Raw genomic sequence first — 142,080 nt, forward strand, 5'->3', positions numbered from 1 at the left:
TGGGTTGAAGGTTTTTCTGCTCATTAATCAAAGAATGCTGTCTGTTAGGAGCTGGAAGATGCCACTTCCTGGGACCCAGCGATGGTCGGTCTGGCTGTGAAGAGCCTCCCCAGTTTATCCTCGAGCAAGCAAGCCCAGGGGTCACCTACTGTGTTCATTTCCACAGGAAGAATTTTATAAACACTCACCCTCCTTCTAGAACTTGGTGTTTTGACAATTAGGAGCTTACTAATAGTGTGTCTGTCTGTCCGTGCGGGTTTGTGCCTCTGTATATCTCTGGGTCTCTGTGTGTGTGTGTGTGTGTGTGTGGTCCAGAGAGCATGTCTCCCTCACCTTGTGCCCCTAGCATCCCGGCTGGTGTGGCCTGTGGTGCGTGTCAGTAAATATCTCCCAAATAAAAGGACCCTGAATAGGCAGCTCTGTTTGTGAGATGCTGACTCCAGGCCCTGGGCCGAGTGCTTCCCTGGCTCTGCCTCATCCCGCCTCCAAAGTGACCCCGGTAGGAGGTGTCCCTGCCACTCTCCCGCCCCAGGTGAGGAATGGAGGCTCGGAGGCCAAGGAAGTTGAGGTAGTGGGTGGCACAGTCACGGTCACTCTGTATCCTGCCTGTCCTTCACCGCCCGGCACCCCTGCCACCAGACAGACAGCTGTGACCTTGGGTGATTGCGTGCTTTACCTCTCAGGGCCAGCAGCATTAGGGGAGGAAACAGTGATCCTGACACTAATTTGTGCGCATTTCATACGTAAATTTCATACATAAATTACTCTGCATCACCGTGCTGCGACTTTGCTCTGTGAACTCATCCTCACACTCCCAAGTGAAGTGAGTTCTATTATTATCCTGTTGACACAAGTCCTCCCGGTCATTACTCTGCCCGCAGCCTCCACGCTCCTGCCCCGCTCAGTGCCTGCGGAGCCCTACCAGGTCTGGCCACACTGCCTCCTGCCTCCCCGTCTCTCTCCCCAACTCCCTCCTGTCCCCTCCTTCCTCTCCCCTCCCCTTCTTCTCTGTCACAGGCCATATTTTGTCACCCAGACACATCAGCTTCCCCAGCCAAGGTCTTCATTTACCTGTATCTTCTCTCCTCCTACCTCCTATTCTCTGCCAACTTTTTAAAAGGAAGAATAAATTGTTTCCCCGCTTCATTTCATGGTGGGCTTTTCTTCCTTCTGCCTAGCGTTCTCTCTTATTTACAGGATATGGTCGCATTGTCTGAAATACAGGGGACTTCTCTCTTTCTTTGTTATTATTCTCACCCTCATGGAGGTCTTAATCAAAGACCTCACGAATGGGATCAAATGCTCTCTCTGCCTGGCTCTGCCTTTCCAACTACACTTCTTCATCACCTTAGCAAGCCTGCCTTGAGTCATATCAGCTGGACTTCGTTCTAGGATTCTGAGAATAAACACTAGGTATTTGTCCTCGAGAAGCTTATACCGAAGAGGAAAGCCCAATGGGTAAATCAGTACGGATGCTACATAGAGGCCGTGCTGTGGAACCATGACCCAGAGTGCTCGGTGGCCAAAGGGTGGCATCTCCCCCAGCCTATCACGGCCCAGGAAGGGCTCCTGGGCCGAGTATAAACTGAATCTCAACCTGAACCTTGGACCAAAGGTTTATTTAAAAAATAGCTTTATTGAAGTACATTTTAAATATCTTATTAAGTATACAATTCAATTTTTTTTTCGGTAATTTTACTAAGTAGTGCAACCATCACCATAAATCAACGTTAGAACCTTCGAATGGTCCCCCAGGTAGATCCCTCCCTCACGCCCATTTACAGGTAATCCTCGTTCCCACCCAGCCCTGCACAACCACTGATCTACCTACTGTCTCTGTCAATTTGCTTCTTCTGGACATTTCATGTAAGTGGAATCATGCACTTGTGTCTGGCTTCTTCCAAGTATCACAACATCCTTGAGGTTCCTCCATATGGTGGCATCTGTCACTGGTTTGTTCCTTTCTATTGCTGAATAGTGTTCCTGTGTGTGGATTGACCACACGTCACCCCTTCCTTTCATTAACCAGTTGATGGACATTTAGGTTGTTTCCAGTTTTTGCCTGTTATGAATAATGCCGCTACAAACACTGACTCACTAATCTTTGAATGAACATATGTCTTTGTTTCTTTTAGGTGGATACCTAGGAGTGGAACTGCTGGGTCACATGCAACTTTATGTCTAAGTTTTTGAGGAACCACCAAACGATTCTCCAAAGGTGCTGCCCCATTGTATATTCCACCTGCAGTGTACGAAGGTTTTATTTCTCCACACCTTAGCTAACATTTGTTATTATCTGTTGTTTTGATCATAGTCATTCTAGTGGGCGTGATATAGATCTCATCTTACATTTGCATTTCCTTAATGACTAGTGGTGTTGAGCACCTGTTCATGTGCTTATCACCTACTGACACATCTCCCTTGGAGGGATCTCTGTTCATATTGTTTGCTCATCTTTTGACTGAGTTGTTTGTCTTATTATTGAGCTGTAGAAGTTCTTTGTAAGTGCTGGATACAAGTCCTTTATGAAATTTGTTTTTGCAAATATTTTGTCCTAGTCTATTGTCTACCTTTTCATTTTCTTAATGGTGGCTCTTAGGCACAACAATTTTGAAGCATGACAAATTCCAGTCATCAATTTTTTATTTTATAAACCATGCTACGGCAGCTTTGTCTGACACAGAAGTTTGAAGATTTTTTTTCCCCTGTGTATTCTTTTGAAAGTTGTATAGTTTTAGCTCCTACAATTAAGTCAATGATCCATTTTGAGTTAATTTTTGTGTATGGTGTGAGGTAAGGGTCTGTTTGCAAGCAGATAGATAGCCAATTGTTATGGCACTGTTTGTTTTTTTATTTATATAAATTTTTTTTTTGATGGAGATACTGGGGATTGAACCCAGGACCTTGTACATGCTAAGCATTTGCTCTACCCCTGAGCTACACCCTCCCACCATTATGGCACTGTTTGTTAAACAGACTATCCTTTTCTCCAATGAACTGCCTTGGCATTGTTGTCAAAAATCAATTGACCATAAACGTAAGGGTTTATTTCCGGACTCTCAATTCTGTTCCATTGAGCTATGTGCCAGCACCACAGTGTCTTGACAACTGTAGCTTTATAGTGAGTTTTGAAATCAAGAAGTGAAGGTCCTACAACTTTGTTCCTCTTTTTCAAGAATGTTTTGGCTATTCTAGGTGTTTTCATTTCCATATAAATTTTAGGATCAGTTGGCTGATTTCTGGGAAAAAAAAGCCTGCTGGAATTTTGATAGGAGTTATGTGGACTCTCTAGAGCAGTTTGGGGACCATTGCCATCTTAATATTAAGTCTTGCCATCTAAGAACATGGACTGTCTCTCCATTTATTTAGAGATTTGATTGCCCTCAGTGAAGTTTTATAACAGTGTGCAAGTCTTGTGTTTGTTTTGTCAAATTTATTCCTAATTATTGAATTCTATTTGATACTATTATGAATGGAATTGTATTTTCAATTTCATATTTAGCTTGTTCATTGCTTACTATACAAAAATAAAATTGACTTCTGTATATGGTCTTGTACCCTGTGACCTTGTACTTGCTCAGAGTATGTCTTTTACATTCCTTAGGATTTTCTACATATGGGATCATGTCGTCTGAGAACGAGTCAGTGTACTTCTTCGTTTCCAGTATGGATGCCTCTTGCCTGTTTCTTGTTCCTGTGAGGCTTGTTCCTGTTTGGGGCTGTCTGCCTGGGTTGTTCTCCCCCCACATACTCCATAGCTCGCTCCCTCACCTCCCTAGGTCTTTACTCAAATGTCAACCTCTTGTTGAGGGTTCTTGGAACACCCCCACTTACAACCCTCAACCCCTGCCCCACACTCCTAACCCTTTTCTTGCTCTTTATTTCTCCAAAGCAATGACCACCTCAGACTTTATACCTCTCTCCTCTCAAGATGGTCCTGAGAGTCCCAGGAACGAATAGTGTGCCTGGAAGGAGGGCATGAGCTGCTACTTAGCCAGTGTCAGCTGAAGGAGGGTCCAGAAGGGGCGTTCTCTGGAGTACTCAGACCCCTGCCCCACCCTTCTTGGATGGGAGGGGAGGGTCTCTCTATGAAGATGGGAAGACATTTAGGAGGCAGGGGATGGGGGTACCCAGGGAGGCTTATATATACCCACGCCTGCCTGACCACCCCAGCCACACCAAGACAAGGCTCTTGTTTGCGCTTGATTTCACCGAGATAGGAAATGCTGGCGTTCAGGAGATGGGGATGACTCCTCTAGCTGCTGACCCACCAGAGAGGATCCTGCCTTTGGAAATTCCACCCTGCCCCTTTCAACCGGGAAAATACATCCCCTATTTGCATGGGGTTAAGGAACAGGATCTCTTTCCCCCTGGAACCCCTTACCTGGAGCTTGTCCCAGCACTAGGATTGAGGTGGGGCTAGGGACATCCCAGAGGGTGGGGGCTGCAGTGGAAGGAGCCCCCCACTGGGTAACCAGGCAATCCTGGGTCCTAGTCCTGCTCTGTGTCTTTGCAGCAGAGTGAACTTGAGCCAGGTTCAAAAAAACAAATAATTTTTTTTATTGTAATCAAATACACATAGTAAAAAATTTATCATCTTAACCATTTGTAAGTGTAGAGTTCAGTAGCATTAAGTACATTCCCATTGCTGTGCACCCCAAGAAGTTATTATCCTTTAAAAAGTACTGTCCTTTCTCCACACTCCCCTCTGGTGCTCCACAGCTGTGCCGGGTGTCACCCTCTGCTCTTGTTCTTGTCTTCTGGAGTGGCCAGATCATTTATGTGTTCCTCTCTCTCCCAGGCTGGGACGGTATGTCACTCAGCTCCTTGTCCCTAGTGTCCTGCACAGGTCTGGCACAGAGTGCATGTTCCATTAAAAGGAGTGAGTTCAAGTCACTGAAGCCATTTGCGTGGGCTCCCAGGGCGGCTTGGCCGGAGCACTGATGGGGAACACGGATGCGGACCGCCTGGAACCACGCATGTCTCTCCAGATTGTGCATCCAGGTCACTTAACTCTCCCGAAAACTTTGGAGGAGGACGCTAGTCATCCAATTTTTGGAGGTGAGGAACCTGGCGTAAAGAGAGGACATGCGACTTGCCCCAGCAGAGCCCTTTGAGGTTACTGGCAGAGCTGAGATTTGAACTCAGGCGCTGGGGCAGGGCTACACCATTTTTCTTTAAATCATGAACCATTTTAATTTTTAAATTGATGCAAGCACTCTACACTGTTAAATACACCTTGAAAGTGATTCAATTTTGCTTCAGTTGTTAAGTTCTCTTTTATCAGCACAGCTTGATTTAAGGAATACCATAACTTTCCACTGAGGGGTTGCGAGGTGAATCAGCAGACTGAATGAACAATTGCTTTATTACAGTCTCCTCGTTCTTTGTCCTTAAGTGGTATCTGAAATTACTGAGTCTAAATTAGAGAACAGACCATTGGCCCTTATAAATAGCTGGTACTTATAAGATGCATTACAAAGATCCCTGCTAGTCCTTTGGATAGTGGTTCATTAAGTAAAATAACTTAGTCCGATTTAATAACAGTTCACCTTAAGGCTGTTTCTGCAAATCCTATTAGCGACTCTCTAAGGGACTGGCTCAGGCTAAAATCAACGGGCTGAGCTGGGAGGGTACAAATCTCCGTGGATTTGGCAGATTACCAGGGCCTCAGTTTACCCGTCTGTAAATGAGGACCATAAAGCCTAATGAGTTGTCTGTTGAAGTCATGCCCGGTGCTCACAGTAAGCGCTGGATCATGTTCACAATTATTATTGTCTCAGCCGAGCCAGCTGCTCTTGCTAACGGCTGCCACTTCACCCCCAGTTCACCTTGAGGCCACGTGACTGGACCCCACATCTCAAATGAAAAATTTCAGGCATACAGAAAGGTTGAAAGAAGAATGCCACCCATGAACACCCTTACACCCACCACATAGACTCAGCGATTGCTCAGGTTGTGCCATTTTTAATTTATTTACTAGTGTGTATATTTTCTTCTGAACATTTAGAGCAAGATGCTAATCTCATGAACTTTTACCGCCAAATACTTCAGCACTTATCTCTCAAGAACAAGACGCTCTCTTAAGCAACTACCAAAATCACCACTTCCACAATATCATGTAACATCCAATCCATATTCTAATTTCTCTTCACAGCAGAGGCGGGAACCACCAAATTTTTGGACTTTTGCCAACCCGAAGGATGCGAGTCTCTCAGAGTAGTTAGGATTTTCTCGTCTCTTAACGATGATTACGAACGAGCACCTTCTCTTGCTCAGGGGCTTCCTACAGCTCTGTGAACCGTCTGCTTGTAGTTTTTGCCCATTTTAAAATCATACTTTTGGTTTTTTCACCTCTATTTTTAAGTACTCCTTAAATATTGGTGAAATTAGCCTTTGTCTATGTTACAGATATTGTCTCCCATTTTTAAAATGTTATTTATTTTTTTTTTAATTGAAATACAGTCAGTTACAACGTGACCATCTCTGGTGCACAGCACAATGTCCCAGCCATGCATATACATACATATATATTCGTTTTCATATTCTTTGTCTCCCATTTGTGTGTGTGTGTGTTTTTAAACTTTGCTTGTGGAGTTTTTTGTTAGTTTGCCTAGAGTTTTCTTTTTAATTCAGCTTTAATTTTTATATAGTTGAATTTATCAAGTTTTCTTTTATTGTTTCTATATTTTTAGTCCCACATTGAAAGACTTTCCTCACTCCTGGGTTATAAACGAATCCCCTCCTGTTTTCTTCTCCAAGTTGGAAGATTTCATTATAAAAATCTAAATCTCTGGTCCATTTCGTATTTATTCAAGTGTTTGGTGTGAAGCATGAGTGCACTTTTATTTTTTTTCCAAATGGCTGTCCTATTGTCCCAAGATCACTAATTAAAAATTCCATCACAGGGGGAGGGGATAGCTCAGTGGTAGAGCGTGTACTTAGCATGCACAAGGTCTTGGGTTCAATCCCCAGCACTTCCATTAAATAAATGAATAAATAAACCTAGATATCTCCCTCCAAAAAAGATAAAATAAACAAAATTTTTAAAGTCCATCACGTCCCAGTGATCTGAGATGTCACGTCTGTCATACATCAAATTCCTATGTGTTCTTGGGCAAATTTCTGGGTTTTCTGTTCTGTTCCACTGTCTGGCTATTCTTGTTTCTAACTACACCATTTTGCTGGGGCTTTATGACACGTTTTCATATCTGGTGGGGCTTATCTGCACCCCATTAGTCTCCTTTTTTAGTTTCCCATGGCCTTTCTTGGTTATCATTTCATATCAACTTTAGAATAACTTGTTTAACTCCAGGCAATAATAAAAAAAAAAAAGCCCTCAGCATTTTCACGAGGATGACGCTAAATGGATATATTCACCTGGGCCGAATGGACATCTTTATGGTATTGAATATGTTATGATCAGGGGGCTATCTTTGGGGCACAGGCTCTGTTATGGGTTGAGTTATGTTCCCCTCAAAAGATAAGCTTAAGTCCTAATCCACAAGTACCTCGGAATGTGACCTTTTTTGGAAACAGGGCCTTTACACAGGTCATCAAGTTAAAATGAGGTCATTAGGGTGGGACCTAACCCAATGTGACTGGTGAAGATGAAGGCAGAGATTGGCGTGATGCTTCCACAAGCCGAACACCAGGAGCTGCGGGAGAGGCCTGGGACGTGCTCCCTCACGGCCTCGGAAGGAACTGACCCGGCCAATACCTCGGGCTTGGACTTCTGGCTTTCAGAACTGTGGGACAATCGGTTTCTGTTGTTTTAAGTCACTCGGCTCACTGTACTTTGTTTTGCCAGCCCTAGCAATCTACTGCAGGACCCGTGGAGGATCTCTTAGGCTGGAAGTAAGCTGCCTGGCCTCGGCTTCAGGACATGGAGAAGCATTTGTGTGCTTCTCTGTCCCTGACCCCAAGCGAGCCCAATCAGGCCAGTTTCTTGCCTGCCTGAAGTTGGACGAGTGAACCAATGAACGATTGGAAAGCCGGAGGTGTGACTTCACTCTCAATGGGTGGCCAAACCCGCTGAGGTCGCGGCCAGTGAATGAGTCATTTGTGCAATGTGGCTCAGTGAGTCAGGGAGGGCCAGGCAGAAAGCCCGAGTCTGGGGCCTAGTTCCTTTCCCCTTTCCTTTGAAATCTAAAAGCAGCCCCCTAAAAGTCAGCATCCCAAGACATAGACAGTGACATGATGCAACACGACACCCTAATGACACGCCTGCTGTGTGCTGCGGAGAGATAAGGACAAAGGGCTTAGAAAACAGACAGAGGGAGTGGCAGGCCCCCAGGCGCTCACTTGTTATGTGCCTTTGGACAAGTTAGTTAACATCTCTGGGCCTTGGTTCCCTCATCACTTCATGTTGGGGTGGTAGTGGTCTCTGCCTCACAGAGTTAGTGTCATGATCTAGGTGGAAATATATATATATATATATATATATATATATAAAGCACTTGGCAAAGGGCCAGTCTCCTAGCAAGTGGTCAGGACAGACTGGCAATTGTTATTAAGAAAAATTGCTCCCAAATAAGTTACCCCCAAAGGCAAATCGGTATGCACAATTCCTGAGTCGTCAGCTATGATTCTGATCACACCACTGGTAACTCAAATAAGTTACCCCCAAAGGCAAATCGGTATGCACAATTCCTGAGTCGTCAGCTATGATTCTGATCACACCACTGGTAACTCTTCCTTTCTCTTCCTTCAGGGGAGAGTTTGGAATAGACAAACTATGACCTCATTTGCTCCCTCCAACATTAATTAATGTTTTCTAATTATGAAAAGGAAATTATGTCTCAATTCATCCTCCATCTAAAAAAAAATTAACTAATAACAGAAAGTTGTCACTTCTCACTGCGGCGTCAGTTCACTGGCGGCTAAGGCGGGGCTCGGGGCCATGTTGGCCGCTGTGCCCTTGGTTCAGGGATAGGCCTGGGTGAGTCACGGAGGCCCTGCTTCTTCCTGGTCCCTCTCCTGGGCTCCTGGGCTCATCTCCACGTGTTTATCCAACAAAACCTGCTTTGAGGGTGTGCTGGGGACCAAGAATGGCAAGAAACCGTGTCCTTGCTCCCAAGCTAGTGGGAGAAACAGAAGTGGTTAGTCCTGCGGACTGTTCACACAGGCTCCTAGGACTTTATCCGGTCCCACAGCGAATCTGGAGAGTTGGTCTCTTGGGGTTCTCACTGTCCCCTTTCTATAAGGCAGAAAACTGAGGCTCTCAGGGGCAAAGTGGTAGAAAATTGAGGCCCACCTCTCAGAGGTATTTCATCCAGACGTTTCTCTTCTACATTAGTTTTTGTGTCCAGGTAAACATCCCCTCCTCTGGGCATCTTTCCCTCATCACTTTCTCCCAGTTGTGTGAGGTGCCCTTTTCTGACCTTTCCAATTTCTACCATGGCATTTAGCACCTGGGTTGAACAAGACTGTCCCCCTGCTAGAATGTGTGTTGACTGAATGACTGCAGTGTTCTAATTTCTGTCCATCTTAAACCTTTCTACTTTACTGTATTCTCCTAGATCTAAGATCTACTAAGATCTAAGATTCTACTAGATCTAAGATGTCAGCAGTTCTGAGACCCCCCCCCCCCGTTAATTTATGCACCATAAAGAAAGAGAAATGCTGGCAATTAACTATGTTAATTAACTCGGCTATTCCTCTGATTGTAAGTCATATTCCAATTTGAGGAATGTTAAAATATGAAAAATATGCCTTAGGCTCAATGGAATATATTATAAAAGCAATGACTGCTTTTAAACACATCCTAGGGAAAGAAGATTTTATAAATATCCATCTGTTAATAATAACAGAGTTCACTAAACACTTACCCTGTGGCAGGTACTGTTTTAAAGTGCTTTTCATCCATGATTTTATATCAGGGCTTGGCAAAACATTTCCTGTAAAGGGACAGAGGTAAATATTTTAGGCTTTGTGAGCCAGACAGGGGCAGAGCTACTTACCTCCCATTGTAATGTGAAACCAGCCACAGAGATTACTACCAATGGGTATGGCTGAGTCTTAATAAAACTTTATTTATAAACACTGAAATCTGAATTTCATAGAATTTTCACATGTCACAATAATATTCTTCTTTTGAATTTTCCCCCAACCACTTAAAATATAAAAACCATTCTTAGCTTGTGAGTTGTAAAAAGAGAGGGAGTTGGCTAGATTTGGCTCATGGGCTGTAGTTTGTTGACCCCTGTCTCTGACCTTCACATCAGCCCTACAAGATAGATCCTAGTATTATCCTCATTTTCTACACGAGGAAACTGAGTCTCAGAGAGGTAAAGTAACTTGTCCAAGGACACACAGCTGGTGAGTGGTCAAGCTGGGATTCTGACCCAGACATTCTTAGCTCCGTCATTTGCTTTTATCAAGTTCCCCTAAATACAATAAATATGATTTATCCCAAATATGGTTGCCTTTTAATATATTTAGCTTTCCCCCTGATTACAAAAGTTCCACATCTGTGCTGAAAAATCCAATCATACAGAGTTACAAAGAAGAAAATGAAAGTAACCCCAGCCTACAGAGATAAACACTTGCAAGTCTGCACACACAGCTCCCACAATGCTGACTGGATTTAGAATGTTCTGGACACTGTGTGACTTTGGATACATTGCCCAACCTCTCTGGGTCCTTGTTTCTCAAATGAGGGGGCTGGCTGAGGTGACGCAGCTCCACAGCCCCCGCCCCAACCCCTAGTCCTGAACATGGAGCTCTGTTTGCAAGGATTGTGTAATAGCAGCTGGTTCCGTCCTAACTGCCTGGGTGTGGAGGGTGAAGTCACCCCTTGCCAGCCCCTTAAGATGGGCCAAGTGGCTGCTGAGGCTCGCTGCCCCAAATTCCAAGCCCTGAGTGACTTCAGAGAGGAAGCAGGGACATCAGGGCCTGAGCTGGGGGTTCTAGGAGGCCCAGGCTCTCTAGGACTGACGCCAGGGACCACTCTGCCTGGTGAGCAGAGCTCCAGGTGAGCTGGGACTCAGACACTCCTGCAGAGCTGCCTGGAACGGACCTGCGGCAGGCGTGGAGGCCTTAACAGACTGGGGCTCCTACGGCGGCATGCCTGGGCCCTGCTCTGCTCTGTGTCTCCATTAGACAGGCGTGGGTTTGGATCTGCATCTGGTGATCACCAGCCGTGTCACTTTGAGCACAGTCCCCTCTCTGAGCTGTCTCCTTGCCTGTCAAATGGGGATAACAACCACCTCACAGGATCATTGATTCGTTCGTGAGCTGATACCTGTAATGCAGCCGGCACAGGGGAGAGGTTTCATAAATGGCCATTTCTGTCCCAGTCTCTTCTTCCTACACTTTTCAACGGCACCTTTAAAAAGTCCATCCATCAGGCCACAAATTGTGGACCTACTATGTGCCGGCCATGGCCTCTAAAATAAGTAGGGTGGAGAGGTCAAAGATGAGAAAAACAACACTCCCTGCCCTAGGAAAACTCAGGGAGGGTAAGATAAGGACCCAAGAGATGTTTACACAATCGGAAAGTTCGGACAAAGTCCTACAGGGCTCAGGGGCAGAAGCTGGAGCAACCAAAGAGGTTTCATGGAGATGGTATTTTAGCTGGGACTTGGAGGGGGAAAGCATCTTGGCAGGGAGACGGGGAGTAGTGGGACACAGGTGCGAGGGTAGGAAAGGATGAGAAACACGCCCAGGAGTTTGCCTAGAACACAACAGGAGAGCCCATGAGAGCAGTGAAGGCGGGGCCAGACAGAGGGGCGGGGCCCAATGGTGGTGGGAAAGGGAGCGTTAGGAAGGGTACCAGCCATCATATAGCGCAGGGGCATGGGAAAAGGGCTGTGGCTTCTGGAAGAGTACACGAGTGGTGGGAGCCAGCTCCCCCTCCTGAGAGCATCCCTTCCAGATGTGAACCACACCAGGTACTTCCTCACACCTGGTCTTACTTAGTCCTCGATGGCGATGAGTCCCAGTTAACAAAGGAGGAAACCAAGGCTCAGAAATGTTAAGCCACTTGCCCGGGGTCACAGAGCAGACAGTGAGCTGGGACCACTTTGACTGTCATCTGTGGGAACGCCACCCTTTCTCCTCCTGTGACCCCAGGACAGGTCCAAAGTCGACTTTGAGGGCAGGATTCAGACAGGGACGGTAGGGTAATGCCAACTCTGGCTACACTGAGTCTCCCCACTGCCTCTAGAAGTACTTGTTTTTATCGCCATCACAAGTAGGAGGGAGTGGGGGCTCAGGAGGGGAAGTGATTACTCAAGTCCATACACTAAGGGTGAGGAATCCAGCCTAGGCCTTCTCACTGCCCCACACTGCCTCCAGGTTTGCGCCTAAGCACATCTAAAATCAGGATGAGGAAAGGCCAGGTTCTCTCCCCTGAGTCCCCATCCATTGAACGATGCTCTTTGGTGCCCCTCTGTCCGACAGGCCCACAATTCCAGCCCCTTGCTTCTTCTGCAGTCACCACAGACCAGATTATGCTGAGCCTCTCTTTGGCTCCATCTCCAGCCAGAGGTAGCATCTCTGCTCCCTGGATGAGAGGCCTGGGTGGCTACAATTTGACCACCAGAGCCTCTAACCTGAGCCAATGTGCGTCGACTGGTCTTAAGGAGGGACTTCACCCTGGGCTGGACCTCTGTACGAACCACACCTACTAGTATCCACACCTACTAGCATCTTGAGGTGACCTTCTCCCCAGGTTCCGGTGCCAGCTCCTGAAACACACAGTGGCATGATGATATAAGGGCTGCATGCTGGGAAGGGGAAAACCAAGAGACTTAGTGAATCATAACGGGAAGGGGTGGGTGGTCCCTTACACCCATCATCTCTAACCTGGATCTCAAACCATCCGCAAAGTAGGCGGCTGGAAACGCATCGTATAGGTGCAGGCTTAGAGGCTCCGTAGAGGGAGAGATTCACCTACAATCCCCCAGCAGCAAAATGAGAGCATGAGGGTCGAGCTATGCTCTTTCCAGAAAGGGGTAAAGAAGAAAAACCCACAGAGCTCAGCAGATACCTGACTCCAGGGCCAGACTGTGTCACTACCACTGTAATAATTTGTTTAAAAAAATGTGGGTAGGGGGAGGTATAATGAATGCTCTTGGTTAAAAAAAAAAAAAAAAACCAGGGCAGATCGAGTTGGTATGCTGTGAAAAGTCAGCAGCTGTAACATTTTATGATTCAATGCATAAAGTATGTTGAGTTCCCCAGCTGAATAAGTAGTACAAATAATTTTTTTCTTTTTTAAAAAAGATACAGGGAGGGTGTTGTCATTATCTAAGGATCTCCTTGCTGTCCTCAGTCAGTGTTCATCTGAAGGCAGAAAACACCCTTTAAAAAAAAACACAACTCTATCTAGAATTTAGACAGAAAGTTTGAGCATATGCGAACACAGAAGCTTAGAAAGTCAAATGCAGAAGTTGCCTCTGATGATACAATCCACAGATCAACGACGCAGGGTGGCAGTGAAATCCCCCCTCCACCCTCCCTCCCAAGGAGAGGGGAAGAAACCACAGAATGTTCCTGACTCGGCACCCCAGCCCGGTGGCGCAATGTTTATGTTTGTGTACCTAGCGCGTCGGTGCCGCAGTCACCGCCGCCCGGTAGGGCGGGGGGTGGGGGAGCGGCGAGAGTAGGGGGAGGGAAGGGGAGGGGGCGTCACTAGGGCTTGGGACGAGGGTGACCTCCTGGGGGTCTTCCCAACCCTTTGTCAAGGTCCTCGAAATCCTCTTAAAGCGCCGTAGGGCTGGATTTCGAGTTCAGCCCATACAGATGGCGAGAACCAGGGCGTGGGAGCTGAATTCGGCTCCTCTTCCCAGTTGGAGCCCCCGAGTCCAGAGCATAATAGGCGCTCAATCAGTACGTATTTGTGAAACAGAGATGGAGCAGCACGATGGGTCTTAAGTGAAAAGGATCAGAAACATGTCTGGCGGCCCCTGGGAGGCGCTGTCGAGCCGCGCTGGGGGTTGCCTCCCTAAACGCCGAACCCCACAATCCACAACCGCACCTTGCCACCCCCCCAATACTGATTTCAGCCCCCTGACCTGCCTTCCTCGGCTCACAGTCGTCTAGGGACCACATGACAAAGAATGGTATTTTTCCGCTTGGGGTTTGATTGGAAGGCATCTTGCTTGTTAAATACACTTTATTTTCAAGTAACAAGAGAGGAAGTCTGGGGAACAGGAAGATATTTCCCTGAACACCTCCACCCCAACTCGCTCCGGCTTTTCTTGAGTGGGTAAACTCGTTAATTTTTCTCTGCCCTTCATTTCAGGCCCCTCTCTCCTCCCAACCCCAGCAGTGCAATGCTGGGCAAGTAAATCGCTTATCCTTGGGAACCTGGTTCCTCGCCTCCTCTCTTCGGGGACAAGGAAATGAGAGCTGGGGCCCAAGTGTTTGCAAAAACGCAGGAAACCCCTTTCCGCTCGGATCGGAGGCGGAGGGGGCGCGGGGCTGGGGCATGGTGGAGAGGGAGGGGGGGCCGGTGGCACGCGGCCCGCTTTCCCAGCCGCTCGCACCCGGCTCGGCCCTCGACTGGCAGCGCGCCTTCCCCCTCTCCTCCCAGCTGGATCCGGAGAGTGGCGCAGGCCAGGTCCCCGGGGACGCGTCAGGCGCAGGCCGGACGGCCGGGCGGGGGCCGGGGCCCGAGCCAGAGCTCGGCCGGCGGACCCCACTCGGAGGCCGATGACGTCTTCTCCGCTAGCTCCGCCGGCGCCAAGCCGGGCAGGGCGGGTGACGTCACCACACCGGTCACGTGACCGTCATTCAAACAAACAAACCCCCTTCCCCCAACGCGCGCGAGCGCGCGCCCCGCCCCGCCCCGCCTTCGGAGAAGCTACATATAAACGCGCTCCCTGGGGCCAGGCTCGCTGCGAAGGACGTTGGGGCTGTAGTTGCGATCAGGGCCGGAGGGACAGTCGGGGGAACAGCAAGGAAGCCGAGGTGGTCGATAGTCCAGCACGAAGACCCCTCGCTCAGTCCAAAGGCAGTTCGGGGTTTGGCGCAAAGAAAACCAAGGTCAGGCTTTTCCTCGAAAGCCGTCTCTCTGCCCTTGACTTCCGAGGACAAAGAACACAGCAGGACTTGCACTCTGGGGGCGCTGGGACCGGCCATGGTCATGGAAGTGGGCTCCCTGGACGCCGGAGGCCTGCGGACGCTGCTGCGGGAGCGCGCGGCGCAGTGCCTGCTACTGGACTGTCGTTCCTTCTTCGCTTTCAACGCCGGCCACATCGCCGGTTCCGTCAACGTGCGCTTCAGCACCATCGTGCGGCGCCGGGCCAAGGGCGCCATGGGTCTGGAGCACATCGTGCCCAACGCGGAGCTGCGCGGCCGCCTGCTGGCCGGCGCCTACCACGCCGTGGTGCTGCTGGACGAGCGCAGCGCCGCTCTGGACGGCGCCAAGCGCGACGGCACCCTGGCCCTGGCCGCCGGCGCGCTCTGCCGCGAGGCGCGCGGCGCGCAAGTCTTCTTGCTCAAAGGTACGCCCTCGGGGATGCCCAGCGGCGGGCCGCACGCCCCCTACCGCCTTGCCCCGGGACCCCAGTTTCCCAGCTCCTGGCGGAGCTGCCCCACCTGGAGCGCTTGGGCGCCTAAGTCGCATTGTGGGGACTTGCTGGCTTTGTTTGGCTGTAGGAACAAAGACTCGCCTGGGCCTCTCCGGGGTAAACTTCCAGACGTGGTGGATGGGGAAGTTGTATCAAGGTGCCCTGTCTCGGCGGTACTAATGGAAAAAAATGTCTCTTTGTATTCCCAGGAGGATATGAAGCTTTTTCGGCTTCCTGCCCGGAGCTGTGCAGCAAACAGTCGACCCCCATGGGGCTCAGCCTTCCCTTGAGTACCAGTGTCCCTGACAGCGCTGAATCGGGGTGCAGTTCCTGCAGCACCCCACTCTATGATCAGGTTAGTAGGGGGCCCCGCCAGAGGGGAGAAGGAAAAGCTGGCAAAAGTGGAAGAGCAGCGCTAGTGAGGATGTAGAAAGTGACTTGCAGCTTTATTTATAACAGGGGACACAGGGATATTATTTACCCCGTCGTTAAGCCATACCATGGAGCTGAACCTCTAACTGTTGGCACTATAGAAATGAACTTGTTAATGGGTTTAATGGGCAAATGGGTTTAATCCCCTAATTTATTTATACTCCAACAACAGTGCTGAAAAGTTCACCCAATATTGAAACTGACTTTTCCGGCAGGGCGTCATTGTGGGTGTGGGCACCAGCATTGATACTGAACAAAGCTTGACAAGTGTTGGCTATTTCTGGATTTCAGGGTGGCCCAGTGGAGATCCTGCCCTTCCTGTACCTGGGCAGTGCCTATCATGCCTCCCGCAAGGACATGCTGGACGCCTTGGGCATCACTGCCTTGATCAACGTCTCGGCCAACTGTCCCAACCATTTTGAGGGTCACTACCAGTACAAGAGCATCCCTGTGGAGGACAACCACAAAGCGGACATCAGCTCCTGGTTCAACGAGGCCATCGACTTCATAGGTAAATGGAACGGATGCCTGGGACTCCTGCCTCACTCCCTCTGTTTTAGCCACTGAGCCTAAAGTCTTGTGACTTGAGTGACATTCTTTTACAGCTTTCCTGTAGACATTAATATCAGCCTGGTGTGGGTAGCATCAGTATAGATTTGATGTCCCACTTTACATACTAGCAAGCCACATCTTAGAATGTTGCATTGATTTGTCCAACATTGATCTTAGTGGGGATGCCTGATCCGGGTTTAAATCCCCAGCTGTTCTTTGCACGGTGGCCACGTTGCCTCCACAGTATCTATGTGATGGCATGAGGTGACACTGACCATCTCTGGACAGGACACACATGGCATTTCTTAAGACACCCTGTGCCTGGGGTTGGGGTCGTTCTCCTGGACTCTCGAGTAACCAGCTGCCCTTTGTTTCCCAGACTCCATCAAGAATGCCGGTGGAAGGGTATTTGTCCACTGCCAGGCAGGCATTTCCCGATCAGCCACCATCTGCCTTGCGTACCTCATGAGGACTAACCGAGTCAAGCTGGACGAGGCCTTTGAGTTTGTGAAGCAGAGGAGAAGCATCATCTCCCCCAACTTCAGCTTCATGGGCCAGCTGCTGCAGTTTGAGTCCCAGGTCCTGGCCCCACACTGCTCAGCAGAGGCCGGGAGCCCCGCCATGGCTGTGCTCGACCGCGGCGCCTCCACCACCACTGTCTTCAACTTCCCCGTCTCCATCCCCGTCCACCCCACGAACAGTGCGCTGAGCTACCTTCAGAGCCCCATCACGACCTCTCCTAGCTGCTGAAAGGCCACGGGAGGTGATCTTCACAACCCGCCGGGACTCCAGGCTCCTTGAAAGGAAAAAATGCAATAACTCCAGGGAAGGGGGCTCGCGAGGACTGGCCCTTATTTATTTAACTTCACCCGAGTTTCCACTGGGTTCCTGAGCAGTCGTAGTGATGACTTAGCGCCAAGACATTTGCTGAACTCAGCACATCCGGGACCAACATACAGTGGGTACATCAAGTCTCTCTGAGAAAAAGGGGCAGGAGAGAGAGGACTCCGAGTGAGAGCCGGTTTCCTTTTGCCTATCCCTGTTTTTTGAAGGAACTTTCCATGCTTGACATGCCTACCAGTGTTACCATTCCTGACGATGCATATACATATGAGAATATACCTTATTTTATTTATTTTTGTGTAGGTCGTCTGCCTTCACAAACGTCAGTGTCTACTCCCAGAAGAACCAAATACCTCAATTTTTGTGTTTTTTGAGTACTGTAATATCCTGTACATATGTCCGAAGCAGGTTTGTTTTCAGCACTGGAGAACACCAGTGTTGGGTTTTGTTTTGTTTTTTAAGTTGCCAACAGTTGTATGTTTGCTGATTATTTATGACCTCAAATAATATATTTCTTCTTCTAAGAAGACATTTTGTTACTTACATAAGGATGACTTTTTTATACAACAGAATAAATTATGGTCTTTCTATTGAAATCTCAGTGCTTTATTTCTTGGGCAGTCCCACTGATCCTTCACCCATCACTGAAACAGGGGAGGACAAGGGTGTCCAGAATGTATTGGCATCTGATCCCATACTCCTTGGTGGCCCCTCGGTCCCCCAAGATGGCTGGGTTGTAAGGAAGGTAGAGAAGTGTGATCTATCATAAAACAAAATCAAACCAAAAAAATACAAGTGCTGGAGCTGAAATCTTACTGTTGGGTCCAGGTGTATCTCCCAATATGTCAACCAGTGAGCTCGAGTGTCTGCAGAGCCAAAGCTAGGAAGAAATGCCCACTTGCTTCATTGCCTTTTTCATTTGCTGTCTTCCCCAGGATAATGTAAAGCCTTCCCTCTCTGAGGTGTGCTAGAGTGATGAGGGTGATGGTTTCCCAACACATTTGCCACAAATGTGTCTCTACTATGTGTAAGGCAGAGTGTGCTACCTGCCCTCAGAACAGCTCAGCGAGATCTGCAAATGAAGATGCTGCGACCAGCATAGCTAAGCGGTAGGAGTGGGGAAACTGGGTCCTATTCCCTTATCTGTTTGGTCTCCTAATACCATGGGCTTTGTGCTTTATCACTTGCTTCTCACATGCTCTTTTTTTTTTTTTTTTTGTCTTTGAAAGACCTTTATTTTTGTGAAAAGAAATACTAAGCACCATAAGCAAGTACAAAGTAGACAAATCACTTAATCCCTGCCCCCTAGCCTGACCATAACTACTGTTTTGGAGCACCTTCCCTTGGGCATCTCTGCATATGTGCACAGCATTTTTGGTGGCTGCCTCCTTCAGGTCACTTGCAGCCCTGATTTCATTTTTTTTTTGAAGAAGGTAGGCAATTAAATCTGACTTGCTCTAGGGCAGTATTCTGAATTTTTACTCTGCCTTGCCAAACAGGTCAGAACAGAAGGTGTAACTGACTACCAACCTGTAATCCAACCTTTACTGCTGAATTAAATAACAGTGAAGTTCCTGGGCTGCTGGCCCCTTAGCTCTTGCACTCCTTGCTTGCTTCTGGACAAAGTGCTGTGGGAAGCAGAAAAGCAAGCATCGAACTTTACTTCTCCAGGGCTGTCCTGAATAGCGGTTCTGGTCCAGCCCCATTGTTCAAGGCCTTGAAACAGAATCGGCGTCCTTGACATTTCCCCGCTGGTCCACCATCTGCCACCTGACTCCCAGGGCCTGAAAGATCCCTGTGTTCTATGTTCTAAGAACTTAACCCAGGGCTGGCAAGTTCATTTCCTCTGCTGGGCTTCTGATTACAAGTGTGTTCACGCCTTTCAAAACAAACCATACCCAGTGTTTTTTATCAAGCCCCAGAAATTATCTATTGCAAGTATCTCCCTTCGTGGAAAGGTACCAGTGACTTCAAGTCCGTGGCAGATGCCATGGGTGACTTCCCCGTGGGCTCGGGCCATCACTTTCTGCTTGGCAGGCCCTGGCTGAACCAAAATTAATCTCCATTGTGATCCACGCAGTGGAAAAATACAGCAGCTGCCTAAGGGAGCCAACAGTGAAAACAATTCACTCACTTGTCCCAGCACAAGCCACTTAACCTCCCGCCGGCCCAGGAGAGCCAGGGTGATAACCTCTCCTCTCCATGGATCCAATTGCTGGTATTCAGGCCCTCCAGAAAATGTCACTTTTGGCCTGAGACTACTTTTCTTAGGAAGTAGAAAATGTACCTTGAGATGAGAAGACGTTTAAACTATTAAAATATTTGTTCCTTCAGTTAGAAGCTTGACAACTCAGTCATTTAATACTGATAATGTAATTACAGCTGTTTTAGAACTAGTGCCCTGTGCCAGCCACTGGACCAACTGCTTTCCATAGGATCAATTTCAACCTTTAAAACAACACCCATTTTACAGAGGAGGAAACTGAGGCCCAGAGATGTAAAGCAACAGCCGTCTAATTGCAGCCCAAGGTCATACAGATACAGCAGGTAAACAGCATTGCAGAGATGGCAACCTGGGTCTGTGAGAAGATGGGGGACCGAAGCCCTAATTCAGTCCAGAAGACAGCTTGTGGGAGTAGAGATGAGTTTGGTAGCCAACCAGATGTCACCACGTTTTTATGGGTTTTACCCCATATCAGGGTGGAAAAGCTATTTGTCCCTTTGCGCCTCACTTTCCTCTTCTGTAAAATAAAGATAATAAGACCTGCTTCACTTGTGAGGAGGAAAGGGGCTCATGAATGGAAAAGTTCCTGGCAGGTTGTGGCCCTGAAGAAACATTGAGATTTCTTTCCCCTCTCCCAATGACCTCTCTTGGGTCTCAGGTTTCCAACCCATAAAAATCACCAGTTTGCACTGGATCTAATGGGTAAGCTTCCTCCCGGCCCTCTAATTCTAGGATGTACAAAATGCATCAATCCATACTTTATGCTTTTCTGTGGTTTCCAGGCACCCGTTATTCCATTAGGATACTTCCAACCCCAAAGCCTTCCCCTGCATCCTCTCCTTTCTTTGGAACTTTGCGAATCGCATCTAATTTGCCTCGGACTTGCAGCCTCCGGCGTCCACTTCCCTCCCTTTCTCACCTAGCCCCTGAAGGATGACATCATGGCGTGTACACCTTTAAGATTATATAAATCTGTGATCAAAAAGTGGCCTCCATCCCCATGGAAACGCGGAGGAGTTTCCCTTTTGTGAGGAAAGCTGTCATGTCACTTCCTGCTGCTGACAAATCAGTTTAGGAGATTAAAATAAAGGGGGGGGCAGGGTGCGGGAGGCGGCCTCTGAGAACTGCTGGCTCCGGTGGTTTCTGGTTGCCATACACAGAGGCAAACAAAGCCGAGGCCACGCGGGGTGGCCCCGCCCAGCGCCAGGCTCCGAGCTCAGGTTTCCCACACCTCACTGGGTGGATCCAGGTCACCTGGGGCTGTTTTTCTCCGCAGGTTGCATTCTGGGGAGCAGGTGGGAGGGGCTGCCCACTTTTAGGGACTTTCCTCGGGGCTCTGCAGAACAAATCTGTTGGAGAACAGCTTCTGTGTCCAGCGAAGCCTCTGCTCTCTTTTATCAACTGGGAAGATGTCTTCATCCGCCCGAGAACAAAGGGTCTGCACGTTACTAGTGCCACTGTGCGCACAACTGCGCTCTGCTAAGGGAAATACGGTAGAACCATTTTTTTCTTGACTGTGGCTTTTAGGCTAAGCAACAGTCCATTCATTCATTCATTCAACAAACATTTATTGACTCTATAGACCCAGGGATGCTTCGGTGTTAGACAAAGTTTCTACTCTCAAGCAGCTAATAACGGTGGTGTTGGGGTGTGTAAGCAAATAAGATAATTAAGAAACAAGATAAGGATGAAGGCTCCGTAGGTGGGATATTAAAAGGAGGTGGGGGGTGGGGGGAGCTCATTTAGATTTTGGTGGTCACAGAGGCAAAGCTAAGACCTGAATGATACAACCCAGTTCTCCATTTGAGAGGTAAGAAGGGAAGAGGGTTCCAGGCCAGGAGGGAAGTAGAGACCTGAAGTCTGAGAGGGATCTTTGTGGACTGGTAGACAGAGTACTTGACTTGGAGCCAGCTAGACCTGAGTTCAAGGCCTGCTTCTGCCACTTGTTAGCTGTGTGGCTTGCTGTGGATAAGTTACCAAACTCTTTAAGCTTCAGTTTACCCATCTGTAACATAGGCCAATAACCTCTGATCTTCAAAGGCTGTTTAAGGATTAAATGAAAGGCAGTCACCTCTGGGTGCCTCAGAGAAGCTTGGGAAAGGCTCATTGTCCTCTGGTGACTCAGTTGGTTCTCATTCTGTCCCCATTCTGTCACTTGAGCAACAGCACCCCTCCCCAGAGTGTCCTCTGGGACAGGGAACCAGGGAGAATGTCTTGCCCCATCTCTGGGCCCCGGGACTTAGCCTAGGGTTTAGGGAGCAGCAGGTACTCATACTTGTCTTCTGAATAAAGGATGGAGTGACTAACCCCTAGAAAGTGCTTAGTAGATGTTCAAGCAACACCAAAAAATTATGAGATTTTGTTCCAAAAGCCTGGGGCAAAACTGATGAACAACTCAGATCTGTATTACCTTGGGTAGATTACTTCTCCACTCAAAGCCTCAGTTTTCATATCTCTAGAAAAGGAGTGATGAAAGTATTTGCTTTACGTGGTAGTTGTTACTAGTAAATAATGTACATAAAATATTTTTTGCACAGTATTCAAAACACAGTAAACTAAATGTTAACCATTTTAACCACAACTATCATCATCATCACCACGACCGCCACCATCATCATCATAAAGGAAAGATGAAAATAGGGAAACAAATGTATGTTGATAGCTAGCAAATTTTAATCTTTAGCCCAGACCTCTCCCCTAACTGCAGGCTTGTATATCCATTGACATACCCATTTCTTTGTCAAATAGACTTCCAAATTTGGCAGTTTCAAAGACCTTTGAGTTACCCCCAAACCAGCTCCTTTGGTCTCTTGCCATCTTTGTTAATGGCAACTTCATTCTTTTGTTAGCTCACCTCAAAAACCTTGGAGCCATCCTTGACTCCTCTCATTTTTCTCATAACCTGTATTTGATTCATCAGCAAGTTGAGACAGGTCCCTTTTCAAAACATACCCACTCCTCCTCACTTCCGAAACTGCGTCTCTGGTCCAGCCACCATGGGATGTTGCCTGTGTTACTGTTGTAACCTCATGGTGGTTCTCGTTGTTTCTGCTCTGTCTCTCTGAGTCTATTCTCATCCAGAAGCCAAAGCCATCCTTTTTAGCGTTGCCTCTAGTACACATCTCATGATGACAAGTTCAATTTTTGCTTCCCTACAAATTATTTTTTAATTTACTTTCATCCCTGGAAAAATGTTGTCACTGGGCAAAAAATTCTAGTTTCAACCTTATTTCTTTAACCATTTTGAAGACATATTCCATTGTCTTCTGAATTCTGTTGTGTCTTTTGAGAAGTTAGCTTACTAACGTAATGTTGTCCTTCTGAGGGTAATCTGTCTTTTTTTCTCTGGCTGCTTTGGATTTTCTCTTTCTCTTTGGGTTTGTTTTGTTTTGTTTTGTTTTCAGCAGTTTTGTTATGATGTCTCTAGTTTTCTTCCTATTTAGCTTGCTTGTGTTTTGTGGTGTTTTCCAATCTACGTCTTGATGTCTTTCATTAGTCTTGGAAAAATCTGTTATTATTTCTCCATTTTGATACTTTCATATATTAAACATAGCTTTTTTAATGTTTGTGACCAATAACTATCCGGAGCCCCTTGTGTTTGTATCTATTTGCCTATTGTTTCTCGTGGTATTTTTAAAATCATCTTTTATTCCCTCATATACCTGGTTCTTTTTAATTGAGTGTCAGGCATTGTGTATAAAAATTTTTTAGAGATTATTTAAGGCAGTATTACCCTCTTTTCAAGAGGGTTTACTTTGCTGTAGGTGGCTTGGAGGGCTAAGAATGCCAGATCACCTTAACCTAACCAGAGACTGAGATGGCTTGAGAAGATTTGACGCTGGGCTTTGGACCCTGTGATGACTGCTTCATTCTTCTTCTAAGGGTGTATGCTTTGGGGGTTTCAACTAAAAGCTTGAGGATTTTCCAAGTCTCCCCAGCCTGGATTACTTTTTTGGGTAATATATTAAAGAGCCCAGGGGTATACCAGGTTCCTTCTTGGGGTGCTCTGAGCTCTATAATTTGTCCCATTATTCTCATGAGTCTTCTCATAAGCTCTGCTCAAAGTGGGGAGGGTATATATAGCTCAGTAGCAGAGCACGTGCATAGCACACACAGGGTCCTGGGTTCAATCCCCAGTACCTCCATTAAAAAAGATCAATAAATAAACCTAATTAACTCCCCCCAAAAGGCTCTGCTCCTATTTCAGAACTGGCAGATAACCCTCTGGGAAAAAGAGGCACCCAGTGCTACGCTCATCCCTCTGGCTTTTCCTCTTCCAAAACTTGGTCCCACCGTTCCTCACTGCCTTTTAGTGCTTGAATGTCTTCAAACTGAAGTGTTTAAAAATGTTTTGTCCAGCTTTCCTAGTCCTCAGCAGTAGGGCGATCCTGAATAGTGTGGTCTGCCAGGACTGGAAAGGAGTTAGACTTTTAAAAACCCAGAGTGAAACTTCTAACACATCACCTCATTTTTCTCCTCTCCAAACCCTCCGTGGCTCCCATCTCACTCATTATAAGAGGCCAAGTCCTTACAAAAGCTACCAGACCTGACGTGACAAGTCTGGCTGCTACATCTCCAACCACGTCTTCTGCCACTCTCTTCCTTCACTCATCACTTCCAGGCGAGCTGGCCTCGCTGCTCTTCCCAGCACAGGCAAAGTGCACTCTGGCTTAGGGAACCCAAGCGCTTTCCTCCACCCGGACTGAACTCCCCTTAGATCCTTGCAAGCCGGGCTCGCTCATTTTCCATCAGCTCTCTGTTCAAAAGTCATCTCTTCAATGGGCCATTTCCTGACCAACACCCCCTTTTAAACTGGCAACCACCCTGGCCCAGCCCTGGCCACCCCATATCCCTTTCTCTGCTTTATTTCTCAACATGGCACTTATCGCCATGTAATCCTTAGCTGTTTGTGTATGATCCACCTCCCCACTAGAATGGAAGGCCTTGAGGGCAAGGACCTCTCTATGTTGTTCACCATGGGCTCCCCTGCCCTTCCAACGGTGCCTGGCATGTAGTGGGCCCTCAATCAATGTGAGGGATAAATGAAAGAACTCTGAAGGCTCTGGACATTTCCTCTTCTTTCTGGGTGGATCCTGGGCCCAAGCAAAGGGGAAGTGATTCTTTTCTGTCCAACCAACCTCTTTCCCTTCCACATGAGGCAATTTCCCTTGGAGACTTTCCAGTAACACACAGTGGTGTGCAAATGAAATCAAGGGTGTAAATGCGCTTTGTATCCGGAAACAACCTAAGGGTCCTGGCTCTCCAAGACCTGGATTCCGGAGCTCTGTACTTGGGATCAGGGCTGGGACTTTGGAAGGGCAAGAGTGGGAAAACCTGCTCAGGGACTCCACTCTGAGCCTCGAACTCCCACACTTCCCCCTACAGTTCCTCCCTCCCATCTGAAGGAGAATTCCCCGTGGCTTGTGCCTCTAATGTGGAGAATGGGGCAGTGGGTGATTCATGGGGAAGTCTACAAATTCATGGGGCTGCTTGGGTCTTATGACTCACTGCTTCTCATCTAATAGGAGGATTAGATATCCATACTGAATCTCCTGGAAATGTCCTTTGTCAAGGCCTCTAGTGACCACTGGGGATTCTCCCCTACAGAGCTCCCAATGGCACCTTCCCGGCACTCGTCACTCTGTTTAGTTGCATGTCCGTTGCTCAATAAGTACGTATGGAAAGAACGGGAAGGGAGGCCAGTGAGATGGGGAAGGCGGGGCGAGGCGGGGGAGAGGGCATCTGACGCTCTCACCAGACTGTGAGACTCTAAGGGCAAGATCATGCCCTTTTCACTTCTGTGTCCCCAGCCTCCCGTGGAAGGCTTGGCTTACAGTTAGGGAAGTGAATGGTTGAGTAAATGAAGCAATACTGAGGGATCTTGAGGGACCTCATTCCAAGATATCACCTTTCTGGTAGAGCCTCAAGGTGGTGGCAGGTTGGGGCTTGGTGTTTGCTGTGGATGATGCTGGAGAGGCCCAAAGCAGGTGATACTGGTTGAGATAGGTGCTCCAGCCCACAGTCCAGTCATAAAAGCAGCCCCTCCTGAGCGCTGACTGGTGCCAGGCCCTGCACTGGACACTGGATGCACAGGAATGGGGAAGACAAATTCCTTGACCTTGATCTCATCCAGCAAGTGGCAGAGACTGATGGATTGACCCAGGATTTTAATACAGTGATCTGGGAGCTGTTGGCAAGGTGTAGACAGGGCAAGGGGGTGGGGAGATGCTGGGAGGAGCTGGTAGAGGGGAGAAGAAGAATTTCCATGAAGGGTTTGGAGAGGAGAATTTCTGCAGGAGGTGACCTTTGAGTGCTAGAAGTCTGGGGACATGGCATAAGAAGGACTCCTGTCCTTGGGGAAATTAGGAATGGTCTGAAGCCAATTTGTTGTTGTTTAATAACTTTTATGGAAGGAAGAAGGCCAGGCCTACTTGCCCTAGAAAGTCAATTCCCAAAAGCCCCCGTGAGAGTCCCCACACCTACCTGTCCTGCTCTTAGGCAAACTGGACCAGAGCCCTGTGCCCTGATGGTGTGCGTCTCAAAGTATGGGCACTAAGGGGTCCTGTGTGAGGCCAAGGACACGGCCCCCAGGGAAGAAAGACTGAAAAGCACTAGCTTGGACCCTGGCCCCTGCTTCCTCTCCATATTCTCATTGGATGAACTGTTTAGGTGATCCTCCTTACATTGTAGGCAGAGGAGGGGTCTGCTGCACGCTTCGCTGGCCACCCTCCCTCATCATATCATCATCAGCACCACCAGCAAGCAACACTTCTGAGCAGGCGCCAAAGACTTCAGGCAGGAGCTTTGTATTCTAGCCCCAAGTGTAGCATTTCCTTGCTGTGTGACTCTCAGAAAGCTGCATCACCTCTCTGAACTTTGGATTTGTAGTCAAAGCATGCAGAGAAGATGAGCCGAGAGGGTCATCATGGACTTGAACACTGCAGAGAGTACAGTGTCCCGTGAAGATGGGATGACATTATTATGACTGCCTCGTCCCCCAACTCAGAGCCAGCCATTCGGGCTCCCGCTAACTTTGACTTCGGACGTGACAGGGCACAGCATTCAACCCTGGTTATTCCACCGTGGGCTGCTTCTCTGGTGTAAAGGGCCCCGCAGCCTTGAAGAGGCAAGACCTGGGTTCCCCTTGGGCCCTTGCTTATCCCACTGTAAGGTCATCAAGAGACTGGGAGAGCTTGATTTCTGAGCTCTCTGGCCAGAGCTGGTACCCAGTATAGCTATGATAGCTCAGGGTCAGAGAAGAGAGATAAGGGCCGTCTCTTTTATTGAGCAGCTACTGTGACCAATTGCTTTGCATAAGTGGTTTATTTAATGTTCCCCTCTGGCTTCTTCAACAGGGCTTATTATTATTGCCACGTCATGAGGAGTAGTAACAGAGGCCTAGAAAAGTAGAGGATTCACCTACAGCCACAAGGTGGGTTTTAACGCAGTGTCTGGTCCGGGGCCCAAGCTTGGTAGGGTCTTTCCACTGTAGCAGGCACTACAAGCGTGAGGCACTACCCTGCCCTCACCCGGACACCACTTTTTAAGGCTCGGGAGGGTGGAAAGTGCTGCTGATGCCTATTAGATGAGGCTCCCCTCCCCGCAGGGCTCCTGGGAAATGGGTTCATGTATCTTTGTATCCTCAGCATTCTCAATAAATTTACAGACCATGACTAAACTGACTGTCTAGGGCATAGATGGCTGGTTACCCCTACTTTCTGTTCTTCCTTTCTTCTTCGGTAATAGAATTTTAGTCAGGTATATGTCTTAACTTTCCCAGTCTCCCTTGCAGCCAGGTGTGGTTGTTTGAATAAGTCAGGCCTAAGGTTTCTTCTAGGGAGTGTCCTTAAAGAGAAGGGGATTTCCTTTCTTCCCCCTTTCTTCCTCCTTGTCTGGAATACCAATGTGATGGCTGGAGCTGAGGCAGCCGTTTTAAACCATGAAGCAATACTGGGAATGATGGCAGAGCAGCAAGATACAAGGAGTCTGGGTCCCTGAGGACTGTTGGGCGATAATTCTCCATTTTCATGTGTTTTGTGACAACTTTTAATCAGGAGTCATTTCTTTTCAAGAACTTTTTTTTTTTTTTTAATGGCAGATAGCCTTGGGGAACTAAGATTGTTCTGGAACAGAGAACAGATTTGTTTCCTGACCAGGATAATAGAGATAGTACCATTCTCCAGGGCAAACGTTGGCTAGATTTGCTAGCAGTCTTTCAGAAGACTAAGAGTCTCCTAAACTCGGTTTGTCTCAGTCCTGATATAAACCCAGTGTGTGTACAACCTCTACCTGGGCCGCCTGCCCTGGCCCCATGGAACTTGGAGGGCAAGAGGAACCAGCACAAGCATGAACCTCATGCTGTCCTCTGTGCTGTGCGTAATAAGGTCCCTTGTCTCCCACCCAGGAGTCTGAGTCTTCTGCAAGCATCCATGAAACTGCAGGAGGCTCGCTTATTAGCTTACAAGTAAGAAAGAATTCTCAGACTCGCCATGCTTCTGACAAGGAGTTCGTGGAGCAGAGCAATATCCTTAGCCCTGGTGGACTTTTTTTTCCCCCTTTTTTCTAACTTTATTGGGATAAATTTTACCTCAGTAAACACCTATTTTAAGCTTACAGTGTAATGAGTTTTGACAAATCTATATAGTTTTATATATCTTAGAATTTTAACAAATGTATACAGAATATATTATACTTACCAACACATCCAAGATATAAAGCATATCATATCATATCATCATTAAAAATTCCCTCATGCCTCGTCCCAACCAATCCCAACCTCAGCCATCCAGGGATAAGCTTTTTGTCGCTATACATTAAAACTGATTTCTGAGTTTCCTGTGAATGAAATCCCACAGTATTCTTTCCGTTGGATCTGCATTCTTTCCATCGGCATAATTATTTTTAGATTGGTCCCTGTCCTTGTCTGTATCAGTATTTTAAAAATTTTTTTAAAGGTTTTATTTTTTAGAGCAGTTTTAAATTCACAGGAAACTTTTTAAAATGAATTAGTTAATTAATTTATTTTTTGGTATATATATTTTTTATTGAAGTGTAGTCAGTCTACAACGTTGTGTCAGTTTCTGGTGTACAGCACAATGCGTCAGTCATACACGAACATACTTATATTCATTTTCATATTCTTTTTCACCATAGGCTGCTACAAGATATCGATATTAGTTAGTACCTGCAAATCTCAAACTCCCAATTTATCCCTTCTTAACCTCTTCTCCTCCTGGTAACCATAAGTTTGTTTTCCATGTCTGTGGGTCTATTTCTGTTTTGTAAATAAGTTTGTTTGCCTTTTTTTTTTTTTTTTAGATTCCACATATAAGTGATCTCATATGGTATTTTTCTTTCTCTTTCTGGCTTACTTCACTTAGAATGACAATCTCTAGGTCCATCCTTGTTGCTGCAAATGGCATTATTTTATTGTTTTTTATGGCTGAGTAGTATTCCAATGTATAAATATACCACAGCTTCTTTATCTAGTTATCTGCCGATGGACATTTAGGCTGTCTCCATGTCTTAACTATTGTAAACAGTGCTGCTATGAACATTGGAGTGCGTGTATCTTTTTGAATTAAGGTTCCCTCTGGATATATGCCCAGGAATGGGATTGCTGGATCAGATGATAAGTCTATTTTTAGTCTTTTGAGGAATCTCCATACTGTTTTCCCTAACAGCTGCACCAAACTACATTCCCACCAACAGAATTCACAGGAAAATTGAGTGGAAAACACAGCGAGTTCCCGTATACCTCCTGTCCCCAGACAGGCACAACCTCCCCCATTATCAAGGTGCAGCCCCAGAGTGGGGCATTTGTTACAATGACGATGAACCTGCAATGGTACAGCATCATCAGCCAAAGTCCACAGTTCACATTAGGGATCGTCCTTGGTGCTGTACATTCTACGGGTTTGGATAAATGTACAATGACATGTATCCACCATCACGGTACCATACAGAGTGGTTTCACTTCCTTAAAAATCCTGTACCCCACCTATTCATCCTTCTCCCCGCCCCCAGGCCTTGGAAACCACTGATCTTTTTACTGTCTCCACAGTTTAACCTTTTGAGAATGTCATTTATCATGAAACAATATGTGGCTTTTTCAGACTCTCAGCCTCCTTTCCCTTACTAATATGCATTTAAGTTTCCTCCATGTCTTTTCACGGCCCGATAGCTCATTTCTTTTTGGCACCCAATAATTCCGTTGTCTGGATGTACCACTGTTTATTTATCCTTCCATCTACTCAAGGACCTCTTGGTTGCTGCCAAGTTTTGGCAATTATGGGTAAATAATCATAAATATAATTCATAAATAAGTATTATTATAAATAATTATGAATAAAGCTGCTGTACACACCACATGTAGGTTTTATGGATATGTTTTTTCAGCTTCTTTAGGTAAATAATACAGAAGATGATTGCCGGATTGCATTGTAAGAGCAGGTTTAGTTTTGTAAGAAGCCAACAAGCTGTCTTCCAAAGGGGCTGTACCATTGCCTTTCACCAGAAGTGAGCGACAGTTCCTGTTGCTTCACATCCTTGTCAGCATTTGGTATTGTCAGTGTTTTGGATTTTGGCCATTCTAATAAGCATGTAGTAGCGATATCCTATTTTGTTGTTGTTTTTATTGAAATAGAGTTGCCACACAATATTATGTAAGTTACAGGTGTTCGACACAGTGATTCACAATGTTTAAAGGTTATACTCCATTTATAGTCATTATAAAATACTGGCTGTATTCCCCATGCTGTATGATACATCCTTATAGTTTACTTTGGTGTCGTATTGAAAACTGCGATTCCCTAATGACATATGATGTTAGATGTCTCTTCAGATGCTTATTTGCCACTTTTATATCTTCTTTGGTAAGCTGATCTTTTGCCCATTTAAAAAAACCAGGCTGTCTGTTTCTTAAGATTTTTGTATACTTTGACTAACAGCCTTTATCAGCTCTGCCCTACGAAAATATTTTCTCCTAGTCTGTGGCTTGTCTTCTCTTTCTCTGGAATCTGGTGGGCTTTTTGTGTGAAAGAAAACTATTTCTGTATTCCTATGTTGTTTAAGCCACTGTTTGTTTTTTTTTAATTAAAAAAAGAATTTTAAGCCACTGTTACACCAGGCTCTTCTGGCAACTGAATCTAATTCTAACTAATGCATGGTCATACTGCTGCTTAGAACCTTCCAGTGGCTTCCTATCCTTCTGGAATAAAGCTCAGTTAATCTGGTCGCCGGCAGAGCAGTTAGGAGCAAGGCCTCTGGAACCAGGGTCTCAAAGTCTGTGACCTTGGGGGAAGTTATCTAACTTTTTGGTGTCTCAGTTTTCTCATCTGGACATTGGATTAATAAGAGGACTACTTTATCAAGATGCTGTGAGGGCTAAATGAGTGTCTACGTAACACAGTGTCTGGCACACGACAAATGCCCCATACGGATTGCAGCCAGCATGGCTCTGATGGTTCCCCCCACCACACCACTGAACCGCCTTGATTTTCTTTCATTTACTTCATATAATTATACGAAACATGTTCCCACACATCCATATTCACACTCAGATGCACATGCTCGTGCACACCCACTCCTACCCACACACGCTCACACTCACGTGCATTCACGGATGCTCACACACCACAACACACTCCCCTTTGTAAGGCTGGCTTCTCCCCCCTCTCAGATAGGCCCTGCCTGACCACCTTGTCTCTCATGGTCCCTCCCTCCATTTCTCCACCCTGCCCCTTGTTTACCGACTTCAGACCACTCCCCCTAAGGGCTGCTCCCACTTGGCCAGCACTCTAGGCAGGGATAGGCACCAGGTCCGCTCCCAGTTTCGGGTCGAGGATAAGTGTTTATTGTTGCTCCCATCTGCACTGTGAGCCGGGGTCATATTGCTCTTGTTCAGTTGCATCTCCAGCCCTAGTCCAGGTCTGGAACATAGTAGGTGCTCAAGAAATATTTTGAGTGAATGAGCAGAACCACAGGACAGGAAGGCACCCTGTGCAAACCACCGGTCAGTGGGAGCTGAGGTTGGGCGAGGGGCAAGGACCTGGCCCAGGTCATAGGGGCAATGGGGGGGTGCCCCACTGGGACTCAGCTTCCTGCCTCAGTGCTCGGGGCTTTTCAAACCCTGGCAGGCAGCTTTCTCTTCTCTGCTCTTCCGCAGGACAAGGATGTGGCCTCCGCTCCTTGGAGGGCTGCTTCCAGAACACACTCCTTCTTCCACTTCTGTTTCCCAGGAAGCAGGCAGGCAGGTCAGGGTGGAATCTGGGCAGCAGCGCTGAGAGTGAAGGCAATATGTCTGTTTCAACACGCAGCGATGGCCCAGGTGTACCGGTCTGCAACCCTGCCTCCTCTCCAGACAGAGCACCTTTCTGCCCTGCTCCTACCTTAGACGAGAGCTGTGAGGCTCAGACTGGGAGGCTGGGCAGGAGTCTGGAGCCCCTACCATATACCCCCACAGGCATCCTCTCTCTCTGATGGCCTTGGATTCCCACTAGCTTGATGGGAGACAGATAGCGGGGAGATACCAAATCCTGGGAATAACAGGTCGTTTGAAAATAGTTTGAAAATGCATATTGAACCTTTATTTTTTTTAACCCTGGGTACCAATAGCAAAAAGCAAAAATCTTCTTGGTATTTGCCAAGTAAGGGAGTTGTAGAGAAATCGAGGCAAAGGTATTAAAGATTTGGAAACACCGCCTCAATTAAGAACGTGGAGACAATTGAGTAGTGAGAATAAGTGCTTGGTGTGAGTGTGTGGGGCTGTTTTTTGTGCACTGAATGTGTGCATGGGGGTTAGTGGGCAGGGACGGAGCAGCTGTATACCCCTGCTTGCGTGAGCACTGCCAAGGTCCTTGTGTCCAGGTGTGAACACAGGTGTGAACACAGGTGATGTGCTGTCTTGTGTGGATGGAGGGAAAGGACAGGCCATGGAACGAAGGTAGGGACATCTCTGGGTGGCAGGCCAGGGTGGCCCTGGCCTGAGAGGAGGCCTGAGGAAGCTGAGTGGGAGCCAGTCTTTTCTGTGTCGCTGCCCTTGGCCGGCAGGACCAACAGAGCTCATGGTCATTTAAGGTGCTGGCTGGGTCAGGCAGCTCACTGGGTGGCTGGCCACCCGGGGCCAAGATGGTGAAGGCCTTCCAGGGGGCCGTGGGAGCTATTTTTAGTGGCCTGGGCTAATTCCCAAATCCTGCTGACTATTTCTGGCACCAGAAGATTGCCCTGAAGGATGTGGAAAATTTTCATGTTGAGAATGTCTGGCTTCCCTTTGGCTGTGCAAGGGCAGAGTAGGGAGACCGGGACAAAGGGCTTGAGGCCTGGGGGTTTCTGGGAAAATTTGCCAGCCCTGAGAGCGTGCAGTGGCCACCTTACTGCCCTTTGGAGACCAGCGTGGACTTTGAAAAACACCAGCATCATTATGGGTGACCATCCCTGCTGGTTTGCCTAGGGTATCCTGGTTTTAGCTCTGAAAGTCTGGCATCCAGGACATCCTTCAGACCCAGGCAAACTGGGACAGTTGGTCACCTGAGCTCCACTTCAGCCCCTTTTAGTTCTGGAAGTAAAATGAATAAAAATAAGAAAGAATCATCTGCATCATCTTCCAGAATGTTCACCATCATCCTATGCAGTAGGTACTGCTACCATCTCTATTTTTACCCATGAGGAAACTGAGGCACAGAGAGGTGATGCAGTTTGCCTGTTGCAGAACAGTGAGCTGGGTGCTGGCACCAGGATCTGAATTCTGCTGTTCTGGGTCCAGAGCCCCCAGTTATACTGCTCAGAAAGAGGATGGCTTGGGACCTAAGAAAACTTGGGTTCAGTCACTTTCTAGCCAGATACTTAACTTAGGATAAATAGTGTCTATTTGGCCCAGGTTGTCATGAGGGTTAAATGAGAAAGTATCATTGCAGGATGCTGGGCACTAGTATGTACTCAGGAAGCAATGGCTCCGTTCCCCGTTGCTTCTCCCTTTTGGGATGGCAAGATCTGATGGTCTAAGTGGTCCTGGGGCCACCCCTTGCAGGTTGCACAGCAGGGCACCTGGGTACCAGAGGCCCCCAAAGAGCTGTCCTCTTGGACTCCCATTCGGGCGGTGAAGAAGGGAAGCGACACAGTGCAGGGAAAGAGAACTGGGCCTGTGAGCCATCAGCCCAGGTTTGGTCCTATTTGCCTTGGGCGTTCTGGCTGCCTCTGGCCTCCACTTTGCTCAGCTGTTGAATGGGCCAGTGAGCCCACCCCCGCGGCGGTCGGGGGGGTTTCAGGGAGATCGCAAGAAACTGCTCCCGCCACCCCTGCCCCCCATGCAGAGTCTCCCTCCCCAGGCAGGTCGGGAGCCGCATCACTGGCGGGGCGATGGGGCCGGGGCGCTGGGATGCCGGAGGTGCGGACGTGCGTGCGGCCAGGCCGGGCACGAAAGGAATGCATCGACCCTGAGAGGCGCTGTTCCTTCCGCAGGCCGCGCGTCAGAGCCGGGGAAGGAAGGGCCGGGTTGGCCCCGCGTTCCCAGCCGCCCTCTCTGGGCTGGGGAAGTGGCCGAACAATAGGGTTGCCCGGAGGGGGCCTGCGTGTGTGTGTGTGTGTGTGTGTGTGTGTGTGTGTGTGTGTGTGTGTGTGTGTGTGTGTGTGTGTGTGTGTATACCCTGATGGGGGAGGGGGAGCTAGGAGACTGGGAGGGACAGGGAGAGGACCCCTTACTGAGTTTCCCCGGGCATCAGGCTCCCGGCTGCATTACCTACCGTAGTCCCACCCTGGAGGACACAGCATCCTCACTGTACAGCAAACAGGCGCAGAGTGGCCCCCCACCCCGAGGCAAACCGGGATTGTGCGTTGCTAAGAAAAAGCCCTGCTGCTTTCTGCCGTCTTCCAGCAGTGGGTTTGGGATGGAGGCTGGGAGCGAGGTGTGAGGGGAGGCCAACACACCTTTCCGCACACCGGGCTCCGCTGTTCACTGGCAGATTGCATGCACACAGCCTTGTTAAGAGAACCAAGCTCTCCCCACACACCAGAATACGCCTGTGAGTTCACCAGCATCCCCATTTCACAGGTGGGGCAACAGAGGCTCAGAGGAATGTGCCCATTCATACAGCCAACACATATTTATTGTACCCAAAAAAGAACTTAAGCTCCTAAAGAAAGAGAAAGAATCATAATTAATTCTACCTCTCCTGTATAAATGGTGCCTCGGGGCTGGGGGGAATGGAATGGTTGATAAGGGGAAGTGTCTATTTATAGACTTATACCTGCTTAAAAATGTAGGAGGAATGAGAGAATTAGAGACTCCTCATTGTGCCTCCATTCATAATGGATGGATTGGGCAGCTATGGCCGCTCACATCACAAGAAGACAGACAGTGTGAACCTCCGGACAGGAGTACCTGCAGCACCTGTGAAGTTTTGCCCCAAACTCAAACCTGAATCCGATCAAGCCCCTAAATGTGAACAATCTACAGAAACTACAGAGGACAGAGGAACGTGTTAAGTGGCACCGTGGAGATGCAGTCAGCCGTCCTCAGATGTGGGAAGCTCTATAGACAAATTGCAAGGAAAGAGAAAGAGAGAGAAACAGAAACAATAAATAAGTAATTGAATGAATAAATGGAAGGAAATCAACAGAGTACAGGAGACTTGGAGACATATCAACCAATCTCCAGGTGTAGATCTCATTGGGGATTCTGATCTAAACAAATTGTGAAATAAACAGACAAAAAAAAAAAAACTCCATACAAATGAAAACCATTTATGGACTAAGAAATCTGAATAGGTCCTTAAGAATTACCTGGCTAGGGGCTAGTGCTCTATTTCGAACTGACGCCCCAAGACGGGATTCTTGAGGTCAGGCAGCTCTGGGGCTCCTGACTGAGGGTAAAATGGGACCTGCCCCAGGGTCCTGATTCTGCCCCTGGGCACGCCTGGCAGATAGGCACTCACTGGAGTTTGTGGAAGGAGGGAGGGAGGGAGGTGGAGAGAGAGATCACTTTCTCTCTTCTGTCCTCTGCTCTGGGGGTCATCTTTTTTAAGTGCATGCATCTTGGAGGTAGCCAAGCTCTGGTCTTTTTGTTCTATCTGCCCAGTGTTTAAAATTAGACTCTTTGGGCCGGGGCGGCTGCGGTCCTGCTCCCTGGGACATGGTGTAAACAGCAAGCCCCCGTTGCTGAGATGTAGAGCTTGTGCCCACATCCGGGGCGGCCCATGGGGGTGGCATCCCACCCCTCTGAAACCCAGCAGTGGTCCTTGGGCCCGGATTAGATGGTGGGCATTGGGATGTGAGAACGGCAACCCTTCCTCTTCTCAGGATGGTCCTTCCATTTTAAATATAGGGAAATGGAGTCGCCAGGAACCTTGCCCAAGGTCAAACAGCAAGTTCTTACTACTAACTCATACACATTAGCTTAAAAAATTCTTATTTTAAAATGGTTTGCTTTCATTTTTAATAGGTTAAGTCATGTCCGTGGCAAAAGATTCAAAAATACTTATGGATCTGATCACTAATAAGTGATTTCTTTCCACACCTACCCCTAGTCTCCTAATTCTCCACTGCCCGAACTGATATTACCAGTTTCTCATGTGTCCTTCTAGAGATGGTCTGGCCAGCCTTTCTCAGCAGGGTTTTCCTTAATGGCCCACAGGATCATTGTGTGTAAGGAATTAGCCTCTTTCCTCTGCATCCCAAGTGGTACTAGTTATGAACCATCCTGGGGTGAACTGAGAACAGCCCCTTAAGTCATTTTCTGTATTCTGTGTCAGATCCTGACCCCTAGCTGATTAATTAAACAAACTGTTCCATACTTTCTTTTTCCCCTTACGTTATCTCGGAGATGGCATGTTGTCGGTATGCAGGGAGCTGCCTCTCTGTTACAGCTATGTGGTACCGCACGGTATGGATGCACGTAACTCATTAATCTGCCTCCTCTGATGGGCAGGAGGTGGTTTCCCATCTTTTGCTTCTATATGTGATGCTTTGGTATATATTCTCAAAAACATATGTGAGGGATCCATGAGATAAACTCCTGGAGGAACAGGACTTTACTGATCTGTGTCAGAGCTGGTCCCAGTCACCAGGCTTCTGGGACAAGGACAAAAAAGTTTTGCAGCCAGTCTGGGAGGAGCCTGGCCTGGATGTGCAAATGGTCTAGATGTTAGAGGAGGGGAACACGAATTCCAAACATTCACGGAAAGGAAGGAACAGTTATTGTGGGCCTACTACATATTAGGTATCTCCATGTCGCAGCCCTGCGAGGTGGGTTCCCATTTTGCTGCAGCAGCTCAGAAAGGTTAAGCCACTTGCCCAGGGGCACAAAGTGAGTCAGTGGCAAAACTGGGATTTGAATCCAAGTGAGTCTGAATACAATGCTTGTGCCTTTTCTGCTCCACTACCTGGTGGGCTGCCAGTGCTTCCAGAATGGCCAAGGGTCAGGCTGGCATGTTGCCCACCTCCAGAGGGTACCAACCACACTGTGTACTGGGCATCCTTAGCATTGTGCAGTGCACAGCCTGTGAGACCACACATGGCAGCCCTGCTCAGACGCCCATGATCTACTCTCAACATGAACAACAAAATCACTAAACACAATTGCTGCCTTTAAGAGCATGAAACATCAAGTCAGTTGATTCATGAATTTTTTCTCTTGTGTGGTCATTTAGTTATTAGTGGGTACTAATAACATCAAAATTGAGAGGCTGTTTTCTGCCTACCATAGGCTCTCAGTCACTGTGATTTGGAGGTACCTTGTGATCAAAGAGGACTGGACTGACACTGTTAAGCTGAGGATTGGGAAGACTTATTGGAGGAGGCGGCAGTTGGCTGGACTCTGAAGTATGAGTAGTCAGAGTTTGCCAGGTGAAAGAAGGGTGAAGGGTGAAGAGGGGGCAGCAAGTGAGGAGGAAGGGCATTTCAGCAGAGGGAGCAGCCAGCAGAAGGCACAGGAATGAAATTAGGAGTACCGAGAGCTTCAAGCTCCGGAGTACAGGGCGTGTGGGAGGAAGGGAGGAGCAAATAGGCCCTCGGAGAGGATTAAAACCCACAGACACATACACATTGTGTGCCGTGGGCAAAGAAAGGAAACTCAGAGTCCCTGACTTGGGTTTAATTTCCTGACCTTTGGGTTTGATTCTGCTGTATGACCTTGGGCACGGCCCTCTCCCACTCTGGGCCTCTTGTCTGCGTGTTAGGGGAGGGGAAGGGTCGTGGTAAAGTCCATCGAGGGGGTCCTTGGGGCTGTGTGTGCTCAGCCATCCTTAGCAATGCTTCTGCAATTCTTTTACCTTAACCCTCCCTCCTGGGGTCAGGCCCAACCAGTCAACCCAGGAACTCCCGGGATGTGGACGGGGACATGGTGGGGCCAGGGAAGGACAGGCTGGCTCAGCCGGTCTGGGTACTGGCTGGGCTGGGTCAGCAGACAGCTGGGAAACTCTTTCTCACCATCTGTGGGGTGGTTCAGCCCACCGCTCACGGCCAGGGGCGGGGGTGGGGCAGGGGGCAGAGGCAGCCAGAACGAGGAAGCCTGGCCTTGAGTACCCGCTGTGAGCCAGGCCTGTGCCCAGCCATCCATTCTATTGTCTCATTTAGCTCTCACTGAAACTGGTGTCTTATTCCCTCTCACAGATGGAGGGAAACCATGGCCCTAGTCTGCACAGGGGAGAAGAGGTTTCAAGTCCATGGCCATCTCCAGAGTCTGGGATCTTTCTTTTCTTCACCTATTCTATGCCCCCCATTGGTTTAGGTACCTTCCAAGCTCAAGGCAGAGATAATACGCTGGGAATCTCCTTCAAGTCAGCCTCTTGCACTTGCTGTCCTAGTTGTTACCTATTTCAGGCATCCACACCTTTGCTCATGCTGTTCTGTTTGCCGGGAGTGCTCTGTTGCCTCTTTGTCTGCTGGACAAACTCCTGTTCATCCATCAAAACCCGGGTTAACCAGCACCTTCTCCTAGAAGTGATCCATTAATTTTCCCTGGACAGAACGAGTCCCTGGCCCCTCTGGACTGCCTGTGCGCCTTGTAACTTTCTTCTTGTCTGCCCCCTTCACGGGAGGTTGTAGTATATACAGGCTTGTCTGTCTCACCAGCTGCATGATTAATAATCTAAGCGTAGACACTGTTCTTACTTATCTCTGGACTCTCAGCCTTTAATACAGGGCTCATTACATACCAGGTGCTCAGGAAAGCCTGAATTTAACTGAAGTCTGTTTGAGTTGCAAAACTAGATCATGTTTGTTGACCCTGTACTGTGTACAGCCCTATTCTAAATACTTCTCACATAGGTAGTTCTCACCATGACCTCAAAAGGATGGGTTGTTATTATCACCACTTCACTGAAGAGGAAACTAAGGCTCAGAGAGGGTAAGTAACCAGCTCAAGATCACACAGCCAATTAGTAGACTAGACAGGGACTGTTTAATGCTGGAGTCTCCAGTCCTAACTTACACAATGCTATTTCTCAAACAAGCATGAGACGATTTGAACTGGAACTTGGATTAGCTTTTTTTTTTCTTCTAACAGCCAAGTATTTACTTTAATACGTGTTAGAAAAAAAAGAACTATTGTATCAAACTCGTATTATTTTTGGTGAATTATTCTTCTTATAATTTCACTATTCATCTTCAGTCTTAAGCTATATTCACTCGTTCATTTAAAAACCTTTAATAGGTGTGTGTTTATATTAATATGTATTAGGGGAAAAATGTAAGTCATGTTTTAAACTCATGACTTTTGGCTGTGATATAATTTCCTTTTTAAAAAAAAATTAGAATAACAACTGATTTAAAGGAAAATTTCAAGTAAAAACAGTAAAGATACAGAAAAAACATCTACATGATACTAGAATGAGAAAGTATTGCTTGCCTAGGCCCTGCTGCCCTCCTGGAAACAGTGGAAGAGGTAAGGACAGAGGGAGCCTGACCCTTAAGGAGACTGAAGGTTGTCCTGGCCCCAGCTTTCCCCATATCCACCACCTGTCTATTCCTTTTCTTCCCTCAGCAGCCAGAGTGACCTTTGGAAAATGTAAGCCACATCCTATCCCTCTCTTGTGCCCCCCTCCAATGGCTTCTCGTTGTATTTAAGAGAAAGCAAACTCTTCCTCAAGGGGAAAAGGCCCTACATAAGCCAGCCTGTCCCAACCTATTTTCTCTCCTTCCTCACTGGCTGTGAGGTGGGGATCACATCGGCCTCGTTGCTATTACTGCCTCAGGGCCTTTGCACATGCTGTTTCCTCAGCTTAGATCATTCTTTTTCCAGATCTTCATGCAGATGCCTCTTTCTCAGCCACCTCACCAGAGAAGCTGCTCCCTGCTGCCCTCCACAATGAGAAGTAGCTCCTCTAAGTACTCACAATCGCCTCACTCTGGTTCATTCATCTGGACAGCACCTCTAACATGATCCAGATTTTTTTTTCTCTTTTTAAAAATCATTGTATTTTTCTGTTGTCCCATTAGAGAGCGAACTCTATCTTATCACTGCTGGGTCCCCGGAATTGTGTCTGGCACATAGTAGGTGCTCAGTAAATATACGTGTGAGTGAGTGGTGGTTGGGGGCGAGGGTGCTGGAGAATGGGTTTAATTAAGCTCAGGCATCCGCAACTGGGAGGCCAGCTTCTCCAGAAACAGCTGAGAGGTTTGAGGTCCTCCAGATGAACAGTCCCGGCAGCTGAAACCAAAAATGCAGATGGGATTACTCACCCTCGGAGCCTGGTAACACTGGCACCAAAAACACTCCCCATCCAAACACATCACAACACTGTGGGCCCCTGCGTCGCTAGGGCCCCAGGTGGCAGCTGAGGCATTTGGGAGCTGGCAGCAGCTGAGCAGTGTGGGCACGGGTTGTGGGGGGAGGCCGGAGGGGAGGGTATAGAATGAACTAGGTCAAGGGTCACGGGTAGGGTGGCCCGGCCTGGGGACAGGCAGTGGCAATGGAGAAGGGGAGGGCTTCTGAGCACAGACCTTGAGAAAAGTCGCCTTGGAGAATGAGTGAGCTCAAAGTTGTTGAAAAAGAAAAATTGTACTTTTCAACTGAAGCCTATCACTCGGTTGTGAAATCTGTTTCCAAGACACTTTGTCTGCTTGAAAGGGGAAATGCTCTGCTTTCTTTCTTAGTTTTATAACAGCTGTACTGAAATATAATTTGCATGTCGCATAATTCACCCACTAAAAAGGTACAATTCACCAGTTTTCAGTATATTCAGGGTGGTTCCACCATCACCACTATCCATTCCCGAACATTTTCATCACCCCGAAAAGAACCCCCTTCCCGTTAGCAGCCACTCCCCATTCCCTCCTCCCCTCCCTTCAGCAATAGGCAACCACAAATCTACTTTCTGTTTCTAAAAATTTCTCTCTCTGGACACTCAATATAAATGGAATCCCATTGTATGGGCTCCTCTGTGGCTGGCTTCTTTCACACAGCAGTCTTTCCAGGCTCACCCATGTCATCGGACAGATCAGTACTTCTTCCTTTTTGACGGCCAAGTAATGTTCCATTGTATAGATAGACCACACTTTATTTGTTTCCATTTGAGGGGGCGGGTCTGATGAATAATGCTGCCAAGAACATTCAATAGGTTTTGTGTGGACATAGGTTTTCATTTCCCTTGGGTATGTAACTAGGAGTGGAATCTACTTTCTTCTAAAAGGACAAAAATAATCCCCCAAGTCAAAATATATATTGCAAGAGTGGATTTAAAAATGTTGCTCGTAGCTGTGACAGAACAAGTGACCTTCATGAGCATGACGGCTACAGCTGAGCCTGGCACATACTAGAAGCTCAGAGAATATTTTTGAATGAATGCTCAAATGCTTACGCATTCTGGTATCCCCGGCGAAAAGGCGCAGGGATGGAGATGCGGCAAAAAATGGGTCTCTATCCATTCATTCATTCAGTCCATAGAGTAGCGCAGAGTAGTTCATTCAATGTCATTTGTACGTAATCAACTGTTGAGCGTTCCCTGGACGAAGCTGGAGAAGTCCCTACCCTTGTGTGTGAGGAACACGGCCGAGAAGGGAAAACAGACAAGTAAACAGCTCCGTGACACAGGAAGGCGAGTGGGACGCTTGTCTGCCCCCTCTCATCTTTGCTGTTTCCTTTTGGAGCCAGTGGCGCTTCCCTCAAGATCTCGGCGTGGGGTTCCTCTTGTTCCCAGGGCAGAAGTGGCAGTGGCAAGAGAAGGCTCCATCTTCAGGTGGCGCTTGGTCTGCCTTCAAGGACCGGTCCGTGGGCACCCCTGCTCCTTTTTGTCCCATATCAAGGACCTACCTTACTCGTTTATGGAGAAAAAAGCATCTTGCGTATTGCCTTTTTCTGACTGGGGACCGCTGTTCTCCTGAGTTCAGCCCAAGCTATGTGGGTGCCTTGGGTTCAGAGATGAACAAAGATGGTCCCTGTCCTCCTGGACCTGCAGCCTGGTGGGCAAGACACAGGGGCCACAAGCAGCCCAGAAGGGTAAGAGGACTCAGACGGGGACACGCGCTGGAGCTGCCCCTCGGACTCCTGTCAGAATATACAACCTCCCATGTTTTATTACCTTGTCAGGCATATTCTTACAACAGTTCCTGGTACACTTGGAGTTTTAATGTGTATATTTTTTTAAAGAAGAAATTCATTTGTTCATTCACAAATATTTATTGAGTACCTGCTATGTGCCAGGTCCTCAGAACAGCAAAGAGAGAGGTAAAATTTTGCCTTGAATCTTGAGTGCGTCATAATTGGGCAAGAGAGAAAAAGTGAAATCACAGAGACCCCTGAGTGTGTGCCGTGATGGGGAGGCACAGGAGAGAGATTACTTTTATTCTATCTCACATATATTTTCCTCAGTTAGACTATAGTAATATATTCATATATGTGTTATATATTATTTTAGTCATGTATCTTGCATGTATTCTGTTCTCATCTGGGTTATATGTAATTATATGTATTATTCTTGCTTTTTACTTTTTTCCTTGAAATTTAGTTGATTTACAATGTTGTGTTAGTTTCTGGTGTACAGCACAGCGATTCAGTTATACATATATATTCTTTTTCATATTCTTTTTCATTATAGGTTATTGCAACATACTGACTGTAGTTCCCCATGCTAGACAGTAGGACCCTGTTGTTTCTCTCTTTTATATATAGTAGTCTGTATCTTTAAATGTTATATTTTCACTTTTCTTCTCAAAAGATATTTGATATCTTTCTCCGGTACTTTTGGGTTTCATCCTTTTAACAATAGAGTCTTTTCTAAAAGATGCTTTTTCTTCGTAATTTTAATGGTGATGCCTTTTTCCATGGAGAACATTTAGAAAATACAGAGGAAATAAATACACAAATTAAAATTGCCCTCATGTCACGTCACCTAGAGACCAGAATTGTCTGCCTACTGTGGCCTTTTCTTCTAGTCTTTCTTCTCGACTGTATGCAATGTTCTGTATATTCTTACTAAGACACATGGTATTTGATTTTAACGATACTGATAGAGGTGAGGTGTCTCAGAGGAGGCCCTGATTTTTTTTCCTCTCTGGGCCACCAGTCACCCTGTCTGGCTACTAAACTGAGGAGCCGGGGGCAGAGCCAGCCAACCCCACGGTGGTGAGGGTTTCTGGGAGGCCCGGGCCCAGGGCTCTGAGGCTGTGCCCAAGGCTGGGGAGTCGGCCTGGCTCCAGAACCCGTGTCCTTGTTCACCCTGGGGTGGGGGTGGGGGTTGGGGGGAGAGCAGGTGAATTACTGGGGGTGGGGAGGAGTCAGTTGGCCCCCCTCCCCCAGCAAAAGTTCTAAATAAGGCCCTGGAATGTGCTGTGTCAAGAGACAGCTGAGAATCCATGTGGCCCCGTGTCCTCTGCACCCGGCCCCAGAGTGACATGTGTGGGGTGGGGGGACGTTGGAAAGCCAAGACCCACCACCCAACATGTAGCCTCTCTGAGAAAGGAGCTTATCAGAGAAAAGAAGAGTGCTTGATAGCCATGAAATGTTCAGCCCAGCCTGGAAGTGGAATTCCTGCTTCTCTTTATCACGTGGTGGTGGTCAGGTTTTCATTCGGCCAGAAAAAGAACACCCACGGGAGGTTGGGTGCTGTGAGCAGTCTCACAGAACCCTCCTGATGGTTCTAGGAGGCTTGAGGAGGTGTCTCTGCCCCCTTTACGGCAAGGCCAAAACTGAGTCTAGGAGAGGTGGGGTGACATGTCTGCGGTTCCGTGGGGTTGAGATGACTCTAAAACGGGCATTGTTAATCCGATGCCCTCCATCCCGGGCTGTCCTGGGCCCTGTTTGTGGCTCCCTTCTCTGCATTCTGCAGGGCGAACTTCTCAGCCTCTGGCCCCACCTCCCCCTCACTTCCTCCCTCCATCACAGCAAAGGCAGGAAACACAGGCGCCCCGTCTCAGCTTCCCAGCAGCCCCCAGCCCTGGCCTTCACATATAAATATTTATCTAGTGAATTAATAAACAAAGAGAGAGGAGGCCTGTAGATAAAACCAGGCTGGAGCATAATCCCCCATACAGGTTCTCCTGGAGGGTTCTCTGTGCACAGCTGCAGTGCTGTGTGTGCGTGTGCGTGTGTGTGTTTTGGTGGTGGTGATGGGGGGGTGATAAAAAGAGTCAGATAGTCGAGTGCAGTGGTTTGACATGCAGATGCTGGAGCCAGGCAGCCTGGGTCTGAATCCCAGCTTCTCAGCTGTGTGACCTTGGGCAAGTGACCACCCCTCTCTGTGCCTGTCTCCTCCTCTGTGAAACAGTGCAGTGGTAAAGATGCAGCCCGTACCACCTAATTCATACAATAACACTGGGACGGGGGTCAGCACAGTGCCCGGCAAGTAGTGAAAGCTTTTAGAGTGAAACAAAATACTGGGGAAACTGAGTCAAGATTCGGAGATGAAGTCACTTAACAAGGGAGAGGCCACTTGTGCCAGGAAGCTCCCCAGAGGAGATAATGTCTGGACTGTTCTGGAATTCTGCCTAAAACCCTCCTGTGGTTCCTCTGCTGTCCTCAGAAGCAACCCGGAGAGGGGTTGTTTATTGTTTCCATGGCTCACAAGGCTCCACGCTGTCTGGAACCCAGACCAACCTCTCGGATTTTGCCCCATGGACCTGCTCAGCCCACATTCTGCTTGCATCTTCCCTGCCACGGCCTCGCTGCTCCCCTCTCCGCCCCCGCCGGCAGGGGCTCTGCTCGCAGCCCTGGAGTTGCTTGGGACTTTGTTTTCTCTCTCTTGTACCATGTATCCCATGCTGTCCCTCCAACCCATATCCTAAAACCAACTGCCTCTCCTGATGCCACCAGCACACACTTCAGAGCCTGACTGTCTCCCACCTGGACTGTGGCCAGAGCATCCTAGCTGGGTCCCTACATCTGCTTCCACCCTCGGTCCACAGGCAGCCAGAGATCCTTCCAAAACCTGACTCTGATGATGCCGCCCCTCTGCATTCGGCTCCCAGTCGCTTCCCATCACATGTGGCAGAAAACCCCAGACCCTCACGCAGCTCAGCAAGCCCCAGGCCTGAGGGTCCCGCTCCCTGCCAGCCTCCTCTGCTCCCACGTGACTCACCTGCTTGAGCCGCACAGGCCTCCTCGCTGTCCCCACTCAGAGCCTGCACACCTGTGTTCCCTCCCCCGACATGCTTTTTTCCACAAGCTCCCACGGTCACCACCATGTCTCTGCCCAAATTACCACCTCCTAAGGGCTTCCCCGCCCCCATGTGCAGCCCCCCAACTCTCCCTCCCACGTGGACACCCTAATTTCCTCTTCACCTCTTTCCTGCCTTCATTTTTCCCCAAAGTGGTTATTGTCACCTGAATTACTTTATATTGTAATTTTATTTATAAAATGTATAATTTAAAAAATCTATAGTATTGTCTGTCTCTCTAATGCAAAAGCCCTGGCAGAGCATGGATATTTCCTGAAGGAGAGAAGGCAGGGGAGAAGGGATGCGGGCAGGAAGGAAGGGAGGAAGGAATTAAAGTTCTCTAATCTGATCCGATCCAGCTGGGAGAACGCAGGAAGGAGGGGAGGAGTCAACCCTGGGTGCTAGGGTATTTGGGGAGATGGCCTGTCTGGCTTGCAGGACATTGTGGAATATGAGGCTGGGGGAAGACTTTCAGCATCAATATATGGAGCTTTGAATATCTGGAAATGGAGTTGTGGAACCAAGAAACCGAATTTAGTATTGACCCTCTGAACTCTTCCTTCTCACTGGAAGACAAGCTCGCTTCTAGAAGGGACAGTGAGGGTCGAGTCCTATAAATCATATTCAAGCCTCGGTCTGAGCAGCTGGGGAGGGTGTGGACGCGGGATCTGGGGCCAAGGAGGAACTGGCGGCGTCACACCCTCTGGAATGCTGCGGCTGCGATTAACTCGCTCCAGATTCGCACAGTTCCCGTCAGAACATGAAACCAGAGGGAAAAAACCCATGAGGCCCAGATTGATCAGCACAGAACTTAGCAACAGCACAACAAGCCGCAGTCAGCCCGCTTCTGCCGGCGAGGTGCTTTCCGCCAGGCCCGGGGCTCGGGGGCTCGGGCTGGCTCTGCCCCCCTCCACCCCCGGCAGGCCTGCAGGCCCCAAGGTCCACTTGACAGCCAGCAGGGTGGCCGAGCTAGGGCTCAAGCTGGAAACCACAAGGGCTCCCAGAAATGGCTTAAAATCCTGGCCTTCCCTATGTGCTCCCTGTGGGAAGGAAGCACATGTGAAGGAAGCGCTAAGTCATGTCCCCCACGTCGACCACCTTGGGCACTCTGGTTCACTCTGCTGGTTGATGGGCTTGCCGTGTGCACGCCCTTGCCAGGAGCTGGCAAGGGGATAGGGGGCCTCAGAGTTTCAGAAACATCCAGAACATCCCAGCCTTTCTCAGTGAGTCACACCCTCCTGTCTTCACCATCACATCTGGGTAGCAAGGAGCTGGGCTGGCTCCTGACCCAGTTCCTCAGCCCACCTCCCTCCTCCTAGGTCAGTGTGATTGGATCGTAAATACCTCGAGCATATGGCAAAGTGCAGAAAATCATATTGTGGACAAGGACCCCTCACTTCTATTTAAGCCTTAATGATTTGTCTTATTTACTTCTGCTATTTCACTTTCTTTCTTAAAAAAAAGAAAGAAAAAATAGGCGTGTAAGAGCTGTGTGAGCACGGCCATGGTGGGTGGCAGTGGAGAGGTGGCCCTGGGCCTGCCTGGGGAGCCAAGCAGATAGCAGACCATCTGTGATGCTAGCAAGAGGGTGCCTGGCAGACACCTGACCACTGGACTGGCACATAGTAGGTGCTCAGGGAGTAGTGGTTTTCCTGACAATGTTGCATCCCACCACCTGCCACCTGTGAGGCAGGCAGGCTGCAAATGGGGCTCTGAGTCACTCAGCCAGGAAGGGGACCAGAACTGAGCCTTACTGGAAGCAGAGAAAGAACAGCCACTGGTCCCCAGTCCTGTCCCTCCCTGGGGGTTCAGAGTGGAGAGGTATCTCCTGGCTAAGTCCCTCCAAGGGGCACTGAGGACACGAAACCACCAGAGAACAGGGGTGTGAGGGAGATCGCTTGGATTTCCCTAAAGCAGCCATTTGGAGAATTCAAGGCGGGGGCAGGGGCTTCTCCAAGGGTAGGGGCCCCCAGGCTTGCCCCGACGACCCCTCTCTTTCCCTCTGCAGGAGCTGCAACCTGCCTGGTTGAACCTGCTCATGGCCTTGCCACAGTGGCAGTGGGTGAGAGCAGACCCCCTGCCGCTGGAGGTCCACAAGTGGAGTGGGTGAGAGGGTCCAGAGCCCAGGGATGCAGCAACGCTCAAGTCTGTTCACCTGACTCACAGACTTGGACTTAGTGACCGTCACTCAGATCACCAGCACAAAGCGCTCAGCCTGGTGCCTGGAAAACAGCAAGAGCCTTAGACCATCAGGGGTCCATGATCCCTTCTCCCAAATTCTTGGGGCTGGAGGTTTCAGAAATCTGAGCTTTTCAGGTTTCAAGAAGGGAAATATACCATATATTTACACAACACATCCAGTGAGGGGGGGGTCTTCCTTGAAGGACAAACACAATGATGTTTCTATATCAAAGTGTATGAATATGCAAATTATGTGCAAGTAATAAAGACTATCAATTAACTTCCTATCAGTTGAGGTCATTCTAAGGCTTTCGGGCTTTTCCAGAAGCAGTGGAAGGACTTAGAGCAGAGGGTGTCATGGTCAGGCTGCTTTCAAAGAGCAGTACCCAAACATGAGTGAGCATCAGAATCCTCCAGGGCGCTTGGTAAACGCAGCTCGCTGGGTTCCCCACACGTGGTCACTCCCGCCTCATGGCAGCCGGTGAGCAAGGCGTGGTTACTCTCCCATTTTACAGAGCATTTTACAGAACACTGAGGCTCAGGGAGATGAAATTACTCGCCCAGGGCCTTACAGCTAAGTGGTGGGTTTGGGACTTGCCAATGAGTTTGGGGGCCAAATTTATGGAAAACCTTCTGGTTTTCAGGGATGAACTGCCCTCATTCTGGGCTGAGTGAGAGGCCTCTGACAGAGGCGGAAACACGGGCTTTGGGATTCAAACCATCTCTGTCTCACTGAGCCTCAGTTTCCCCATCTGCAAATTGGGATTATCAGTCATTCTCTGCAGGGTTGAGGCAAGAAGCACTGAGAAGGGTGCTGGGCTCCCTGTGGGCACTCGGGAGGAGCAGCGCTGGTACTGGTTCTGCTCTCCTCTGGAGTGTCAGCTGGGCCCCAGAATTCCCCAGGCCACACCCCAAGCCCACACCCCAGCGTGCCTGGGCCTGGGCGCCAGCCTGTGCTGCCCAAATATTGCAGGGGCCTGCTGGCGCCTCTCCACAGTGACAGCACCTTGAGTGGGATGGGGGTGAGGAGGCCATCTCTGTGCCAGGCACCGACCGGCAGGTGCTGTCTCTGGCCCGGGGACGCTGCAGGAAGCAGGCTGGCTCCCCGGGGCGGGCGTGGCCCACAGCATCCAAGTGAAACTCCAGGGGTGGTTAGGCCTTGTGCACGAGGCTTCCGGGGAATCCAGCAAATGAGTGTAATAAACACCCAAATAACCCAATAAATTACCCAAAGGGGTTATAAAGCCCTAGTCTGTATGCTCCAACCCCGGAAGCAATTCTATTTCCAACTCAGGCCGCACCCAACTCTCTGTCCCTGGCTCTTTCTCTCGAAAATGTTTTTATCGGAGTCCAACATTTGCTGAGCAACACTGCAGACTGGGGAGCCCAAAGATTCCGAAGCCAGAGTTCAGCTTCAAATCCCAGCTTGGCCGATGACCAGCTGTGTGATGTCAGGCAGGTTATTGGACTCTCTGTGCTTTCATTTCCTCATCAGTAAAGGAGTGGACACCTCCATCCTTCTAGGATGAGATCCAAACCTCTGAGACACCTTGGACCCTGCTCTTTCCTGCACCCCCGCCCCTGGCCATGAGGAAGCACATTTGGGTCTGCTTTCACTTCCGTCCAGAATTCCGTAGCATCTTCCTCCCTCCAGCTCAGAGCCACCACCATCTCTCACCTCCCTGCTCTTTCTGTCCCTACGCTGGCTCTCGATAGCTCATTCTCAGTGCCCTGCGGTGCCTCCCTGTCCCAATCAGAGGGACAGCTCAAGTCCTCCAGTGACCCACGGGTCCCCACCACATGTCCTCGCCTCACCTCCCGGCCTGGCCTCCTGCCACCCACATCGAGGAAAGTCCTGCCCCGGTGTCTCTGCCTGGAATGCCCTTCCGCAGATACAAGCCCAGCTCATTTTCTCACCTTCCTTCTGTCTTTGCTTAAAAGTCCTCTTCTCTGACTCCTATATTTAAAAGATAGCCCCTGTTCCCCACGGGCCCCACAGGCCCTCTCTGTCCCCTCCTGGCTTTATTTTCCCACATAGATCTCATCACTATTTTGCAGGGAGAAGGGTGTAATTTATTTTATTTATTTATCTGTTTTTAGTGGAGATATGGGGGATTGAACCCAGGACCTTGTGCATGCTAAGCATATGCTCTACCACTTGAGCTGTACCCTCCCCGCCATCACTATTTAATAATCCTGTATTTTACTTTAGTTGCCTAGAATGTAAGCAGAAGAGGGCAGGGAATTTTGTGAGATCTGTTTTCTTCTGTCCCCAGCCCCTAGAACAGCGTGGCCCACAATACTTGCTGAATGTTTGTTGAATGAATGAATGAATGAATGCATGCATGACTAGCGCCTACTGTAGGTTTGCTGCAAGGATGACGTGAGTTAGCGCACAGCACAGCGATGTGAGGGAGTAGAGTGGAGGTAGGAGAGGAGGTTGAGAGCCAGGTCAGGCAGGGCTGTCGGACTCCTCAGAATATGGAGACCCTGTCTTCTGGGGCGCTGGGACTGTCACAGATATCCAGCAAGGCTGGCTTCAAGCCCACTGTCTGTTCTCAGGCACAGACCAGATGAGATACCAGCTCTGTGCAGAGACTATGGTCCCACAGACCCCACCATCCCCTCCTCCTCTTTCTTGTCCAAGTCTCTCCTTCTAGAATGTTCCATCAGTCCAGTCTGGGGTGGCAATGGGGGCTGCAAAGGTGGAGGGCTGCAGCCGGGGATCTGGCTGCCTTTAGAGGGCTACAGCTAGAAGCCTAAGGCCCTCCCGTCTCAGGCAAGGCTCTTCTGTCCCCAGTCAATATACTGGTTGCCTCCACTTCTTTCCCTGGCTGCTGCTCTGGGTACCCGTCTCTGTCTGGCTCCATCAAAAGTCCCCACACTCCATGCCAGGCCCACTGGGAGCTCGAGGCCACAGCCTGGTCCCTGCCCAGCCTTGGGACTCAGACACTCCCAATCTGATGGCCAGTGAATTGATCCCCAGTTGTAGATGACGGTGTTGTGAATCAGCCCAGCGTGGGCACACATCACGGTGGCCGGGTAGGTCCTCTTCGGGGCAATGGAGATGAAAAAGACATCTGTCATCAAGGAGCTCACAGGCCAGCGGAGTAAGTGGCCCTCCATCTACACTGCCCCCCCCCCATGCCATCTTCCTTTTGCCAGCTAAAGAATGTCACTGGCCATTTGGCTCTGCAGAAATTAAGTCATTAGCCACCTTGGTCACTGAGACCTTCAACACACCCTGAAAGGATTTCAGGGTAGAGATCTCTGTGCTCCGGGAAAACTGGCAGAATACACCTTCACATGATTGGATATTTTCAGGAGAAAATTTTATGAGTCCCATTTCTCGCCTCTTCCCACACTTAGATAAGCACTAAAATCATTAGCTTCAATATCTGTTCCTTGTGACCAGCAGCAACATTCTACTGAGAACTGAGATGTGTGCTTGATTGCACCCCGTCTCCAAAAATTACATAAAGGCTGACCGCCCCCCCGCCCCCAACTCTTTGGAACAGTTCCTCAGAGCTATCTCAGAAGTCGTCTCCTGGCCGATAGTCCTCAGGAAGTCCCCAAATAAAACTGAAACTCACAGCTCTCACACGGTCCACTTTTATCTCAGCCAACACTTTGATGTGCGGTCAGCTGCATTAAAAATTTTTATTTGGAAAAATTCCAAATCCACGGAAAAGCCATTGCAAGAATGGCTCGATAAACAGCTCTCTGCCCTTCACCTAGAGGAGTGGTTCTCAGCCAGGGGTGATTTTTGCTCCCCCAGGGAACAGATCTGGAGGCAACATCTGGAGACGTTTTTGGTGGTTACAAGTAGGGGATGCCACTGACATCTCGTGTGTAGATGCCCGGGATGTCGTTAATCACGCAGCAAGGCATAGGATGTGGTGACTGCTCCTCACGACATGGAATTTTTCTGGTTTTCACCATGAGAAAAAAAATCGTAACCTTGTGAGGTGACGGATATTAACTAAACTTTCTGTGATGTATGTATCATTTCTCAATATATACATACATCAAATCATTGTTGTACACCTAAAACTAATACAATGTTATGTTTCAAATAAAAGAAAAAAAACAGAAAAAAATTAATATCTGGATACAAATGAGGTAGGTACATTGAAATAAAATTACACTGAAAAGTTGAAAATGAAAGCCTGGAAGCATGTGCAATGTGCAGATACGAACCAAAAGACAGCTAGCGTAGTGATATTCGTATCAGACAAATAGAATTTAAGCAAGCATGTTAATAGGGATTGTGAGGGAAAGCACACAGAATTAAAGAGAAATTAAAGGGAAGATCTTTTAAGGAGGTACAGCGATCATAAACGTGCATGCACCTAAAAGCGTAGTCTCTCTCTATATATAAAAGGAGACATTTATAAATCCACAATTAACTTGGGATGTTTTGAATGCATCTCTCTCAAGTAGACAAATAAAAGAGAAAGGAGGTAGACTATATCACAAGTCAAATATTTAAATTTGATTTTACACGTAGTAAGTAAATAAATCTATGTATACGTCAGCAGAGACTGAGGGGGTCCCTCCAGGACAAGTGGGACTAAATCTCATGGCATTTGGGTGGCGTCTTCCAGTCGCCCTGGAGATCACATCATTAACGGTCCAGCTCGATTCTTACAACAAGGTTCAGAGTATGTTGCAGACGTCACGACTCTTTGTCCCTAAACACTTCCATACCCCCTGTATAATCACAATATTCACTCGATACAATATGATTATCTTACATACTGTTTATAGTCAGATGTTGCCAACCGTCCCAATAACACCCTTGAATGCATTCCCTTTTCCCATCTGGAATCTAGCCCAGGATGAAGCCTGTATTCGCTTGTCCTGCCTCCTTTCTCTCCTTTAATCTGGAACATTTAGTTCCTCTGCCCTCTGTATCTTCCACGACCTTGACACTTCTGCAGATGCCAGCCCATCGTTTTGGAGCATGTCCTTGTCCTTCGGTGTGGACTTGTGGGGTTGTTTCCTCACAATCGGATCCAGGTCCTGCATCTTTGGCAGGGATTCCCCAGCGCTGCTGCCCAGGCCTCAGGACACCACATTAGGGGGCACGTGATGTCCGACGAACTCAAATGAGCTCTTTGGCGAAGCTGGCATCTGCCAGGCTTCTCCACAGCAAAGGTCCACTTGTCCCTGTGGGATTGGTAAGTAACGCAGAGGCTGATGCTTTGAGACCATGTGCGTATCCTGCCCGCCCCCATCAAACTTCCCCCCACTGATGATTCTTACTTAAATCAATTTGCGGAGCCAAATGATTTTCTAACTCTGTAATTCCTTGATGATTCTGACTTGATGATTCCCCAATGTCCACTGATGACAAATGAATTAGTTTTTACTACCATGGTCATCAAATGATTATATAAATCCATCATTTCCTCTTCATTCATTAGTTGGCAGTCTTCTGTGTGGAAGAGCTTCCTGCCACCCCCGTTTCCTTCCTCCCTCCTTCCTTTCACCTTTCCTCCCTTTCTTTTTTCTTTATTTTATATTTATCAGAGTGGATTCTTTTTGATTTAGTATATTTTAATCCATCGTCATCATTATGCAATGCTCAGTTGTCCCTTACAAGTCGATACCCAAATTGTTCCATAGTTGGCAACAGTGATCTCTTCGAGCTGGCTCCAGTACCCTTTGATGTATCATTCTTTGCTCATTTCCTTATTTTCTGCCAAAACTTCCAGGCTCATCTCATATTTTTTTGTTTGTTTGTTTCAACCTTGGGATCATCCATTTCCCCATATGGTTCTGTTTCCTTTTACTGGGTTATGATATTTAGAAACCAAGATCTGGGTGCTAGAGAGGCTCATTGTTATTGGGGTGTCATTGATCCCAAGCCCTTTCAGCAGACAGAGCTGGAAATCAACGTGCATTTGTGTTTAAACACACTTACAGCATGAGCATCTTCCCCCTCCTGTATTTGTACCTCTCTTGATGAAAACCCTGACTCCCGGCAACATCAGTGTATTTGCTCGGTGCTACCATTGCCACAGAATAGTTTCAGACCTGGAGAGCCACAGGAAGCCTGTTACATAAAGTTCAGGCTTTCTTTCTGGTTCTATTGCCTTTAGGTCAAGGGCAACGCAGTGTTTCTTTTTTTCCCCCCTCTGTGGTCTCATGATCGACGTGATATATCCATTTGCTATACAGTTAGATTAATTTGCTTTCATTTGTTTAATTTTAGAGTTTTGCCTGTTCCCGTTGATTCTGCACGTTGCTCACTCCCTCTCTGGCTCTGCCTCCTATGATGCTGGGCGACACCTGGAGCTGAGGACGCCGGGGTGCTGGTGGTGCCCGGAGTGCTGCCGGGGCTCCTTCTCCTGCAGGTTCCCGAAGTCTGGGCTGCACACCGCCAGCTCCAGCAGAGACGGTTTTACAGACCTGGCGCAAAATGAAATCCATTCTCTTCTTCTGATTCCCCTTCCCTTCTTGGATTACTTTAAGGAGGGAGCCTCAGGCTGGTGCTACTGCGGCTTAAAATCCTCTTCAGCAATTGTTGATCACCCTTTGTAGTCAAGAGAAAGAGGCGTCAGGCGCAGAACCTAAAGAGGGCAACAATATTTTGATAGAAGATATAGCATTGTTTTATTTATCTGATTGTTTCTTAGAGCCAGGCTGCCTGGTTTCCAACAGTCACCCTGCTGCTTTCCAGCTATGACACTGGGCAAGTTACTTAAGAATCTCCATGCCTCAGTTTCCCCATCTCTATATTTGAGATATAGTGGTACCCCGTCATAAGACTGTCCGGGGGATGAACGAGTTAATGTTAGTTCATACCGTCAGCTAGTAATGTGTCTAGCAGAGTGTCTGGCACATGGTCAGCACCAATTATATTCATTTTTATGAGAACCTTTTGTTGGTGGGAAGCAATTCTGGTCTTTCGTTCAGGAGAGTGATGCAACGTTTCCTTTGAAGATTCATTTGGTTCAGTGAGCCACTTAAAAACAAAGGTTAAGTTTAAAAACAAGCGGTCTGTAGATTTAGCACAAATCATAAAAACCCTATGGTGTGAGGTGTGGACCCCTCCTTGCAGATTTTCCCGCTGCCCCTAACTTTTCAATAAGATGATGTAGAAGAAAGAACACTTTGCCAGCTGTAAAATGCTCTCCTTCCTCCTCCTTCCTCTCTCCCTCCCTCTCTCCTCCCTCCCTCCCTCCCTTCCCTCCTTCCTTCCTCCCTCCCTCCCTCCCTCCCTTCCTTCCACAAATCATAAAAGCTCCAGTTAGGTGCTGTGCCAGTTACTGGAGCTCCAGAGGTGGATCAGTCGTGAGCCCATCCTCCTGGAATTCATTGTCTAGGGGAGGCAGACTAGTAACCAGATAATTACTACCCTGTGGTAATTGCCCTAATGGTGAAGCTCAGCATAGCCTGTAATTGGAACAGAGCAGGGTGGGATTGTCTCACCCAGCCTAGGTGTGGGTGAGAGGGTCGGAGACGTTACTGAAGCCAGAGCTACATCTTAAAGACCGTGTAGCAACTATTTGGGTGAAGAAGACAGAAGGTGATCCTGACAGAGGGCTCTGCCCGTGTGAAGATGTTCAGCCTTCGAGAGCACACGCCACGTGTTGGTTGGAGACAACACAAGCGCTCGGGTGATGGAGTGCAGGGTGCTGGGTTTGGGGGTTGAAGCGGGAGGCTGGAGAGGTCCGCAGGGGTCAGAGGAAGGAGCCGGAAGGCCAAATCCAGAGCTGGGGCTTCATCCTGTACCACTGGGGAGCCACTGAAGGAGTCCAGAGAACAGCAGGAGGTAGTCATGTTGCATCTGGGAAGGTCATCTGAGCGCTGGGCCAGCTTGGAGGAGCAGGCCTGGAGTCTCCACCTGGGGACTGTCTCAAGGCTGGCCCCGCCATCCATGGACCCTGAGCGTCTACTCCTTCCTGAGCCACCTATGGGTCTGGCTCCGGAGAGAGATCCTGACCTGGCGTCCTAACCTGGCTCTGCTGTCCTCCGGCTGGGTGGTCTTGGATGAGTTACTTCTCCTCCAGAAACCTCAATTTCTTCATCTGCACCATGGGCAGAATCCCACTTGCTTCAAGGACCACGGTCTTGGCACCACAAGTGAAGAGTCTTTCATGCCTCGCACAGGGCTGAGTCCGTGCATGGGGTGGGTGCATGTACTCAGTTTCTCAGCCTCCCATAGCAGCTGGCTGAGTCAGATCCTCGACGTGCTTCACTGCTCCCAGTTCCAGGGACTCCACCCGCTCCTTTCCTTTCCAGGAGATGCACTAGGTTACATCTTGGAGTTCGCTCATCATTGCTATGTGAACACAAGGGGGTGCCCACACCTGCTGTTGGCCTACCCCCAGCATTGGCACCTGCCCTCGCCCTGGATGGTCACACACTGGAGGACCCTCTTCCCTGGGTCACTTCCTGGGAGTCAGGGGGACAAGACAGATTCAAAAAGTCTTTCATCCATCCATCCTTCCATCCATCCATCCATCCATCCATCCACCTCCGTTCAACCTCCATCCATTCATCCAGTCTCCTTCACTGAGCCCCTTCTTGGTGCCAGGTACAGTGCTAAGCTCTAGGGAGAGAGGGATGAATGAGACAGACCTGTGACTACTCTCACGCACAGTATGTTTGTTCAGGAAAATGTCAGTATGCCAGGGTGAAGGAGTGCGGAGTACAAGGTTTAGGGGTTTGAGGCATGAGGTTGGAGAGGTCTGCAGGGTTTAGGAAATCATCCGATGGGGGAGATGACAGGTAAACAAGAGCATTTCAGACTGTCACAGAATAAGGAAGGAGGGAAGCAGGCCCTGGCCATCTAGGGAGAGATGATGGAGTGCTACCCGTGGAGAGGAGGTCCTGGGGGTTACATGGACTGGACTTGCTGATGGGCAGGATCAAGGGACCCTGAGGAGCTGCATCCAGAGAACCTGGAGGGCCTGAGGGAGGACAGCCCTCCAGATGGCTCTGAGGTTTTGGGGACACAAGGAACCATCTGCCCTGGTGAGGAAGACCTAGGCTCAAGTCGTGGGTCTGCCACTCCCTGACTGTGACCTTGGGCAATTTACTCCCCCTCTCAGAGCCTCAGTTTCATTATCTCTAGAATGGGAATCATACTGGCACCATTCCCTTGAGAGATGATGACAATGTGCTCAATATTCAACAGCCCAGCAGGGTGCCTGGCTTCTTTGAGGTGCTAAATGTTAACTTTGTAAATGTTAATTTTCTCTCTCTTCTTGTCACCAGTGGCCCTGGAGACGTCCAGGACCCCCGAAGACCCTGCTTTGTCTGTGGCTCCTCCTGCAGTTTCCCAGTCTGTAAAATGGGGTGAGACCAGTGCCTGGGACCTAGAAAGTACCCAGTCAGTGTTGTAGGCTGTTGTGTTTGCTGCAGCCTGGCAGACCCCGTTGGGAGTCTGGTTGAGCCTGGCATTTCGTGTCCTGTGTTTGTTCTGGACTCCACTGTCACCTGTTGCTTCTTCCCCATGTTTTCATGGACTTGCCATCCTCAGAGCCTTTGCTTCAAACACTTCCCTCTGCCTGGCTCACCCCTCCCTCGGGTCAACCCTCCACCACTCTCCTCACGCCTCTCCTTGAGCACTAACCCCATCACTATTTTATTTTCTCCTGATACTTGGCAGGATCTGTAAAGATCTTTCTAGTTTCTTCTGTTTCTCTGTTGTTCTGTGTCTCCCCATTAGTTTGGAGGTTCCAGAGGGCACAGCCTTTGCCTTGCTCCCGGCTGTGTTCCCAGCTCATAGTACAGAGCACATAGTGGGTATGCAGTGCATCCTTGTTGAGAGAAGGAAGGAAATGAGGAAGGGAAGAAGGATGGAAGGAGGAAGGGAAAGGGGAAGGAGGCAGAGGGAGGAAGGAAGGAAGGGAGAGGCGGGCAGGAGGGCAGTGGAAGCCTGTGGAGGAGGAGTGGCTGGGACTCGGGAACCCCAGACCTCCTCCTCTGCTTCTCCCCACAATCCTTTTTCTGATTTCAGTGGTGGTTTTCACTGGATTTTTCTTTTTTTCCCTTTTTCAGTAAGTGTTTTATTGTGGTAAAAACACGAGATGAGATCTACCATCCTAACAGATTTTTAAAAATTGAAATACAGTCAGTTATAATGTATTGATTTCTGGTGTACAGCACAATGTTTAAATCATACATGTACATACATGTATTCCTTTTCATAATCTTTTTCATCAAAGGTTATTACAAGATATTGAATATAGTTCCCTGTACTAGACCTAACAGATTTTAAGTGCACGATGCATTTCTGTTAGCCATATACACAAGGCTGCCCCTCAGATCAATGGAATCGTGCAGTATTTAGCCACCGTGGCTGGTTTATTTCACTGAGCACAGTGTCCTCTGGGTTCAGCCCTGTTGCTGCATATTGCAAGATTTCCTTCTTTTCTAAGGCTGAACGATATTCCATTGTATGTATGTACCACATTTTCTTTATCCATTCTTCTGTCCACGGACATTTAGGTTGTTTCCACATCTTGGTTTTTGTGAATAGTGCTACAGCGAATGTCAAACTAAAAAAGTGTCTGCACAGCCAAGGAAACAATTAACAGAGTGAAAAGGCAACCTACAGAATGGGAGACAATATTTACAAACCACACATGTGATGGGGGAATATATACCCTAAAGACATAAGGAACTCCTAAAACAAACGAATCACCCAATTAAAAAATGGATTAAGGACTTGAATACACGTTCTTCCAAAGAAGACACACCAGTGGCCAAGAGGTCTGCGAAAAGATACTCAATGTCACTAATCATCAAAACCACGCCTGCCGGGACAGCTATATATAAAACAGACAAACAAGGGCCTGCTGTAGAGCACAGGGAACTATATTCAATACCTTGTAATAACTATAATAAAAAAGGATATAAAAAAGAATATATATCTATAACAGAAATGAACTGTGCACTTAAAAGTACATATATATATAAATGTGTAACTGCATCACTATGCTGTACACTAGAAGTTAACACAACATTGTAAATCAACAATACTTCAATTAAAAAAACAAAGAAAATAAATGTTGGTGAGGACACGGAGAAACTGGAACCCTTGTGCAGTGTTATGGGAATGCAAAATGGTGCAGCCGCTGTGGAAAACAGTGTGGAGGGTCGTCAAGAAACGAAAGCCAGAACTGCCACATGACACCGCAATCCCACTTCTGGGTATATATGCGAAAGAATTGAAACCGAACTTTTCTTTGGAGTGATCAGTATTCTTCTTCCCGACCTGTCCACTGGCCAGAAGTCACTGCCTTTTCCCCTATTCCCACTGCCCCTGGGCCTGGGGACGCTGTTCTGGTGCCCAGGAAGCATCTGCTGGTGAGATTAACAGGCCTGGAAGCTCTCAGGGGACTCAGCTTCTCACCAGACTGTGAAGATTTCATTTAACAAGGGGCCTCTGCTGCCACCTACTGGGCCTCGGGGGAAAGGGCTTCTCAGTCCCCCAAGGAGCCCTTCCTGTCGTCTGGACGTTCGTAAGAAAATGCCAACGCCCACAGCAGTCACAACAGCTGTGATTTTATCCAGTGATTAGTCCATGTCAGACATGGTACCAGGCCCTTTCAAGACATGATGTCTTAATCTCCAACCACCTTGAAATGCGGCTGGTGGGATCCTGATGTGTTTATACAGAGAGAGAAGGAAACAGACTCAGAGGGAAAAAATGGTCAATATAAAATACGTAAAGAGCAAGGTTCTACTGTCCAGCACAGGGAACTATATTCAATACCTAGAATGAAAAAGAATATGAAAAAGGATGTATATATGTATACTTGAATCACTATGCTGTACACCAGAAATTCACACATTGTAAACTAACTATACTTCAATGGAAAGAAAGAAAAGAAAGTAAAGGAAAAAAGAAAAAAATGGCCAAGGTCACACAGCTAGTGATGGCCAAGTCTAGAGTCTCATCCAGGTCCCTGGCCCCAGGGTGGGGCTGAGCAATGTCCTGCAGAAAGGCGGAGGCAGTGAGAGGGCGGGCACGAAAGGCAGAACGGAGTGTGGGCTGGGGTGTGGAAGGCTCTGGAAACTACAGCTGGTGTCCTCCCCAGGAAAGCTCACTCATGGCTCCTCCCTCTCGGGGCGCCCATGCTGTCCCCAGGCTTTGCTCTGAGCCCTCCTCACGACCTCCTCCCAGGGCCCCTGGGCGTGCCCTCCCTCACCCAGCACCACACAGGGTGGGGAGCCTGGGCCACGGCCCTCAGGGAGTGTGGGGCAGGGGTGAGACTGACTCCAGGCGCTGAGCCTGGTGCTCTGGGGGGCGCAGGTGATCAACCTGGAGGAGGGGAGGCAGACCTGCACACAGGTTTCGATGCTCTGTGTCAACCTCGTTACATTCCAGGGGCCTGAAGGTCAGGCTGGCAGAGTGGGCGAGAGCCCTCGATGGGGTAGGCTCCCCAGCACGCTCTGAAATGACGGCCTTGGTATGGTCAGGGGCCCTGGCTGCTCCTGTCAGGAGGTCTCCCCATCGGAGGCTGCAGTGCTGACGTTAGGAAGACCAGCGCTCTTTTCCAGGCTCTGCTGCTTTCAAGAACTGTGATCTTGGGCAACTTCCTTTACCTCTCGGAGCCTCACTCTACCCTTCTGCAAAATGGGACCAATCACAGTCCCTCCCTGTTAGGACTCAGTTGGGAATCAAGGGAAAACATACATGTAAAGCCCTGAGGGCATATGAAGGACCCCCACAGACAGACACATACCAGCCAAGCCTGCGGCCTCCGCGAGGCTGAGAAGAGGTGTCATGCAATGCCTCTGCAGACTTGGGGAAACTGAGTCATTGGGCCCGGAAGTGCCTGGGCCCAGGCTTCAGCCTGAGTCACAGGCCTAATGCTGGGAAACCTCCTTGGAGCCACCTTCAGAAATGCTTCAGGCCGCTGTCTGCTGGCTTCAGTGCCCCCCTCCCTCCCTGCCCCATCAGCCAGGCCAGGCTGGGTCCCCTAATGTCTCTGAGGAGTGAGGGATGCTCTGAAATGCACATTTATCCCCCCTTACAGCTGAGGGCACTGAGACTGGGAAGGGGGGGTGATTGCCCTGGGTCCCGCAGCGGTGTTGGGGTAGGACCCTGATTCACCCCCTAGCTAAGGGTGTTCATCAGAAAACACTAGCGTGGCTGGACTACCCCGGGGCCGGCTTCCACCCCCAGCTCAGCCCGTGGATCAAAGGCAGCACTGCAGGAAGCCCTTCCCATCCCGACTTCCCCAGAACTAGGACACGCTTTGACGTCAGCACGTCCACATTCCTGCCCTCCAGCCCCAGGGCGGGGGCACTGATTTCCTCCCACCAGCGCTGGCATCACAAACAGGAAGCCGGGTCATGTGGGCGGGTCAGGTCAGGGCACCGGGAGGTGGCGGGCGGGGGTCCCATCCCGGCATCAGTTCCCAGCTGGCGCCTACCTGGCTCGGGGCACCCCAGGAGGGCCAGGGAGTCGTGCTAGAATGTGTCCCCAGAGTCATACAGTTCCTAAGGCACGTGCGAAGGCCTTCAGCGACCTCATCCCTTTTGGGCTTCACAAAAGACCGCGCCCACCGATGACAGTGATCTCACCGATGAACAAGGACGGCTCACGTGGGCTGAGGGCTTACTCCAGCCGTGGGCTTTATATGGGTTCTCTCACTTAATTCTCAGAAATGACCCTCTTATCTTCATTTAACAGATGAGAAAACAGGGGGCATTGGCAGGTTAAGTCCAAAAAGTCTGCAGCAGGGGCTGGAGGCACATAGCTCAGTGGTAGAGCATGTACTTAGCATGCGTGAGGTCCGGGGTTCAATTCCCGGTACCTCCATTTAAAAAAATTAACCCCCCTCCTGGAGAAAGTCTGCAGCAGTGGGGAGTGGGCAGGCCAGGGATTTGGACCCCGAGTGTTTTGGCCCGGAGCTGCTGCATGGAGCCCCAGCGGGTGCAGCCTCCTCCTCATCCCAGCCTCTGCCAGTGCAGCGCTGGAAAATGCCAACCTGACAGTGCTTCTCCTGGGCTGTTCCTGTCCGGGCTCTCCTTTACCCCAGGGACAAAACTCCATGCTCTGACGATGGCACCATACGCCCTTTCCCTCCTGCCGCCCCCCCCTCCCCCCGGCCAGCGTTCCTGCTTTCAGTGTGCCGAGCCACTTCTGGTTCTCGAAACCACTCTCATCTTTCACTGTGACTGCATTTTATACAGGAGGAATCCAAAGGTCGACGAGGGGACAGAATGTGGATCAGGTCACAGAACCGATGAGGGGCAGAGTCAGAACTCACACCTGGTCTGGCGGGTCCAAGGCCTTCAGTGCCGGAAGCTCCCAATGTCACAGCGCAGAGAAATGGCCCAGGGCCTGTTCCCACGGCAGCTTCCTGGGCCCAGGCTGGGAGATGCAGGGGATGGGGTCCTGGGAACCTGCATGGTTAGTGATCTCCCTGGCGAGTCCCTGCTGAGTCTCTCCCACAACCCTCTGCAGCCCCCAGGGCGATCTGAGTGACCCCAGTTGTCACAGGAGCAGTAAGACATGCTGTGGGGCGTTTCGGGCTGGTGGGTCCTGCACTCTTAGGGCTCAGGTCAGCCAGAGGCCACCTCTGCCCTGGAGCAGCCCCGACTTCCCGCTCCTCTCTCTTGGGTTCCCAGCTGGCCCGTCCGTGCTTCCCTCATCACAGTCCTCCCCTCCCCTCCCTGCAGGGGTGTTCCCTGCACCTGAGGAGGGGCTGCTTCAGCCTCCAGTATTCACCCTTGGTTGTATTTCAGGATGCCCTGGATGGCTTTCAGACACAGACTGCCAGGCCCACCCAGGATTCTCTGATTTGGAGATCTGGGTGGGGCGGGGGGCGGGGTCTCCGAGCGTGCATTTTTATCTGTTTCTGTGACGTCATCTCACATCCCTATAATTCCTTCAGCTAAAGAACAACTTCTCCAGACTCCTAGACAAGGACCTGTGGGCTTGTTGTATATCTTTAGCAATATCTGATCACCAGCTGTATTCAGGATTTATTCTTGAGTCTTTTCTGGAATTTTCAGCATAGCCTCTTTCTTGAAACTTTGATGTTTCATACATATTCGGCCCTTCTCATAACGATGCGCAGGGACCCATGCTGCCCTGCTGATGGGAGGATATTGTCCCTAACTTGACTGTATCGCTGATGGCACAAAATGAAGTCATCCTGGGTCCTTCAAGGTTAACTTTAATATGGGACGCTTTGGGTTAGTTAAACAATCTGATTTGGAAAAATGAGCAGAGGATCTGAACAGAAATGTTTCCAAAGAAGACATACAGGTGGCCAACAGGCACATGAAAAGATGCTCAACGGCTCTAGTTATTAGGGAGATGTAAATGAAAACCACAGTGAGATAGTCCTCCTGCCAGGAGAACGGCGACTCATCGAAAAGGCAAGAAATCACAAGTGCTGGAGAGGGTGTGGAGAAACCGGAACCCTCACTCATCGTTGGTCAGAATGCAAACTGGTGCAGCCACTATGGAAAAAAATATGGGCTCAAAAACTCAAAAAACTAAAACTGGAATTTCCATATGATCCAGCAATCCCATTTCTGGGTGTTTATCTGAAGAACAGGGAAACATGAATTCAAAAAGATACAGGCACCCACTATGTTCATATCAGCATTATTTACAGTAGCCAAATGTGGAAACCACCTAAATGCCTATCAATAGATGAACGGATAAAGAAGCTGGGGCTACGTATATACAATGGAATATTATGCAGCCACAAAAAGATGAAATCTTGCCATTAGGGACAACATGGGTGGACCTTGAGGGTATGATGGGAAGTGCGGTAAGTCAGGTGGAGAAAAACAAATGCCCCGTGATTTCATTCATGTGTGAAATAAAAACAAACAAAATAAACCAAACTGAACAAAACCAAACACATAGATACAGAGAACAGAGTAGTGGTAACCAGAGAGGAAGGGGGGCTGGGGGGAGGGCAGAATGGGTGAAGGGGTCAACTGTATGACTTCCTGCCCGTGCCCCCCTTTCTCTGCTCATGTCTGGCTATCTGTCTGCTCATGGGGACAGATGGAAACTAAACTCTTGGTGTAGTGTATGCAGAAGTCTAAATATAATGTTGTACACATAAAACATGTGATAAATCAGTGTTACCTCAAAAAAAAAATCTCATTTGGTGGCATGCAGTGTCTCAGAAGGCTCACGTGATCACCAGCAGTCACTGCAGATATCACTAAGAGAGGCAGTTTGGAAAGCTGAATGGGTCCAGACAGACTATACATCTGTGGCTGGAGAGCATGCGTTTCTAACACGTAACCAGACCACACTTTGAGAAGCACTGGAGAGGAGGAGGCCAGCTGGAGGGGTGGCAGCTGGCAGGCAGCGGGTGAGCAGGGGCTCAGCGTGCTCCACCAGCTTCAGCTGTGCCTCAGTTTCCTTGTCCATCAAACATGGGGAAGAACAACACTTACCTGTCTGAGTTGTGAGGTTTGAATGGCACGTGAGAGGTGGGGACCAGGATTTATTTTTCTTGCCTACTCAGAAGTCCTTTTTCAGGCTGGGTCCTTCCACAGATGTTTCTGAGCAAATACATCTGTTCCCCCACTCCACCCCAAGGTTTTGGGGCTCTGGTTCCCATGAGGGAAGTGAGGGTTTTGCCATCACCCTGAGGTCCGTGGGAGGTGAAGCACCAGCTCCATGGGGCAGGCGCTGCTGGTTCTCCAACCCCACTTGACAGATGGGGACCCTGAGGCTGAACGTCCGCTGCTCACACAGCAGGAAAGCGGTAGGGAAGGGAGTCAAACCAGGTTTTAGTTTCCAGCTGCTCCAAGTGCTTCTTAAGGAGGCAACCACTCTCACCCCTGAAGGAGGGGACCCCAGGAGGCAGTCCTCTAGGTGATTTCTCAGTTGACAGCGCCCCCTGGTGGTCGGCATGCAAAGGCATGAAGCCTGGCCCCAGAACCCAACAGCCTTCCTCTGCAGGGATTCACTCGTTCCTTTATTCATCCGTCCATTCCACAAACACTTTGGGAGTGCTTACTGAGTGCTCGTTGGGGATGCTCTGGGACCAAGACACACGGGCTGCTCTGGCCACTCTTTCAGTCCCTCTGGGAGGACAGAAGTTATTCACATACTCACGCAGATGTAGAAATACAGCTCGTATTGAAAGTGCAGGGAGGAACAATTCCGGGTGTGTGAGCGTGGGTGCCGGAGGGACTGGCCTGTGGCCAGGTGGGCCAAAGCCTCTGGGAGGAGAGGCTTGATCAAGAGTTAAGTAGGATAAGAGGGTGGGGGTGGGGGGCAGGGAGGCAGCCTTCTTTTGAATTAAATACTTTTTATTACCCTGTTCTCCTTCTGTTAATTTCTTAGGCATTCTGTTACTATGCTTCTGGTGATTATCATAAAGATTGCAATTTGACTTCTATACTTATTCAAGTCTGGTATTAATTAGTGTTGTCGCCATCTTGGACAATGCAAGGACTTTGGAGCCCTTTAACTGCATTTTCTGTCATGCTTTTTGTGCTATTGATGAAAGACATGTTTTAACTCTACATACATTTAAAATTCCATGAAATGTTATTCTTGTTTTGTATAGTCTACCTTCATTTACATAAAACCTTATAATTACCCTTTCCTTGTGTATCTTTCTCCCTCTGATGTTTCCATCTGAACTTACTTTCTTTCTGCTAAAGAAATTCTTTAAATAATTCCTTTACGGGGGATCTGCTGGTGACAAATGGTATGCTTTAGTCTGCCTGTACCCAAATTTTGTCTTCGTTTTGGAAGGCAATATCCACAGCATAAATTCCAAGCTGCAGGTTTTTAAAAGCTTTTCACCCCTTTTAAGGCATTTCATTGTCTTCTATCTCTGTTACTACTGTTGAGACATTAGCTGTCAATTTCAGTTTCCTTTGAAACTTTTTTCCCTCCGATTGCTTATAAGAGTCCCTCTTTGTCTTTGGTTTTCAGCCATTTTTCTGTGAATTGCCTAGGCAAGTTTTTATTTGTGTTTATTTTGCTTGGAGGTTCTTGGCATTTCTTGAAACCTTGGCTTGACGTCTTTCGTAACTTTTGTAAAATTTCAGCTACTGTCTCTTTGAACATTCCTTCCACTCTTTTTCTCCTCTCCTTTCAGGACCGGATTTCATATACGTGCTGTGGGCTGAATTGCCGTACCCCACCCCCATCCGTATGTTGAAGCGCTAACCACAAAGTTACCTCCAAATGTGACTGTTTTTGGAGGTAGGGCCTTTAAAGAAGAACTTAAGGTAAACTGAAGTCAATAATGGAGGCTCTTCTTTACAGGCGCTCCCAGGAAGATTCCAAGATAACTAACTGTTGTGCAGAGGCAAGGATGAAGATGGCTGGCGCACAGCAGGTGCTCAGTAAGTGGTTACTGGACAAGTGATGGGAAGCAAAGGAAGTAGGAAAGAGGAGTGTGAAAAATCTCTTGGAAAAGTAAAAGTTCAATCTGGACTTCAAGAGTTAAAGCAAGATAAATTCTAGGTGATTCAGTTACCTAAGTATTAAACTATATAAGTGTACTGAAAGATAATGTAGGTAAATATTTATATCATCTTTTTTAATTTGTTTTGTTTTGTTTTTTTGAGGGGGGTAACTAGGCTTATTTATTTATTTTTATGGGAGATACTGGGGCTTGAACCCAGGATCTTGTGCATGCTAAGCACATGCTCTACCACTTGAGCTACAACCTGCCCCCTAAATCATCTTCGAGTTGAAAAATTAAAGCTTCACACCAAAGGCAAAAAACATACAAGAAAAAAATGGATAGCTTTGGTTACATCAATTAATTTTTTTCTTCTATTAAAAAAATCTAAATAAAAATCGAAAGTCAAATAATAAACGAGAAATATTTTCAACATATATGGCTTGCAAAGGATTATTGTTTTTACTGGCATTCTTATGAACCAACAACACTTTGACAAGGAAAAAGGAAAAGTAATTCACAATAAAATAGCCCAATACTCAAATAATAAAATGTATGTGCTTGCCAGTAATGAAAAAACTATATATTGCAACATCAGTGCGATGTGAAATGTTTAAAGTATCTAATGGATCAAAGATGAGAAATAAATAACACCCAGAGTCGGTGAGGTTACCAGAAAGCGGATATTCTCACATTGCTGGCGACGTTGTAAATTGTTTCAATCTTTTCCAATAGCATTTGACAGCTTAGATCTAACATCTTAGATCTCTGTATATTTTTTGACCTAGCAATTTTTCTTCAAGGAATTTATCCCATGGGAGCAGTTGTGAGGTGAGCAAAAGAGAGCTTCAAAGACCTGCATGATAGGAAATAACGGAAAAATTTGCATTCAATCAAAGTGCTTATTACTAGTGGAATCATGAATAAATTATGGGTCTTCCAATCAGTGGAATACTGTGAAATGCTTAGAATAAATGATAAACATGTACAGTAGCAACGCAGAAAATGTTAATACATGGTATGGACCCCTGAGGAGCAGTTGCCCCTAGAAGCCACCACTCAGCTGAGGAAGCCTTAGGGCCACAGGAGGAGAGCAGGGCTAGAACCCGACCTCCCCATCCCCGACCCAGGGACCCTCAGGATAACCCCATCATTCCTCAGTCATCTTCCAGGCTTTCTCTCATCCTTGTCCAGCCCCTCAGCTGACCAGACCCTTTCCATCTCCCCTCTTCTCTCTCCCTCCTGATTGCCCTTTCCCTTCAATTCATAAACCAAGCCATTCTCACTCACACGCCCACTTACACATACACACACCCACACTCACTCACGCTCATACACACTGTCACAGACACACTCCCATAAACTCACATATATTCCCATACACTCACCTTCACCCCACACTCACGCCCACCCACAAACACACACTCACACACAATAACCCTACCACCCCGATATTCACATGCAAACACTTTCACTAAACCCCCCATGCTCACACTGGCCATATCCACACTCACCCCCACACACTCACCCACATTCACTCACACACACACACAACAAGCCGTCCACACACACTCTCTGCTCACACTTGACGTATTCATACTCACACTCACCCATCCACGATCACTCACTCACATTCACTTACGCACACGCACACTCACTCCCCACGTTCCCCCCGGGCTCCGGTCCTCTCTGAGGTCCGCAAGCCCGCCTCTGTCCCTGGCCAGCAGCCGCTCTGAGCCTCCCTTCCCCTCCGGCCTGACTGGACCCTGTCCCCTGAGGACACGGCACCCTCTGGCATCTGAGGTGGAAGACGTTTCTGCCCTCATGCTGGATGGTTTTGCAGATTCCGCCTTTCCCCCTTTGAGACTCCATCATCTGGCTCTGTTGCCCTCTCCCTCCTCAGGGCTGCCATCGTCAGTCCCCTGGACGTCCCCTAATTCAAAGATGCCTGAGCTCAACTGGGGAGACGCTGATGCTCACGGGTGCGAGCGACCCACCCAGATCCCGGGCCTCACAGCTTCAGCCCTCCGCCTGCAGTGACCTCCCCTCTCCTCGGCCCCCACCACCCACCCCGCTGCACGCCACAGACGCTCATCTCAGAAACCCCTGCATCACTGCCGACACCTCAAGTTCAAATGCCCAGCTCCCGCCACCACCTGCCAGCTCTCACACCCTAGAACTTCACCGTCCCCATTAACCCACGGGCCTCAGCCTGCTCTCGCTCTCACCCCCACCCCCACCTCCTTCCCTCCATCCCCGGCTTAGATTTCAGGACCATTGCAGGAGCCCAGCACCCCCTCCGCTTGGCCTCTCCCCAGCCTCACATCATTGTCCACAGCCCTCTTCAAAGACGGAACACCTCCCATGTGCCAGGTGCCGGGGATACAAAGGGAATGAGATAGCTGTCTCTGCTTTCACCCTCACCTTCTAATGGGGTGAGGGAGAGACAGGAAACCAACAAAATGTGATTAAACGCTACGGAGACACTAAACAGCGTGCTGAAATAGACAGGAGTCTGCATCGCACGGCAGACTGAGTAAGTGACATTCAAGCTGAGACTTTGAAGTGGTAAAGCCTTGTGGGCGCCCGGAAGGAGCTCTGGGCCCGAGAGGAGAATCTTCGAAGGGTTTTAAGCAGACTTATATGATCTGGTTTATGTTTTAAAAAAAATCCCTCCAGCTGCCGTGTGGATGATGCCCTAGGGTGGGGTGAGGTCAGAGCGGGTGGAAAGCACTGACGGGTCAGACCGTGTGCACGGCTCCCAGCCAAGGCGGTGAGAGCCGCCAGCACGATCCAGGGGGACGGGGTGGGGTGGGCTGGGTAGGGTGGCTCCCCTGAAGACAACTGAGGTGCTGTTTCCAAAATAAGGGGGAATAAAACTGGGCAGGAAAAACCTAACAGCTTCAGGGACGAAGATGGGGGATATCACAGGAAATATCCTGCAGATGAGGAGCATGAGGAAGTAAAGGGCCTTCTACACCTGGGATAAATGGGGGCTCAAGAAAACTGCTGCGGGGGGAGGGTAGTTACAGCTCAGCGCAGAGTGTGTGCTTAGCTTGCACTAGGTCCGAGGTTCAAGCCCCAGTACCTCCATCAAAATAAGCAAACAAGCCTAGTTTCCTCCCCCATCTCTAAAAAACCCCCAAACAAAAACAAATAAAAACAAAAACATAAGGGAGAAAAGCCCTATAAAAATTTTTTTTAAAGAGAAAGCTTTATTGAAGGAAGGGCTAACATAGGTCTAAAACATGGAGGGGTGTGCAAGCCAGGAAAGAGACATCTCCCTTCCTTTCTGCTGATGTGGGAGGAGAGTGGAAGGAGAGGCAGGAGCTATCTTTCGTGGTTTCTCGAGGATGTAATGGCTACAGAGCTGTGGTCCACGGGGTCCAGTCTGAGAAAAGCCCCACAGGAGATCAAGACCGGAGTCCAGCCAACAGAGAAAGCAGTGTCAGCATAGCGTAATTCCTCCACTTGTGTCTCTCAGTCCCCATGAGAAGGACTCACTTCCTGCCTTCCGAGAGGAAGACCTCAGGATGGGAGAGCCTCCAGGTGGGGACCTTCCAACCCTGTCTTTCAGACTCCTCCTGCATGTCTCCTGTGCGTCCCCCTACTCTGCCTTTCTTCCGAGAATCCTCCCCAAAAAGTGGAGCAGGGAGATGTGGGACAAAGTCAGCAGCTGTAGGCAAGAAAGGTTCAGAACACACTCACAGAGGGGGCATTGTCCCATGTCTTCCTCACCCACCATGTAGTCATTTGCTTAAGTGAAGATATACCTGTGGGTGCCTGTCTACCAAGAGCTGGCACTGTTCTGAGTATCAGAGATTCAAGAGTGAGCTAGATATTGCCCCTGCCTTTGAGAAGCTAATGGTTCACTGAAGGTGACAGGGAAGTAAGCAAATTCTTACAAATTAACCGAGCCTGGTGGTGCTGGGGTGAGGGGTAGGGTCTGCCAGGGAAGGCTTTCTGGAGGAGGTCATTGGAAACCGTGAGGTTTGAATGAAGAGCAGGTGAGTAGGCGTGATCCAGGCAAAATGTGTGTGAGTGTGTGTGTGTGTGTGGAGTGTGTGCCCTTGGGGTGTGGGTGGGGGAACATTCCAGACAGAGGAGCGTGTGTACAGAGGGTATGACTCTCAATCCATAAACCCAAGCATGCATGAAATGAGCTGATTTTCCCCAGAACTTCATTTCTGTTTGAATGGGGTCCCCTCCCTTTGCCCCAGTGGAATGGGGTCCCCTCCCTTTGCCCCAAGGTCATGGCCAAGTTCCAGGGGTTTGTGTCACTGCAAGATGTGGACGAGGAGTAGGCGTAGAACACAGACGATTCTCAATTCCATCTGTCCACATGGTAACCCAGAATGGTCCGAAGAGCATCTACTGTGCGCTGAGTCCTTGTACCCTAGTTGCTTCCCGCCCTGTGGCATCTTTCCTTTGAGTATGGAGGGAGGGAGAGATCCCAGGTAAGGGAAGGAAGTGTGCTGGGGGTCAGGGAGACTCAGTTAATATTTAAAAGGTAGAAGCCTTCCATATTCGTAAGGCAGTTTACTCTGGCTAGTGCATAGCAAAGTTTGGGGTGGTGCTGGTGGAGATGTAAGAGGGGAGCACAGTCAGGGTGGACCCCACACATCCTTCATCCATGAAGAAGCGGGTGGCCTGAGCCTGACAGGTGTCACTGCTCTCTTGAGGTGGGTGGGCTCTTTAAGACCACCTGAGGGTCTCATAATTTCACTCTACCCAGATCATGCCCTGAGAGGTCTTCTGGGTGATGTGGGGTTATTATGTACCTGTTCTGTTATTAGAGAAGCCGAGAGTAACAAGTGTCAGTGACTTTGCTGGGGTCATAAAACTAACAGAGCCCAACCCAGGGAAAAACTTCTTCCCTGGCAGACAAGTAGGGAATGACAAACAGCCCTTGGAGACACCTGCTTCTGATTTAATGGAACTTCTTAGCATTAGCTAGGCAATTTTGCAATGTATCAGGAAAAAAACAGCTCTGGGAGAGGTTTAACAGGTGAATCAGAGCTTAAATGTTTTTTCTTTTTCTTTTCTTTTCTTCTTTCTTTCTCTTCTTTTCTTTTCTTTTCTTTGAAGCAGGAAGGGAAAATAAAAGGGGCTATTTAAAAAGAAATATTCAAAAGCTATCCTCAAGGTGGAGTATAACATCCTCTCCAAACTAGCACCTTCTTATATACTTTTAATGGTTTTGTTTGTTATTGGTTTGATGAGTCACTTAGGCTGGAATGAAGCTGCCTTGGAGCCTTTGCACATACTGTTCCTTCTGCCTGGTAAACCCTTCCTCCTCTTCTTCACCTGGAGACCATCTGTTTCCCCTTCAAGGTGCTCCTCCAGGGTTCCCTCCTCCTGGAGGCCTCCCCGACCTTCTCAGCCTGGATCAGAGTTCCCACATTCTCCTGGGCTCATCCCAGTCATAATGCTGGTCACTCTTGTACCATCTGCTTCCATTGCCGCCTCTGCCCTGTGGCAGTGAGGCTGGTGAGGGCAGAGGCTGTGTTGTGTTGGGTGCATATCACTGCGCTCCACTTTGCCCACTCGCTTTAGAAGATCATCTTGCCTTGCCTGCTGTCTTCTTATGCCCACTGTCCAGATCCTTCTTGCATTAAACAACTATAATAGTATTTTTCTTATTACAACAGCAATGTGTTCCTGATAGAATTTTTTTTTAACATGCAGAGAAGCAAAAGAATATAAAACCACTCAATTCGCCACCATCCCCTCTTCATCGAGATAACCACAGTTCACATTTTGGCATATTCCTTCCAGCTCTTTCTCTATGTCAATCATTCATGTATATTTGAATGTTACCAAGTTGCTTAAAGGGTCTGGAACTCTTTTTCTTTCCCCCTTAATAACTTATCAATATTCTTCTTATGCTAAACTTGTTCCAGTGAGAATTGAGTCGCAGGACTGGCGCTGTACGGAGGGGAAGAGGAGCTCTGACCGGAAGCTGGAGGATGCGGCCCAGGGCTGTCAGGGCCACCGTGCGCAGAGGCAGGGCTAGAGCCACCCAGTCCAGCCTCACCCACGGGCTTTCCACTCCACACCTGGCCATCAACCAGTACCATCCCCTGCCTCCACGTTGCAGGCTACTCGTGCTGGGATTCTGCCACGTCCACCCGAAAGATGGCTGAGTTTACCATCTACAGAGCCTGTCACAAACGCAGACCAGAATTCCTGCATCAGCTGAGTAACAATTTTCTGAAGTTGTTATGGACTGAATGGTGTCCCCGCCTCCGTCCCCACCCCAAATCATATGTTGATGTTCTAACCCCTTCAAAGAGACTGTATTTTGGAGAAAGGGCCTTTAGGGAGGTAATAAGGTTACATGAGATCATAAGGTGGCCCCCTCCTCTGATAGGACTGGCGTCCTTATAAGAAGGAGAAGAGACACCAGAGCTCTCTTGCTGTGCACGCATGCAGCGGAAAGGCCATGCCAGGACAGTCAGAAAGCAGGAAGAGAGGTCACCAGACAACCCCCCAGCAGACGGTACCCTCACGGACTTCCAGCCTCCAGAGCTGTAAGAAAACAAATCTCTGTGTGTAAGCCACCAGTGTGTGGTGTTCTGGTTACACCTGGTTATTCTGGTTATGGCAGCCGCAGCAAACTAAGGCACAGATGCAAGGGCGTCACCCTGATGGCCAAAGGGACAGATTAAGCTGCATTGCCATTTCTTGTCTATATTTGAGGGGTTTTTTTTCTTTACAATTTAAAACACTGTGGTAAAATTACAGATAAACATAAAATTTACCATCTTAGTAAGTGTATAGTTCAGCGGTATTAAGTATATCTACACTTTTGTGCAACCGTCACCACCATCCATCTCCAGAACATTTTTCATCTTCCCAAACTGAACCTCCCTGACCATTAAACAGCAACCACCCCCCCATCCTGCCAGCCTCTTACACGTTCTGCCCCCATGAAATTGACTACTCCAGGGACCTCAAGTGGCAGAACCATATGTCAGTGTCTTTTTGTCACTGGCTTCTCTCACTAGCATAATGACTTGAGGGTTTCTTTTTTACTGCATTTTCCTGTACTTTATTTTAATGTGCCTGACATAGGGTTGCACATGTGGGTTAAACGGACCTGGTCAGACCACTGGCCTGAGGAGGGCACCAGAGTTAGGAACTATATACCATTCCGCCAGCGCTCTGGTGTCTGGGGAAGGAAACTGTCCCGGTCCCAGCCCCGGCTCCAGCCCAACCCCAGGCTCAGATGCAACCTCAGTGTCACCCTACTATGCCCTCCTCAGGCTTACTCAGATCTGCAGTGTCATTTACAAGAGCCTGGCTTCCCAGGTCATCTGGTGACACCCCGAGGATCTGCTGGTGTGGGGGAGGGGGCGGTAGGTCCGTCCAGCACTTGGACCTTGACTAAGCTTCCAGCGGTTTCTTTCTGCTTTGGTCTCTGCTGCCTCTCACTGAGGCCACTAGAGGGCGAAAATGCTCCATCTTCTAGAAGAAACAGCTGATCCCTCCTAAGAAGGAGCCCAGAAAGCTCTCTTCTCTGGACCTCAGGACTTCCAGGTTCACCGCCTAATGGTGGAAATGAGCGAAAGGCGGTCCTGAGGGGATGGCGCCCTTACCGAGTGTCATATGGTCATCCTTCCTCCCGACCCCCTGCCCAGGCTACTTCACTGCCCTTTGCCCATCCAGTTGTCCCTTCTGGAGCCTGGCCTGCAGGAGGAAGGCTGCCCAGGAACCTCCAGCCAGAGGAGTCGTGGGAACCTCTTGGAGGAAGAGAGGCTGGTTCATAGCAGGAGGAAAATGTCTCTGGGGACCTCTGCCCCACCCTGGACAGCTCCTCCAACATGCTGCCGGGCCGCCTCTGTGTCCATGTCACTGTCTTCCGCAGCCCGTGCTCAGGCTGAGCCTCTCTGTCGGCCAGCTGCTGTCCACTCTCCAAGGCCCAGCTCTCGTGTGACCTCAGGAAAGCCTCCCCCAGGACTGGCGCCTCCAAGAACATTTCCAGCTAAAACAACCCTGGGGAGGGGAAGGCAGCAAGGCTGGGACTGGAAGGATGGATGGTCCTGGAGTCAGCTCTAGACAGCCTTGGGATGACCAGTCAGGGAGACAGAGGCTTGAGGGGGATCTGAATTGCTCAGAATAATGGAGAAGATTTCTTTTTGTGTGTGTATGTGGGGGGGGTGTCATCATAAAAGGGAGAGGCTGGAAACTGGGGGTGGCTGGGGAAGGCCAGAGACCCCTCCCTGGGAACTTCCCTGAGCATATGTCCCACGGTGGCCTTGGGCACCTTCTCTCAGACCGCCGTCTCCATCCCTCTGTGGTGGGGTGGGACTCCCTAAAGGAGGCCACCGTGGGCGCGGGCCGGCAGAGGCTGCGCAGATGGCCAGGCTGCAGACAGCTCCCTGCTCAGCTCAGCCGGGGGAAGCCTGGCCCTTCCCACGCCCCTCCTGGAATGCAGGGCTGCTCCGGGGAGTTGAGCAAAAGTGTGACTTTCCCTCTGGAGTCTGAGGTCAGTCAGCCTCCCAGGCCTGGGCCAGCATTCTTGACAGGGAGCCAAAACAAGCAAGGGGCGAGGGGCGGGGGCCAGCTCAGAGGTCCGAGAGCCCCCGCTGTCTGGTCGCCCCTCACTTTCATTCCTTGTGGGTAGGAGGTGCGCTAAGGCCAGAAATTCCACACTGTGGGGAGGGAGATGTAGAAACCAAGGTTCTAATATTTGGGAGATGCTGTGGATGCTGCTAAAGGTGTCACGGGGCTGATTCCTTGAGGCAGCACAGGGCCTGAAGGGAGGTGCCCAGGGGGCTGTCGGCCCGGACCCAACTGTGGGTGGGGAAGTCGGATGAGGGAGGGAAGTGGTGTGGCAGACCTGTAACACTGGCAAAAACAGCAACCACCATCACTAGCGCCTCCTAAGTGCAGGCCACATCTTGACTTCCTTCACCCTCTACAACCCCCCAGGGGGCTGATGCCCTCTCACCTCAAAGTGCCAGAAAATGAGGCTCAGTATCTCAGCCCACAGCAGAGGCTGGCCCGGACCCCAGGCTTGTCTGTCTCCTGAGCCCGCCCTCTCATCTCCCCATGTTTGACAGCATCACGCTAGATACACCTGCTCAGAGCTGAGACGCCAGGATGCAGCCTCCTCAGGACCTGGGGAGTGGTCCTACAGCTCCACCTAGAGGCGGGGAGGCGAGGCGCAGAAAGCGGGCCTCCCCATCGCACAGCTCCAGGCGACACATCCACGCAAACTTTGGGGTGAACGGCACTCCCTGGAGGCACCTTGGGGAGGCCGAGTGTCCCCGCTTGTTGGGGTCAGAGTGAGGACATGAACTCTGGCCTGTCCGGTTGACTTCTAAGCAGACTCCTCAGAGGATGGCTGAACCCTTTCCTGGAGCCCTGGGGAGAGGCAGGAGGGGCGTCTCAGGCTCTCAATTCAGAGAGGAAGGTTTAGAGCTGGGCAGGTCAGAGCCAGCAGGGGAGCGGGCTGAGGAGGGGGGACCAGACTCTGATGCAGCTGCCCCAGGGGCTTCTGGAAACTTCCCGCTGGGTGCCCTTAACAGCCAAGGTTGGGGCTCTGTTCCCATAGCTGGATGCCTGGAATGTTCATGTTTTCCACATCCCTGTGTGGGAGCCAAAACCAGCTTCCAAGAGCCAGGAGAGTTGCGCCTGAAGGGAGAGGCACAGATTCCCTGTCCCTGGAAGTCGACTAATAGATATTATGTAAGTCGAGGACCCGGCTTGCCGGCCTTTCTCTCCTTTTCCTTCTAGGTGCTGAGTCTGGCTTCTTCCCCTTCCCTTCCCTCTCCTCCCCTCCTCTCCCATGCTTCCTTCTCTTTCCTCTTTCCCCTCCTCCTTCTCCTCTTGACAGTTTACTCACAGACGAGCTGTGATGCTGTGGGAGCCAGACCTGGTTCACACCCTGGGCTCCACGGCTTGCGGGCTGTGTGATTCAGGCAGGTCACTTGCCCTCTCTGAGCCTCTCTTCCCTTATCTGTAAAAGGGGACCATCATACCTGCCTGAATGGCTGTTTGAAGGGTCAATGAAAACACAAGTGCATAGTTCCAGTCCCATTTGTCCTTGAAAATCACTGGGTCTAGATTCTGGGAAATAATTTCGAAAAGAAAGAGAAGAAATCCTTTTGTCTTTGGGAGCCCACATACAGGGGGGTAACGTTACTTAATCGCGCTGAGTCTTGGATTTCTCTCCATAAATGGAAGTAATGATGGGCTCTACCTCAAAGGGCTGTCATGAGGATTCAGTGCATGTCCTTAGCACATAGTAAGTGGTCATTAAATGATTTATTATTTATTATTATTATTACTATTATCATGGACTGTTTGTCCTACGGGAACCCAGGAGATGAGGGAATGAGAAATCTCCGTGCTATTTTCGCTAGAGTGAAACTCCTCTGAGCTAGTTGCATTTCAGGCATCAGGGGTTGGTGAGAGTCGGGGGATGGGGAGGGTCAGGGCACAGGCTTTATATACTGAAGCAACCGACAAAAAGATATAATGTGCCAGGGAGCATGACCCAGGCATCCATAAGAGCCTGAACAACCAGGAGAAAGAAGGATGCCTAAATTACATCACTAAAGTACATCATTACATTCAGAGCCTTTTTGCCTTGGATCTGATCTGTCCCAGCAGCCTCAGGACTACTCTAGTCTGAACATGTCTGTCCTTGGGTCTGCCTTCTCTTTCCAGATCGGTTGATTTCTTGAGGGCAAGGGCAGGTCATACTGTATCCGGTTCTGTATCCGGTGTGGCTATGTGACAAAAATTGGTTCAGGGACTGAGCTTTTCATCTAAGGAGTCAAAGGAAAGACAGGCAGCCCTGGAACTTCTCCTAAAACTTTTAAAGAGCTTCTAAGCTGGCATGTTGTAGGTTAGGAACCATTGAAGGCTATCCTGGATACCATAAAGGGAGACCCTGCCTGAGAGTGATGTCAACCCAGAGGAAAGCAGAGCTGAGAGACGGAGGCAGGTGCCTTTTAACGTCATGTGAACACCTGGATCACGCCATACCTGAAGCCAGAATGACCTGCTTAGTTGTGAGTCATTTCTTAGGTTAGGTTTTTATTGAATTGGGTTTCAGTCTCCTGTAACCAAAAAAGGTAAGTATGGTCTTTTTCCCTCCTTTATTAATAAAAAAAAGTCTTGATTATCAGATGGCACTTATGAAAATATCTGCTGGCCCCATAGGAGTGGGTGCTGTCAAGGGGAGGGCGTCGAGGAAGAAAGAAAGAAGCTTGGGTTCTCGGAAGACTCCATCTCTGGGACCTAGGGAGAAGGGTACAAAAGGTGCCTCTGAAAATTTTGCCTTTGTTCTGGAGCAAGCACACCTGGCTACTCCTACCTTGGAGGGAGCCAGAGCCCCACCCTGTAAAATGAGGAGACAGACATTGTTGCCAAGATTCGTTGAGAAAATATGTGAAAATCATGGTTTCTTCTGCTTGATAAATCCTGGTTCATTTCCCTTACCCTGCTGTTTCTAAAATCCAGTGTCACCAGGCTGGGCTGTTCCAACAAGCCAGGAGGAGCAGGCCTGGGCAGCAACTTCACTTCTCCCTTCCCCCGACTCCTGATACCGCTGCGAGGCTCCATCTCAGAAATCTGGGCCCTAAGGCCTGGCCTGCAGGAAGCCCAACCAAACTGGTCAGTCTGGCCTGGCCTCCACTAGAGCCTTCCAGGCCCTTATCTCCACCGTGACTAAATTTGGATCTCAAATGCAGACAATTAGCCTGGGAGTTCCTGATGAATTCCAGCAAGGGCCAGCTGTTCCTGTGGGTTTTTGCAGAGTAGGGGGATAATTTTTCCAAATAAGTTTAAATTAAAAGTAGTAATTGGTCATTTTAGAAAAACTGGAAAACACAGTGGAGGAAAGTTACCAGTAATGCCATCACCCAGACGCAACCCCTATTTGCTTCTCTTCTGTTGATCATTCCAGGTTTGGAGGCTATTGGTTGTTGCTGCGGGGTTTTTTGTTGTTGCTGTTGTTTTTCATCCATGAGATCAGAGTGTATGTGCAGTTTTATACCTTGATTTTTCCAGGCTTATTTTGAATATAAACAAGTTCCCCTGTTATAAACTCTTTGCTGAGTGCCAGACACTGTGCCTAGCACATCACCGGCATGATCTTAATAATGCTCACGCTCATCCTAAAATCAGGAGCGCTTACGTGTCCTTGCTTTGCAGATGAGGAGATTGAGGCACAAAGAGGTTAAGTGGTGGTGAGGACCCGCCTGTCTGGCTTCACAGCTCACACGATTACCTAGGGATGTATCTGATCATGCTCTATTCAACCTTTCTTAGAGAGAGATCCACTGTTTCTGCCTGCCCAGTTTCCCTTCATCATTACTCCAGTTTTTCCCTGGGGTCTCTGGTTTCCCCACTCTCAGTTCCACAGGGGCACCTATTGGCTGGAGGTGAGCACTTGTCTTGGGACTGTTCAGTTAGAGCCCTGCATTTCCCTGGCTTTCATGATTGGTTAAGGAAGTGTCACATGATCCAGTTTGGTCCATAAAGGCAGGATGTAGCCTGGACCTGCTGCCAGCTGTCTTGAGAAACTGCCTGGGGATGGGGGACAAAAGAGAGTAGAGGGGGACAGATCAAGTCCCGCTGCAACCTTTCAGAGTCTGGATCCAAATGCACCTGAAGGGGGTTCTTGGGTCCTGGTACCAGACTCTCAGTTTCCCGGGCCTTTTAATCCCCTTAGGCCAGTTTGGGTTGAGTTTCCGTTGCTTGTAACCAAGAGTTCTGACAAATACAGTTGGCCCTCCATAATCCCAAGTTCTGCACCTATAGATTCAACCAGCCTCAGATGGAAAACATTTGAAAAAAAAATTCCAGAAAGTTCCAAAAAGCAAAACTTGAATTTTCTATGCTGGCAACTATTTACATAGTATTTACATTGCATTGGGTATTATAATTACCCTAGAGATGATTCGAAGTATACAGCAGGGTGGCATAGGCTACATGCAAACATTACACCACTTTATATAAGGGACTTGAGCATCTGTGGGTACTTTGAGGTGGGGGTGGTCCTGGATCCAATCCCCTGATGATGCAATGAGGGCCAACTGTAAACCCTGGTTGTTGGACATTAGGGTTGCTTATAATTTTTAACCTTTATAAATAACGCTGCAATGAACATCTTTACATATAGAGATTATCCTCAATTAGAATTATTTCCTTGGGATATTTTCTCAGGAGTTATTTGGCCAAAGGCTCAGATATTCTCAGGGTTCTATAGGCGTTTTGTAAATTGTTTCCTCAGAGCTGGCAATGATTTGTATCCCTCACCTCCACTCCCCAGCAGTGTATGCAACTGTGATTTTTAAAACAGAGTCCTGAAGAGACTTTCTTTTTTAAGAAGCCAAAGTTGTATTTTTTTAACAGGTAAATCATGTTAATATAAAACAGATAAAAACAAACAAAAATCAAAACACACAACACACAAAAGCACAATACACAGGACCAGTGCAAACCCTTCCCAACCCATCCCCCCAGGTTCTGAAACCTTTATTACAGATTCCCCAAGGATTAGACTGTATTGGAGAGGTCACAGTATTGAATCAGAAAAATAAGAAAAAGAGACATTTTTTAAAAGGTCTGTACACAGGTAGTGAGGGTGGGGCGGGGGACACACACTTCATCACTCCAACGTCAAATACACAATGCAGAAAGGTTTCAGCGATGATCACAGATTTCCAGAACATTACCATCTATACCAGTCCCCGGTCCACTTTTCAAAGTTGCTTTTAAAAGGGATTAAAAGTGCACAGACACTTTCATAAGGCACAGACAGATAGTTGTACAAGTCATCTCATTAGGGACTTGAGACAGTGGGACAATTAAATACCGAGAAATGCCAGGAGGCCACGCTTTCCTGAGCCGGTGTCCCTCTGCCAGAATCAGGGCAGAGACGGGACTGAGCCGTGGAAGGTTACTGCCTCTCGCTCACCGAGACCCCGCACGGACCTCATGCTCAGCTGGAATGGACTGGGGGTTTTCTGGCGATTTCCAGCCACCAGTCTCAAGGCCTGAAAGCAGCAGGTAGCCATCTCCCCATGTCTCCCTGGCAAGACCTGAGGGCGATCATTGGCTGGTAGGGCCTTTGAGGGTTCTGCCCAAGGCTGTTTTGGCAGCAGCTCCCTGACTGCAAGGTGCCTGGCATTTCTAATGCAGAGAAGGCTTTTTGAGGCACGCAGGAGGCTCTGGGTCAGGTAAGCAGTTGTGCACTCACTAAGATAGACCCCCAAGGCAACAGAATGGCCAAGAAAGCCCAGTGCGTTCTGCCCCAAATGTCTCATGTCACTCTCTCTGACGTTAGAGCAGGGGCCTTGTCCTCTCAGTTCCGTCCTCCCAGCACCCCACCCTAGTAGGCACTCAGCCAATGTTTGTTGAATGACTAGGTGCATGTATACATGGTGTCTTACCAAACTCCTGAACACTCATAACTCGATCTCTGATTTACTCAGTAAAGCTTTAATGGGGACCTACTACATGCTAGCACGAGACCCAGCACTGGAGGAGCCAAATACAGGTTTACAAATCTGCCCACCTCCTGCTCTGGACCGTGAGCTCCCTGCAGGCCTTGTCTTTAGTCCCAGTTCCCAACCCTGCATCCAGAACACAGGCTATGCTGACCAGTGGTTGCTGAATGACGGAAAGGGAGCGGCTACAGTTGGGGGAACAGCTGCCCCAGGCAGCGAAGACTCAGAGGACACCCAGTTCTGGGAGTAGGCTAGGAAGAGGCGTTCTCCTTGACTTGGAAACAGCCCAATCTCTCTATGGGTTCAAAATGAACCGGCATCAGACCACAACAAAGGGGGCATCCTCTGGTCTCCCTTGTCCCACCCCTGGGGGCCCTGCTTAAGGGGGTGGTGGTCACGAGGCCCAGGAAGGTGGGGGCACAAGGCCCTTAGCCTCTCCCCAAGGTTGCCCCACATGAGCGCCACTATGTAACAGGAGGAGGCGCTCGGGTTGGACCCAAGCTCTCACACAGCTCAGCTCCGCTGGGAGGAGGTGGGCAGTGCGCAGATGAGCCTAGAAAGAAGAGCACTCGTCCTCCCAGGGTCCGGGCAGCAGTGGGAGGCTGCAGTCGGGGGCTGGAACCTTCCACACAGGTGCAGGTGCCCAGGCCCTCTCTGGGGGCTGCCCAGGTGAGCTTCAAGGCACTCACTCAGGCAGTCTGGAGCTTCCGGGCCGGGGACCAGGCAGTGGAGCGTGTGGGATTTGGCAGCAAGCACTCCTGGGTTTGAATCCCAGCCCTGCCGCCTCCTGCTGCGTGATCTTAAGCCACTCGGCTTCCCAGGACCTCAGTTCTCTTACCTGCCAAATGGGGAGAATACCGTCTTTCATTGATTCTAAAGGGCACAGTTTTTCCACATAGCTTGTCTGAATAAAATGAATTGTGGAGCCACAGCATCTTACAGTTAAAACTGGCCACGTTTTGTTCCTTAGTGGCACATAGGATGGTGCGTTTTTGTAACTGGCGGTGTCTCTGATACGATTCAATGTGGTACCAAGACCCACCTCGCGGGACTGACGTGTGGACACAGCTCCCTAGCCCAGCGCCGGGTACACGGTGATGGAAGATAAAGGAGAGTGGTCTCCTTTCCTGCCGCTCCTGCCCCTTCTCCAGACAGAACCTACAGAGCCATGTGGGCAGCTCCTCTGCAGCACTGACTAAATCAGTTTAGAGCATCAGGAAATGTCTGGTTTTTAGAAGATAAACGCCCCCTTGGAAACCAAGAGGCTATTTATAGCGGCTGCAGAGCAAGTTAAACCGGCCACCAGCTCCTTCCTTCCCAGGTAACAGGGTGCCAGGTGCATGGCCTGACCCACCCTGCGTCCAGGCCCTTGAAGGAGAGAGGAGCTGGCCCCCGGAGGCTGCCGGGACCACCGAAGCTTGTGACTGTGGCTCGATCCAGACAGGGGCGCTGCTGCCCGGAGAACCACGGTCCCAGGGGGTGAAGGGCCCTGTCACACGGGGCCTGTGTGTGGCCTTGCCCACGGCCAGCACGTGGGGGAAGCGGAAGGCTCTGGCTGCCCAAACTCAGCTGGGCACCGAGCACTGCCTAGACTCTTAACTTGGCAAATGCTAGGGTTCCCCAAAAAGATTCTGCTGCAAAATTCAAATGTGGGCGTGTTTCCCAAATTCACCAGGGAAGAAGAACCAATCAGGGGTTCTTCCAGGGGCAAGAGTGAGGCTTTCGAAGCTGCAATCAGGTCAGAACACCAGGCAGAGAAGAAACAGATGGTCCAAAACCTGAAGCATCACGAGGGCACGGAGAGACTGGTCTTAAGGGACTCAGTCTGACGAGAGGGACTCCAGAAATCCAGCAAATGTTTGTCATATGAATGCCTCAATTCTGAGTGTTCTCCGTTCCCTGCCTCCCTCAGCAGATGGACAGATTAGGAATTGTAATAAAAACTATGCCCGTTCTTCACAAGGTGCCTCGGGCTCTTTAGGACGTCCTTCCAAGAGCTCTGGAGTGGGCAGATGCTAGGCTTCCTCCAGGACACACCAGGAGCTGAGAAACTGGCCCGGGGTCTTCCCGAAAGGCCTGGCACAAGACACGGCAGAGGAGGGGCCGAGAACTCGGGCTCAGAAGGGAACTGCAGGCCTGCCAGCCGGTCAGCCCTGGTGTGGTCCGGGCGTCTGCAGAGATGGGCACAGGCAGGGGTGAGGGGGTGGGGGCAGGGCCAGGGTCTCAGGAACTGCCCAGAAAATAGCCCTGGGGAAGGGGGAGAGTCCCAAAGTGAGCATTTTCAGTAGGAGTCTCATCTACTAGTTAGCATCCTGATGATCAATTAGCATCCTAGTAATCTGCAGGGGAAGAGAAGCTGAGAACGGGAACAAAGACCAGTTACAAAGCCCTGGTTCCTCCTCCTACTTGGCCAGCAGGCCGCCCTGGCGGTGCCCACAGCTGCCGGTGAACGCCAGGCCCCGCGTTACAGCGGGAAACGTGGAGAGCGGCGGTGGCCCTTCTGCCTCCAGGGGAGTCATCTGCTAGGCTGCTGTCCCTCCCCCAGGAGAAGGGGACCTGCTGCTGTCTTATTCTAGGAGATGGCAAGGGTGGTACAGACTTAAAGCATCTAGGAACCGAGTCAAGGGGCTGAGAGCTTATTATCAGGCTGCTTGGGGGCGAAGGGGTGAAAAGATTCTGGAGGGGACAGCCCAGGGCTCTCAGCCCCAGCACCCATCAAAACTCCTCTCCAAGACTGAGCCAGAAACGGAAAAAGTAAATTGTTCTTTTATGTTCTCCGCCCACCTATCCCCCCAGGAGTTGCCGCTTCTGGAGCTGTAAACAATGAGCTATTTTTTCCTCCCTTTAGAAAATCTAAGTGTCCCTTTTCTATACCATCTGAGGGAGGTCTGTTTAGGTGCAGGCTTCAGACATTCAAAACCAGCTGACGTCACAGCCCCAGAAAGCAGTTTCTGGTTGCGCTAGCTACCGTCTGGGCTGAGCATTGCACATTCCTTAGTGTTAAATAACCTTGTAGAGCCAGGATCCCTGGATAAATACCTACACGTTCCCCCTCACTCATTCCCTCACATGCCCCCCGCCCCAGTCTGTCTCCCTCCCTCCCCTCCCCTTCTCTCACACACACTCAACCCAACCCCAGCAAAAGCCATTGCACAGAGGATGCCGCCTCCCAGCGGAGAGGTCACTGGGGGGTGGGTCCATCTGCCAGGCCGTTCCCGAACTTGCTCTCGGGACGGCCTTTTGGGGCCAAAGCACTTTCAAGCCAGAAGCAACCCTCGCTTGGACTCAGACCGCCCCCAGGGTGGGGGTGCCTGGTCTCCATGACTGTCACGCCTTGCCCACCACGGGAGAGCGGCAGACGAGAAGGCTGCTGCCTTTGGACTCCCTGGTGGCCATGGTGGTTGCCCAGCCCAGGGGGGCTTCAGAAAGGGGACCCTGCTCTGGTCAAGGCCTGTGGTCGGCGGGCCAGGCTATGGCCTGTAGATCTTAATGACGTCCTTGATGGGCCGCCGGCAGATGGGGCAGCAGGCCCGGGCCTGCCTCTTGAGCCGCAGGCCGCAGCTGTAACACAGGCACATGTGTCCACACGTGTAGATGACCGTGTCCACTTCGCCGTCGAAGCACACCGTACACTCACCATTCTTGCTGCCCGCCAGCTCTGGCGGGGGGAACACGGGGGACACTGGCGGGCTCAGCGGGGAGCTGGGGGCCGTCACTGCAGAAAGGGAGCACAGGCAGACCCTAACACATGGTTCTCAGGTGGCAGAATCTGTGCGGGAACCACTTTGGGAAACACCAATTTTGGTTTTTCTTCCAGATTTTGCCCCTTTCCCTGTCTCCCCTCCCACAAGCATCCAACACCATTATCACCCTTTGAGATGCCATATCCAGATGTTTCTCCTCCGCTACAGCTGAAGGAGAGGATGCAGGGGGTAAAGTGGCCACTCTGCTTAGCCCCAGGAAGGGCTGGCACAGCCGAAGGAGCCAGGCCAGCCACCAGCTGCCAGCCCCCCCACCCCGCACCCGCCCCGCCCCCATCCCCGAGGGCTGCACTTCCTTACCCAGGGATGACTCAGATGCCGAGGAGGACTGGTTGACACTGAAGGCCATATCGGAATCGCTATCGTCCTGGGAGCCGCTCAGGGATCCTGATGGGGAGGTGGTCGCAGGGCTGGACTGCAGGGTGCCTGAGACCAAAGAGACCTCATCAGGGGCAGTGGCAGGTGGGCTCCGCTCTGCTATTCCCTGGTTCTCCACTGTTTGGCACCTTCGCTTCCTCGGGTAGCTAACAGGAAGACAAGAGCTACCTACCGGGTTCTGCTAAGAACTGATGGACTCGTACAAGTGTGACAGACATCCATTCTTTGTCTGAGCCTCCATTCCTGTTTAATTCAGAAACAGCACAGGAATTTTGTTTGGGGCACTACTTCACCCTCACTCACATGATCCAGACCAGGCCAACCAGAGTCCCTGGTCTCAATGGTGGTTCAGGGAAGGGCACATAACTCAAGCAAGGCCTGTGAGGCCACATTCTGTGACTTTCACTAGAACTGTTGGGAAAGAAGGGGCTTGTCCCATTGAGAGGTAAGCCTGGTGCCGTGGGGCCTGCCTGTGAGTGAGGCCAACACAGAGGAAAGTAGAGCTTTGAGATGGAGAGAGAGAGATGGAATCCTGACACTATCTTTTCAACATCTAGATCCAGCTGTTCCTGAATCCATCCAATATATTCCCAGGCTTTGGAGGTACGTGTAAGCCAGAAGATCCCTTTTTGCTTAGGGCACTGTGAATGGGGTTTTGTCACTTACAACTACAAGATTCCTGACTAGTGTTCGACATGGATGAGTTTTCTTCCCTTAACTGACCGTTGGTTCAGATATTGATGGGTTATTTCTGAGGAGAAGAGAGCTGCCCCTCCCTTACCCTACTAGAGGATGGATGGACAGATTATGGTACCAAGGCTACTGCCAGGTACGAGGCAAGTCCTCCGTTTCCAAAGGCAGTCACTTCCTTTCTGCCTTCTCCTGCCTTCTCTTCCTGACCACTCTAAGGCTCATCTGGGTTCCTCTGGAGGTGCTGGGAAGGGGGAGAAAAGGACTCTAGGCTTGGTTCTTACAAAGCCCCAGTGGGAACTTGGGCAACTCATTCAGGCTGAAATGATGACTATGACGGTCCCTTAAAAAAAAAAAACCCAAACCAACCAAATGACAGCTACTGCCACCCTCCTTCTCCTCTGCTCTCAATCAAACAGCAACAGTCACTGACATTACCATTGCTACTTATTAAACGTGGTGTGTGTGGCATGCACCTGCTGAAAGCATTATGTGCATCTCATCATTCCATTCTCACAACAACCCCCCAAATGCAGGTAACTACTCCCTTTCTACACAGAAGGAGGCTGAGGCTCAGGGATTCTGTGCTTCAAATTTCTTATCTGTAGATGGAGATAATGATATTAGTTTCATAGGGGTATCAGGAGGATAAAATTGAATGTGGTGACATAGGAAATGTTCACTATTTCCGTTATCATTGGGATTTTACTACTTGAACCAAGAAAACGGAGCTGTGTTCTCCACGGGTCGGAGTGGGAAACCTACCCTGATCACCACCCTGGCTCCACAAGCTGAAGAGAAGCCCCTCTTCTCTTCTAGCAAACATCACCTTGGGCAAATCTCTATTCGGGTGTCTGGGAGCTCCTGACATGCATCGTCTGTGTCCCGTCCTCTGCCGAGCCCCATCCCGAAGCTCACGGCCTGGCCTACAGCTGGTGGGTGCTCTTTGTCTTATTTGTGGCATGAATGAAGGCAAGATTGATCTCAAAACAGGATGGTTCAAGCCTGCATCCTATTTTCTGTGGACGGTGTAATTTTTATTTCTTCTTCCAAGTGTAGTTGTATTACGTTTTCTCCTATGCTTAATATGCATTACATAGATATTTAAATGCGTATGTAATAAATCATAACGATGGAAATAAAAATTGCACTGACCACTTACGTGCCAGGCCGCGACATCAGCGGGTACTTGGTTCGGTGTGGACAAAGTGTGGCCCAGGGAGCTGCAACATGGGCATCCCCGGGGCACTGGTTAGATATGCACTGTCTTGGGGCCCACCCCTGCAGAATCGGGAAACTAGGTGGAAGGCAGGCGGCTCTGATGCACGCTCAAGTTTGGGGACGGCCCGCTAGGCTTACCCAGGGGCGGCCCGGCTGCCCGGGCGAGCCCGCGCACGCGCGGTCGGGGGACTCACCGAGGAGGCGCAGCTGGCCGGCGGCGCCGCCGCGCAGGGCGAAGAAGGCCCAGAGCGCCTGCGTGGTGTCCACGCACAGCAGGCGGCCGCGCGGGCGCCCGTTGACGCCCAGGAGCACGTCGCCGCCGGGCCGCAGCGTGAAGCTGAGCGCGTCGCCGCCGCTCGGCACGGGCCCGGCGCGCGCCACCACCCAGTACTCCTTGCGGTCGAGCAGCGCGTCGGGGTCGGCGGGCAGCTCGGCGGGCCGGAGCGCGCCCGGGTCGCACGACGTGATGCCGAAAGCCAGCGCGCCGGGCGCCGCCAGCCCCGGGCGGCCCACCTCCACGAAGAGGCTCTCCCCGGGCCGCAGCGGGCGCTCGGAGAAGACGAGCGTACGGCCGCCGTCGGGCCGCGGCGCGCAGGCCACCTTGCGGTCGAGCGACAGGCTCACGTCGGGCCCGCGCGTCGTGTGGAAGCGCAGGTCGGCCTCGAGCAGCGCCGGCGACGACGCGGGCCGCAGGCGCTCGCGGGGCCCGCACGGGATGGCGGCGGCCGCGTGGTCGGCGGGCGGCGGGCCCGGGGCGCGGCCCAGCGCCAGGTGGCCCAGCTTGGCCACCACCTGGTTGTTCTCCAGCTCGTTGTTGTCGAAGTTGGCCGCGTCGTGGCTGCTGGGCGGCAGGCAGGCGCTGAAGCGGGCCTGGCCGAGGCGCGCGGGCGTCAGCGTGTCCGCGAACCCGCTCTCTGCGCGGGGGAGGGCAGAAGGAGGGCGGTGAGGGCGCGGCGGCGGCCGCCGGAGCCCTGGCCTTGGCCTCCCCGCGCCCTCCCCGTCTTTTCCTGGTTCGTTAGTGAGCTTATTTAAGATCCCCAGGTGCACAGAACCGGATTAAGTGTAAACCTGAGTGCGGGTGATACGCTCGTGTCTTTGGGATGGGCAGATGAGGCCCTTCTCCGTTTTTCTGCCTCCTCCACTCCCATCCCTCCATCCTTTCCTCTTCCTTCCGTCTTCTCCCCTCCCTCCTTCCTTTTTTCTTTGCCCCTTCTTCCTTCTTCCTCCGTTTCTTCCTCCTCCCCTCTCTCCCTCAGAAGTTCCCATGCTTTCGAAGATTTAAAGGGCATTTAAAAACCCATCATTGTCTACTTCTCCAGCTAGAACATAAGCTCCATGGAAAAGCTCTTGGATTTGTGGGCTTACTTATGTGACAGATTATTATTTTAAGTTCCTTTTCACACGTTCTCTCACTTAGCCCTTATACAACCTGTAAGGGGTGCAATGTACTGTTACTACCCGCCGTTTAGCAAAGAAGGGAGCTGAAGCACAAAGGGGCTAGGAAACATGACCAAAGTCACATAGCAGTTAAATGGCAAAGCCAGGACTCGAACCCCAGGTTGTCTAGCTCCTCGCTGCCTCTGAAAGAAGGCGGGTCATGGACCTGCCCTCCTCACTGCTGTGTGTGCAGCGGGGATCACGGTACCTGGGTGCTACTCAGATGCTGAATGTGTAAGGTTTCCGTGAGAAATCACTGTATAGAACAGGAAACTAACTGGGAGTTTTAAAAGCACAGTCATGAAAATATTTTTGAATAACTTTTAGTAATTTAAAAAATCCTCTTGTTATATATTACAGCTAAGTAAAAAAGCAAATAAAATTGGTGTTTATCACTCAGGTAATACAGGTCTTCATACTTTGGTGGGTTCCTTGTTGATCATGTCCCCACCTAGAATGTGAGGCCTTGGAGGGCAAAGCCTGTGACTGTTTGTCCTCCACCGTGTTTCAGAGCTCAGCAGGGTGCTTGGCAGATAGCCTTCATTATTATATGGACTATTGGATGAACAAATGAATGAGGTCTTTAGAAAAGACTGACTGCCACTCTGAATAACAAAGAAATCAGGGGAAAAGTATTTTGAAGTGGTTTTAGTGATTAAAATAGTCTTGTTAACCATAACAAGTAAACGAAGCAAGAAGTGTTACTCAAACTTTTAAAACCAGACCATTCTAGCTAAGATTTTGTTAAATGTTATCATTCTGTAACTTGTGTCATGGGAAAAAAAATATTTCTTCCTCTTCAGGTTTCCAAATATAAAATTAAATCATAATAATGAACATGGGTTTTCAAAAAGCACGCCCTAACCCCTGGTGCGAGCCTCATGCGTTACTGCCCACCTCCGCTCCCTCCATCCAGAGTTTGTAAAGTGGCCATCCAAGTTCAGATGCTGGCTCACAGACATGATTGGTTGGCCTACTGGTGGTTTTTTTTTTTCTTTCTTTCTTTCTTTTTTAAAAGAAACCTTTATTTTTGAAATATAAACATATACAAATAGTATCATGAATGCTGTTTACCCAGATTCAACAATTAGCAATTCATGGCCAATCTTGTTTCATTGACGCCCCATCAGTTCTCCCTCCTATGTTATTTTGAAGTAATTTCTAGACATACCATCTCATCTGAAAAAGTTTCAGTACGTCTCTCTAAAATGTAGAGACTTCTTGTCACATTGTGTATAAGAATATGCTTTTCTTCTAGTTTGTTTAAATGAAGGTCCTTATAATGTCCACTCATTGCCATTGATCTTCCTTAAGCTGTGGCTGCCTCTTCATGTTTTCCTCCTTATACTTGTTTGTTGAATGAATCACCACTTGGTCTTTTAAGATTTGGGTGGGGGGGGCATTCGTGGCCCATACTTCTGAATCAGGAGGTTTCACTTAAACTGGATTTATAGCCTCTCTTGGAAAATCAGGACTAGTAACACAGGGCCTGAATCCTGGCGTGTCATCCGTGGGTTGAAGCTTGCCTTTCTGTTGGGGATGCATGCTCCTTCCCCGTGGCCCTGAGCTGGCCCCTTCACCTGTCTCAGCTGCCTGCTTGCGATCTGTGGGCATTTGAGTTTGTCTTGCATTAGAGGCTGTTTCCCCATAACTTGAGGGAAGAAATATTATTTCAGTTTGGTCCTTTCAAAAAGTAAATAATGTGTGCCTTTGTCTGCTTCTGTCTGTAGTACTGTATTTATGCACATAGGAAGTCAAGTTCTAGAAAGATACAACAAAATGTTAACAGTTATTCTCAGGCAAGTGAGGTTATGAGGGACTTTTCTTGAGATTTTTGTGTATTTTCCAGCTTTTTCACAGTAAAGACGTACACTACAAAGTTTTATCACCAAAACCCCCAATGTTTTCAAAAATCAAGTTTCCAATGGATATTTAACTGTGTGAGAAAATTCCTGTGATAAAACATTAAGTGAACAACGGAGGATACAAAACTGAATATAGGACTTGATTCTAACTGTGTGGGAGATGCATGCATGGGACGCATAGGAAAGATACAGGAAGGAGATACGTAAATATTTGGGGGTGGTTATCTCTGGGTGGAAATTTGCTTCTTTATAGTTTTTGGATTTTCTCTTTTTTCTAATGAACATGTATTGATTCTGTAATCAGAAAAAAAAAAGCATGAATAGAAGTAGTCTAAAAACAAGCACTTTTTGTAAAAAGGCATTTTAGACAAGTGGATGTTTCTGGGAGCCTCTTGGTGAAATGCATTTTCCCAGGGCTCCCTGCCCTACCCACAGTCCTCCTGCAAGGCCAAGCCTAAAGGTGTTGGCTGTGGCTCGCTCCGGGCCTGTGTTCTTGCCAATACCCTCTGCTTCTGTGCCTCACCCCCAAAGTTCCTCCTTCTTGCCCCTAACACCCCTAACAGCTCCACATAAGGGCCTGTGCAGGGGGTAGGGTATAGCTCAGGGGTAGCGCACATGCTTAGCATGCATGAGGTCCTGGGTTCAATCCCCCGTATCTCCATTAAAAAAAATTGTTCTTTTTTTTTTTTTAAGAAAAAAAAGAGCCCATCCTTCAGTACAGCATCCTGATTAACAGCATGGCCTGGAGATGGGTGCACTTAGGCTCAAGTCTTGGCTTCAGCCCTTCCTGGCTACCTGACTTTAGGTAGCTCACTTCACCTCTTGGAGTCTCAAGCGTCCTCAGTTTAAAACGGAATTACGATGATAACTCCTCCCCACTCCCATGTTGTAATGGAGATTAAATTAGGTGCTTTTATAAAGAGTGTAGTACAGAGCATGGCACAAAGTAAGAGCTCAGAACATGTTAATTATTATTTCTTCAAGACTTATTAACAAAATGTATAGTGCACACACCATGTGCCAAGCACCATGCTGGGCACTGGACGAAGAGAACAGGCAGGCGTTCTGTGTCCATGGAGCTCCCATACCAGTAAGAGAGACAGGTTTTAATGAAGCCTCTGGCAGAAAACTTAAGTTTTCTTACAAACTGTGGGGAGTGCCACCCAGAGTGACCATCTCGCATGGCTCTGAAAAATGGGCACGTTCCAGTGGGGGAGCTGTGAGACTCTCAGAGCCGAGGGGAGTTACTCCAGGTCACACAGCCAAGAAGTGACAGCCTGGGATTCTCTGAGTGTGTCCAAGGGGGACCTGGTCAGAAGTGGGGCCTGAGAGTGGGTCAGAACAGCCCTCTCTGATCACGGAGTGAAGGAACGAGGGCCGAGGGGGTGGTGGCTGGGAGGTGGAGCGTAAGCATTACCAGCAGAAGGAACAGCATGTGTGAAGCCTCTGGGCGGTGAAAGCTTGGTGTGATTTCCAGGCTGGTGTTACACAGTATGTGACAGCACTTAACCTGGTGCCTGGCACACAGTAGCCCCTCAGAAAAGGCTGGGTCTCCTTTAATATGAGGACCTTTGTCCCCATCAGGCATTGTCTCTGAGTGGGATAGGCCCAAGATGGTGCTGGCCTCGGCCTGACACTTCAGAATTCACCTCTCAAAGAGCCTCTGGAGAATCAGCCAGCTACAGGCAGAAATCCAGCTGCATCAAGAGGCCACCAAGGAAGCTTATCAAAACTTCCTGGCTTCTAACCTGTGACTTGTCTCCAAACCCACTCTCCTGATCCAGTGAAAGTATACACAGCCATTTACTTGAGCACCTACCAGATGCAACTCCACGCAGTCATTATCCTCATCAATCCTCACCCCAATCCCATGCAGCTCCGTAAAATGGGCACATTTCACAGTGGGAGAACACTGAGACTTTGAGAGGTGGAGTGAGTTATTCAAGGTCACACAGCTAGGGGTCACAGAAATAAGATTGCATCTCCGGCTATGCAACTCCAAAGCCAGGATCCTCACCACTAGCAATACTGCCTCCAAAATGCAGCTGCCCAGCATGGGGACCCTGCCTCAGGCCAAGTGGAGTTGTGGTCCCCAGGGACCTAATATCCCTGAGAAGAAGGGTCCAACGGGCACCCCCTCCCTCCACGACCATCCACTAAGCACTATCACACAGCAGGGGCCCCAGGCCAGGTGCAGGGAGGCTGGCGTGGCTGAGACAGGCTCCCTGACCTCCCACTCCCCCTGGGCCACCTCCAGGGCCTGCCTCTGGCCTGGCATGGATCTCAGTTGTGTCTTTCTCTTCCTTAGCTCTCTCAGGTCAAATATGTCTGGGCCTGGAAGTAAAGCAGAATTTATGCCCCAGGAGAAACCATCTTTGTGTGAAGATGAAAATGAAGGCTGGAAGAACTGGAGACAGAGAGGACCATCCGTCAGTCACTTCACTGTCTCTGAAGGACTGCTTCAGGACATGTGCCAGAGGCAGAAGTGACAGGCATGTGGACAGAATGGAAGCAGGGTGAGGAACACAGGAGTCCAGCATGACTCCTGAGGTTTTGGACTGATTCACCGAGTGGGTGGTGCCACTCACTGACAGCGGGGACCACTGTCTGAACTGTTCTGTGTGGAATGCCTCTCGATCTCCAGGAGGAGATGTGAGCAGGCAGAGGGAAGCTTTCCTGATTATAAACCATTGTTGATAACTTGGCAGGGGGAGGGGAATATCCCCCATCATCCCTTTACCCAGATGTAACAATGTCAATCTGCTCTTCCCTGGGGAAGGAAGCATTTATTAAGCCTTGATCACATGCCAGAAACTTCTCTATTATCTCATATAACCTTCAGGAAGGAAAATAACTTCATTGCTCTTTCTGATTGTAAAAGCAATATAAGCTCTTTACATATATATTAAAAAGATAACTCATAGAGGTATAAAGGAGGAGGTAAAATTCACCCACGATCCCATCGCCCAGAGATAGCAGTCCTTCTAATCGCATTTCCCCTTCTGCATGGATTTGGGAACATCTCCTGGGGCACCTGGGCCGGGCGCTCCTGGTCAACCACTGCAACCCTGCTCGCAGGTAAGGAAACTGAGGCTCACGTCTGCCACATTACACTGACATCCCAGCGGGCCCTGCCCTTGCCTCCAAGGGGTGCGGGCTGCTGGAGGGTCTCAACAAAGACTTGTCAAATGAACAAATGAAAGGGGGCAAGAGTCTGGGATTCCTCCCAGGTTTGTTCAGTCTGCTTACATCATCAGAGGCTGCTTCCAATTTGTGTTTTTCAAAAATCCGAATTCACTTGCAGTGATTATGCAGTGGCTGTGATTTCCTGACGGTTACCCTGAGACACGGGCTGTCTGAGGGAGCAGGTGAATGAGGCATGATTGTTTCCCTGCTCTGCAGGAATAAAGAGCTCCAAAAGAGAGTGACAGGTGATCTAGAGGAGGTTTTAGAAACCACATTTCCTGGAGGTGAAATACTAAAGCCTTCCACGGAGAAGAGTGTGGGGGAATGTGGTTAAAATGCCCCAGTCTGGCCCCGACTTGGAGGGTGGGTAGCTATTCATAATGGTCTGCCAAAGCCTGGATTTCAGACCTGTGCTTTGGCCCAGGTGCAAATGGGCAGAGATTCTCATTTCTGTTATTTCTTGAGCACATTCTATGTGCCAGGCACTGTGCTGCATCCCTTTCCTACACCATCCCCTGTCCCCCTGCCCGCAGTCCTGTGAGGTGGGCGCTATCATGAATTCATTTTACAGATGAAGAAACAGGCACAGATAGTTTCAGACACCTCGCCAAGGCCACACAGCTGGCAAGTGGAGAGCCAGGTATGGAGCAGAGGTCCACGTGACTCCCAATCCCCTGCTCGCAACTGTTCAGAAGTCTGTTGCCTTCCTTCTTCTGGGGTGGGGGTTGGGAGGACGCAGCCAGGAGGCATGCATCTTCCCTTCCTGCCCAGTGGTGGTGTGGGGGCGGGGCAAGGAGCCCGGGGGCCAGAGTTTCCCCTCAAGATGCAGCGCTGAGACCAGCCCAAACATTCAGATATACAAACTTGTACATCCATATCATGGAATACTCCTCACCAATAAAAAAGGGACAAATTTCTGATACACACCGCCACAACACGGGTGAACCTCAAAGATCCTGTGCTGAGATTAAGAAGCTGGGCACAAAGGCAGACACTGTATGGTTCTATTTATATGAAATTCAAGAATAGGCATACCACTCTATGGTGAGAAATCAGAACAGTGGCTGCCCTGGAGAGTGGGAAGGGGGCGCTGCCTCAGAAGGGGCAGACTGGAACTTTCTTGGGTACAGATGGATGCATAAATCTGTCAAAACTCAAATTTCAGATCTGTGCATCCGCTGCAGGTAAATGACCCGTGGGGCTGTGACCCCTGAGAAACCCACTCTCCTTTTACTGCCCCCAGAAGTGGAGGCTGGGTTGGCTCAGGTGCGACCTATGAGTTCTAGAGCTAAGGTCACAAACAGAAAGCAGGTCAGTGGTTCCCAGGGGCTGCGGGGAGGGGAGGATGGGGAGTGACAGCTTAATGGGTGTGGACTTCCCTTCCGGGTGATGAAAATGTTTTGGAACTAGATATTAGTGATGGTTGCCCACTGAATGCCACCGAGCTGTACACTTTGAGAGTCTCATGCTCCACCGACTGAGCTAGCCGAGTGCGCCCGAACTGTAAACTTTAAAATGTACTTTTATGTTACATGAATTTTACCTTAATTTTTTAAAAGTTAAAAAAAAAAGAAAGAAAGAAGGTCTTAAGATAAAGGCAGCAGACTTCTGCCCCCATGAGTTCTCACCACCAGGATTTCAGCATTAGTGGCTGCTTCCTCTGTTAGAGTCAGGGCCACACATCTGCCTGCGTTCCCAAAGGAACTTGAGCCCCTTAACCGTGGACCTGGATACAGCTGATTGCTCTCTGCCTGGGCAGTGTGCATTCTCGAGGATTAGGGCATATATCTCATTGTTGAGTGAGTGAGTAAGTGGGTTGTGAGTGAATGAATGAGCAAATAAAGACATGTGTGAATGAGTAAATGTATGAATGAGTGAAAGAATGAATGAGCGAGCAAATGAATAAATACAGGCATGGATGAGTGAATGAATGAGTGAGTGAGCAAATAAACAAGGCAGTGAAGGGATGAGTGAGTGAATGAGCACCTGAGTGAAGGAGTAAGTGAACGCACCTGGGCCAGACTATGGACTCTGGCCCCAACCCGTGTGTTCCAATCCTGGCTTTGCAATGCAAGTCATTTAACCTCTCCGTGCCTCAGCTTTCTCATCAGTAAAACGGGGGTGTTGGTGGTAGCGAGAAATAAATGAGTTAAAACGTGTCAATTGCTTAGAAGACTACCTGGCAAAGCGAGCCCTCCGTGTTTGTGAATATTAAAGAAATACACATCCATGCGCATGGGGACCCACCGCCCGGCCCAGGGGGCGACGCCCTGGCCCCCTTCCCGGGGGGCTGGGGGGGACGACCTACCGAGCAGCTGCACCTCGTCGGTGATGCCGTAGACGTCGATGAGCGCCCAGAGCGGGCCGCCCACGGCCACGCCGCAGTGGAAGAGCACCGGCTCGCCGTCGTTGACGCTGTAGAAGACGCGGCCGTGGCGGTCCGCCCAGTAGGCCAGCACCGTGTCGCGCAGCGCCAGGTTCTCGGGCAGCGCCTTGGCCCAGTAGCCGGGCCGCGTGACGAGGTCGGGGCAGGCGTACTTGGGGATGTCCTGGGCGCTCATGAGCGACGGGTCGTGCGCCGTGAAGCCGAAGCGCAGCGCGCCGCTCCAGCCCGGGCGCACGGCCACCAGGCGCAGCCGCACCTGCTCGTACAGCCGGATGGGCCGCTGTGTGAACGTGACCCCGTTGCAGAAGCTGTTGCGCCGCGTGGCCCGGCGCGAGTGGCCGTCCAGCCGCACGTTCTTGCCCTTGGCCTGCGTGTGGAAGCGCGGCGCTTCGCCCAGCACTGGGCGCCGCTCCGGGCCGGGGCCGCAGCAAGGCCGGGTGGCCAGGAGGCGCGCGGGCGGGCTCGAGTCTGCGGAAGGACAGAGACGGGCAGGAGGGTTAGGCCCGCTCGCAAATTCCATCTTTACTAGGCCGAGAATTGAGAACTCCCGTCCGCCCAAGGCCGCCACAGCAAGGTCGTATCCACTTCGCAGATGAGCAAAGTGTAAGGCTTAGGGGGATGTGTGTGTGTGTGTGTGTGTCCAGTGAAGCACTGCTCACGACTGTTTCACTCACAGAGGGGCCAACACCAATGAGCTTGTCACAGCAGCCAGGCTGGGGTCGTCTGACTTCTCCCTCCCTGTCAAATCCCTCCATATCTAGATGCCTCCCCCAAGGGCTGCTTCTGGGCTGCAAAGTGCCTCTAAAGGCAACAGGGGCCTTGGATTCTTCCGGAGTACCGGGGGTCTTTGCTTTTCTCTGTGTAACTTTTATTAAAGAGTAAGGTCACTTGAGTGCACTCTCGGGATCCCCGGTGCAGCCTGGAATCGCAGCTGTCTGACACTTCCTGGCAGTGTGATAAGCAGTAGACCACGTCACTTTTCTAGCCTGCTTCCTTGCCTGTAACTTGGGGGCATTGCTTAACTCACACAGCTGCTAAAAGATCATGTGGATGAAGTCCCTAGAATACTGCCCAGCACAAAGCATGTGCTTAACAGGCAACTAATAACACGATCATAATACTGAGGTTCCAAAGGAAACCCAAGCCGGGATTCTGCCTTGCCCTTCCCTTTACTCACAGCAAATGGAGGCATTCTTTATAAGCAAGGTTGGCTTTTCTAGAACATACACATTTCATAATTCATTTCTATGGGGATTCTGCCCCAGAGGACCTGGAGAATCTTGGTGCAGTCTCCTTTCAAAGGATCTGGCTGCAGGCCACAAACCCAGGCGCCCTGGATCTGGAGGTGGGGGCTTCATCCTTCCCACCTTCCCTCCTCCATCCCAGGGGCAGTTCCTGGGAGGCTCTGGCAGCCAGGGAGGGGGCAGGGTGGGTAATTACTGCACGAGTCTCTGCTGCTTGCTCACAATAGCTGCTGAGCACAATTTTCACAGCAAATGTGCACACACCACAGGCAGCCCCGGCGCACAGTGGTACGTAGAGAGGCCGCCGCAGGACCACTCTTCCTACGCCAGCCACGGGGTTCACTGTGCTCTGGGCACATCGTGGGGTTCAGTTAATACTGAGGCTAAAGGGGAATGAGGACAGGAGGAAACGAAGAAGGAGACGCAATGATGAGGCAGGCACACCATGACTCCCCTCCCCAGGTCCTGGAGGAAGGAAGCCCCAGTCCCTGAGGTAGGGAGTCCTGCTGGGAAGCTGCGAGATGTCTCTCCAAACAGAAGCCACTGACCCATAAAGACAGAATACAAGGAATAAAGCCGAGAGTAAATAAGAAGAAAGAAAGTTAAGGCACTTTAGTCATTTATCTGTTCAACAACCGTTTAGTGAGCAGCTAGTATGTCCCAGGTGTCATTCTGGGCCTGAGAAATACAGCAGTCATCCAGGCAGATAAGATTCCCTCTTGGATGGAGCTGACGTTCCAGTGGGCAAAGTCAGGTAATAAATAAAACATACTCTGCCTGGTGGGACACATGCAGCCAAGGGAGGGAGCAGAGAGGAGAGTTAGGTTAGGATTTTCTGGGAGGGCCTCTCTGATGAATGACTTTTGAGAGACCTGAAGGAGGTGAGGGAGTGAGCTGTGAGGGTATCTGGGGGAAGAGCATTCCAGGCTGGGATAACTGCAAGTGCAAAGGCCCTGAGGTGAGAATCTGCTGGGGAGGGGGGGGGCTGGAATGGTGGGAGTTGAGTCAGGAATGGAAGGAAATGAGAGCAGAGGTGGAGCAGTGGGGGGGGGGGGTAGGGGGTTGGGAGGAGATCCTATGGTTGTGGTTTGTTTTTTCTTTAACCATTTTACTCTGAGTGAGATGGGACATGATCGGAGGTTTAGAACAAAGAAGTAGGAATGCTCAGGTTGCTGTTTGGAGAGGGGACTGTTGGGTGAGGCAGGTAGGCAAGGAATCCGGGGGCTAGGACAGGACTGCTGGATTGTTACAGCAGAGATGATGGTGGCTCAGATCGGGAGTGGGGTGGGTATGAGTAAAGGCGATGAGATGGGGCCAGGTTCTGGATATGTTTTGAGGGTAGATTTGGAGGTTTTAGCTTCTAATGACAGAAGTAAGAAGCATTCAACACACAGTCGGCCCTCTGTGTTTTGGGGTCTGTGTCAGCGGATTCAACCAACCATGGATATTCAGAGAAAAAAAGACTCTAGAAAGTTCCAAAAATCAAAACTTGAATTTGCGGTGACCCAGCAACTACTTACATAGCATTTACATTGTATTAGGCATTATAGGTAATCGAGAGATGATTTAAAGTATAAGGGAAGATGTATGTAGATTATATGCAGGTACTACAGCATTGTATACAAAGGACTTGAACATCCATGGGATGTTCCGTCCACTCTTAGGATTCCCCCGTGCAGCCTGGAATCGCAGCTCTGACACTTCCTGGCAGCGAGATAACCAGCAGACCATGTCACTTTTCTAGCCTGCTTCCTTGCCTGTAACTTGGGGACGTTGCTTAACTCACACAGCTGCTAAGAGATCATGTCCTGCCCTTGTGGAGATCTGAGTCTCTCCAAGGAGGAGAAGACACACAGATGGATAGACAGTCACAGCAGGGGCCAACAGTAACAGAGACCACATTAGGCATCAGTACCAGGAAGGCTATTAGGCCAGGAGGAGACCCCAGACTCAGCCGGGGGCTGAGGGGCAGGGGGTGATGCCCACAGGGCCAGATCTTCAGGGAGCAGAGGGAGTATTCCAGGCTGAGGCCGAGGGAACACCAGGGGCAGAGGTGGAGGAAGCTGGACTCGGGGAGGGTAAGTACTATGGCAGGTGAGGCACAGGGCACCTGAGGTTGGGGAGACACTGTTTTGCAGTGGGGATTGGGAGGGTGCCGTTGAAGTCACAGGGACCAGACGGCAAGGCCCTGAATGCCAGTCCAAGAGGCTCAGAGCGCACAGCGTAGGGGAAAGGGAGCCACATGGGGGCTTCCTGCAGAGCAGGCCCCGGAGACAGCGAGGAGGGTGGACACAGAGCCAGGCTGCGGGCCATCCCTGGAACCACTGGGAAAAAAGCAAGGGCCCACTGGAGAGCAATACCAGCAAGACAGAAATCAAACCAGTGGGGGAGATACCACTCAGGAGAGGCCGAGGACTGCGGAGCCTGCATCCTCCATGCACACTGCACTGCGGCCTTGTACCAGCCACCCGACTCGGGGCTGCAGCCTCCTCCTGTGTCCACCCGGCCGGATCCTCTCCAAGGTCCCCACAGCTGGCAACTCTCCGGGAAACATTAAATATGACCACAGATCAAAAGCCCTTCTGAGCACCGAAGACCACAAGCCATCCTTATTTGATTATTTTTATCTCCCCTCCCATCCCTGTTGTTTGTCCAACCTTATCTCTCGATCAGACTTTCGTGACAAGATTGTCTTGGGAAATCCTAAGCAGATGCTCCTTCAGAGTGGCCTGGCGACGTCACTGAGGGCTAGGGCGGGGAGAAATACTGCTTTGTTACTATAAGGGGAAGTTTCCTGCAAAACCAGCTATATGTTAGGATAAAATGCAGCCAAGTTAGCAGCAAAATTTACATATTTGTTTAATCTTGATTATAGAATCCAGCTTCCTTTAAGGAATGAGGGATAAACACTATTTTTTCCCCCTCTGAGGACAGAGTCCTGATGTGAGATAAAGAAAATCAGAGTGAAAAAGTTTCTAAGGGGATGTGTTAGTTACACAAATTGAAAATGCTTAAAATAAAAGACCAACAAGAAGCCCTGTGCAAACTGTACACCAGCGTCTGCTTTTAGCGCAGCTCAGGGAAAGCGGCTTCTGCACGGAACAGAAAAATGTGGCCACGGCCTCGGAGAACATCTGAGTTCAGAGATGTCAACGGAAAACCTGAACTTTGTCATTTAAATTGCTGCAATAAACACTGGAGCCACATTACAGGAGTTTGTGAAGTAGGAGAAAAATTCTCATATCCCCAACATCACACCTTAACTAACATCACATTTTTTTATTGTTCCTGCCTGGCTCTTACCCTTGGAAGAACCACTGGCTGTGCCCTCACTACTTGCCTTGTGCTGAATCAGTCTTTCTTTCTTTCTTTCTTTCTTTCTTTCTTTCTTTCTTTCTTTCTTTCTTTCTTTCTTTCTTTCTTTCTTTCTTTCTTTCATGGAAGTACAGTTGGTTTACAACATGTCAATTTCTGGTGTACAGCATGATGTTTCAGTCATACGTATACGTACATATATTCCTTTTCATATTCTTTTTCATTATAGGTTACTACAAGCTACTGAATATAGTTCCCTGCAATGTTCGGTAGGACCTTGTTGTTTATCTATGTTATATATATAGTAGTTTGTATCTGCAAATACCGAAACGCCATCCTGGATGTTTTCAATACGTGATTATGGTTAATTCACAAAGCAAATCTTTACCTACAGGATTACTGCCTCCATTTTCCAGAAAAAAGACACATCCTGCAGCTACAAGGAGCAGTGTTGAGATGTAAACCCAGCTCTGTCTGACCCCAAACTGGAGCTCTTTCCTCCTGGCCCACCTTTTTCCCCTAAGGAGCACGGGAGTGCTAAGCATTAAGTAGGGCTGAGTACCTTTTCTGACTTCGTTGCAATCAGAGCACACATTGGTTGGCTTCCTGCCTTTTCTTTTCTAACATCACATAAAAAACATTTTTCCCATGGCTTATGTTTGTGACTGCAGAATGTTCCACTGAGGGCCAAAATGTCCCCTGCTGTTCCCCTCCTGGTGATCACTTCAGCTGCTCCCCCAAATGGCTGAGTCCATGGGCACAGAGGTTCCCCACTGCTGGCGCCAGGGCTAGATTCAAAAGGACACTCTGTCACTGGTGAGAAAACCTTCTGCCGGGAAGAGGCCCCCACACCCCTCTCTCCCATGCAAGGCTGGGTCCCCGCTGGCCTTGTTGGGGTGCTGCCTCTGGCCAGTGAGCCCCCTCCTCTCTGGCCAGGAACGGGGCCCGGGAACTCTAAGAACAAGGCAGGGGGCGGGGGTTTCTGTGCAGTGGGAGTGAGGGGAGACCTCTGTGGTCCCTTCTTGTGCAGAGGAGGGAGGAGACATCCTGGCCCACCCCCTGTGGTTAACCAAAGTCTGCTCCTGCCCCACCAAGACCAGAGGGGAGGGTCTTTCCAGCGCTTAGTGAAGGCAGCAATGCCCTAACATGAAAACGTACGGGTAGAGATCCTGGGGAGTGGGTGATGAGTGGCTGTGGGTAGTTACGAAGCAGGGGTTCTGCTCTGGCTAGACAAATGCTGCCACCTCCAGCCTTGGGCTAGTCCTTTGGGAAGGTAGGGGCACATAAGAGATGCTCCGGGGGCGGCTCGGTGGTTTACTTGTATCCGTGCTTCCGAACCCCCTCATGGGCTCTGGGTTCAAGTCCGTGCCTTGCTGCCCATTTGTCTGTGGGCCTTTGGGCAAGTCACCATCTGCAAACGGTGCGTGATCTCAGACTCCGCCTCAGGCTGCTGGGAGGGGCGATGAGAGCACAGTGGGATCTGAGCACACATCCCGGCACCCGGTGGACGCTCACTGAACCTTCATTCCCTCCACTACGGGGAACATCAGGTCCGACCTCGGGGTAAGCCCCCCTCACCTCCATTTCGCCCGTGTTTTTATTTCCTAAATCTCAGTTTGAGAGGCGGTTAAAAAGAGGACAGGCTTGGAGTCAGATGGGGGTTTCAATTCTGGTTTTGTTGTTCCGTAGCTGTGTGATCTGTGGTAGACGCTTAACTTCTCTGGGCCCCCCAGCCAGACCTAGAAAACTGTTAAGAATCATCTCCAACCTGCACAACTGCTGTGAGGACGAACGAGCCCAGAGTAGGCACCTAGTAGGTGTTCACTTAAGATTGGTCCCTCCCTTCAGTTGCCTTATTTAGTTCCTTTGATGAGAAAAGTTTTATTCCTGGGTCAGAGATGGTTTCTTAGGGGTCTGGGGAATACATCCTGAACCATTTCTCCCGTGGAGGGCTGGCGACCTTGGCCAGGAAAAGCCTCTCGAAACCCTGGGGTCGCTTTCCCTGGGTGTCCAAGGACACAGACCTATTTTTAAGCCACGCCGGCAGCATCCCAAATGTGCACTGCGCCACCCCCTGAATGATGCCCGCTCATCGCCCCAACCCAGCTTTTCCTTTGATCTAAAAAGAGCCCAAGGAAATGGCATTTACAGCCAGGAGGATGGCAGGAAGCAACAGCTCGGCTTCTCTGGCCGCCGGGAGTTTGGCTTCCAGCGTGCTGGCATTCAGCAGATGGCATTCTGGCTGAAATTGCCAGCAGATTCCGCTCCACCGGGAAAGGGAGTTGCCAAGCGGGAGGACAGTCTCTTCTGTCCCCTCCTCTCATAAGAGGATTTAACTAGCCTTTTACTGGGCCCCTGTTATATGCCAGCATGGGCTTTTGTGTATTGAGTTTACAGCCTTAAACAACCCTGCAGGGTCGGCTTACCGCCTTTGTTTTTCAGATGAGGAAACCAAGGCAGCAAAGCTGGGCAGTGGCAGGACAGGGCCAGGCTCAAGCCCTTCCTCCCACACCTGACGCCCCCTCTCTCTCCAAGGCAGCCACCTGTGGCCTTTGGGGTAGGGCTTGTGGGCCTTGTTAAGTGGGACGAACGCTATACCAGCCTCTCTCCCCACCACACGCCACTCACACGCTCTGATGTACAACTTCGGGGGCTTCCCAAACCCACACAGCATCCAGCCTGGGGCTGGGGACCTCCAGTGAGAAGTCTCTGATTCAAGCGACAGCAGGAGGAAGCAACATGAGGTGTGTGTGTGAGTGTGTGTGTATGTGTGTGTACATGTGTGTACGCACACCCATGTGCTTTTGAGAGGAAAAGGAAGGCTGATATTTGGCGAGGCTTCCTGCCACCCAAAGCGGGACAAGGATACTGGTCTCCTTTGGTAACAGACAGCACCTTTTCTATTGGTGGGTTTGAAAGTGGGCTAGAAAATAAATAACCACCCCTCCCTCACCGCTGCCAAACAGGGCAGTGGCACGCGCCCAGGAGGCAGACACCAGCCTGACGGGACTTTGTGCTCTGTTTCAGAGGCCTGGCTGGCCAGCACCCGGGATGGAAAGGGCCAGCCCACACTGGAAACCACCACCCTGCTCCTGCCCACTTCTGTTCTTTGCAAACAGAACCCGGTCACCACAAGGCAGTTGGAAAGGCCCCACACGCCTGTCAACAGCTGCGAGGAGGCCCGGGAGGGAGGCCGGAGGTCACGCGACACTGCTCGTTGGGAGAAAAGCCCACTCTTTCCAGGCCTAAGTGGCAGCCCTCCTGGCTCAAGTGGGCTTGGATGCGCTGAGTTCCCAGGAGGTGAGGTCATCCCGACGCCCCCCTAAGTGTGTTCAGCAGCGTGGGGATTCCCAAGCTGGCTCCGGCCCCCTGCTGGGCCCCTCGGCCACCTCGGCCACCTCTTCTTGATAAAAGGACCCAGGACACTCCAACTTCAGAGGCACCGGCTCCCAGGGTTAGGGCCCCACTGCTGCAGAGGAGGGGGGAAACGTGCCCTCATTCTTTCTCGAGTGCATCACTTCCTCCTCCATCTGGCATTTACGGAGCGTCCGCTCTATGCCAGGGCTGCACTGGCTGCAGGACCACATGCACTGACGAGTCACACACAGTCCCCGTCCCCTAGAGCTGAGAGACCAGCAGGGGGATGGACACGGACACCATGACTGCACAGCGCGGACAGCACAGAGGGTGGGGCCACGGGGATGCTTCTCAGAGAGCCCACTCTGCAGCCTGAGAGAGAGGTGGCTGGGAAGACGATAAAAGACAGGGAACTGTGTTTTCAGGTAGAGGGAGTGGCACAGGCAGTTGGAGGTGAGAACAAGCTGAGGGCACTTGCGAAACTGCAGGGAATAGAGTGTAGAAGGGAGAGGGAAGGGTAGAGAGGGAGTCAGGGGCTGTATCATAAGGATCTTAAAGGCTGAGCAGAGGAGGTGAAGGTCCTCAAGAAGGCTCTGGGGGCCACTGAAGTGTTTGGAGCAGGGAAGGAACCCCTGACGATCCATCTCTCCAAAGACTGAGATTCAAGTCCTGGGTCTTCCCATTGAAACCATCCGTTTCTCTCTTCCCTGCCTGTCAGAATGACCCAGCACAGCAGGAGTGGGCAAACCAGTCCAGGTTTCAAACGTTGCTTCCAACGGCTGGCACAGTCCTGCCCCTCAGCACCTGCTTCTCCTCCAGGCAGCTTCTGGCAGCTGCTTGCTGATAAGCCAGCTGATCTGCCAGCTTTCTCCTTCTCTCTGCCCTGAAAGCAGCCACTCCTCTAGCCTAGGTGGTGCCCAGAAGCCTGGCTGTTCACTAACTTCCGCCCCAGAGGGGCATCTGCAGGGCCCCTGTCCCGACTTTTTGGAAAAAATAGATCCACTGATCCTGCTTTTCAGGGTCAAAAGCAGTGCTGGGTTCACTCATTGAACATCACTGTTCTCACTCCTGGAGCGGAGGAAATGTTCTTCCCACGCCCCACGCTGGGCAGTGTTGGGGCCCCCGAGGCATGGGAGCCTAGCTCTGTGGCACTACCAGCGTGTGCCAGGGGCTCACTCAGCCCATCCTCTCTTGGCCACACCCTGCTAGGTGGCTGCCACAGGAGGAAGCTGAGGCCCAGAGAGGCAGAGGCCCCGGCCTGAGGCTGCCCAGCCTGTGAGGGCAGTGCCTGTATCCCAGCCTGATCCTGTCTGACCGTGAAGGTTGCTCCCTTCCTGTTTTACACCTCATTCCTCCTCAAGGTCTCCTGCTTACCCCCTGCCCTGCAAGAGAAAAAAAACTAGACTATGTACAAGATGCTTAAGCCACCCTCTGGGAAAGAGGTGGAGTGAGGCCCGGCGTGGTCTCAGGGCGGGGCAGGGGTGGGAGTGCATGTCATCAAATAGCCTATTTTGAGCAACTCAAAAGCCGGGTTTGGTGGAACTTGGGACAAACAATAAGCAGCATCTAAAAAAGGGAAGTGGTGACAAATTACAGCAGGAGGATAGAGCCCCAGAGCCTAACATTACTACATTTTGAGAAGGGAGTAGGGGGTGGGGCATGATCAGAGAGGCAGACCTCCCGGGGGCCATGCAGAGCCTGCGACTGGCCCTCTACCCAACCAGACTGCCTGGGATCCTCCTGACAGCGCTGAAGCTACCAGACCCACTGCGCGTGAGGACGGGAGGCTCAGAGAGGTTGGGAGAGCTGCCCAAGGCCACACAGCCAGGAAGTGATGGAGTTGGCACTTGAACCCATACCAGCCTGGCTCCCAAGGCTAGGAAAAAGATGCTTATGGGTGCTTTGGGCAACGTGTAGAAGTTCTCCCTATGGGGAAAGAACAGAGCACAATGCTTGGCACACAGTAGGCCCTCAGTTAAGCTCAGTTCTTTCCCTGTCATGTTTGGCTCCGAGGCTCACAGAGAAGTGACCCTGAAGGATGCCCCTTCTGCTCAGCTTCCTTCTCCAAAGATCCACCTTTCTCCTTCATCTCCCCTTCATCTGTCAGGTGGCCTTCCTTCAAATGCCCAAGGGCTCCTGAAAGCTGGTGAGTGTGGACTGAGGACTCCTGCATGGGCTTCAGCCCCCTGACCCAAGAGGTGAAGGATAAATGTTGGAATGCAAACTCTGGAGCCCAGATAAGAATCTCCATTCCATATGTCCTAAGCTCCGATGATCTGAGAGTTGTTGGCCCACTGGGGCCTCGCTACAGCCCTATGAGCCCATTTCACAGATGAGGACATCAAGCCCAGGTGAGGTGGGCCGGGCCCAAGGCCACAGTGCAGGTAAACAGCTGGGTCCGGATTCCACTCAGGTCTGAATCCAAAGCCCATGCATGATTTTGCCCATTATGTGGAATTGCTTCTCTAGCCAACCAGTGGGGACTTTAGGAATCCATCGTAGGGACTTGAGAAGTGCAACACAGCAGGACTGTTTGGTCCTATTGCTTATCTCCCCTTCATCAATTTCAGGAGCATGGATTCCTTGCCTTCAAGGAATCCAAAGTCATCTCTGGCAAAGAGTGAGGTATGCCCACTCATGCAGTCCCTGTCTAATGCTGTTTCAGACTTCTCATAGAGTCTCCTCCTTATCCAAATCACAACTTCATGAGGGAGGTACCATCATTATCCCCATACTGATGATGGGAAATGAAGGTTCAGAGAAGGGAAGTGACTCGCCCAGGGTCACACAGCTTAGAGATAGAAGAACTAAGATTTGAAAACGAGACTGCTTCCAAAACCACTGCTCTTCCCACTGCCTCTCTTAGGATTCCAGCCAAAGACCCCATCTGTAATCTCTGTGCGACCCTCTTCATGGCTCTGGGTCTCGGTGTCCTGATCTGCCACGTGGAAGATGAGAGACGTGGTGATTCCAAGCACTCTCTGGTCCTGGGAACAGAGTCCTTGAGGACCCGTCTGTAAGAATGAAGGTCAGCCCCATCCCCGGAGACAGGGAAATTCCGCTCTCCCATCGCCTGCCCTTGAATCACCCAGCATCTTATGGGGAAGGGAAGCTCTTCTGATGGGTGAAGATGCACTCCTGCAGAGTGGAAAGTTACCAAGCAGACCTGGCTTTGGAGACCCAGGGCATGCAGGTGCCCACCCATCTCATAAATCCATCGTCCTTGGGGAAAAGGAAAGAAAACACATGCCTGAGGGATGTAATTATGACATAAACAATGTATAATGTTGAGGATGTAAACAGAACACATTTGTTAACGGCTGTAGGCATTCTGCTCTCTGCCAGCACTGCCCCGGACATCCCCACCCCACCCCTATCCCCATATGGTTTACTCATTAACAAACCTTTCCCCCTCGGCCCAGAGATGAGGCAAGAGGCCAGCTCTGAGCTGCCCTGAGTCCTGGTAATAAGAAGAATGAAGTGGAAGGGAGGAGAGTGGGCTGAGACTGACATACAAGAATGGCTATTCCGAATTCCACTCAGAAACACCTGCTGCTGAGTCTGAAAAAGTGCTGAGGGTGGGAGGTCACAGGGTAGGGAAGAGACCTGGGTGGGGGCAGGTGGCTTTGTCTTTCTGTGCCTCAGTTTCCTGATCTGTAAAATGGGGCTACACCTCCCAACATGCAGAACAGGCAGGGGGATCATATAAGAGAAAGCTTATGAAGGGCCCTCCAGGCACTTCCTATAAGACCCCAGGGTAAAAATGCACCTTAATGGACAATTCATCCTGGATCCATCTGATACTCCAGTTGCCTCTACAATGTTCATGTCAAGTCTCAACTGGGCTAAACACCAGTGCCACTCCAGCAAAGGGCACTTCCTCCCGCTCTGCCCTCATTCTATGCCCAGATAGCTTCCACAGTTAGAAAGTTCTTCCTTTGACTGAGCTAACTCTTATGTGACGTCCATGCATGTCTGATCATGTCTGTGTTTGGTTCCACAGTGCTCTACCTGCCCCAGCTCATGGATCTGCAGGCAGCTTTCAGGTTCCAGGGGTCCCCAGGCTATGTTGCTGGGGCTCCTTTGCCCTTCTGGGATTGACATGGCCCTCGCTTTGCTTTCCAGAAAACCCTCAGGACATCAGCCGTCCCTTAGACTGCCTTGGAAGGGGGATGGAGTCCTACACACCAGACTCTGGGGATATCAGCACGCAGTGAATCCATAAGCCACCTGGAGCGTGCCCCGACCCTGCCATTCCTAGAGGTGGGGTGTGAGACAAACAACTAAAGAAATAGGTAGGTAACTAAAAGCAAACCTGCCAGGCAAATCTAAATGCTCACAGGTGTCTGCTCAATACTATGAAGGCTTCCAGGACAAATGTGAAATGCCCCTCACCTGACCTCCTGCCCCAAGCCGGCAGTCATCCATCCCACATCAACATCCCTCCCTTCTAGGTGGAATGCAAGCTGTGTGCCCTTAAGCAAGTTACTTTCCCTCTCTGTTCTCTCAACAGTTATAAGAGACTAAAAATAGTAGCTGTCTCACAGGGCTTGTCCTGAGGGCTGAATGCAGGTACCTGCTGAGAACAGTGTCTGGCACAGACTGCCTGCGAGATACAAGCTAGTGGTTATTATCATTCTTTTGTGTCTGTCTCCCTTGGGAGCGCCAGGCTCATCAGGGAGCAGGGGCTTGTTTGCCTAGTGAATACGTAATCATAACAGGTGCCCCTGTGAGCACTCACTATCTGTCAGACGCCTTGCAGGCCTGAGATGTAACATCATTATCTCCTTTCTGCAGAGAAGGGAATCAAAGCTCAGAGAGGTCAAGTCGCTTGTCTGGATGATAAGGGGCGGGGCCAAGACTCAGACCCAGGGATGGAGGGCCCAGCCTGGGCTGTCACCAACTCTGCTAATAATGATAGCACAGCAGGGAGACAAGATGCTCCTCATCTGCAGGAAAGCCTGGGTGCGGGGCGACAAAGGGCAGGTGCAGCCTGGCCTCACGCCCTTGCAGACCCTCTGGTAGGGGCGCCTGGGGCTCTGGGTGGGACAGGACTTCGAGCAACAGGCTCAAGGGAAAGGATGTGGGTGCACGGTGACTCTCCCTATTGGAAGGGTGGGGGTAGCCAAGCATGGGCCAGCTTTTACTAGGCAGACATGTCAGGAGCCTGAGCCCTAGTCGAACAGGAGGAAGGGGTGTGGAGTTCTAGCTCACCCCTTCTCCAGGGCAGGATCCCCAGAGGCCACTTCCACCTTTTTAGAGTCTCCAGGCCTGGGGTGAGGTGGGTGGGGTTGGGGGAGGGACATCTTCCACAGGCTGCTTTATTCTGGCAGCTGGGAACAGAAGTGAGTCACCTTCCCAGGACAAGAGGGTGACAAGGTGCGCCTACCGGAAGGATAGCTGGGGGGAGGGAGCCTCAGGAGCTCAGGATGAGGACACAGGGCAGCAGCCCCGAGAGGCCCCAGGAGGTCGGAGAAGGGGCTTTGGGGTCAGGGAGGCTTGGGATCAAATTCTGCTCTGCCGCTTCCTAGCCACCTGACCCAAGGCAGGTCTCATGACCCCTCGGAGCTCAGTTTCTTCATCTGCGAAGTGGGAGACTACTTCTGGAAGGCTCATCCTGATTATCTGTATGGGATGAAACAGACCAAAGGTCTGTCCTGGGGCAGGCGTGCCGCAGTTCTGACCACAACCTACCGTGTGCAGGTCCCCTTCCCTTTCCCTCCCTGCTTTAAGCTCTCACCACACACCTGGCTTCTAGGCTTCTATTTTAAGCTCTCACAGAGCACCACTAAGTACAGAGAACCTTTTGGTCCAAAAGAGGGCATAGCTGACTCTTCTTGTCCACAAAGAAGATTAAACAGCCTGTTCTGAGCAGCCCTCGCGGCCCGGCCCAGCAAACACAGCACATCATCCCGGCAGGGAGTGTGGCAGCTGAGAACGCTGTCTCCTGACGGCAGGCTGACCTGCAAGAAGCCCCTCTTCCTCTGACCTGATCTCTACCCACTGTCCTGACCTCCTATGCCACCCCCATTTGCACTGGGACCACCCCCACACACCAGAACTCCGCAGCTCCCCGCAACATGCCCTGTTCTCCTTTCTCCTCAGGCTGCTGCATGTCAAACCCTCTGCCTTGAACAGCCTTCCCCATTCCCTTGTGGCTAACTTGTCTACTTTCTGGTCTCAGCTGGACAGCACCTCCTCCAGGAAGCCTTCCCTGAATCCTCCTCTGGGCTCCCCCTCCCCTACTTACTGTAACTGCCCTGTCCTTGTTGGTCTCTTCCACTAGACCTGGAGGTTTGGTAAGCCAGTGCAAACTGCAAAATGCAACCTGCCAGGCAGATTCTTCTCATCGGAGATCAGGTGTCCTGGACAGGGCTCAAGGGACCCTCGGGAACTGCTGTCAGTGCTATGTCAGTGCCTCCCAGTCCAGTCCCTCAGCCTGAAGCTCACAGTCACCTAGGTAGGGCTTTCAAGGCAGGGAGTGAAGGGCGCTTGTCAGCCAGCCCCGTCCGGGGACTGCAGGGGCAGGCCTGAGGCTTCTTGCCACGGTGGCAACAGTAACCACCCCAGTGGCCGCCCTGGGCACTGCGCTAAAGCCTCGGCCTGCTCTATTCCATTTAACGCTCACCCCCGCCAGCCATGAGGAAGCTACCCATTCTCCCCAGTCACAGTGAGGAGACCCAGGCACCGAGAGGGAAGTCCCTGCTGAACATCACCCCACGGGAAGTGGCCGAGCTGAGATCTGACCCCAGGCAGCCTGGCTACAAGGTGAGTGTCTAGACTCGGACACCAGACCTCTCTCCACTGTAGACCAGTGAGCGGTCTGCTCACAACTCCTAATTAACCACGGCCACCCGTGGAGAGAAACCCATCTGACACCGTGACCCACGGCCCACGCACGCGCACGCACACAGGCACAACGGACACAAAGTTGCAGAGGCAAAAAGAGTCTCCCTACGTGAATGCACTCGAAATTTTATTTTTCATTCTATGTCATTAAAGATTTTTTTAAAAAGCTGGTCACACACAGCCTACAGGGGACAGACCACTTGATCTGGTGGCCAGGCCTTGTTTGGGGCGCTGGGCACTGGCCCCTCCCTCTCTGAGGCACGGGGTAGCAGCACCGTGTGCTCGGCAGTGATGTAACCAGCTATTTGGCCCGCTCTGCAGAGCGTTCTATTCCTTTCCCTTCAGCTTCGCGGGGGCTGCCGGCGGCTGTCCATCCCATTCATGGCTGAACCCCAGTGCCCAACAGATGTCAGCTATATGAACGAGGGTGCACACTCCGGAAAATGCAGACAAGGCACACCCCAGGATCAGCCCAGCCCGGGTGCACAGCACTTAAGCAAAGAGCAGGCTGGCCTTGGGACAATGAGCTATAAAAGACTGTAAAGTCAGACAGAAAAAGATGATATTCCAGTGCAGGAGGCAGACATTCAGTTGGAATTTCTTTCAGGTATCACCTCCTCCAGGGAGCCTTTCTTACTCCCATAGCCCCAGAGCTCCTCCCTTCTTGCCAGGAGAGACAGAGAGGGAAGGAAGCAGAGGTGGGAGCAGGAAGAGAATAAAAACAGAGGGAGGTCCTAGTTCCTTCTGTTTTTACAGATTTTTTTCCACAGGTAACGTCTCCACATTTCCTATGTGCTGGACAGACCCACTGCCTCTTCTCACTTCCACTGATGGATAAGATGGCTCCTCCCTTGCACCCCAACCCCAGCCCCCAGCATCCTCACAGGCCATCACTAACGAGCCTTGACAAGTCAGGGTCCCTGACCATGTGCTGATAGCTTCATAGGTTTCAGGGCAGTTGGAGGAACCACTGTCACTTCGAGAGGCTCAGACTCAGGCCACTTGCTCAGATGGGAGGCTATCAGAGTGATTCTTCATGACCTGGTGGGAGGGAGGCAGCTGGGGCCAGATAAGGCAGGCAAGCCCAACCGAACTTTCTGCTGTGACTGGGTAAAGGAGGGAGGCGCAGGGAGAGGGGGATGTCACTGCTTAGGTCATCCATGCAGCCACCGTGGTGGCTGTAAGGGGAGTGACAAAGGCTGCTGTCCTCCCTAGAGCTGAGATAGTCCAGATCCAGGGAAAAGAGTGGCTGCCGGGCTCTTGGAGCATCAACACCCACGGCCGGAGGGCGGCAGGTGGGTCCACCACCCAGCCGGCTCTGTTTCCAGGTCAGATAAAGGAAGAGGCTCTGCAGGGAGGGCATCTGGGTGGCCCGGGAGGAGCAGGTGCTTTTGGTCCGGACGCAACATTTGGAGACTGACCATCTAGGCCAGGAAGCCTGGTTCTCCCCCTCACACTGGTGTGCCTTGGTCCTCTACCTCTCCAAGCCTTTATCTGCCTCCCCATAAGATGAGGATGAATATAGCCCCTCTAAAGCAATGCTACGACGATTTAAAATAGGGAGTGTGGGTAAAGCCCTTGACTCAGGGCTTGGAATAGAGCAGGGTCAACACACTTCCCTCCCTCCAGAGCTCCAGGATGCCGCTCACTGACCTAACACTAAAAACAGCCGTTAAATTGGTCAAGCATGGACTGACTTAATGATTAAACCCAATCGGCAGTTTGAATTCAGCCTCTTCTCCAACCAAAACTACAGGTGAGCCCCAGAGGCACACTGAGGGTGGGGACTGAAATGAGCTGGTGGAAGAAAGGGGAATGTTCCTCCTCCCCGTGCCCCCTCCCTGCTGGAATTCTGCCCTCCTCTCCCCCCACCTGTTCGTGCTTCTTTTTTCCCCTCCTTTTTCAAAACTCAGATTAAGGCTAACAGAGTGCAGAGGAAAGGATCGTGTGGTATGAGGGATCAGACCTAGATCTTCTTCTAAGCCCAGCTTTTCTGCTGCCTAACAGTGTGAGTTGGGGCAAGTGTCTCAACCTCTCTGTGCTGAGCCAGGGCTGAACTGCAACTAGAAAAGGAATGGGTAATGCACCCAGTAGGAGCTTAGACAGCACGAGTTCCCATGCTGACCCCTGTGCACTTGTTTATAAGGCACTGATCTGAATTTGCTGATGCCCTTTGCAAGGGCCACCAAAGGGCTACCCCTCAATCGATCATAAAGGACATTCCTTTTCTTTGACATTTCCTTATTGGACACAACAGCACACCAGGTGTACTGTGGGGCAGCCCGTAAATGGTATCTGAACCATGGATTGGGAGGATACTACATGTCGAGGGATGCATGCAGGACTTTGGAGCTAAATAAACCTGGATTTTGATCCTGATTCTGCCAACTGCATGAGCCATGCAAGGTGGGATGAGTCATTTTATTTCTCTGAGCCCTGGTTCCCTTACTGGTAAGTTGGAGATGATAATCCTTGCAGGGCTGTGGTGAGAATTAAACTCGTGCATTCATTCAGCACATATTTACTGAACACCTACTATGTACTAGCCACTGCTCCAGGTGCTGAATCTACAGCAGCGAATAGAACAAACAAAATCCTCCCTGGGGAGACAGACAGTCAACAGCTAACCACACCTACACTGTGGCACGTGGTGCTCCACGCGAAGAAGAAACACAAAGCAGGGTAGAGGGAGTGGGGAGCATTGTGGGCAGGGGTCACAGCAGGAGCTTTGTGGAGCAGAGACCTAAAGGAAACAGGGAGAAGCCATGTGGAGGCCTAGGGGAAGAATGTTCAGGCAGAGGGATCAGCAAGTGCAGAAGCCTTAAGGATGCTTGGCATGTAAATGAAGGCACATATGCAGGGAGCCTGGCACAGAATCCAGGTGCTCGGCAAATGCCAGCTCTCTATTTCAAGTCCCGGAGAAGGAACCCCACGCATGTTTCCTTTTCCTAAGAACGAAAGCACAAGGGTTTCTCCAGGGCGAGACTGAGCCAAGTGTTCTTTCAGCCTAAGATGCAGGCAACATGTGAGTTCCACCACCAGTTTTTGGTTCCCTGCCAGGCACCAGGCTCTGGGCTGGGCAACCAGGGATACAAGATGATCAAGACGTGGGCTTTGTCCTCAGGCAGCCTCAAGGCAAGTTGTGGAGACGGGTGACGACAATGCAAAGTGGTCCATGAACAAGCAGAGACAAGAAGGTATTTAGGTAGCAGAATCAAGGATGGGATTTGGTGTGGTTGGTCAGGGAAGGCTTCCTGGAGGAGGTGACAACTGAGCTGGACTTGGAAAGATGGACTAGATAATGAAGGGATATTCCAGGTATGGGGAGTATCATGTACTGAGCATAGAGGTGTAAAAAAATGGCACAATGTATGTGAGAAACTAATTACAGGCAGGTCAGAAAACAATAAATGGTTCTTTGTGTTCCTGGCACCTGTAGCCTGGTGTGGCACAGGAATTTCAGTTCTGTCTCCTTCCTCAAATTCAATGCATGCTTCAGCCCCAGTGGAGTTTGAATTTTCCACACTTAGCTACTGCAGTGAGTAACTGACCTTAACCCCAGGCTCCCAGCCCAGGGTGGCCCAGTCCACAGAGAGAGGGCTGAGTGGGATGGAGACGACATAAATATCCAGCTATATTTAGCCTGCCTGGCCTGTGTCTGTCCCTTCATCCACCCCAAGTCTGACCCACAGGTGGCAGAATGGCTTTTTTTTACTAGAACAGCATAAACATTTCTTACTTAAGAAATCCTACAAAGGGGCTTTGTGGCTGGAAGGACATATGCTGCTCTATTTGCCAACATCCCTGGACACCTCCGGACTGGGTGGGTGGGTTCTCCCCATCCTGGCAATAGCCCTGGCAGTAGGAGGTGGAGGCCATTCTCTGGTAAGTGGACCTGGGTTCGAATCCCACCTCTGCCATTGACTAGCTGGTGACCCTCTGCTGGTGACTTCACTCCTCTGGAAATCTGGTGAATCCTGGGTGCAGTGGCCAGAAAGCTACCCAGGAGCTTATAAAGCAGAAAGAACTGGCTCCTCTTCCACAAGCCGGCCTTGGGAATTTGGGGCTCAGAACCATCCATTCCAATCCCTTCCAGGGGAAGAAATAATTATTTTTTGATTTTTTTTAAAATATAGTTTTCTTCTTAAAAACCTCACATGTGTATTTCTCACCTTTGGCCTAAAGGATGCTACAAATGCCCAGCCTTAAGTCAAATAAAGACAGATTTTAAAGACTTGGGGGCGGATTGTGAGTGGACAGACGTGGGTCCCCATCCAGACTGCCTCTACTAGCAACATGACCTTGGGTGTGTCATCTCCCCTCCTCTAAGCCTCAATTTTTTCATTGTAAAATTGGGGTACACACCTTTACCGTGAAGTTTCTTTGCATATCCGGCTGGGGTATGCAAAGTACCGGACACAGAGCCCCTGAGCGCCGATCTATACCCACAATTACCAGGTATTTTCTAGTAAGGCCTCCTCTGCCTCCCCACTCCCACTTCTTCCCGCTCTGAATCCCCTTTTTCTGGCCATGGAAATTCTGGGGGTGGTGCTAACTAGGGGGCGATGTGCTCTGCAGCGGCGACTGCGAGGGGCTGGAGAGCCCCCAGCTGAGCGGACACCAGCGGGGGGCGCAGCCGGGGTGCGCGTGGGAACGTGGCCAAACCAAGACAGCATGTGTCGCGGGGGCGCTGGGTGGCTGGGAACTGGGGTACCCCTGCAAGCACTCCCCCCTTCACTCTCAGCCGCTGCAGTCTCGGGACAACGGGCGGCTTCTGGCCGTCGGAAGACCTGGGGAGCCGGACTCCATTCACCTCCCCCGGAACGCCCAGGGCTCCCTCATCAGCGCCCTTGGGCTGGAACAAAGGCAAGGGGACGCGCGGCATCGCCCCAACGGCTCCTTTGCTCATCTGGTCAAAGCCGGGAGAAGGATGACGGGGGTCCCCAAGGTAACCAGGACGCGGTACCCGCCCTCCCGGAGCGCAAAGCCCAGGCGTTCAGCGTGCCTGGAGCCGGGATTCGGGAGGCACCGGAGACTCCAGCCCGTCGCGCGCGCCGAGGGCTACAAGGCGGGTGGGGTGGCTCTCTGGAAGTCAACCAGAGGGTCCCCCGAGGAGAGGAGAACCCCAGCGCCCGCCTCCCAGTCAGGGCTCCCCGGCGTACCTGGCAGGGTCCTATGCACCGTGTTGCCCATCGCTGCGTCGGGGCGCGGCGTTGGCGGCGGTGCGCTCCGGACGCACGGAGGCTAATTACGCGGTGGGCCGGGGACCCGGGACGGGGTCGGGCTCCAGGGCATCGCGGCTGCACGGGCGAGCCGGCAGGCTGCAGCTGGGGCGGGTGCCTTAAGGGAAGCGGCGGCGACGGGAGGAGGAGGCGGAGCCACCGGCCCGAGCCCGCCGGCTCCGCCCCCGCCTCCCGCCGCCTCCAACCGCGAGGGGAGGGGCGGGGCCGCGGCCGCCGCATCTTTTGAAAGTTTGCACCGGGCGGCGGGAGGGGAACTGCCTAGCATCCCGCCCTCGCCGCTCCCGCGCCCGGGTCAGGAAGGCGCGCTGGGCAGCTGGATGCCCTCAAGGTGCCGGGCTCGTCAGCCTGCTGGCCTTTCAGTCATGTAGTCCAATACTCTGAGAAGGCCTACTGGGTGCCAGGCGCTGGGCCACAGCGGGCCGAGCCCTCGACCCTCAAAGCTTGTTTGCAGGGTGTTGGGGGCGCGGGGGTGGGGAGGTCTGGGACGAACAGAAAAGCACAAGGTCATCTCTGACAGCGTGAAGAACTTGAAAACAGTCCAGCCAGGGTGACTGGGTGGGATCTAGTGCCTGCAAGTAGAGAAACCTAGGCTGTGTCCAGTGGTTGCGGGGAGGGAACCCATATTCATTAATCCACTCACTTGCTCATTCATTAAAATATTTATTGAGCACATCCTTGGTGCCACACACTATGCTGGGCATTGCAGGTACAGGTAAGGCATGTTAGTGGTGAAGACAGAAATAACAAGCAATTAAGATCATATAATGATCAAAGCCAGGAAGAAAATAAAACAAGATAAGACTGATGGGGTGATTTTATGGGGCCCAGGGAGAGCCTGGGGGCATGTGGGCTCCATCTAATGGACAGCAAAGAATCAGCTCGGGAAGAGCAGGGGAGAGGGAGTAACAGGCGTTACTCATTGATTCATTCACCCCCACCCCCCACCCCAGATCTGAGCACCTCTCCTGTGCAGGAACCCAGGCCAGTCAGTGGGGCGGGAAACCTGCTAGTCCCTGCCCTCACTGGGCTCCATTTTGCAGATCAGAACACCGAGGCTCAGGAGGTGCAATGACTCGCCCAACAAGACCCAATTCCAAACCAGCTTTTTTCTAGCTCTCCTTTCCATGTTTTTGTAGCTCTTATGACCTTATGAAGTATTATCCCCAGTTCACAGATAGGCAGATGGAGGCTCGGAGAGTAAAATACAGGTGCCCAAGACTTCCCAGCTGGTAAGAGGCAAAGCTGGCCTGGAGCTATGTGAATGAAAGGGGATATCTTAGAGAGTCCTCTCCCAATCCCCAAGCTCAGTTTCTCCGGTGCCCTCTGCTTCGAATGCCTGACCCATCACAAAGGGTTCTGGTTCTTCAAGGTCAGCTCAAAGCCTCCACCTCTGGGAAGCCTGCTCTATTCCCCATCATGCCCTGATTTATCATGTATGTCTGAATATCAGGTTGCCTGATATTTGAGTCACTCATTTATCATATTAGGGATGCTCTCTCAGTTACTTATTTTTTAAATACAAAGTCCTTTTTGGGATAGTTACATTAGTCCTCAATCCATATGAGTTTGGGATGCATATAGAGATCAGCATTATTATAAAAGGAGTCTAGGAAATTTTACTTATATAAAGCAATGCCGTGCAAATGGGATTCTGTGACTCCAAGAGTCACAAAGGAGGGTCACAAAGGACGACTACCAGGGAGGTTGTTGTAAGCAGGCCTTTTAAAGGTGACTTGCAGAGCACCCAAACAAGTGGCAGTGTTGTGCAGATCATAAATGCATACCTGCAAATGAAGCCCCAAGTGTCCTAATGTGATGCAGATGGTACCTGCAGAGGGGACACGGTGTCCAGTGGCCACCTGACACATGGATCCAAAAAGGACTGTGTTTTAGCATTTCGGTCCCTGTGATTAAGATGTGCTCTCGAAATCTAAGGAGACTTCCTCTCCAGAAGGAGACCCAACCAGATGATGGTGGCACTGGTGTCAAAGCCACATGTAAATAATTTGACCCAAATCATTTCTTGAAATTTGAGATTGGACAAAAGCAGTCTTTCCAAATTAATATTTTGTACGAAAGTGATTTAAAATATATATGTCTCAGTGTATACATATTACAAGTAGGAGTCTGACTATTTTGTCTCCATCCCTTAAAGTTTATATTTTTCAGCCTTACTGTGCATCTTCTCACTGGGAGGATAGGGAATGCCCTTAACCTTTACTTGGGTTGCCTAATGTTGGGGCATGTACAGTAGTTGCTCATCCCTCTGCAGTCCCTCTGCACTTTGTCTTGTTGGCCAGTTACAGTCTCAGGGCAGGTGCTGTAGCTGTTTCCCTTCCATCCTCTCCACTGGCAGATGGGAAGCCTCCTGTGGACAGGACCCAGGTTATAATCACAAATGAATCCCTAGTGCCCAGAACAGGAGTGGCATGCACAGGTGCTCAATATATATTTGAAAAAATTGACTGTAGAGATGCACTGCTCTGAAATGGAAGAAGAAAGGAAAGGATGGAAGAAGGGAAGGAAGAAGGGAGGGAAGAAGGAAGGGGCAGAAAAGGGTATGAAGGAGTGAGTTTTAGTTGATAGTAGCCCTGGACTTTGGTGTGATCAATAGTGATATGTGCAGAGAAGAACAAGCCAACAAAGAAAATAAAAAGAAACAAAGAAAATAGGGATGCATTAACAGAAGTATAGCCCGTAGAACAAAGGAGGGGCTTGCTGCTCCAGTGCATGATTAGACCATTCCAGAAATTGCTTGGGCTCTGGAGAAGCAAGACAAAGCTGCTCCACAAAGGTGGGGCTGGTGGCTTTGGGAGAGCGGGAGACCCCAGTCACAAGAGATGTGTGAACAGAAGCAGGGGATGGGGGGCAGCCTTAGGCCAGAACAGTAGCCTCTAGTCATAACCTTTCCTGGCTTTGACGTCCACACACCCTCGACCTTTAACCACATCTAGAATCGCAGAGACAATGCCACTCTCCCTTGGCACCAGGACCCGAGCTTGGGTTGCAGGGGCCCCTGGGTGGGGCTGCCTCTCCTGATTGTGCACTGCTGGCACAGTCTCCCACTGCAGAGGGTGGAGGGAGGGCCCTGGCCATGCTCCCTGGCTCTGCTCCCTCTGGGCATGCCCCGGCAGACCCGGCCCCATGCAATGACAGGCAGTCAGGTGCACCTCATAAAAAAGGACATGCACTGAGCTAGTAGGGGGGTGTGTACCCACTGCAGACTCCTGGGTAAAAGACCCCTTCCTCCAGGGAACCATGGGTCTTTGCACAGACTCCTCCTTGCAAGTCAAGAACTGGGAATCCAGGCTACACTCATACCTCAAAACTCAGTTTTTAAATTGCTACAGGAAGCTTCTACTTTTCAGCAAACCCTGACCATCAAACCCTTGATTTCTAAACCCAGTTGTCTTCACCCACAAAAACAGTATTTTTCAGTTCCTGGTTACAAAGTGCCAACCATGCAGTGGGCACCAGGCTGCATCTTTTGAGTGATCCTCCTCACAGTCCAGAAGCATGGTCATTAACTGTTCGGCAGGAGAGGAAATTGAAGCATAGGAGAAGGAAGAGACTGCTGAGTTTAAACAGCCAGGAGGAGGGAGAATTCAGAAGGTTCTAGGTCTCTGTTTTTACAGAGGAGAAAACATGCTCTGAACACTGAACCCACTCATCCAGTATCACCCAGTGGTGAGCAGAGGAGCCAAGTGTCTTGAGTTTCCCTGGCTCCAATACCTATGTTCACACTGTGTTGCCCTCAATGAGTAAATCATGTTTGTATGGTACTGAATCTGGGTGCAGTGTACCTGGTAGCCAAGGCAAAAAGGGAAAGATGCCCTGGCACGTGCTTTCCTTGTCCTGTTCCCTTGGTGCTGCATACTTGGTGCTGGTGTCAGTTCCAGAGGAGAGCCCATGACTGGGGCACAGAAAGGCTGAGTGGACAGAATCTTCCTCTAGAGTCTACCCAAAGACACACCAACAGCATTCAGATGGACAGGTCCCATGCTGGCCATCTGAAAAGGCCAAGCACTGACATTTTCCTGAAATCCAACAGAGGCAGCTCTGCCACAGGCTGGGTCATGGGTGCCCTGGACTTAGCCTTCCTGTAACACTAGGAAGAGCTTAGATGCTCTGAGACGCATAGTCATGATGGCCATGGAATGGAAGCCTGAGGCAGGGGTTGAATTGAAATCAGTTCATGATCCCAATAGCTTGCATTCACTGTGCAGTTACAATGATAATCACAGCACAATAATAGCTAACATTCATTGAGTGTCAGATACTAATTCCTTTAGATGTAGTAAGCTCACATCAACCCTAAGAGGTAGTGTTATTCATGTGCCCACTTTACAGGTGGGGAAACCAAATCCCAGAGAGTAAAGATGGCTGGGCCCCAGTCACACAGGCAGAGAACAGTCTGACTGAACACGTTTGGTTCTGACCCTTGTAATCCTCACAGTCACCTTATGAGTGAGAAAAGAAATTTAGGGTTAAGGAGTTGCTTGTATTTGTTGCCTTTTTTTAATTTTAAGAGTTTTTTTTTTTTCTTCCTTAATGAAAGTACTGGGTATTGAACCCAGGACCTTGTGCATGCTAAGCAAATGCTCTACTACTAAGCTACTTCCCTCCCTGCTACTTATTGCCTTTTCAAGCCTTCATCTCCTCCAGCAGAGGAAGATACCATTAGCATCTCCATTCTGTAGGGCATGCTGGGAGGCTCAGAGAGGTCCAGCAATTTGCCCAAGGCCACACAGCCAGTAGGGCAGGAATTGGACAGGAACTCAGCCTGCTCTGACCCCAGAATCTATGCGTTCCTCTTGGCCCCTCAGGTGACTGAGAGTTTGCAAAGGGCCCAGCCCATCCTACCTGGAGCCACCTGAGGACGTTCTTGCGCTGATCCATCCCAGAGTCCAGTGCCCAGCTTGGCCTGGCCCTAGGGGGGGAGCCTAATTTTCCCTGCTGCCTTCCTAGAGTTGTGGAGATCCCACCGAGGGGGACATGAACTTTTATAGGAAAACAGGGATAATGAATGCGGAAAGGGCCAGATCCTAACTATATGCTACTTACTTGCTTACCTTGAATTTTGTTGGCTGTGTGTCTTTGCACAGTTACTTAACCTCTCTGAACACCAGTTACCTCATCTGTAAAGTGGGGATGGTAATAATGCCTACCTGATAGGAGCTATAGATTTTCAATGAGATTATGATTGGACAGTGCTTGGCACAGAGTAGGTGCTCAGTAAGTATTTAATGAATGCGTGAAGAATAAATCTAGAGACAGACAAACCCCAGGGACAGGGGTTATCTCTCACCCACAGATGATAAAGTGCTGGCTAAGGGCTCAGGAACCAGACTATGTAGTGTGGCTTCCCTCCTATCTAGCTGTGTGACCTTGAGCATGTTACTCAACTTCTCTGTGCCTCACTATTCTCATGTGTAAAATGGGTTAATAACAGCACTAGCCTCAGAGGATCGTTTTGAGGATGAAGTGAGATAATACATGGCAAGTGCTTAGAACAGAACTGGGCACATGGGAAATGCTCCGTAAAACGAAGCCACTGCCCTTTATTAATTTTTAACTATTGCTGTTCCTGGGTCAGCTGCTTGGCGACGGGACATTTCTTCTAGAGGAAGGGAACAGAGTTAGGACATGGGGTGGGCCCAGTGGTGGGAGCCACTTCTCTGGGCCTTGAACACGCATGGCGTCTCCACAGAGCTGGGTCAGGAGCTGCCGGGTTTGGGGACCGTGAGCAGGGGACTGGAGGGGTGGTGCCAGCCTGGGTCCCAGTGGTGCCACTACAGTCCAGGTAATTCAGTCCAGGTGAGGAGTGGGTCACACTGGACAGGCTTGGGATCCTTGGCTTCCTGTCACCCTGGGGTCTTTGCTGCCCTGCACTGGCCCAGAGCATCAGGGGAGTCACTGAGGCTCTGGGGATGTATGTGCTGTAGCAGGATTCTGAATGGGGGACCCAGGTTGGCAAGGATTTGAGGCAGATTGGGGTCCTGGACCGCTGGAATGTGTGTCCTCCTGGACCCCACCTTAATGTGCAGGGCCCTATTTGTCCAGGCGGCCGGGCCACTGGCACCACCACTGGGTGCCGGTGGGCTCCAGGGTCGGGGGGCAGACCAAGGGCTTCCTCCGGCTCTGACGGGAGATGCTGCAGGGGGAAAGAGTCCAGCTCTGGGCAGTCCCCGGCTTGGATACACACCCAGCCCACAACTGCCCTGCTGGAGGTCCTTGCACACGTCACATGCCCGCTCTGAGCCTCAGCTCCCTCATCTGTAGAATGAGGACAATAATTCCTAGCGTGGGAATGAAATGAGAAGCAACCTGGGAAGGGGTCGGCGCAGAGAGGTGGCTCAGTCCAGATGGCTTAGGTTAGAATTACCGCAAGTTTGGAATAAGAGCCCACTTTTTCTCCAAAACACATCTGTAGGTTAAACTCAATTTGGCTGCATTCTTGAGGCATTGCCAGGAGTCTGGTGAGGCTGGTAACAGCCAGAGAACAGAGATGAATCTTGGCGGGACAAGCTGGAGTGGGGGGTGGGAGGACGCCACCAAGGGCCACAGCAGGTGCAGAAGGGTGCTGTTCGGATCCTGAGGCCAGGCTAGCTTCTTCAAAATGCCCCTGTGTTGCCCTTCCTTGGCCATGTGGCTTCTTGTAAGCAACTTCTTTCACGGAGCCTCCGTTTCTCCCCCAGAAAAAATGAGGAGGGGAGGCAGGGTCTGTCTCCTTGATTACTGGGAAGGGTGAGAGAGGCTTGGTGGCTGCTCTGTTGCCCCAGAGTCTGGCGTGGAGACTGGCTCAGAGCAGGTGGACCACACTCCTTATTTATTTAGGGATCCAAGGAGCCACCCTGGCCCGTGCTGGAGGCTTCTCACTACGGTCCACTTGATGCTCAGGAGTTTCCTCATCATTGCTGCCCAGCTGGAGGGGAGCGGGGAGCTGGGGCACCGATTGGGACTTGGAAAGCCCAGGGTCAGCTTGGGCTGCTGCACTGACCCTTCCAAGGCCTCAGGCAGGCCTCAGTGTCCTCATCTGTAAAATGGCCATGAAAAGATCCGTTTCTGGGTTGTCTGGGAATCAGATGGGATTCTAGTGGGACTGCGACATTCAGGCTGTGGGTGTTGCAATCCTGTAGCCAGATGCACAGGCCCAGGGTGGCAGTCCAGGATTTGGTCCCGCAGACCAGGGTTCAAATCCTGACTCACCTTCTTACTTACCCTATGATTTCTCCTTATGACTCAAAGCAATAGGGACTGAGTGACAGGCCACACTCTTGGGAAACAAGGACCAGGAATACCATCAGAGATAGAGATAGAGAGAGATAAACACCCTCTTCTCTCTTCCACTCCCCCCGGCCCCGAACAATTACTGGCCCCTGCTTGCTCTGCCCCTACTGTTCCCATAACTGGGTGAAATCTCGAGAGAGTTCTTTAAAACTCCGCCCCATGAAGGTCGCTGGAGCTCCCGTGCTGGCTGGCTGGAGAGAAGCAGCAGGTCCAGGTGAGGTGGGAGGAGCCATGTCCGGAGCCAGCAGAGGGAGGGGCCCTGAGAGCTGGGGCAGGTGGACCAGGAGTGGATGTCCAGCACCTGGGAGCACTGTTCAGTTCACAGAGCCATTTCCCTTCCCGGCTTCTGAGCTCCAGTTCAGAGAGGGGAAGAATTTGCCATGTCACACAGCTGGACACGGTGGGCTCCTGCCTGTCGTGGGGCCCCTACAGCTGGGTCCTCCATCTCACTGACCCCTCATCTGCAGAGGGAAGAGGCTCCGTAGGCTAAGAGGAAGGAGCCCATGAGAGGAGGTGTGGGTGTCTCCAAGAACCAGCAGTATCCTCCATCCTCCCAGAGTGCTTAAGAGCAAGGAGCCCTGGGGGAAAAGTGCCTGGGTTTGAATCCCAGCTGGGGCACTCGCTGCCTGTGACCTTGGGCTAGCCACATGACCTCCCTGTGCCTCAGGTTCTATATCTGTAAAACGAGGCAAATGACAGGGACCCCCTGAGAGGGTTGTGAAGATTGAACGAGCAGATAAGCCTGAACCATTTACATGGGTGTCTGGTAATGGTTAGGAACACATGCCCCATGGGCAGCCGTGGTTGCACACTCTAACTCCTCCTTTTAAATACATCATAAGCTTCTGTTCGCGGACTTTGGGTCTGAAATCAACTTCTAAGACTCTATCCTGAGGATGTAATCCCAGATATATAGGGACTAAGCTAAAAAATGTCCAGAGATCTTCAGTACACACCGTGTACACCAGCGTAAAGTCACAAACACCTCCTGCCACAGGGAAAGTTTAGTTGACATGTGTCACTTAATGGAACCTTACAGAGCTCCTAGCCGTGATGTTTCCAAAGGGTTTAGAGTCACACGAGGAGGAGGCTTATGTTTAAAGTTATGTGAGAAAGCCTGAAAATAGAACTGTAAACTCAGAATGATGTCAAGCTTATAAAAACAAAATAAGCGAATACAAAATGTGTCTAAAAACAAGATGAAAGGAAACCCATCAAAATATGACAAGCCATCATCTCCGAGGAATGAGGAATATGTGTATATTTCCCCCTGCTTCTATCTGTTGGGAATTTTTAAGTGTTCTATAATGAGCATGTACAAAACTTTTCCAAGGGGAAAGAACTCAATAAGCCCCTTCTCAAAGACAGTTTTATCTGGGAGTTGAACCTCAGCACGACGGCATGGATTGATCGGGCTGTCAGTTTTCCAGCAATGAGCTGAATGCTGTAGGATGGGAGTGTGACAGGCAGTGATTACTTCATACATATTTACTAGGTCCCAGCACTGGGTCAGCTTCCAAGTGTGCAGGGGAAGTGGGTCTGCGGGTTGGGTCCGGGGGGTGGGTCCTCTTGATACCAAGCTGACGAGGGTACAAAGAAAACCTTCTGGGGACATTGCTGTCTTCGTGATTTTTGCCATATCCAAATGTTGCCTGTACTATCATTCACTTCAGAGTTTAAAAAAAAAAATTGATTTATCTAAAAAATACTCAAAAAATCATAAAATAATATCGAGAAAAATTTAAAACCTAAATGGAAGGGTATAACATACTCACGGATTGAGAGATCCAATATTTTACAATCAATTCTTTGCAAACTGATTTGTAGGTTCAGTGCATACAACCCTAATCAAATTCCTAACGTGTGTGTGTGTAACTTGGAAAACTGATTGTAAAGTCTATTGGAAACACGAAGGGTGAAGTATAGCCATTTTTTGAAAAAGACTTTTTTTTGATAAAGAAGAATGAAGTTGAAGGGTTTACTCTACTGGATACAAAGACCAATTAGAAAGCTAAGTAAGTAAGACAGTGTGGTATCTGTACAAGGATTGATAAATAGACCAATGGAATGGAGTCAGATGCCAGACGTATATGGGCAAGTATTTATGACAGATGTCATGCTACCAGGCAGTAGGTGAAGCGGACAGCCTCTTCAATGACTAGTGCTGGGCCAATTCATATCTATGTAGAGAAAAAAAAGACACTCGATCCCTACCTCACGCCATTTGCAACATCAATTTCAAGGGAACTGTAGATCTCAGTGTTAAAGGCAAAGCAGCAAAGTTTCTAGGATGTAACATACAAGAATGCCTTCATGACCTCAAAGTGGTGGAAAGATTCTTTACCAAAACACAGGACGTGCCGACCATGAAAAAATGGATTGATAAAATTGACTACATTAAAAGTTGACATTCTTTTTGTCAAAAGATATGAATGAGAAAATTAAAAAGCAAATTACAGAGTGGGGGAAAATGTATCATGTACATATAACCAACAAAGGACTTACTTGTTTCCAGAATAAACACCGCTACAAATTGTTATGAAAAAGACTAACAACTCAACACAGGCACGCCTTGTCTTATTGAGCTTTGCTTTATTGTGTTTCATAGATACTGAGGGGTATTTTATTTTTCATTTTTTTGTTTGTTTGTTTTTACAAATTGAAGGTTTATAGCAACCCTGTGTCAAAAAAAAAGTCTAACAGAGCTATTATTCCAGCAGCACTTTGGCCCAATTTGTGCTTCTATGTCATATTTCGCTAATTCTCACAACTGTTATACGTGTTCTGGTGATTTGTGACTAGGGATCTTGGATGTTACTATTACAACTTTTTGGCGTTGCCACAAACAGCTACCAGATAAGACAGAGCACTTAATAAATGCTGTGTGTGTTCTGACTGCTCCACCGACCAGCCGGTCCCCTGTCTCTCTTTCTTTTCCTGGGCCTCCCTATTTCCTGGGACCCAACAATATTGACATTAGGCCAATTAACAGCCCTACAGTGGCCTTTCTAAGTGTTCAAGTGAAAGGAAGAGTCGCATGTCTGTCACTTTAAATCAAAAGCTAGAAAGGATGAAATGTAGGGAGGAAAGCATATCGAAAGATAAGATAAGCCAAACGCTAGGCCTCTAGTGCCAAACAGCCAAGGAGAGAAAGAGGAAAAGTTCTTGAAGGAAATTAAAAATGCTACTCCAGTGAACACACAAATGATAAGAAAGCAAAACAGCCTCTCTGCTGATATGGAGAAAGTTGTAGTGGTTTGGATAGAAAATCAAATCAGCCACAACTTTCCTTAAGCCAAAGCCTGATCTAGTGCAAGGCTCTAACCCTCTGCAAATCTATGAAACCTGAACGAGGTGGGGAAGCTGCAGAAGGAGAGCTTAAAGCTAGCAGAGGCTGGTTCATGAGGTTTAAGGAAAGAAGCCGTCTCCATGACATAAAAGTGCAAAGTGAAGCAACAAGTTTTAATGTAGAAGCTGCAGCAAGTTATCCAGAAGCTCTAGCTAAGAGCATTTATGAAACAGCAGATTTTAAATGTAGGTGAAACAGCCTTCAGTTGGAAGAAGATGCCATGTAAGACTTTCATAGCTGAAGAGGAGAAGTCAATACCTCACTTCAAAGATTTGAAAGACAGGCTGACTCTCTTGCTGGGGGTTAATGCAGTCGGTGACTTTCAATTGAAGCCAATGATCACTTCCCATTTCGAAAATCCTAGGGCTGTTAAGAACTAGGCAAAATCTACTCTGCCTCTGTTCTATGAATGGAACAATAAAGCCTGGATGACAGCACATCTGTTTACAACACAGTTTACTGAATATTTTAAGCCCATTGTTGAGACCTACTGCTCGGGAGAAAAAAAGAAAGATTTGTTCCAAAATATTACTGCTCATGGACAATGTACCTGGTCACCCAAGAGCTCTGATGGAGATGCAAAACAAGATTCATGTTGTGTTCATGCCTGCTAACACAAAATCCATTCTGCAGCCCTGGGATCAAGGAGTAATTTTGAATATTCAAGTCTTCTTATTTAAGAAATACACTTCATGGGACTATAGCTGCCACAGAATGTGATTTTTTTTTTTTTGATGGATCTGGGCAAGGACAATTTAAAACATTATGGAAAAGATTCACCATTCCAGATATCATTAAGAACATTTGTGATTCATGGGAAGAGGTCAAAACACCAGCATAAACAGGAGTTTGGAAGAAAGTTGATTCCAACTCTCACGGACGACTTTGAGGAGTTCAAGTCTTTAGTGGAGGAAGTCACTGCAGACGTGGTGGAAATAGCGAGACCAAACTAGAATGAGAAGTGGAACCTGAAGATGTGACGGACTGGCTGCAATCTCGTGGTAAAACGGGGATGGATGAGGAGTTGCTTCTTCTGGATGAGCAAAGAAAGTGGTTTCTTGAGACGGAATCTGCTCCTGATGAAGATACTCTGAAGATTGTTGAAATGACAACAAAGGTTTTAGACTATTAAGCAAACTTAGTTGATAAAGCAGTGGCAGGATTTGAGAGGACTGAAACAGAGACATTGTTTGGGAAAGGAAGAATCTATCGATGCAGCAAATTTCAGTATTGTCTTATTTTAAGAAATCATCGCAGGCACTGCAAGCTTCAGCAACCACCACCCGGATCAGCCAGCAGCTGCCGACATCGAGGCAAGACCCTCCACCAGCAAAAATAGATGACAACTCACTGAAGGCTGAGATGATGGTTAGCACTTTTTTAGCAGTAAAATATTTTTGTTTGCTTGTTTGTTGTTTGAAGGTGGAGGTAACTAAATTTATTTATTTTGTTTGTTTTGTTTTTTTAAGGGGGAGGTAAATGGATTTATTTATTTATTTATTTGTAGAGGAGGTACTGGGGATTGAACCCAGGACCTCGTGCGTGCTAAGCATGCACGATGCCACTCAGCTGTACCCTCCCCCTAGTAATAAATTATCTTTAAATTAAAGTATGTACATTTTTTTAGGCATAATGCTATTGCATACTTTATAGACTATAGTATTGTATAAACAAAACTTTTACATGCCCTAGAAAACCAAAAAATTTGTGTCACTCCCTTTATTGAGATACTGAGATGGTCTGAAACCAAACTCCCAGTATCTCCAAGACATGCCTGTATAAAAATAGGCAAAAAAAACCCCCAAAAAGACAAAAAAAAAAACAGGAACTTCACAACAAGAATATTCCAACGGCTGATAAATATATAAAACAGCACTGAATCTCATCAATAATTGGGGAAATGAAAAATTAAAGTCACAAGATAACCACAGCGCTCCAACCAGATTGGCTAAAATTGAACATTTTGACAACACCAAGAACCAGCGAGGATGTGGAGCCACAGGAACCCTCACACGCTGCTGATGGGAGTATAAAGTGGTGCAACCACTTTGGAAGACGATTTGGCAGGATTCACCGCCATGATTCAGCAAAACCTGCCCTAGATGCACACTCATCGGAGATGCACACTTATATGAACCTAGAGACCTGCTCGTGAATGTTCACAGCAGTTTTATTCAAAACTGAGAACAACCTAACTGTCTTCCAACGGTAGAATGCATCAGTACATTGGGATATATGGATGCAGTGGAACACCGTCCAGTAATGAGAATGAAAGAAGGGCAGCTACACACACCAACCTGGATGACTCAGCACCGTCATGTCCCGGGAAAGAAACCAGGCACCCAAGAGGACACGTGACATGACTATTTATGTGACGTTGAAAAACAGGTATGTGAAGGTCATAAAAGTGGACAGAAAAACAAGATGAGACCATCATAAAACTCAGGTCACCTTTGCACAGGAGGGAGCGGGTGCCAGTTGGGAAGGGTCCAGGGGAGGGGCTTTTGGAGAGCTAGAAATGTCCTGTTTGGGGACGAGGATGTTTGATTTTTCATAAATGATTGAGCTGCATGTTTTAGTTTTGATGCAAGCTTTAGCTACACACAATGGGCTTCTCTGTTCTTGTTATATTTCACAACAAAAAGTTTAAAAGGAAAAAAAAAACTTTCAGGGCACCAAAGGGAAGGCAATTTGAAAGAATCCAGCTCCTGAAGGAGCATCTCTGGGGCAAGAAAGCAAGATAGTGTGAATAAGAAACACAGAGGGCACTGAAGCCTTATTTCATCTAGGCGTCAAATGCCTTACCATCTTAGAAATAGAATTCAAAAGAGAGAGGTTGATGCAGAGATGTGCCTTAGCATGTTTATGAACTGGAAAATAAACGCACCTAGTTTTCTGACCGAAAGTCAGGCCGGCCTGGCTGCGCAGCTTGGCAGAGATGTTTCGCCATGCTGTTCGATTTGTGAGGTGCAGTTTTCGGGAAAACGAATGAGCAGAACCTCCAGCTCCCAGGCTGTGATGAGATCTTATTTAAAGCACTTGGGTATGCAGCATGCTGGAAGTTACACCCTTTCCAACGATTTACCTTTACGATGAAAATGTTTAGGAGCCAACTAAAAGTATTTGTGGTTCGTATGTAGTTTTCATAATTCTTTTAGGGTCTCTGTGAGCCCCCAGGGTGAAGACCCCTATCTGCTCGGGTGTTAGGAAGAGACTGACAGGTGCAGGGAGGCAAGCGGGCCCTCTAGGGGAGGAGAGGCATGGAAGGCCAGCTGTGCTGGGAAGGGGCTGGAGGAGGCAGAATAGTGGGTGTCTGGTCTGCCAGGGAGCCCTGAAGGGTCACCCCTGGGGGACCGCAGGAGGGGGAGTAGGAAGGGGCCTAGAGCTGGGGAGGCGGAGTCTGGTGGAGCCAGAAGGAAGAAAAGGCGAGGGTCTGGGAGCCTTTGGAGGAACAGGTGGTCGAGCAGGTGTAGGAGAAGAAAGCAAAGAAAAGGAGCGTCCTTGGCCCCCCGTTGTGTGTGGCCACAGCTCTTGAAAAGACCCAACAAAGCAGGCCCCCTACTCTGGCAGCTGCCTTGAAAAAGCCTTGTGCCCATCCATCTGCCACCAGCTCCCAGCCCCCACTACCGCCAGGGTCTCCCACCAGCCCTGGCCTGTCCTGGCCAGATACGGGGCGGGGGGAGGGGGAGGCGAAAGGCCACCCTGCCACCTAGCCCTCTGCCCCCCCGGAGACAGAGACCGCTGGGAGTGACTCTGTCCTTCACATCCTCATCAGAAAATTGTCAATACAAAAGATAGTGGCTACCATAAAAATTAAAATTTCAGGTAGTGCCAACACTAGCAGAAAGATCAAAGTGAAATTGTGCTCTCTCTGGAAGTCGCTGCCGCAGCCAGTTTGCTGTGCGGTTTTCTGACCTCTTGTCAACTTCTCTCCCATGGGAAATAGCCGGGGTCAGCCAATCGGGATGGGCATTCCCAAGTCTGCCACTGCTGTGTGACCTCAGACAAGTTCTTTAACTCTCTGAGCCTTATTTCCTCACCTGCTACCTGGGGCTAAGTTTAGTACCAATCTCAGAATATTGAGGCATGGGGGGAAGGTATAGTTCAGTCACAGAATGCATGCCGAGCATGCATGAGGTCCTGGATGTAATACCCAGTACCTCCACTTAAAATAAATAAATAAATAAACTTAATTACCTCTCCCCCCCACAAAAACTCAAAATATTCATGCATATGCTGGAAATTAAGCCCTTGTCGGTCGCATCATCTGCGAATATTTTCTCCCATTCCATCGGTTGTCTTTTCGTTTTGTTTATGGTTTCCTTTGCTGTGCAAAAGCTTATACATTTAGTTAGGTCCCATTTGTTTATTTTGGCTTTTATTTCTGTTGTCTTGGTAGACTGACCTAGGAGGACACTGCTACGATTATATCAGAGAATGTTTTGCCTCTGTTCGCTTCTGGCAGGTATATGGTGTCTTGTCTTACGTCTAAGCCTTTAAGCCATTTCAAGTTTGTTTTTGTGTATGGTGCTGTAAATACTAACTAGTATATAAAAAATAGATGAACAACAAGGACCTACTGCATAGCACAGGGAGCTATATTCAATATCTTATAGTAACCTATAAGGAAAAAGGATATGAAAAATATATATATATACACACACACATACGTGTGTATAATTGAATCACTATGCCGTATACCGGGGACTAACACAACATTGCAAATCAACTATACATCAATTTGAAAATAAAAACAGTAAGGAAAGCATTAGCATGCACAGAATAAACAGTTCGAGTTAAAAAAAAAAAAGAATGTTGATGCAAATGCTCAGGGTCCTCCATGGCATGAATCCCCACTCCCATTCCTCCTCCACCAAAGTTGAAGGAGGTGGGTATGTCCCCTGGGGAGGGGACTGGAACAGTCTGAGTCCTGTCCCCTGCCACCCACACACTCAGGGAGCTGAGGTCCCTGCACTAAGGAAGGTCCATTCTAGTGGACAAGACAGACAGGAAACCAGGGGGTAATGTCAGGGAATGGAATGAGGGAAAACAAATCAGTAGAATGTGTGCATGGGAGGGTCTTCCCCGGCCAGGCAGTCAGGGAAGGCCTCTCTGAGGAGGCGGCCTAGGAGGGAAGCCAGAAGGAAGTCAGGTGGATGTCGGAGGAAGGGTGCACCAGGCAGAGGGGACTGCAAGGGCGCGAGCTGGGAGGCAGCCCAGTGTGTTTGCAAACAACGTTGGTATCGCCTGGGGAAAGGGAGGCTCTGAAGGACAAAGAACCTCGCTCAAGGCCACCTAGGAGCTGAGTGGCTGAGCTAAGAGATTTCAACCCAAGTCTCTCTGACCTCAGAGTCCTTGACCCTGAAGCCTCCCCAGCTGAATGCTGGCTGCCTGGCACTCCTTACCTTATCAAAAGGTCAAAGTGCTCCCTCTTTCCTAGAAGACTGGGGTGGAGTAGGAGTAGGAGTAGGGTAGGGGTGGGGGGCCAGCATGGGAGGGTTCCTGCTCAGGCTGGCCCTGCTCAGGGCCCAGTGGAGCCTCCAGGCTCCCTCCAGACTCCTGGCCCTACGGTCCCCCGCTGCCTTTGAGCTGCACCCTGGGGGAGGGGCTCCAGGACCAGGCATCCCTCTGACCTGTCCCAGCCACTCGGGGCCACCCTGCCAGAGACTGGGGTTCCTGTGTGGCCCCACTGGGGCCTTTGCTGCCTCCTAGGACTCAGACAGCTGAGGGTGCAAAGCCATCTCCAGCCTGGGCTTCCTGCCCATGTAGGCCCCCTCTGGCCTCAGGCGCCCCAGTTGAGGACCAGGGTCATGGCTGAGTATTAATGAGTGACTGAATGAATGAAGAGGAAGTGACAATGAATGAAAGGGATGTCTGAGCAGACAGGTGGTGTGGAGAATGCTGGCAGGCAGGAGGCTCTCTGGGGTTCAGAGATGGGGACAAGTTCAGAAGGGGATGCCAGACTCAGCTGGGCCTCTTTTCGCACCACCCCCCAGGCTCGTACACCCATCTGTGAAATGGATCCATTAAGGACACTTGGAACCTTGAGTACCTCTCTCGCTTGCTGGCTCAGTTCTGGTCACTGGCCAAAGGCCGTCAGGCTCTGAAGGCCCCCAGCTGCACATGAACCTTGCAAACACTCATGAACACAGGATTCTGGCCCTGCAGGGGGCACTTCCATCTTCTCAGCAGTCCGCACGGTGGGCGTGACTGTCCCTGTCTTCTAGGGGTGGAAGCAGCTACTTGGACCTGGCGTCCCAGCACAAGATGACACGGGGGAGCCGGAGCCAGAGTCGCTCCTGGGATTGGACTCCAGAGGCCCCGGATGTGTACTTGCCCCCTGGGGCAGAGCCTCTGAGGCCACAGATCCTTTCCCAGACAAAGCTCATCCTGGCCAGGTTTCTGCAAATCTGCTCTGACCCTTAGCCCGAGGTGGGGATGGGAAAGGCGGGGGCGATATTGCAGGACCCATCACATGAAAACTGACTGAGGATCCCCCTATTTTTAGCACCTGAGCTGCATGTACCTGTTTCCCCCCAACTGGGAGCGAAAGCTCAGATAAACATCCGTTCGCACGTGCCAAATAATTCCTTAAATAAAGCAGCTACATTTCGGCATCCCCTGCGCTGGAAATATATGCTCCTTAGATTTTTAATATCACCTGCAGTCTGCATAATTTTAACTCAAGCGCATCAGCTGTTGATTGTCTTATTACCTGAGTCACTGTTTGGGGTGTTAGGATTACGGGAACAAACTGGCAGGTTCAGTGGGTGTGGGGGGGGGGCCTAGTGCTCAATCCTGATGGTCTGTGTGAGGGATCTGGGTTCTCCTGATCCCTCAGGGAAGGGACGGTCATCACAGTGAGTCCTGCCAGCCACTGAGCTGGGCTTTCTGTGACCATTTTTCTCGCAGCCACCAGAGTCGTCACTCTGCAGCACCTTGGCTGAACCTCTCCTGCTGTGTCCCCTTGGTGGAGAAAAGCTCACAAGACCCTCCCTGATCTGGCTGCTGCAGACCTTTCCCACCCATCTCCCACCAGGCTGGCCTGTGTTCATCATGGTCCTTCTGATCCTTAAGTATGCAGAGCTTCACCTAGCCTCAGGGCCTTTGCACCTGCTGCTCTCCCTTTCTGGAATGCTTTTTCCCCAGATCTAAGTGGCCTCATCTCAACACTCAGGTCTCAGCTCAAGTGTTATGTCCTCATAAAAGCGGCTAGACCTTGATCATCCCGACTAGTTGGACTTAACCATCCTGCCCCTCTTCCCTCGGGCACACATTGTCTCAGCCTTCAGTTTTATTGCCTTCAAAGACTTTCTGTAACTATAGTGACAGGGTTACTCCTTTATCGTTTTACTTCCCCCTGGAAGGTCAGCAACGGGCGAGCAGGAATCCCGTCTGCCTTGTTCACCCCTGTATCTTCAGAGCCTACATGACACACGGCTGGTTCTCAATAAATACCTGTTAAATAAAAGAATAAACCCTCAGCACTGCTGTTGCCATTTCTCCCATGTTACAGATGAAGACGTTGAGACCCAGAGAGATTAAGTGACTTGCCCAAGGCTACACAGCCTATACCTGGAAATCTCCCGGGTCCCTTGAGCTCCACAGTCAGTCTGAGGTTAGAATCCAGCACAGAGCACAAACCCTCTTTCCCTTCTCAGTGAATAAAACTTAAGGAGCGTGCAGTGAAAGGCTGAGCAAAGTTTGCCTAATTAACCAGTGCGGGAGCCGCCATCAGAGAAGATGGGTCTTTGATCACAGCCCACGGGTGTCAGGACAAGAACTCCACCCATAAAGACAATTGTGTCATTTGGGTCAGCTGCTCTGACAAGCAGCTCTCCTGAGCTTGTTGTCAACAAGTCGGGTTATTACAGGGCATTCCTGTCACCATAAAGGGCCTTGAAATGAAGGTGACAAGGGAGGGGCCTTTTTAGATCCAAGCCAACTCCCTAAACCTCTCACCAAATCAGCGGGGAGGGAGCTGATGCTTACTAGGCTCCTACTGTGAGTCAAAGGCCACACTAGGTGCTCTCCTTACATTTCCGCATCAAATCCTCCCCTCCACCACGGGAGGCAGGGGCTGTTACCTCGTTGTGCAAACCTAAGATGCCACCCATCGTAAGATGCATTTTGATTTCAGATACACCAAAGTGTGAACAAACGTGCCTTGTAGAATGGATGAAGCCTGGAATCATCCCCATCTTACAAAGATGCTCAGGCTCAGAGAGGACCAGCGACGATTGATGGGTGGTCCTCCAAACTGCCTGGTCCAGTTCCCCGTCGTCTCCACGGTGCGCCCAGCTGCCAAGCCTTTCTGCTGTTCCTTCTGCCTGGAGCACCCTTCCTGGTCATCACACCACTTCAGCCTGGTGAGCTGCCGTCCACCTTCCCAGCCCGGCCCAGACGTGACCCCCTCTTTGGCCCTCCCTGGCCTTAGCACTGTGTGGACAAGTCTCCTGTTGGTAGCTCGACCTGGAAAGTGTTCAGAGCTATGACTCTTATTTCCCATTGTCTGTCAGCAGTGACACAGAATCACCAGAGGGGCTTCATTCCTCATGGGTTCTCAGACCTCCATGGACCTAAGAATCACGAGGGGCAGTGTGTTGGGAATGCAGAGCCCTGAGCCCTGAGCTTAGAATTCCTGATTGGGTAAGTCTGGGTGAGGCTCTGGCATCCGTGTATCCACAACCTCACCATGTGATTCTCTTCCAGGGGGCTTTGCAAACCACTGCCCTAAGCTTAGATTCTGAGGTCATCTTGACCAGCAGGATGGCCCCCGGGGAGTCTCTGGCCTGTGAGCTGAGCAATCAGGGCCCTTCTGGTTGTAAAGTGGGAGCGCAATGCAATAATAAACACACCTGCCCCCGAAGTTTATTACTATATTGCATGTGCCACCCAGGCGAACCTGCCTGTTTGTTCCCATTCGAGTCAAAACTTACCCCCCCTATCTCTGCATCCCTTAGAGCCCTGCTATTGCTGGTAGAGCTCTGGCTCCCTGATACGCCAGCCTTCTCAGGGTGCCCAGGTAAAGATGCACAGTGCAGGTGTGGGTGTTCGCTGCTGCATGCTCATGACGGCTTTTGGGAGATAGCGCCCTCATGCAAAGGAGGGACCCTAATGGTGGCACTCCAGGCACGGTAGCAAGCCGCTGGTTGTAGGTGTGGGACCAACGATGCTTCTGTGCAAGCTCCTGGCACTTGGTAGGGGGTCTATCAGTGGTTTATAGACAAACCAAAGGGCCGGGACCTTACGCCTGAGCTCTCCTATTTACAGCCTTGACTGATGTTCTCATGGCTTTTCAAACATCACTGACCCAGAATATAAGGCTGGAGGGCTGAGGGGGCACCCGGCTGGTGAGACTCCTGGGCCTGGGGGCCTGGGTGGTTTGCCTGCTCCTCTGAGGATCATGGGGAGCCTCGGAGGGATTTTGAGCAGGTGGGAAATGGATTGGAGGACAGAGAGAGTGGAGACATGTACACCAGTGAGGAGGCTGTTGCAACATGTCATCCAGTCACCCGACATTTACGGTGTCCCTACTGGTGAATAGGGAGGGTCCCGGCGCTCAGACAGCCCACAGCCCGGACACTCAGCGGGTAGCGGAGGGGAGCATCAGGCTGTGGACAGGTGCGCATGCAGTTCCTTCACGCTCTTCCAGGAAGTACAAGTCTGTTGTACAATTGATGACAAGGCTGAAAGAATCTGCCCTCTAGACCTGTCCTCTATTCTTGTCCCACTTCTTAGAGGCCACTGACCTGGGGAATTTGACTCTCTGCTTCAAACCTCAATCCCCACCTCTGTAAAATGGGTATCAAAAGAAAACCTGCCTCACAGGCCTGTCGGAGGAAACAGATGTATTGCCACAGCTGGAATGTAAATGGCCTGTAAAGGTTAGGGGTAGGGACGATGCCGGGGGCACATAATAGAACGAATGAGAAGGGCAGACATTCCTATTAAGTCTCTCAATGAGTAAGAAGTGCAGATGGAGCAGAGAGGCATTTGGGGAGGAGGTTGATTTTCCTCCAGACTGTACTGTGTGGTTGTTACCCCAGTGCCTTCCACCTTCCCAGCCAGCGTGACCAAGGCAACAGCTCCAAGCTTAGAGATAAGCCCATGCACACTTAAGCTCTCACATGCAATAACTTTTTCTCTCCATGCCACCTAGAGTCTGTTCCCTGCAAATCTGATCATGTCATCCTTCCGCTTAAAACACTTCAGTGATTTCCTACCATCTTGGGATCAAACTCCAGTTCTTCCCTGTGGCCCACTGAGTTTTGCCTGGCCTGACCTCTGCTCATCTTCTGACTTTATCTCATGCCTCTTGGTTCCACCCATTGAATCTGCTCCCTCCAGGCCCCTGCTCTTTGCTCATTCTGTTTCCTTTGCCTGGAACGCTTCACATCCCTCCATCTTCCCCTGGGTACAGCCCTCAGACCTCAAGGAAGCCTTATCTTTCCTCCTCCTCTCTCCCCTCTTGCCCTGAGCTCCTGGATCCTCCCTACATACCTTTCCTTTGTGGAAATTCTCAAGGGGACAAGTGTGCATTTACTCATGAGGTTATTTAATTATTGCCTCTCCCCCTAGGCTGTGAGCTCACATAGGCAGTAGCGTAATCATTTGTTCAATACTGTATCCCTGGCTCCTAACACAGGGCTAGCACGCAGTAGGTCCACTCCAAGTGCTGGCTGAATGAACAAACAAAGGATGGAGGAAGCACAGAGGTCATTAGGGAGGAGGGACCTACCACGCGCATAGAGCTGAGTCCAGCAAAGCAGAGTTGAGCAGAGTGTGAGGTGAGGGTGGGAAGAGACCATCTTGGCTCCCTAGGCCAACTACTTCCATAAAGGGCCTCTCCAACCCCTTGCAGCCCCAAGAGGAGGGGACTCCTTCCCTGCATCTGAGTCCGAGAGGCCTGGACCCACTTCTTTGGCCCACACACAACTTGCTGTGTGATCTGAGCGAGTCCCTTGGCCTCTCTGGGCCTCAGATCCCTCATCTAGGAGATCCTCCAGCTGCTCTCTGTGTTGCAGGAGGAAGAGATAAGCAACGGGAGGCAGATGCCAGCCCTGCCCCTGGCACACAGTAGGTTCTCAATCAACATTCATTCCCTCCTCATTGCAAAGACGCTTGTAAGGTAATCTGCCAGGAGAACATGTTTCTCCCATGATTTTTCTCTCTTTTCACATTAGCTAGTATGCTTTAAAAATCACCTTAACACCCTATTTTGAAAAGCTGTGTTGGGAGGAGGAAAGGAAGGGAAGGGAAGACCTTTCTTGGTGAATTTGATTTAGTGGGAAATGATGTTTGAGTTAGGACATTTCTTGTTTGGGATCCAGTCGCATTAACAGTGAAGAAGGCATGATGGGAACCGCCAGTGGACCCAGGCCAGCTCGCACGGCTCCGGGTGTGGGGTGCAGCCAGGGCACCCATGGCGCCTGCGGTTCTGCCATTAGCATCACCCTCTGCATTAAGTGCGCTCTCTCGAAGTCTCTGTGCGAAAATAGCTCTTTGGTCGTAATGGGTCCCTGCGGGGACGTGGTGGGGGCAGGGAGACACTGTGTGTGTGTGTTTGTGTGTGCGTGCACCCGCGCGTGTGTGGAGGGGATGGATCTCGTGTTATTCCTATGAAGTGTACATCTTTACCTGAAAGAAGCTGATAGAAAAGCGGGGAGGGACCCACACACAAAGAAAACAAGCGAGCGTTTGTTTTCCCACAGCTTGGGTGAGACCGTGAGTGAGTCAGCGGGCGGATCAGGAAGGGGAAGGTTCCAGCTGGAGATGCTCAAAGCAGCCGTTGGTTCTCTGAGGGAGACTCATGGGGGCCGGCCTCAAAGCTGGAAGGCTCCCTGTGGGTCCCTCCCACGCCCCCAGCACAACTCAGCTCTGCAGGAAGCACCAACCCCATCCTGCTATGCCATTCCTATCACAAAAATGGAGCACCTACTGGATGCCCTAGAGTGGAACGTGACGACCGCTTAGCACCTGGTGTCTGCATCCTCACAACACCCCGAGAGGTGCGAGATATTATACCCGTTTTACAGACGAGGACACTGAGGCTCAGAGGGGTTAAGTCACTCACTCAAGGCAACACAGGGAGTCAGTGGTGGGGTCTCTGGGGGGGTATACAAACTTCCTGCAGACAATCTGGCATTGTGCAGCAAAAGCCCTCAAAACGTGCCTATGTTTGGCGCAGTGGCTCCACTTTGAGCAACCAAGGAAGACAATTAGGCAAGAGCCACCACAGCTCAGCTCTGTGCATGTCCTGAGACACATTGTTCACCGTTGTGAAAAACGAGAGACCACAAGGAATTTGTGAAACAAACTCTAGTGATGGCAAACTATGCAGCCATTAAAAATAATGGATGTATGCTATTTACCAATGTCAAAAACATCCACAAATGGCACAGGCAGTATTTGAATAGCCTGTGAAGTCCCTGGATTCCAGGCCGGGCTCAGCCACACATCCACTATGTGACGTTGGGCCACTGGTTAACACCCCGGGCCTCTGCTTCTTCATTTTAAAGTGGGGGTTTTTAAAAAGTTGTGATAAATCAGGAGTTACAGAGCTTCTCGAGGCATGGGAAGAAGGAGATGAGCTGCTGTGTGTAAGCACTAAGGACGGCACCTGGCACATTGCAAACCACCTGTAAACATTAGCTATTGTTGGATCCTTGGTTGGGAAATTTGGGGCCATTATTTCTTCAAATATTTTTTCTGCCTTTTGCTTCCTTAATCACACATGTATTAAACAGCTTGAAGCTGGCCCACAGCTCCCTGATGCTCTATCCTTTAAAAAAAAAAAAAGTTCTCTTTTCTCTCTGTGTTTCATTTTTCGGGGTCTCTGCTAAAATCTCCGTCTTCACTAGCCTTTTGCCACGAGCCCATCCAGGATGGCGCCTCCTACATTGTAGCTTTCACCTCTGGAAGTCTGCTTTACGTCTCCCGAGTCTCTATTTAACTTTTTCAACATATGGAATGCAGTTATAATAACTGTGTCAATGTCCTTGTGGGCGGATTCCAACATTCGTGTCAGTTCTGGGTCAGTTTCCGCTGACTGATGTCTCTCCTCACTATGGGTCGTGTTTTCCTGCCTCCTCGCCTGCCTGGTAACTCGTGATTAGATGCGAGACCTTTACTTTGTTTTGGGAACTGAATATTTTTAGATTCCTGTGTTCTAGGATGAAATGGAATTATTTAGAAATGATTTAATCCTTTCAAGTCTTGCTTTTAAGATTTGTTCGGCTGGACTCGAGCCGTGCTGAGGAGTTAGGGCTGAGGATTCTCTGTTCGTAAGGGAAGGTGTGTGTACTACCTGAAGCTCTGTGCAGCATGAGGGTTTCCAGGCTGGATGGGGAGGACGGGCTCTGTTCCTGGCCCTGCATCAGCCCCAGGCACTGCCCCATCTAATCCTTTCAAGGGGTTCTTTCCCCAGCTCGGGTAGTTTACTACATGTGTACTGGCCAACTCGGCTGGGTTCTCAAGGGAGGCCCTCTGAGTGTCCCCACATCTCTCTGTTTCTCTGTAGCACTCTTTCGTCCAATACTCTCTCCTGGAATCTCTAGCCACTAGGGACTCCATGGGCTCTCGGTTCCATCTCTTCAGCTCAGAGAGACCATCAGGACCTGCCTGGTCCCCTCCTCTATCCTCCACCCCATGCTGCAGTCTGGGAACCTTTGAGGCAGCAAGCTTGGCCTCCTCTGTTTCCTGACACTCTAGGGTCACTGATGCCTCATGCCCAGTGTCTTGAGAACTGTCATTGTGTACATTGTGTCCTGTCTTCAGTTGTTTCAGGCAGGAGAGTAAATCCAGATTCTGTTGCTCTCCTGTGGCCAGAAGCAGAAGTCCCTGCATTAGGGATGGTGAATGATTCTCCTCCACCCCATGTTTCAGTGCCTTTCTCTGGGCCCAGGCTCTTTGGCAAGGGGAGACACAGAGGGGTAAAGTGACTTGCCCAGGTGGCACAGCTAGTAAGTGGTAGAGCCAGGATTGGCATCAGGCTTGGCTGAGCCAAAGTCCCTTCTTTGGGTGGAGAGCTGGCTTGAACCAGGGGTGGATTTCCAAAAGTGAATTTCCAAAGACTGGCGATTATCACTTAGCCACGGCCATGCTGCCAGAGTCCCCCTAGTCTAGAAGGAAGGCACGTACGTCCTCCAGCATTAGAGAACCTGCATCTGAGGACCCACCTGGGCAAATGACCTTGTCTCCCTGGGCCTCAGTTTCCTCAACTGTCAAATGGGAAATAATCCCACCATGATTGCATGGATTGGACCCAACACCTTGTCAGGTTTTTAACCTGGAGGAGGTGCCTAGGAACTAGCAATGAAGGAATTCATGGAAGAAAGGAAGGAATACATGCATGTATGCATATTTGATCACAAAGCCATCCTGCCTACTCACCCCTCAAGCTTGCAAATCACAATTTCTCCCCAAGAAGAGCCCAGGCTTTCCTAAGCCTGCCTCTCCCACCCAATATCTACCCTCTCACCCTCACCCCGGCAACCTCTATGCGAAGGAGGCTGGTCATTAAATTCCCTGACCTCAAATCTCCCCCCCATACCCCCAAGTAGGAGTCAAGTGGTACCAGCTTTTACTCGAACGCAGCGGTTTTACCGGCTCCCCCCCCCGCCCCGGGACTCTGGAGCTGGGAAGCCGGTTTTCCATCATCACCATCAAACCTCGTTTTGTTCCAAACGGTTGCTCCCGACCCGTTAGAATTATGATCCTCACTCTTGCAACGCCCTCTTGTTCCTCTCAAAAAAGGATTTAGCACATGAATCAGGTTGCCATTTTTCCTAAATAAAACATTGTACAGACGCAGAAAACTCAGAAAAGCTTGAAGAAAAAGAAACACAAAAAACAAATGAACAGAATTTTAAGAAGCCCTCCCTAGTCTCAGAGACAGGTCCTGCTAACCTGTTGGTATCACTATGTCCAGTCCTTTTTCTGTGCTGGAGTTAGGAAAGGTACAGAGTTATGTTTTAATGAAGGAGTTTTTTTTTTTTTTTAAAGGTTTGAGGAGGGCTGGCTTATAAGAAAATCTCTATAGTGAAAAGTAAGTTTAGCTTCCATCCCTGCCCAGCACCCTTCTTTGCTCTCCCTGGAGGTAAGTGACGCCACATCTTCTTGGAGAGACTCCAGACAGTCTGGGGTTATCCAAGTGTGTGTGCGTGTGCGTGTGTGAGCACACACGTGTGTTTGGTATCAGAATGTACCCACTGTTCTGTAAGTGCTGCCTCACCTAGCCTCCCTCAGGACTGCGTTCCCATGGCAACCAAGCAACACTCCTCCCCACACACTATTCTATCAATTTCCAATTGTTGGACTTTTCAGTTGTCCCCAGTTGTCAATCATCTTGACCACCCAGGATTGTTAAACTGGTAAGCGTTAAGTTCTCTGGGGGCTGGTGGTGGGGTGATGGGGGAAGCCCTGGTTTGCAGGGCTTGCCCATTTCCATGGTGTAAATATTCCCGTTTCACCACGGCTGATTTTAAGCTACTGAAGTCCCCACGGGAGCACGGCCCACGGAATCCTGGGCCAGCAGCTTCAAGGACCCCTGCTGTCGACCTTTGGAACCACCTTGGTACATATTCCTAATTCTTCCCTAGGAATAAATTTCCTGAAGTGCAGTGACTGGCAAAGCTTAGGCACCATCCCAGGGCTGTGGGTGAGCGATACTAAATTGCCCTCCAGAAAGGTTATCAATCCATGTTCCCTCTGCCAGGTGTGAGAGATCCCTGCTTATCTCACCCCGCCCCTCCAGCCACGGCTGGCATCCTCTTCATCTCCCCCATCTGATGCACAGAATAATAGTAGCACCTTGCTGTTCTCATTTGCATTGTTTTTTTGAATACCTCTTTTTTTTCAAACTTAGAGTCCAGAGAAATTTTATTTGGGCAACTTTCGGAACATTTCACGAAGCCTCTGGGGATGATCGGTGTCTGGGAGGCAACTTGGGAACAGGGCTTTCGTGCCTGGCTTTGTTTATTGATGGGATCAAATAGGAGATCCATTCACTCACCAAACAACATCAAAGCTTTTCCCAGAAGGTACCTTGCTTGCAGTGTTGCTCAACCCCATCTTGTCCCAGTCACTCCACCCCCTACACTCTCCCCTCCTCCTTCCTTTGTCTCAGGCAGATACATCTAGGGATGCCACCGCCTTCGCTTACATGCTGTGGGCACGGGTGCCAGCTAAGACCCGTGCTCAGGGAGGGTTGAGGTGGGCAGTACGAAGTATCTGAGATGCTTTACAAATAAAGGAAGTGTTCTGGAGAACTAGCTCTGTGACCTTGGACAAATTCCTTCACCTCTCTGAGCCTCTGTGC

The 142,080-nt window shown here is 50.0% G+C and overlaps 2 protein-coding genes and 3 long non-coding RNA genes across 6 annotated transcripts; 4 read left to right on the forward strand and 1 right to left on the reverse strand.

Annotated features, from left to right (window-relative positions):
* Nucleotides 1–14,821: 14,821 nt before the first annotated feature.
* On the forward strand, nucleotides 14,822–17,944 carry DUSP1 (dual specificity phosphatase 1). The gene is made up of 4 exons (XM_006198978.3): nucleotides 14,822–15,455; nucleotides 15,731–15,876; nucleotides 16,245–16,464; nucleotides 16,885–17,944. The coding sequence occupies exons 1-4, from the start codon at nucleotides 15,089–15,091 to the stop codon at nucleotides 17,253–17,255; spliced, it is 1,104 nt and encodes a 367-aa protein (XP_006199040.2). The 5' UTR covers nucleotides 14,822–15,088; the 3' UTR covers nucleotides 17,256–17,944.
* A 2,737-nt stretch (nucleotides 17,945–20,681) lies between these two features.
* On the forward strand, nucleotides 20,682–38,342 carry LOC140688336 (uncharacterized). 2 transcript variants are annotated; one of them, XR_012062975.1, is made up of 4 exons: nucleotides 20,682–21,065; nucleotides 26,928–27,004; nucleotides 37,271–37,410; nucleotides 38,176–38,342. It is a non-coding gene; the product is annotated as an uncharacterized lncRNA (long non-coding RNA). The 2 variants fall into 2 exon arrangements; XR_012062974.1 differs by lacking the exons at nucleotides 37,271–37,410; nucleotides 38,176–38,342 and adding an exon at nucleotides 27,977–28,185.
* Nucleotides 38,343–38,833: 491 nt separating this feature from the next.
* On the forward strand, nucleotides 38,834–40,020 carry LOC140688337 (uncharacterized). Its single transcript, XR_012062976.1, has 2 exons — nucleotides 38,834–38,911; nucleotides 39,806–40,020. It is a non-coding gene; the product is annotated as an uncharacterized lncRNA (long non-coding RNA).
* Nucleotides 40,021–70,084: 30,064 nt separating this feature from the next.
* Nucleotides 70,085–72,492, forward strand: LOC140688338 (uncharacterized). The gene is made up of 2 exons (XR_012062977.1): nucleotides 70,085–70,174; nucleotides 71,621–72,492. It is a non-coding gene; the product is annotated as an uncharacterized lncRNA (long non-coding RNA).
* A 10,813-nt stretch (nucleotides 72,493–83,305) lies between these two features.
* NEURL1B (neuralized E3 ubiquitin protein ligase 1B) lies at nucleotides 83,306–115,210 on the reverse strand. Its single transcript, XM_072947231.1, has 5 exons — nucleotides 115,040–115,210; nucleotides 95,035–95,580; nucleotides 86,433–87,152; nucleotides 84,250–84,375; nucleotides 83,306–83,903 (listed from the first exon to the last, which is right to left on the reverse strand). The coding sequence occupies exons 1-5, from the start codon at nucleotides 115,068–115,070 to the stop codon at nucleotides 83,659–83,661; spliced, it is 1,668 nt and encodes a 555-aa protein (XP_072803332.1). The 5' UTR covers nucleotides 115,071–115,210; the 3' UTR covers nucleotides 83,306–83,658.
* Between the last annotated feature and the right edge of the window lie 26,870 nt (nucleotides 115,211–142,080).

Source organism: Vicugna pacos, chromosome 22 (genome assembly GCF_048564905.1).
Source record: "Vicugna pacos chromosome 22, VicPac4, whole genome shotgun sequence".
NCBI lineage: Eukaryota > Metazoa > Chordata > Mammalia > Artiodactyla > Camelidae > Vicugna > Vicugna pacos.

Excerpts from the sequence above, each read along its gene's own strand:
- DUSP1 (XM_006198978.3), top strand. The coding sequence starts at position 15,089 with ATGGTCATGGAAGTGGGCTCCCTGGACGCCGGAGGCCTGCGGACGCTG. Across the intron at positions 15,877-16,244 it reads GCACCCCACTCTATGATCAG|GGTGGCCCAGTGGAGATCCT; the intron begins GTTAGTAGGGGG and ends TCTGGATTTCAG. Across the intron at positions 16,465-16,884 it reads CGAGGCCATCGACTTCATAG|ACTCCATCAAGAATGCCGGT; the intron begins GTAAATGGAACG and ends TTTGTTTCCCAG.
- NEURL1B (XM_072947231.1), bottom strand. The coding sequence starts at position 115,070 with ATGGGCAACACGGTGCATAGGACCCTGCCAG. Across the intron at positions 95,581-115,039 it reads GGTGCATAGGACCCTGCCAG|ACTCGAGCCCGCCCGCGCGC; the intron begins GTACGCCGGGGA and ends GTCCTTCCGCAG. Across the intron at positions 83,904-84,249 it reads GGCATCTGAGTCATCCCTGG|TGACGGCCCCCAGCTCCCCG; the intron begins GTAAGGAAGTGC and ends CCCTTTCTGCAG.